The sequence below is a fragment of the Thamnophis sirtalis genome, unplaced genomic scaffold (assembly GCF_051295495.1).
Source record: "Thamnophis sirtalis isolate CommonGarterSnake01/CBP01778 unplaced genomic scaffold, rThaSir2_p1.2 scaffold_16, whole genome shotgun sequence".
In the NCBI taxonomy this organism is placed as follows: Eukaryota; Metazoa; Chordata; class Lepidosauria; order Squamata; family Natricidae; genus Thamnophis; species Thamnophis sirtalis.
Genome location: NW_028261396.1, coordinates 6,067,299 through 6,211,477, shown reverse-complemented (window position 1 = coordinate 6,211,477; position 144,179 = coordinate 6,067,299). Strand labels below are relative to the sequence as shown.

Genomic DNA, 144,179 nt, shown 5'->3' with positions numbered 1-144,179 from the left:
GTGTGCTGGCCAATTGACAGGGCAACACCTTGTGTGCCCTGACAAATGGCTCCGTGTACCATCTGTGGCATGCGTGCCATCATAGGTACAGCATCTTTTCCTTGCAAATCCTTGAGACTGTGAATGACTTTATCAGAAGTCAACATCTGACTGATAACATTGATCTGTTCTACATTAACTCTCCATTACAAGTGAAATTAAAGAGAAGTCAAGGGCAGGAAAGGAAAAAATTGCCAAAGGAATTCGGGTATAAAACCACTCATACATCTTTTCTATTATTAAACGTTTTTTTCTTCTTCTGCTCAACCACGTCTGAGTCTCTTGGACAAGTCCCTGCAGTTTCCTTGGCAAGGTTTTCCAAAAGTGATTTGCCTTTTCCTCTCCTAATGCTGAGGGTGTGTGACGGGCTCAAGGTCACCTAGCTGGCTTTGTGCCTAAGGCAGGACTAGAATTCCCAGATTCCTGGTTTCTAGCCTGATACCTTAACCAGTACACCAAGCTGGCTGTATTATTGAAGTATTTCTAGTATAACTTATTTTAAGATAAAGAAGAGAGAAGCTGGCTCTCGGAGGAAGGAGGCAGAAACGTCGGCCCGGGGCTCACTTCCCTTACCGCCCCCTCCCTACTGGCTGTAGCCTGGGCCCTGCCTGCTTAGCTGGGCGGCTGGGAAGGAAAGCAGCGAGTGGACGAGTGACAGTGAGCAGTAAGGGAAGCGAGCCCCCAGCCACATCCCTGTCTCCTTCCTCTGAGAGCTGCAGCTGGGGAAAGCGAGGCTTCTTTGCCAGCCTCTCAGCTGGCAAAACGAAAATTTTTGCGGTTCTGTGGGCGTGGCTAGGTGGGGGCCATGTGACTGAGTGGGCGTGGGCATGAGTGACATCAAGATGGCCATGCCCACTCAGTCACATGCACCCGCAACCTAGCCACGGCCACAGAACTGGTAGTAAAAAAATTGAAACCTATCCTTGCCCTGCAGTAGCATTAGAGCCATACATCTCAGCCTTAGAATTAAATTATTTGAACCTGTTTTAAGTGCAGTTGAAAACTTGTGATATTTTAGTGGCCAATGTTTAGTTGCATTTTTGTTTATCTACAAAACTGTATGCATTTTGATTCCTACCATGGACAAATAGCCACAGAAGCTGATGGAGGTGGCAGAAATGTCTAAATTGACTGTTCTGATTAGAGAAAACAACGGAAGTATTTTTGTTTCTACTTGGGAGACCACTTCTGGACTTTGTGCTAGAGGTGGGAAAAACGAAAGTTTGATTTTATTGATTAGATTGATTTGCCCTTATAAAAATTGCTAGTTTATACTATGATGGAAAAGTAAAAAGTTGAGCTTTGATGTTGATGCTTTATTCTACCACAACAGAGGAGTCGGAAATCACCACCCTTTTTTTTGGCTTTTCCACCTCTCCTCCTCCCTTCTCTTTTCCCCCCTTCCTTCTGCTTCTGCATTTTTGCATTTTATTATATAATCTAATAAAATGTTATAACAGCGGAAAAAAATAAATTGTATGCAGTTTCTTTCACACCTTGCAGCTCATCTACCAAATTTTATTTCCTAAAGTTGTTTTGGAAACCAGGGTTTGTGGACACATGGGTGCAAATCATTGCAAGGCAGTTGTTCGTCTCCCGTCCCAAGGTTGAGGAAGTCTTCCTCAGTCAAACTATGCATCGCATCTCAGAAGCAACTCAAAGGTGATTCTGAAATGCCACAAGTCCATTAGGCATCGAAACATATCAATCAACTAGGTCAGTGTTTCTCAACCTTGGCGACTTTAAATCCTGTGGACTTCAACTCCCAGAATCCCCCAGCCAGCTGTGCTGGCTGGGGGATTCTGGGAGTTGAAGTCCACAGGATTTAAAGTCGCCAAGGTTGAGAAACACTGAACTAGGTCAACTATAGAGCAGCTATGGAGTTCTCTCCTCTCTTCAGACTGGGGCAGCCTAAAAAGAGAGATTCTCCTCCTCCTCTCATTCGTACATGGGGTTAAGCATCTCCTCTTCTGACGCCTCATTCCATCAAAAGCATCCCACATAATCCATACAGCTAAGTTCTTTCCAACCGAAAAACAAATAGGAACAGATAATTCAAACGAGGCAGCATTACTCTCCGAGTCCCACGGACACATGTGGGAAGCAAGATGGCTATTGGCCAGAGTGATGGGCTTCGTAATAGGTGCAAAATTCAGGCCAAGCTTCAGGGCCATATCTGCCTGATCCCACTCCTGCTAATCGCTGGCATTCAGCTCTCCAGGCTCTCTGAAGGACCAAAGCTCAGCACTGCAGGACCTGCCACCATCAAGTGATGCTCTCACTCCTGAACTTGGGCCTGCTGCCACAGCCTGCAGGCTCAGGGACATTGTCAATTTCTCCAAAGTTGTTGTTGTGTTGCCAACTCTTCCATAAATGATTAACAGCCTCTCTCACACACCACTGAATGCCTCCTCTGCAACCAGAAAATAACTGTGATTACCACAAATCTGTTGTTAGTTCTTCAGTGCCCTGGTCAGTTGCTTCAACTCTCCCTCACTTTTTGGCTAGGTCTCCACCATTTTCTTCCCAGGCAACTCTGGAGGCTCAACAGAATGTCTTCCCCAGCAGTCATTAGGAAACCCCATTGCAATAACCTGCAATTTGAACAGGAATCCTCCACAGTTTCAAGAAACCCACCACTATATCACCCAGGATCTTCAATAGAATGAACCACCTGCCTCCTATGGCCCTGATGGCAAACCTATGGCATGCGTGCCCAAAGTGGCATACAGAGCCATATTGCCTGGCACGCACGGCATCAGCTGTTCTTCTAGAGCCGAGGTGGCGCAGTGGTTAAATGCAGCACTGCAGGCTACTTCAGCTGACTGCAGTTCTGCAGTTCGGCTGTTCAAATCTCACCGGCTCAGGGTTGACTCAGCCTTCCATCCTTCCGAGGTGGGTAAAAATGAGGACCCGGATTGTTGTTGGGGGCGATATGCTGACTCTGTAAACCGCTTAGAGAGGGCTGAAAGTCCTATGAAGCGGTATATAAGTCTAACTGCTATTGCTATTGCTATTGCTATTGCTATTCTTCTGGGTTTTGGCACACATGCGCATGTGCCAATCAACCGGCCTTTGTGCGCGCGGCAGTTACGTAAACCAGAAGAGCTGGTCTTCCATTTTCCGGCACGCCAGCCAGCTGATCGGCACATGCACGGCAGTAACCGGAAGACTTGCGGGCTGGCGCGCATGCACCCGCCAGAACCAGGAAGTTAATGTTTTGGGGCGTGCATGCCCCCTGGGCAACTCCTCTTCCTGATCACGGCCAAGTGTTCCCTTTTTGGCACTCAGTGCCGAAAAGATTTGCCATCCCTGTCCAACGGCAAGGAGACAGGGAGGCTTGCTAAGAGCTCAACATATAGTTAGGGAATTAATATACAGCCTCCCCCCTTCTTTCTTTGAGGACAGAAAGGGAGGTAGGGAATTGATCAGCCTGGTGCATCACACCTCAGACGGCAGGCCACATTTGATGATAGACATGAGGTTAGTTTAGTGTTACATTATCATCTCATCTTTATGCTGTCTGTCCGTCTGTGGAAAGTCCTTGGGAAGTATGGCAAGAGACACTGCTCAGGGGACAGTCATATAAGAGATTGCATAGCCTGCAACTGGAAAGTAGGCGGCGAAAGAGGAAGAAGAAGAAACCTTCCCTAGTTTCTCAGGCTGCAAAGGAGACAGCAGGAAAAATGTCCTTCCAGACTTTCAAGATTCTGCGACTGTAGCTTTGCAAAAAAAAAAGAGTAAAATTAGTTCATTTGGTGCCGTTTCCGGTCTACCTATTAAGGCTGATCTCGTTCTAGATTCTCCTACCATCTCCTTTACTGCCCGGGTAACTGAGCTCTTGCCCTGCCCGCTATCAGTTATGGCAGTGGTCTCCAACCTTGGCAACTTTAAGACTTGTGGACTTCAACTCCCAGAGTTCCTCAGCCAGCTTTGCTGGCTGAGGAACTCTGGGAGTTGAAGTCCACAAGTCTTAAAGTTGCCAAGGTTGGAGACCACTGAGTTATGGACTATGCAGTTTCTTATCTGGCTGTTCCCTAGGCTGTGTCTCTTGGTTCTGTCTCCCAAGGTATTTCCCACATACCATCACACTGTCCTGATTGGGTCAGGGAAGTATGGGATTTTTTTAAAGTTTATTTATTAAGGAATAGAGCAAAAGAAACATGAAGTTAAGATGCAAAATATCCAGTATATTCACAGATGAAACCTAGCAGGCCCAGACTACATTCAGCTTCCATGACTTCTTCTCCCTATAGCTGAATCACAGAATCGGAAGTATGGAAATTAATAACAGATGTTCATTCCAGATTGTAGGGTAATTGCAACATTCAGCCAAATGTTCCTTCAATCTCTCTTTAAATCTTCTGTGCAGCAAAGGAAGATTGCATCACGAGGCATAATGTACATTCCCTTTTGAAAGCCTGACTGTCTCTTTCACAGCAAGTGAATGTCTGAAGCTAACGAAATATGACTGAGGATTATATCACCATAATCTACAGTAATGACCTATATCAGCTGATTGAACATTGAAAGGCATAGAAGCCTCGCTGGGATTGTGGCAGAGACAAAACTTAAGGGCCTTCTCCCCATTTATCATATTGTAAACCCCACATTTTTTTGTGAAACAAAAATTAGTCTTCCTTAATTTTCCATGCATTCTATTCAGCATGCAAATTGGGAAGGAAGAGAGGAGGGAGAGTGCAACAGATTTGGAAAGACCCAGATTGGAAAAGTTACAGTGAGAGCTAAAGCAACTCTCTTTGATTCTCAAGGATTTTAACTTTTGAAACTTTTTTTTTACTTTTTTACTTTAAGGCAGGATACAGAAAAGTTCTGTTCTCTGCTTATTTTCATTAGAGGATTTCTTTAAAAATAGTTATTTCGGCTCACCTCTGATCTCTGCATGCATTTTTAATAATGGCAGTGAGTTACAGCGTAGTCACTATAAGAAAGTGAATTTTCCTTATTGTAGTGTGGTGATACACGGTACTCCTAGTGAGGATCACACAACTTGGTTGCTACTTTAGGCAGGAAGTTAAAAGAATTGCCGGTTTTAGCAATTCTTATGCTGATTTCACACTAAGTAGATGGGAGGTTTTTTGTCTCATCTGCTGACAAAAGGGGCTTTATGCAAGTAGAAGTTAGATTTTTATACACACACGGACACGGACACAAATACAATAGACTAGGTTTTATTACTTTTGTTTATATGCTACCACAAAGTATAATTATTCTGTTCAAAAACTAGGAACATTTCTTCTCAACCGGTCAACCACTGGTCATTCAGCTCTTAGGAGAGTGAATGAAGCAAAAAAAATAAAATCAAAATTCTGGTTTTCATTTATGCAGTACTGATAACAATAAATCCCATGCAATCATTAATACTTTTGAAATACTTTTTCTCATATCCCTGTACTATTACTTCAGATTTTGCATTAAGAACTATCTGTTTAAGGGGGCGGGGTCAAAAACCATGCTGCCCATTAATTCTATGTGCTAGAGAGAAGCCTAATGCTTTATTGAACAAGCTTTTTATAAAAACCTTTATGTCCCCTACATCTAATGCTCCTACCCCTCATTTTAAATTTTTGTAGACTTTTCTGTATATATATATACACACATGCAAAAGTCTGAAAATATTATATATGTGTGTGCATTGTTTTATATCTTGCAGCTTTTTAAAGCTTACATGTAGCAATAGCAATAGTTAGACTTATATACCGCTTCATAGGGCTTTCAGCCCTCTCTAAGCGGTTTACAGAGTCAGCATATTGCCCCCAACAACAATCTGGGTCCTCATTTTACCCACCTCGGAAGGATGGAAGACTGAGTCAACCTTGAGCCTGGTGGGATTTGAACAGCCGAACTGCTGAACTGCAGTCAGCTGAAGTAGCCTGCAGTGCTGCATTTAACCACTGCCCCACCTCGGCTCTTGTAGTCCTTGACTTACAACCGTTCATTTAGTCACCTTTCAAAGTTACAATGACATTGAAAAAAAGTGACTTATGACCATTTTTCATACTTACAACCATGACAGCATCCCCATGGTCACATGATCAAAATGGCAATTGATGATCCTGCGGTCATGTAATTAATTTTGGTGAACGTTTGACAAACAAGGTTAATGAGGAAGCCACATTCACTTAACAACTGTAGCAACAAAGGTTGTAAAATGTAGCAAAATTCACTTAACAAATGTCCCACTTAGCAACAGAAATTTTGGGCTCAATTGTGGTCGTAAGAACTATACGAGGACTCCCTGCATTATTTTAGACTCTGATACATCTTTTTAACTGACTGTACCCCACCCTCTTTATGCTGGTCTAAGACAGGAATTCAGAGGTGGTATTCAGCTAGTTCTGGCAGGTTCTGGAGAACCGGTAGCGGAAATTTTGAGTAGTTCGGAGAACCGACAAATAGGCCGGCCCCGCCCCCATTGCCTCCCAGCTGATCTTCTTTTGTTGCCCTGAGCAGGAGAACGGAGCTAGAAAGAAGGTTAGTGGGGTGGGGAGGGAATGCGGACTTTGCAGTACAAAACCAGGCAAAACACAGAGAGGTAAGCCAATGTATATATATAGGAAACTCTTCTCCAATAGAAACTTTGGCAGACTTCAAAGAATCCTGACAAATTGTCCATGAAAATTACTGAGAAATACTGGATGTATAGAGTTCTACTGGAATGAAAGCCAAGGGATGCCAATATGATGACTGGATAAGTAATACCAAATGTTGACAGTGGTGTTAATATTCATGTAACTTCTACAGGCATGGAGCCACTGTCAATGAGGTTAAATTGAATTACAATTATGTTTTTATGTCACATTATATAGATAATGTATGAATTTGCCAGCACACAAAGCATCTCTAAAATAATAGGTGAGACAATTCTGACTGAGATTAGAGAAAGGAGCAATAAAAGCCTCTTTAAAGGACAAAATAGTTGCAGCTGTTATTTTGATCCCTCCAGTTTTTAGTCTGATAATGAAGTTTTGAACAAATACTTTAAACAAAGATTCAAAGTAAATCAAAGTTATAGTTATACCAAATATCTAAGTAATACTTAGATGGAGCAGAAAAACCTATGTTTCCACTCTATGAACTAGGAACACAATGGCACTGTCTATTTTGTGATAGAAGTCACACTTTGCATACAAGGAATCCCAGGTTTCATTTCTGACATATTCAGCTAGGGCTGGGGAACCTGAAAGACTGCTCTGTGAACAGCAGATGAAGAACCAGAGATAAAAGTAGTTGATCCAGTAAAAGGTAGCTTAGACAAATGCTTATGGCTAAGACTTTCAAGGTAAGAAACCATTTGTCCCAACAAGTAGAGAGAAGGATTGGTCATGTTTTTTACCAGTCACACCAGAGTATCACACTTACAAGCAGGATTTTAAAGTGGAGCCATAATTTGGGTTGTGGTTACAACTGAGCAGATAATTACAAAGTTTTGGAGAAAGTACATAGCAGATATTCATAGCAATTTGTCCATGTTGTGCCTTGTCTGGCAGTCTTGCTTTTTATGTTTAATTCTTTTTATAGTTGTTTATATCTGTTTTTAGGTTATGTGTAGTGAGTTGGAGGGCTATATAAAAGTTACACACAGAGAGAAATGACAGCTCATCGTGAACCAGTTGCAGCTTCTGGATTATTAGACCTTTCAAACTCTTGAATTACCACACCGGCAAATGATTTTTTTTTTCTTTTATATTATTGGTTTTGGTTGATACCAAAATGCAGAATAAAATGATTATTATACACTGAAATGAAACAACTATTAGCCTTTTGGCACCTTATTCCAAGGGAAATATAGAAGAGCTATAAAAATCCATGGCCACTAAGTGCAGGAGATTGCGATACTTCTTTCAAGGAAGAGGAGAACACGCTAATGGGAACAGAATCGTGGGAAAAATATGAAATTCAGAGGTCCCATCATTCTATTCCGTAAATGGTGTTTGTTTTGTATATATAACTAAGTACAAATTTGTAGGAGTGTTTTCCCTAGGAATTTTTCCTTATGATATGTCCAAAATATAAGTATCCCATTATTCCTTGTGAGTAATATTCAATTAGCTATAAAGGTAAGTGCTTAATTAATGATTATAAGAATTAAGCTATCAATACTTTCCAAGGCCAGTAAAGTGACAATCAAACTTCACTCATCTTAATGGCTTAATAACTTTCCATTTCCAGAAAAATCCAAGGTAGCTTTGCATTTCCATTATCAAAATATTATCCCAAAGTTTTTTTTCAAAAGGCAAAAGGACTTACTTTATTTTTCCTAAACACCCTTGGGACAACCATGACCTGGATAACTTAGATATTGATCAAAATTGTATTACTTTTCAAGGTGGTCATGGTTTATTTTAGTATGTTGGCTGTATAAAATATATTTTAATATATAATAGTAAGCCAAATTGTTGATGTGTAAGTATTAGTTAATAAATGATTAGATATTCTAGCTGTTCCTATAATACTGTAGAACAACCTAATGGGTGGAAAGTTAACCTCAAGGTGTAACAAAATAGACAATGAACCAATTTCTTAGCCTCAGACCCCAGGGAAAAGTCTGCATTGTTATATATAACATTATTAATTGGAAGGAAGAACAGCAGCAATAAAGTTCATAACACTTCACTGACTCAGTTCATAGTATAACAAAATCTTTTTGCTTGTAGCATTCAAATAATCTTATTTTTTCTTCAAAAATCTCCAGGGAAGGAGAGTTCAGTTTTCTAGGTAATTACTTCCCATAGGTCTTAAAGGCAGAATCATCATTTTTAGATTTGGAATAGTTTAATTCACTTCTCCTTAGTCTCTATGAGGATTACGGGAAATGTAATAATTATGAGATAAAATATGTTTGAAATCTTGTATAAAATTTAAAATAACTGTTCTGAAAAGTAGCAGTGATAATTACGATATAGTTTACCTGAAAAGGGGCTTTGTGAAGTTGGTAACCCAGTAAAATAACAAAAATGAAGAACTATTTAATTTCTATGATGACCCAGATTGTTGGGGGAAATATATTGACTCTGTAAACCACTTAAGAGAATGATGTAAAGCACTATGGAGCAGTATATAAGTCTAAATGCTATTGATATTGATATTTCAGTACAGCCTTATGTGAGAATTGCATGTAAATACCAAAAAGCAATGTGAAAAGTTGATTTAATGGCCGTGAATTTACCATACTTGGTAGAAACATAGTCAGGGATTTATCATTGACAAAAGTAAACTGATTGTATTTGATAGTCGGGAAGCACTTACTCATCTTAATAAGTTTAGATATCCAGTGGCAGATGGGCTGCATTCTAAGAGACTGAAAGAACTTGTTGATGTTTGCCCAAACTTCTACATATTATCTTAGAAAATGGCTAGACTCTCAATAATTGGAGGATGGTATGTCACACCTCTCTCTTAAAGAAGGCCGCCCAGAGAACTACAGAACAGGCATCTTGACCTCGGTACTAAGAAAGATTCCAGAGCAAGTAATAAACCATTCAAAACAAGAGATGCCCTTTGAAACAATGCTATTGAAAGTTGACTCAGCCTTCCATCCTTCTGAGGTGGATAAAATGAGGACCCAAATGGTTGGGGCAATAGGCTGACTCTGTAAACTGCTTAGAGAGGGCTGCAAAGCATTGTAAAGTGATATATAAGTCTAGATGCTATTGCTATTGCTATTATTAATAGAGGTGTGTATGGATTTGTCAAGAATAAATGTTTCTAGTTTAATTTCAATCTCTCTCTCTCTCTCTCTCACACACACACACAAACATACATACACAGACACATTTTATATTTTCATCCTGCCTTTTTATTTATAAATAACTCAAAGTGGTGAACATACCTAATAATCTTTCTTCCTCCTCTTTTCCCACAACAGGAGATACACACATAAACACACACACCTTTATATGTCAGATTTAAAAAACCATCCAGCACTAACACGGGTCTACCCTTGAAAACCATCCAGACGTTTCGTTTCAGCTGATATAAAGTGTGGCCACACAAGCAATTTTGGGTACTCAAAGTACTCTGCACGTAACACCTTCTCTCTGTTGTCCTCTCCATGTGGACACTTCCACCCCCAAAAGTGAGAAGGGACACCACTCACTTGGCCTTCAAAAATATCTAAAGACCCAGACTTCTGGCTGATATTGCAGCGAGATTGGATGCAAGGAGCAAGTCGCCATGCTCCCATGCAGAGTTCTCCCTGTTGGAGGGCTTCAAAAGGAGATAAAGCCACCCTGTAGGGGTGGCAAAGAAAAGAGGGCTGCCCTGCTGGTTGCGGCTTTTTCCCCTCTCATCCATGACAAGGAGAAGAGGCAGCCATCATGGTTGCCGTGAAGTTGGGACAGCCGAGGCAGCAAAGAAAGTGTTGGGGTGGTGTAGATCAGGGGTGGGATTCAGCCAGTTCGCACCTATCCGGGAGAACCGGTTGGTAACTTTCTAATCAGTTCAGAGAACCGATTGTTGGAAGAAATCTCATTTTGTTTTTTTCCACTTTACAGGGCTAATCCTGTAAGGAAGGCAGGAAGGAAACATTCTGGTGTTATTTCTAGCCTAATCTTTATTGCCCTGCTTACAGAAACTGACTCTCTGGTTAATCCTTATTACATTGTAACAGCTAAGGTGAAGCACCCATCAACGTGAGTGATGTTGAGTTGGCCATGCCCACCCAGTCACATGACCACCGAGCCCCACCTACCCTGCTGGTCATTAGGGCAGAGAAACGGTTGTTAAATGATTTGAATCCCACCCCTGTGTAGATGAACAGTGATTGGAACCGGGTGAGATGATTCCTTTTTTACCTAGAACCTAACCCTAAAAGGAAAAAAAAAATTCCAGGAAAACAGACTCTTAGAACTATCTGTTGATGCGGCGAACACTTCGAGAAAAATCCCAGACCCGAAAGAAAGACTTTCTGGCCCTAGCAGAGAAATTGCTTTTCTAAACTCTTATCTTTAACCCCCCTGAATGGTTGACAGTCAGTTGTCTTGACTTTTGCACTCTGTTGAAAGCTGAAATAGGGAGTAGGAGAGCCATCTACTGGAGGAAGAAGATTATTGCAACATGGGTAATATGAGTGAAAGTGATGAAAGGAGAGAAGGTAAGCAACATCTGGAAGGCTATTTGACCTTGACTTTATCTTAGTAGGTGGGTCGGGTGCTTGGAAATGTCTACTGAGCAGTTTGAAGATCTTTAAGGCAAACTGAACCATAAATTCTAAAGTTTTATTGAAACTGTTCATTGAAAAGTGGATTTGAAAGATTTGAGGAAACCTGGTGGGCCAAGCTGGATTTGATTTACTAACATCGCTTGATAGGTCATCCTACGAGGCAAAAGAAGAAAAGTGAAAGAAAGGGGGGGGGAGAAGAGAAAAAGAAGAAAAGACAAATAAGACTTTAAAATTTGGGCAATTAAGAAGGTGTAAACTGGAAACAATAAAGAATGTAAAGTATAAATTTATAGCTTTTAAGGACTAGAAGGCAAGGTGACTTCAAGGAATAATTCTGGGATTGATTACATTTTATTAATTAACTTTTTTGGAGTTTTTAGATATTGGGATACAGGGATATTAGAGATATATTGAGTAATTTGTAATACATTAATTTGGTACAAAATGACTCAGAAGGAGACAATAAAGTTCTATGAAGAAATGTTAATGATGGTTAACGGTTTTTTATGAAAATGTGACAAAGAACCATACGGAGATTGATGGGATTGTTCAAAGATAAAGAAGTGAGTGCAGAAGAACCTCAACAAATGGTGGGAAAAGATGAACATAATATTCAGAAGACAGATGAGAAATTATAAGGAGTGATGGAGGAGACAAATCAAAATAAGTTACAAAAAGAAAAACAGTGAAAAGATAGTAACAATGAATACTAAGAATGAAATAGATAATTCCTTAAGAGTTTACAGTAGAACAGAGAGAAAAAAGGAAGTCTTCCCAAAAACAATGGAAGGGTTATGGATGGGCATCCAAATGAGGCAGCAGAAGGGGTAAGGCAGGTGGAACATTCGGTCTATGTAAAAATCTTAGAAAGAAATATAGGATCCCAAGAGAGAAATATAAAAGAATCACCAAAAAGTCAATAAAAGATGAAAAAGGCTGAGAGATGACGGATGGAGACTCAATATCTTGTAATATTGTGACTGCATTAAAAACTAATAGAAACAAGTAGAAAATATAAATTGGGAAAATAGAAACACATTATAGTTAATTTTTTACTTTCTCCAATTGTCAACTTCCTCTCTTCTGTCTCTTGACTGTTTCACCACAATTTGCCTTCATTATAAGAAACTTCTCATTTAAAACTACTATTTTATTATAGGGAAAATCAGATGTCTTATTTTCTGGGGGAGGAAAAGTTTTGCCTTTACAAAGCTATCATCAGATGCAACTGGTTGAGTTAAGTGTTGATGGCAAAGATCAATATAAACTATGGCCAGTCAGAAATCACGCCTGGATTATTATGGGCAGCTGATTATACATTACACAGGATTATTCCAAATTTATTCCTCCAGTGCAGACAAATTTGTTCTACTAACCTAAATGCCAACAAAATAGTGCTATTGTGATAGAATTCTAAAACTGTCTTTGAATTTGCTGAGGGTTAGTAAATGAGCCAATGCACTATTATTCAAGCTTAATACAATCAAGACAAGAACTGATAAATCATACAATGATTCAAAGTGCAGATTGTGCAAAGAAACAGATAAAACAATACATTACATACTAATCTTGTGCAAGAAGATGGATTACAGGTAGTCCTCGTTTTACAATAGTTCATTTAGTGACTGTTCAAAGTTACAACGGCACTGAAAAATGTGACATGATTATTTTTAACAGTTATGACATTTGAACATCCCCATGATCATGTGATCAAAATTCAGATGCCTGGCAACTGGTTCATATTTATGATTGTTCTTGTGTCCCAAGGTCATGTGATCACCTTTTGCAACCTTCAGTCAAGCAAAGTCAATGGGGAAGCCAGATTCACTTAACAACCGCGGCAACAAAGGTCATAAAATGGGGCAAATGTTTCAATTAACAACAGAAAATATGGGCTCAATTGTGATCATAAGTTGAGGACTACCTGTATAAACAACAACATATCACAGTAGCCAAAATATTCACTGGGATATTTGCAAAAATTATCATGTGACTAATGAAAAATTGGTGGGAATATAGAATTGAAAATATAGTTGAAAATGACAAGGTTAAAATATTGTGGGATTTTCAAATACAAAGTGATGCAGTCTTGGCTCATAATACATCAGATTTAACTGTGACTGAAAAGAAGAAAGTAAATAATTTATGTGGCAATATGAGAAGATAATACAATTGGAGAAGGTCATAAAGTATCAAGAAAACTGAAATTTGAAACTGAAAGATTATGGTATAAACTGGCTGGGGCTGTCGCAGTTGTTATTGGCACACTGGGTGCCATATCAAAAAATCTTGGATGGCACTTAGAAACATTTTGCATTGACAAAATTTCCATCTATCAATTAGAAAAGGCCACACTGTTTGGATCTGCATGTATACTAACGTCAATACATCATGACATTCATCCTTCTTGGAAAGAACATGATGCAAATGACTGGCAACTGTGACTTCAATTGTAGTGAAATAATAATAATAATAGTGAATGGCCCAACAGACGAAACAAGAATACAGAAAAGATGTGATAAAATCAAGAATGGAGAGTTGGCAGAACAAAGCACTGCATGGCCAATTTCTGGAAAAAATAAAAGATAAAGTGGACAGTGAACAAACTTGGTTATGGTTAAAAACAGGTACATTAAAGAAAGAAACAGAGTCACTAATCCTGGCTGCGCAAGAACAAGCTATCTGCATAAATGCCATTAAGGCCAAAATCGAAAAATCCTCTGATGATGCCAAATGCAGACTTTGCAAAGAAGCTGATGAAACTGTTGATCACATACTCAGCTGCTGTAAAAAAATCGCCCAGACTGATTATAAATTGCGGCACAATTCACTAGCACAAATGATCCATTGGAATTTGTGCAAAAATTATAATATTAAAACAGCAACAAACTGGTGGGAACATCAGCCTGAAAAAATCACCGAAAATCAGATGGTCAAGATCGTGTGGGATTTCCATATACAAACGGACAAAATACTGGCGCATAATACACCAGACATCACACTGGTTGAGAAAAATAAGGTCACAATCATAGATATCGCAATACCAGGTGATAGCAGGGTCGCCGAGAAGGAACATGAAAAAATTGCAAAATACCAGGACTTAAAAATTGAAATTCAACGACTATGGCACAAACCAGCAGTGGTAATTCCAGTGGTAATTGGCACACTGGGTGCTATTCCAAAAGCACTGGAATTACATTTAAAACAGTTAAAAATTGACAAAATCACCATCAGTCAAATGCAAAAAGCCGCACTGCTTGGATCTGCACGCATATTACGAAAAAACGTTACGACGTCCTAGGCCCCTGGGTGGGGCCCGACTAGTAACCAATGCCAAATCCGGCGAAACAACTGGCCGCTGTGATACAATTGTATAATAATAATAATAATCCAATTGTAATTGGAGCCCTACCTCGCTATTTGGAAATTCTAAATTTACCGGACTTGAACATTCTGATTCTACAAAAAAACCACCCTACTTGGAACAGCTTATATCAGTGATGGCGAACCTATGGCACCCGTGCCATAGCTGGCATGTCGAGCCATTTATTAGGGCACACGAGGCGTTGCCCTATCAGCTCCAGTGCACATGCACACGTTGGCCAGCTGACTTTGATGTTCTTTTGAGGCTGTTTTTCACCCTCCAAAGGCTTCCTTGAAGACTTCGGAGGGTGAAAAACAGCCCTCCAACAAACTGGAAGCCTGTTCCCAAACTTCTGATTTGCCCATAGGGCCAGTTTTCCACGCTCCGGAGGCTTGAGGGAAGCTCCTGAAGCCTCTGGAGGGCCTCCAGGTGAGCGGGGAAGGCTGTTTTTGCCCTCCCCAGGCTCCTAGAAAACCTCTGGAGCCTGGGGAGGGTGAAAAAAGCATGCCAAAAGCAGGGGGGAGTACTGGTCATACGCACATGTGTGCTGGGGATTACACGCATAGCATTATGGATGTGGCATGCCCACACACAAACTCCCTGCACTCCTCCCGTTTTTGGCACATGAGCCAAAAAAAGTTAGCCATCCTTTGACGTTACCTTAACAGTTCCTAGGTCCTTGGTTAGGACTCGAGCTGTTGAGCTACCAACCAGCCCCAAAGGCTGTGAATCTCACCAAAGATTAACCAGTAATAATAATGATAATAATCATATGTAACAGAATAGTAATTAATAGTGACCAATAAAGAAAATTCAAAGATTAGCTTTAAATTTCATACTACAACCAGATCATTCTATGACATCACAGTTAGCATCACCACCCTGTCAATATTAGCATTTTCCAGATTCATGCCACTGTAGCAGATGAAGATGAGGAAACAGACAAGTGTTTCAAAAAGATTAATAACATGCTACAATGAGCAAAAAGACCTGAATTATCTTAAGTGGAAGATTCCATCTGAAATTGCTAAAGAGAACATATGAATATTTGATAGGTAAATATGGCTTGGGTGCTAGAAATCAACATTATGACAATCTCATGTTACAATTCATGACTTTATATTCATAGTAACTTGATTCTTCCATTAGAGATGGGCAGCCAACCATAGAATGTATAAAGGTTCATCTCTCTGTCTACAGTAAACATCTTATACTTACACCACGAAAGTATGGAGTTGTTTCTGATACGAATTTTGCTGTGATGGAAATTATTTTGGTATGGTTCTTATTTAAGCAATAAATATGAAATAACTTCCGAGTTGTTCCAAAGTTAATTTAGATCTGCATCACAGGATTAAACAAACTACCGGTTTAACTTGTTACAGAAACTGTACAATTTCTGTTACAAAAGCTGATCATTTGATTTGAACAATACAACAATTAATAGTATAACATGCTATACATTTATATTTGCAGTTCAACTTGGATATGCATTTGTAATCATTGCCACAGAAAGCTTATGTCCCACCTGCTGCTTCCTCAAGAGATAGAGCAGAAGATAAAATCAGCTTTTGCTATCAAATATTGTAATCACTAGTCAAGTTTGATGTTATAAGAATTTGAGTTGAACACAACTAGACAAGTATAAGTATACAACTATAAGTATAATTCAGGTATCTTTGATTAATCCAAACTGTATAAAAACACTCCAAAGTCTTTTGTGATTATATTAAATAGAATTCTTTGTTGGCCAAATGTGATAGGACACACAAGGAATTTGTCTCCAGTTCATAAGCTCTCAGTATACATACAAACAAGAAAGTGATAAGTCATAGATCATAAATCATCAGATGCAACCATAAATCATAAGATACAAACAACAATTGATAAATTATAATATTCCAATAGGAGAAAGTAGTAGGAAAGATGAGAGGTGAGAAAGAGGAAAAAGATGAGAAGATGACACGGATAATATACAGTACAGTTTACTACATAGGTAAATTAGTCACATGATATCTTGAGGCATAAGACAGTGCTTTAGGAATTAGGTGTTTAGCAGAGTGACGGCATGGAGGAAGGAACCATCTTTGTGTTTTGGCACACAATTCCATATGTAGGAATTTTCTCAGCCCTCTTTCTGGTTTGTGCAGTATACAGGTCCTCTCAATGGAAGGTAGGCTGGATGCCACTGTTTTTTATGTAGTACTAACTATCCATTGAAATCTGTACTTGTCCTGTTAGGTCGCTGTGCCAAACCAGACAGTTATTGAGGTAAAAATGACAGACTAATAATTCCTCTGCAGAGCTATATCAGCAGATCCTTGGGTAATTTGAGTTTCCTGAGTTGACGGAAGAAGAACATTCTTTGTTGTGGCTTTTTAATGATGGCTCTAGTGCAGTGTTTCTCAACCTTGGCAACTTGAAGATGTCCGGACTTCAACTCCCAGAATTCCTCAGCCAGCATTCGCTGGCTGGGGCATTCACTGGCTGGGGAATTCTGGGAGTTGAAGTCCGGACATCTTCAAGTTGCCAAGGTTGAGAAACACTGCTCTAGTGTTAGGTGTCCATTTCAAGTCCCAGGAAGTTATAGAACCTAGAAACTTGAAGAGCTCTACAGTTGATGCTGTGTTGTCTGAGAGGTGGTAGAATAGGAGGGCTTCTCCTAAAATCTACTATCATATCTACAGTTTTAAAAGTGTTCAGCTCCAGATTGCTCCAGTTGTACCACGGGGTCAGTTGCTTTACCTCCCGACTGTATGCAGACTCATCGTCATCTTGAATGAGACCAATGATTGTTGCGTTATCTGCAAACTTCAGTTCTTTAATAGAGGGATCATTGGAGACGTATTGTAGGCATTGGTATAGATAGAGAAGAGTGATGGAGATAACACTCAGCCCTGGGGCTCCTATGCTAATTGAACAGGTATTCAATGTGGTTTTACCTAGCTTCACCTGCTGCTTCCTCTCTGTTAGTTTATAGCAATGTTGGTGAATCTTTTCAGCACTGAGTGCCACTACTTGGTGCACATGTGCATGCTGGGAAGATGACCTTCTGGTTTCCAGCACATGCATGCGTGCCAGCCACCTGATCTTCCGTTTCTGGTGCACATGCATGCGCGAAGACCAGGTGACCAGTGCGCATGCTGGAAACCAGAAAAGCAGGTCATGATGCACATGTGCATGCCGGGAAGATGATATTCTGGTTTCCGATGCTTTTCCATGCATCGCACCGGAACCGGGAAGAGTAATGGCGACAGCTCGCATGCTTTGAAAGATGGCTCTGTATGCCATTTCTGGCACACGTGCCATAGGTTCGCCATCCCGGGTTTATAGTCTGTCAGTAAGTGTGGTTAGGCACAGATAGTTGAGTCAGTTTAGAGAGAAGGATTTCTGGAAATTCCAAACTGTAAGTAAGTTAGGTCAATGATTTTTTTTCTTACTACATTAGGGTTGTCTTTGTTTTAATTGAGTCTTTTCTGTATACTAGCCAATAAGATTTGTAGTGATCCAGGAAGTAAAACAAAAATCCATTAGTTTAGGCGGAGATTCATTTTGACATGCTGCTTAAGTTTATAGGTTCCTGTTGTGGCCCGGCAGGAGCTGTTGGAGCTGCCGCCAGACTCCGATAGCGAGGGGTCTTACGAGTCGGCCTTGGAGGAGATGGAGGACCCTGAACAGGGTTCCGACTCCGAGCAGGGCGCAGAGAGACTGCTTGGCTACCAGGTGGCGCCTGAGCCTTGAATCAGTGGGGAGGAGACAAGAGTGAGTGATCCAGAAAACACCTGTGAGTTGTTCCGGGATGCATGCCGTCAAAGGGCTACTCGGTGTCAAGAACAACTGCGTAATTACAGGAGGTGATTACGTTCAGCTGATGCTCATTAAGATCCTCTCCTGATTATAAAAGAGACTGCTTGTGCCACGGCCTTCTGCAGAAGTCAACGTTAAGGACTAACGAGAAACAAACTTGGCAGGCTGGATTGCTGCCAGAGTTTGCATTGCTGCCAAGTTTTGTAGGACTTGCTTCCAGAGTGCTTATCTCTTTGTTTATGTGGCTTTCAGCCAACGAGAGTCTGGACTGATTAAAAAACATTCTCATTTATGTTGGTTTCGGCTTTCGTTCCTGGACGGAGAAGGGGGGGAGTCAGAACAGGTTCCCTATATATTTCTCACTATATTTTCATTTTATTAAATATATGGGTTCATTTTGACAAACATTATTGTTTTTCCCAACATCAGCTTTCTCTAACATAGTCACCTCCATATGCATTGGTAATTCAAATCCGAAATTGACAAACTAATTTTTTGTGCTGTTGGGAAATTCTAGGACAGTGTTTCTCAACCTTGGCTACTTTAAGTCCTGTGGACTTCAACTCCCAGATTTCCCCAGCCAGCTGTGCTGTTGAAGTCCACAGGACTTAAAGTCGCCAAGGTTGAGAAACACTGTTCTAGGAATAGTGAACCTAACATATCTGGAGAACACTAAGCAGATGGTTAATTATATAAAGAGTAAAATATTTTCAAGAAGGTGAATCTCTGTGCCATTCTTTCTTGCTATGTTGTTTCTAAATAAATTATAAATAGTAGGTTAAAGACCACAGGATATTTTTTTTAATCAGTAGAATTTATGCATACTGTAGAGTTGAGAGGACTTATTTACATACACTCTCCATCCCTTGGTTGGTCAGTCAAATGCCTGCAGCTGAACTCGGCATAAACATTGTACAGTTAATTGGCTTCTTCTGTATGTTAGCTCTCCTCTTGCTGCCAAAGCTAACCGCCTATGGAGCCAACGTCCAGTTTTTCAGTTTGCAGCACAGTGTCAGTGGCACTGAAACGTACAAATATTTTCCATTGAATTCAACACTGTCTTATACATTCAATAGGTTTCTTTGGAGATGTCCTCAAACCTTAAGGATTTGATCAAACGGTCATTCTGGACATATCTGAACACTACATTAACTGGTCAAATCTGACACAGCAGTTGCAATAGAATTAGATAAGTGAGGTGCTTTCTCAAGCTTGGTCCTTTTTTTACAGGCATTTCATTACCCAATCCAGGTAACATCATCAATGCTAGTGGGATTTGGTTTCACTTGCCCTGTCGGTGGGAGTGGTCTTAAAGGTTCTTTGGTTAGGCTGTTTACCATTGGCTCGTTCGCCAGTTCCTTGATTGGGGTATCATTTAATCTCTACTACTCATCTGGGTGCTGATTGCTGGTGGGGAGGGGTGTTGGTCTTTTTGTTCCCTTTTGGGATAGTTGATTGTCTCTTTTGCATAGTGTGTAGCTATTGTTTATGTCAATGGGTCTATTGATGGCTCATTTGTCAGAATGCTGGGCTTTTAGAAATTCTCTAGCATTTTGGGGACTTGGCTCCATCTAGGAGGGTCATAGTTTCCCAATTGAAACTATAATGTATAATTAAAATTATAAAAATTAATGCAAGACACGGATCTTCAGAATCAATAATAAAGTCAAACCTATTGATTACCTCTTCAATGTGATCACAAATTTCAGCTCTTTGTAATGCCTATAAATGACAAGTTCCTTATATATGTGTGTGTGTGTGTGTGTGTGTGTGTGTGTGTGTGTGTGTATAGTGATAGGGACACATAGATAGATAGATAGATAGATAGATAGATAGATAGATAGATAGATAGATAGATAGATGATAGAGAGAGAGAGAGAGAGAGAGAGAGAGAGAAAGAGAAAGAGATAGGAGAGAGATGATAGATAGATAGATAGATAGATAGATAGATAGATAGATAGATAGATAGATATAAGATAAAGATAGAGATAGATAGATAGATAGATAGATAGATAGATAGATAGATAGATAGATAGATAGATAGAGATAGAGATAGAGATAGAGATATATAGATATAGAGATATATAGATATATAGATACGGATAAGATACTGATAAGGAGAAGAACCTTGTGGCTTAGTGGTTAACACATCTGCCTAAGATGCAATACAGCACAGGTTCTAATCCCAGTAAGGGTATGGCTAGCTGATGAGAGCTAAATAGCTTGAAATAGATCTATACTAGTCTCCCTTTATTTATTTATCAGCACAAATACAACATAGATATATAGATATATAGACATAGATATATAGATATTCTCATAGATTTTCACAGGTGTAGGTATGCTGATGTTTTTGTATTCGGGGCTTTTCCCGTGTAAGATTGAGATTGTTTTGGCAATGTTTTGGTGAGGTCTCACTCGCCATCTTCCAGCTGGTGTTCCGACCACGCTTTAAGCTGAAAACACCAACCTGAAGATGGCGAGTGTGTGTGTGTGTGTGTGTGTGTGTGTGTGTACGTACGTACGTACGTACGTACGTACGTACATACATACATACATACATACATACATACATACATATATATATATATATATATATATATATATATGCATACATACATATAAAAATTTTCAAAGCAACAAAAAAGTTTTTTCAACTTAAATTCTACCTCATGCTTCTAAAGAAATTTTCAGACTGCTAATAACAATTAAAATGTCAGTCAGTAGAATATAATAAATAATTGCAAGGTGACAATAAGAGACACCAAGGAAGGAGAATGTCATTTTCTGAACCATCCATAGAGTCTTCCAAGGCAGATCATAGGCAATCCCTGCTAATTTGAGTGTGCTTAATATGTTTATATTCTTGTTTTTATTGTGTTGTAAGTCGTCCGCAGTAGCTTCAATAGTGAGATGGTCAGTGTATAAATTTAATAAATAAATCATATATTGCAGATGCTGAATGTTGATATTAGGAAAATATATTAGCATGGGTCCAAATGATCTATTTAAAAAACGCAAGGCTGTAGTGGTCATCATTCCAGCTGGCAGGGGGATTAAAATTTCTGTTTCAGGGTTCTGAGTTCATCCGGCTTTTGTGTGTGCCTTGAAAGCAAATTTATATTACCCTCTACACTGTAAGGTCTCTCCCTGTCTCTCAGGCATCGTGGCTCAGCAAGCCTACATGGAAAGTGACAAGGATGCTCCTGGTGCTAAATATAACAGCCCCTTTTGCCTGTTTACCAAAAACGACGGTCAATTGGAGGATGGGGGTGAGAGACTGCTATTGAAGAAACAAACCTGGCTCTTAGTTTTAAATGTATATGTTATGTTTGCAGTTTTAAATTACGTACATTTAGAATTTAAAATCTAAAACATACTCAAAATTATCCAAAGAGATTTCTGCTCACACAGTACAAGACTTGCTTTCATTCTTTATGACCTATAGAGCCGAGGTGGCGCAGTGGTTAGGGTGCTGTACTGCAGGCTACTTCAGCTGACTGCAGTTCTGCAGTTCAGAGGTTCAAATCTCACCGGCTCAGGGTTGACTCAGCCTTCCATCCTTCCGAGGTGGGTGAAATGAAGACCCGGATTGTTGTTGGGGGCGATATGCTGACTCTGTAAACTGCTTAGAGAGGGCTGAAAGCCCTATGAAGTGGTATATAAGTCTAACTGCTATTGCTATTGCTATATCTCTTCCTCACTTCCCACTCCCCAATATTCTCCAGCAGACTCCCCAATCTAAATGTTTCCCTAAAAGAGTAACATCAGTTGCTATAATTCCTAGATGCTACAGTGTGTGTGTGTGTGTGTGCGCGCGCGCATGTTATTTTATTTTATTTATATCCCACCTTTATTTTGTAAGGAACTCAAGGTGGTGAACATACCTAATAATCTTTCCTCCAAAAACAATCCTGTGAGGAGAATTTTCATGGCTGAGGCACGACTAAAATTCACAGATTCCCAATTTCTAGCCTGATAACTTAACCAGTAGACCATATATTTATTTGTGGAATATTCTTGGAGGAGTGCCATATACTCAGTGCATAAAGATACACAAAAACCTGAAATATATAGAATAGGATAGGATGGAATAGAATAAAATAGAATAACAGAATTGGAAGGGACCTTGGAGGTCTTCTAGTCCAACCCCCTGCCTAGGCAGGAAACCCTACACCACTTCAGACAAATGGCTAGCCAACCTCTTCTTAAAAACCTCCAGTGTCATGTAATTATGTAAACACCTTTCATTGAATATACCCTCTTACATATAGGAATCAGTCTGCATGATCCTATTTGAATTGGTGACTCACGACAATTCAGTTAATGCCTTATACCAATTTAGTAGCCAATGGCCATTAGACAAAATTCATATTAAAAACATATATTGCATGCAACATCACTGAATATTTTACTCAGTTCTGTAGTATGTACGTATGGCAGAGAAAGTGTATAAACCTAAGGTACTATCTCAATTATTCACACTCATCCAACTTAGATCCCTTAGCAGTGAAAGAACAATGGGTTCGTATTTTAGCAGAAACCACTAAATCCAGTAGACGGTAACTTTAATATCAAAGTAAGACTGCTCAACATTTTGTCTGGGCAGAACTTCAATTTACTGACCGTATTTTAATCTCTCTCTGTCTCCATATTGATAACGCCTACTAAGGCTTTGGACAATTTCTCACAGTCGTTTGTTCTACAGCGAACATTATTGGCTGGGAAACAGGAGATGCAGTTTCAGCCCCGGGATGAGAAAAACTCATCTTGATGAAAGGTAAGAAACCTGCAGAGCTCCCAATGACAAAATGTACAGATTGAGACACATTATTTCCACTTTCCAGGATGTGTCTCACCATAAAAATAAGAATTATTTCCAATTTCCAGTCCATATCAATTGAGAAGGATACCGTGAAGACTGATACAGAAAGAGGCTGACATGGCCCTATAGATGAACAGTCAGTATTCATGTTTTCCCCCAGTTTGAGTCTGAGTGAAACTAAATGTACTAAATATTTTATTATCTACAAACAGCGACACAGCACAGTCAATATATACTTAATACCCTTTTCAAAAGCGAGGCATAGGACGGTACTTGAATAGATCCAGGGAAACATCAATACTCCTCAGAAGAGGCCTTATGGCTTATTTAGGGAAAGTTCTCATTCCTAAAAACTGTCTGGTGGCGCAGTGGTTAAATGCAGCACTGCAGGCTACTGCTAGATCAGCAGTTCAGCGGTTCAAATCCCACCGGCTCAGGGTTGACTCAGCCTTCCATCCTTCCGAGGTGGGTGAAATGAGGACCCGGATTGTTGTGGGCAATATGCTGACTCTCTGTAAACCGCTTAGAGAGGGCTGAAAGGCCTATGAAGCGGTATATAAGTCTACTGCTATTGCTATTGCTATTGTCTGAGCAGCCCTCCTCAGCTGGAGACAGTTCTTCAGAAATGCCTGACATCTCCAAAAAGTCCATTCAAGTATGTGTGTAAATGCATGCAAGCATCCATGCACATTCAATCAGCCAACTGCACATTTTTTATACATTTTATAAATATCTAATATATAAAATTGTTGTTGATCAGAAAGATTGACAGTCTTGTGGTTTGAATCCCTAGTGCCACATAATGGAGTGAGCTCCTATTACTTGTCCCAGCTTCTGCCAACCTAGCAGTTTGAAAGCACGGAGATATCTTTGGACAGTGCTAGCTTTTGGGCTTTGAACGCCGCCCCCTAGAGTCGGGAATGACTAGCACATATGTGCGAGGGGAACCTTTCCCTTTACCTGTATGTATATGTATACACATATACATATACAGACAGACAGACACAGAGACATATTTGCATAATATATTAAATGTGCTAATAAAATGGAATAATTGTTTTGATGCAAGAAAGCAGAGCAACTCCATGAAAAGGCCAAAGCAGTTTCGTTATTGTTGTTCATCTATTTTACAGGACTGATCTGGGAAACGGGAGAGAAGAGCTTTACTAGCCTGGCCTTTGTCCTTCCCTCCCACAGGAGAACTCCATGCTGCAATTCCTCTCTACTCCCCCGTCTCCTTTGGGTGGTGATTCTCTGAACTTGGACTGTAGGTCCTTCCTTTGAACCATGCAAAATCCGTTTCAATTAATTCCGAATCAGATGTTTGAAGCAGCCTAACTCCTAAAATAAATTATGATTTTTAAAGGGGATGGGAAAACAGAGTTTTATCCTTCCCCGCCATCTATTTCCTACCCAGCCAAAAATAATCTGATATTTTTTTTTAAATGAAGATATTTATTGAATACAAAACATGTAACCAATGCAAATCAAAATCAAAATGGGATTTGGGCACAATAGAGCAACAGGAAACAAAAATAACAGCCAGAATACATCCAGACCCAGAACGGAATGCTAATCAAGTGTGGAAAGTCGAAAGGGCCGGCTTGATTGTTAAGTGAGAATTCTATAGCAAATTCCAGTATGGCCCTTCTCTCTACTCTTTATCTGGAAGGTACTCTACTCTGTTTTTGCAATATAGATCGCTTTTGGCTGATAAAAGTTCAACCTGAAGATGACAGATAAAAAGGTGCCATTTTGACATTTAAAACTGGTAATGGCCTAGAGGACCACTTTCCCTTTAGGCTAACAATTTAGATCTCATTAACTTCAATTATGGTAACGGCTGGATGTTGTTCGCTGTTACTTGTATTCATGAAATTTATGAAGACTGCAGTTCCCCAGTGAATAGAAATTCTGATCTCAAAGCTATAACAGTATTTTTTTTTTAAAGCTTTGTTGAAGGATTTTTTCTTTCAGAACAACAAATGCATAATAATGGGAACCCATCCGGTATACTAGAACCATGAGACATCATGATAAAACAAAGCTATACCATTGTGTGCTGCGTTGTCATTGTTTCATCACATTTTCTTCTCCTCCTCTTTACTATGGATGGAAGAGATGATGAAACGAAATGAGTAATAATTACAGAAGGGGAAGAAATAAATCTCCTTAGATTTATTCTGTTTTGTGAGAGAGAAAGTGAGACACAATCCCTGTGTCTCTTCCCCCCACCCTCTCCTAACATGAATGGCTCCGGATTCTGCTCTCACTGGGCATCAAAGGAGGCTGTGGATGTCACTCCCACAGAGCGCATAGATCACGTCAACAAGAGAAACAACTTTATAAGTCAACCATTTCATCATATTTTGCAGCTCTCCTTTACTCTCCCATTTAATTTACTTTTGTGACTGTGGTTTTAATATCAGCCCTCTTAAACCATTCACCTTCGGACTCAATACAAAGTTTTTAAATATTTGAGATTTTAAAGAAACTTTTTTAAAAAGATGTTTTAAATAATCTTTAAAAATACACCTTCCTTTTTCTAAAAAAAATTAAAACACGTGGCAATTTATATTCACTTTCCATTTTAATAATGAACATTTTATCTTAATGCTCAAAATCTATCAGGAATAATAAATGGAATAACACCTTTTGGATATTCTTTGGCAGTTTTATTGTATATATTTTGATGGTGGGGGGGAGGAGGACTACCTGTATTTGTATACTTTCACATATATTTATATTTTTTTTATGCAAGCAGTAGAAAAATCAATGTTTGTATTTATGTAAACACAGAGAAAAAACACACAATAATGCAAACCGCATGGTCCAACTATTTTAGTCCAAAGTTTAATTAAAAGTTTTAATTTGAAAAATATGCATCTAGTATTACTTATGGTTGTATTTACAATATTATTATTTAAATATGCAACTCTAGAAAATGCCATTGCAATCATAAATTTACTTCTTGGAATTATTTAAATACATCTGACCACATGCAGGTGTAGGAATGTATACACATCAATACTTATTTCACATCTGAGCTTTCCAGTGGTGCGTTCTGGATCCCGATGCAACCAGTACGGTGCAACGGAGCCGGGGGGGGTCCACCACATAAACGCGTGCAGCATACTTACTGCCCGCAACGCTCCACGATGCCTCTGCAAAGCTCCAGGTGCTCAGTGGAGTGGTTAAATGCAGCACTGCAGGCTACTGCTAGATCAGCAGTTCAGCGGTTCTAATCCCACCGGCTCAGGGTTGACTCAGCCTTCCATCCTTCCGAGGTGGGTAAAATGAGGACCCAGATTGTTGTGGGCAATATGCTGACTCTCTGTAAACCGCTTAGAGAGGGCTGAAAGCCCTATGAAGCGGTATATAAGTCTACTGCTATTGCTATATTGCTATCACTTAGGCACCATACACTCAAAGGCCTGAAAACCTCAAATACTGGTAAGGAGCGCGGGCAGGTGGATGGGCCCTCCAGAGCACCATACACAATTGGTACCTGGTGCTCCCGGCAGGCACCGGTACACCGGTAACGGAGGGTACCAGTTGTAACCCACCACTGGAGCATTCTCTGATTTTAAAAAATGAAGATTACAAACACTCATGCCATATCAAGGAACTCCACAGTTTTTTTGGAATATAAAGTCTGGGGATGGTACATTACATATAAATATCCATCAGATTTAATTGAGACAATAGAAATAAATATACTCATCCTAAATAGGAGCAAGTGTTTTTAATTTTTTTTTAAAAAAATACAATCAATTGTTGATTTTAATTGAATATAATCTTCTTAGAATATAGTTTTTCAAGCATGCAAAATAAAGGACATTATCTACAGTCACTTGGAAATAGCCAGTTCTTTTGTGGCTCGTAAAGCCAGAACTGTGTTTCTTTCTCTTTTAATTCTGAATGGCCTGGCTGGTTTTCTTCTGCTTTGGGGTTTGAGTAAATGCTTTCAAAAACACTCTGAAGAGGATGGCATTCCAACAAAGTCCTTCCAGATGTATGATAAGCCATATTCATGACAACAAAGGTGGTCTGAGCCTGACACGGTTGGAACACGGACAGAAACTAACGATGCCAGGCTCATCTTCAGTCTGGCAAGGAGAACAACTCTTGTGGCGACCAAAGGACCCGGAGGGGCTGAATCCATTTGGCAGTTGTGCAGCTTTGATTATGGCTGTCAGCTGCCAGAGAAACAAGACGCGCAGACCGGCCGTCTGGATTCCAGAAAGATAATGATGAGCAGCAGAGGTGAGAAAAGAGTTCTTGCTTACAGAGACCAAAAAAGGCCACAGCGAGATGGGCACATCGGAGTGCTTTCCTTTCGTCTCTGAGCTGGCAGAGAAGCATACGAGCACAAATTGCACTCCTCAGCCCATATTCCGCCTCAGTAAGGATGCCAGGGGAAGGACGTGTTGTCCTTGCTTCTACAATGTGGGATTAGTTAAGGAAAGAAAATGGTGAATTTGTCTGGTTCATTTCTCCTGCCAAGGATTCCTGCTGGAGTGGGGGAAAATAACTGCTAGCTGCTGGAGATGCTCTGAGTCTATGATCTGCTAGTTAGACTATGGCAGAATGTGTATCTAACATTTTTATTTTAGAAAATGCCTGTAGAAAGGCCATAGATCCAGAGGAAGGATGAAGTGGGAGGAAGTGACTGATCAGGAGTAAGGACTGTTCTCCTATATGGCTGCAAGACAGCAAGTGACTAGAGATGATAAAATGGCATTCGAGTAGGCAACATAGCCCCAGACAAAGTGGAGATCTACTGACAAAGTAGGAATAAAGTCAATGGAAATTATTCCCTTATCAGCAGAAGCACTGCAAAACCTATGCTATATTCTTTGGAGGCAGAAATGGTAATAGACAGCTCTCTGGAATCTTTATAGAATGAATCTTCTTCTTAAAAACAACAACAACAAACAGATCTGGAGCTTTGTTTACATATTCATCAACATCATTTCAAGAACTCTTGGAGGTTTACAGAATTATATGAAACTGTGAAAGGTTCCATTTATAGCCTCCCAATCCATACTAAAACTTGTCACCCTTTTGAAGAAAAGAAAAAATGCACTTGTGATTTATGGGGCTGATGATTAGAAAGGGGACCCTCTTGAAAGAAGAAAATTATGATGTAATCATAGAGAGGGGGGAAATATAAATGCATTTATAACCTTAAAAAAGATCAAAAACTGCTTCTCGTAATATTTTCTTTCCTCTTTTTTCCTGTCTTTCTTTTTCTTATTTCCTTTCTTAGCTATTCACAGTTTACTCCTTTTCTATAACTTATATTTTTATCTTGTTAAAACTTATTTAATAAAAAATATAAAAAATCACAACTACATTGAGGTGGCTTGCCAACTATACCACAATAGACATTGAATTAATGCTGCTTTGAGATAAGTAAGTAGAATTTAGGTGATGGACATGAAGGCCTCTGATTGGCCGATGTGTCTGAGTCAATGAAAGATAGCAGAACCAGTGATGTAATTATACACTTCAGTTAGAAATTTACTCAACAGTGGAACAAAGGCCCATGAAGGGATGAATTGATAAACTTGAAATAACAAGACTGAAAATAATCCTCCTAGTATGTTTAAGGATTCAAATTCAACATGAAAGGTTCCATTTAACGATAATAAACAGTACTGAGCCTCTTCCTGACTTCAATAATCCCTTATCAAGCATTCATGAAAATAGGATACAAAAGAATAGGCTGAACTCTGGGTCATAGAGCAATTGTGATTCTGTAAAAATTATGCCTGAGACTGATATGTTCAGTAATGAGAAAGCCAAGGAACAATCTTTGCATGCGAGATGAGGGTCTCAAGAGCATCCAATGATAGTTGTGACAGAGGTGAGGTGGAAGTGAAAGGCCCTGGGAAACGTCAGTGAGAGGAAGGATCTCCAACTGGTTATGAAGTTCATGTGTTCTGTCCTCTTATTGCATGGTTGACCCAGAATGCTTACAAATCTATTGTTTATCTCACAAGAATCCCACACACATATTGAATGACCAACTATTGGCAGGTTGATTTCTGTGGTTCATTTCAAAACGATTAGATCAAGTGTCATGGGAATAGTTGAATAGATGGGAACCCTAGAGTTATTCCAAAATTTGGATCACTTGTGGAGGGAAATTTATAGACTTCTGGATGTGCTTCATGATAGGCCAATGAGCAGAAATGCTTCCTCTGCAAAAAGAACCCAGAATTGAAAGAAATCATTATGATTCGCGTTTGGCTTCACATAAATGATCAGGAGTAAGTCCCAGATCTTTGGATGCATAAATCTTAGTTTAACTTCTTATCCGGATTTGACAGAAGACTCAGCCATGATTCAGCTAGATTTGAATTATTATTGCTGATAAAAATGAAGTTTCACAGTAGAGGGATGGCAGAGATTTCAATGGTTTCTCAAGGAAGTTAAACTTTAGATTCCTTCCTCCCAACCTTCCCATTAATGAATACTTGGCGCATCTTTTGTTGTCTTGGAAGGTTGTGATATGTTTACATAAGGGCTATCTCTCGCCTGGCAGCTTCCGCTTCCCATCTCATCAGCCTCACTCCACAAGCACGGCGTGTCTGGTGAACTTATGAAAATTAGGCAAGTATTTACTCTACCACCCTCTCAAAGGCAGAAAGGACACCTGGAATTCCTGTCTGCTGAAGATCCCTCACACTCAAATTTAAAGCAAGTCCTGAACTGAACGGTCATAAGATACCCAAAAGTATAACAGGATGTCTCATCATTAATATTGCTGATGTTAAGACCATAAGGTTTTTTTTTCCTTTCGATTCTCAAAAGAAGAACTAAAGTGGTTGACAAGAAAACTGACTAAAAAAAAATTATTATATCACCTACACTACAGAACATTGCAAAAGGCCTGATAATGCTGCTGCTATAGCAATCAAATCAAAACGGATGAAAAGAAGGGAATTGCACACAGAGCCCTGCGCAGTGCAGGCGCACACACTTCCCATTAAATTCTCTTCAGTTTTTCAAGGTTCCCAACGGTGACATTTCAGGGCCATGAAGAAGCGTTGGGCTAATTATCCGCTTCCACTGACAACTGAGAGGCCTTATTTAATACCTGATGTCTACCTGCTCTAGTCTACGTTGAACGCTCTTTGTCCTCACTGAATTGTTCCATTTCTTTACAGAAGAGGCAATCAACTATTTTTCCATTGGCTATTTCTGGGGACTAAAAATTGAACCATGGATACCAAGCATTTCTTAGTGGGCAAGGAAAGTCTTGTGTTGTTTTCCAAACTGGAAATACACATCTGTCTTTAGTACTGCTGAATATTGACACCTTGTACACATTCAGATGGCCTGCAGGTCTTAAGTCCTATCTACTCTGAGTGCTCCAAAACTTTCTTATACCTATAATACAATCCATTTCCCCTTAGCATTAATAGATGGACGAGTGGTATTAAACTAAGCCTTACACACATTTTTGTTTGGTCTCATCAGCTTCAGTTACAAGTGGACTGTATGAAGTTCTTGGCTAACTACTGAGGCGCAAAGAGTTGGGCAGTGGGATGCTACTAACAGCTGGGCAGAATTTGTTGAAAGTGAGGCCTCTGTAGCCAATGACAAAGCTGTGGGTCAATCCAGAGTTCTGTTATGGGCTGCAGAGGCCTTCAGGAAAGCCTTTCTGGCTGGCTGCAGAAGAAATGGGCCCAGGTGTGTAAGGCCTGGCTGCAGCTATCTGAAGCCGAAGAAGTTCCTCAAGGCCTCTCACAGTAAAAAGGAGGCCGGGGGCAACTCGTGCAAATGAGGTGAATCAGTGGATGACATTCCCCCCAAAAAATAAGACCTGGTACCTTTTTTTTGATGGCAAAAAAATACAAAACAGAGTCTTATTTTGGGGGAAACACGGTACTACTGCACTTAATTATTTTTTAAAAAAATACAGTATGTGCAGTACTATTGCTATAGTAAAAAATAGAACACCCACATTGTCATCAATGGACAATACAAGATACAACTTACTTTACTCAAACAATCTGAGTAATCTAAAAGCTGTTTTGGGTTGCAGTTTCGTTTCACAGAAATCTCATCCTTTGTCATGCTCATGTTTCATGTTTCAAGTCAGAATCAGGAATGATACGAAACATCACTTTAATATCTCATACGTTTTGCTGTACAGATTTGTACAGCAAATGTACATATTTCATTTCCTGACATTGTCACTTCATCTTTATGTAATTTAATTATATTTTCTCGTGCTCTACTTCTCTATAAAGTCAAGGCTGAAGTGTGCCAGTTACAGAACTACACTAGAAAATTGTCAACAAGTTAAGTGTTGTGTGTACAGCCTTCACAAAAGTCTAATAAACAGATTGGTTTTAATTGTGAGGTCAAAAATCCACCACTTTTCGTTTGCACGAATAACTACTGTATATACTCAAGTATAAGCCTAGTTTTTCAGCCCACTTTTTGGGCTGAAAAAAGCCGCCTCGGCTTATACTCGAGTCAGTGAAAAATTTGCCCGAAATGGAGGAGAAAAAGGGGCGGGGCCATGCCGCTGGGTGACGCTCGTGAATGGCCCAGCGCCCCTGAGTTTCCCTTCCCTCTGTGTCAGTTTGCCGTGCAGCCTGCACCGCACCATCCCCCCTCCTCACGTTCTAATGTAATGCAGGGCTGTCTTACGATTCCCTTTCCTCCCCCTCCTGCCGCTCTGCAACGATGTCCCACCTCCTCCTTGTTATGGCAAGCAGCCACATAGCGATGTCCCACCTCCGCTGGTACAGTGATCCAATGATAGGAATCACTGTGCCGTGTGTCATAGGAGGCGGGACATCATCATCACAGCGGGACATCAGCATCATGAGGTGAGTGAAGTATTTCATTGAATACACCGGTATTGTGTGATAATAATTTGTTATGCAGAGCAAATTTTTACAATGGCTACTGTATATTTAATGGGCACAGGCAGGCTGTATATGTTATTCAATGGGCAATGGCATTATTGGTATCTATTTTTATTTTTGAAATTTATCGGTAGCTGCTGCATTTCCCACCCTAGGCTTATACTCGAGTCAATAACTTTTCCAGTTTTTTGTGGTAAAATTAGGTGCCTCGGCTTATATTCGAGTCGGCCTATACTCGAGTATATACGGTATTCCTGCAGAACATTTTGTAGTTTGTCTGAAATATTTGAAAGAGGGATCAGGTGCAGTGCCACTCCTAACACGAAGTGGGCATTATCTGTGTAGCTTAAGTCTACATATGAAAAGGTGCAATTTTGGTACCTGAGTACAGAACTCGGAGACTAAAAGAACCTTTGTATAACAATGAAGCCCCAGCAGTAAAACTATAGATTACATTCATCCTACACATTTAATTGCTTTCACATTGCAAATTTAAAATGAAAGTGTGAAGATATCATAGCCTACATTTCCATGGTGTCATTCAAATACTAAAATAATTAGTTCCGGCATTGGGGTTTGCACATGCACGGATCAAAGCCTATCCAAGAATCCATACTTCCACTTGCTCTTTTCCTTCCAGGTTACTTCCGCAATCAAAAACAAAACGTTGATTTTAAGGCTCGTTCTTCAGCTGTGGCCACCTTTCTAATTCTGCAGCAGCGATGTTTGCCAATAGGTTTCCCACTGGCTGACCCTGCTTCACAAGGCCAGAGAAGGTGAGGTGAAGTCATTAGAGCAATGACCTGCCCTTGATTGCCCACGAAATAGGCGTCCCTTTCGAGTTCTAGCAGACCCGTCACTGCTGATGGGACATCATGACCTCTGCCATCAGGGGATTGGGGGCTTCACAGATGCTAAGGCCCTCATCAAGGAGAGATCCTGACGGACCTGAGCAAACTTGATGCCAGCTCTGGCTGTAATTGAGAAAGCTACCTCAGTATCTATATGCAGACAAATTCAATTGCTTAAATTCCTATATGGATACAGTCTCTAAACACCAAGGTAAAACTCTGAAAACATCTCTGCCCCCAGCAATGCCTAGCAATGCAAACTGGGTATTTTCAGCAAATATATTCCATTCCAAACTGACCGATCTCCTCTCACAGCACTTTCATACAGATTGTAAGGAGAAAGGAAAAAAGAACCAAGTCCTTTGGTGCCTCAGACTATCATGGCTACCTACCTGATCTCCCCTCTTCACAACCCAATAAGGAAAGATTAGAACACCTGCAAAACAGGCTTCTAACCCCTAATCCTTGCTCATAGATGCTTTGGTTGATGGAGTTGGAAGCTGCCAAGGCATTTAATGGGAGGAGAGGCGTCCTACTCTATCCAGGTCCTGATAAAAGTCACCCAACATAGCAACCAGGGCCATTTCTACACCATTCCATTTCCACGTCTGAATCTTCACTGTGTTACAATCATTTGCTGCATTTTGTACAACCAAAAATAAATTATACATAAAATGATACTGAGCCTTTCCTTTCCTTCCCTCCCTCTTTCTTCTTTCTTTCTTTCTTTCTTTCTTTCTTTCTTTCTTTCTTTCTTTCTCTTTCTTTCTTTCTTTCTTTCTTTCTTTCTTCTTCCCCTTCCTCCTCTACCCTCTTACCCCTTTTCCCTCCTCCATTTTAGGTGCCAAGGAAGATACATGTAACTTTGAGTAAAATAGTTAATGCAGTTAAAATATTTAAAACAATTATATTTAAAGTCTTAAATGTTATCAATGATATTAGCCCTCTTATTTCAATAGTAAGTGTATTCCAAAGCTTAGGGACAACTGAAGGGAAAGTGAATCCTTGAAATATTGCTATAGAGATCAACAAAATTTGTATGCAGACCTTAATAGATGCCTTTAAAAAAATTAGATATAAAACATAAGGCATTTTTTAATCTAATTTTGGCATAACGAGGAAAAACCTCCTATTTTTATCCTATTTTTATTCATTCATTCATTGAGTAAAAAACATGCAGACCAAATTTCATAGATATCAATTTGGAGAGCAAGAATATAGTTTCACTGGTTCATACCTAGGTGCCAAGAGCTTTGCTAGAAAAATCTAAAGTTCTTTGAACTACACCGTCATACTCACTAATCTCAGTACAATTTTTTTTTACAAATGATTGCAAACTAAAAATCATTCTGTATAAGTTATTTCTGACTCTAGCAAGAAGCAGGTACAAAACATTGTGTGTATTTTCCAGCACTGACTAAAGAATCACAGCTGTTTATTTACTTAACAAAAAGCTGGTCTGCCCTTCACAATATTGCAATCTATACCCAAATCCTAAACAGGAAAGAATTCCCCTGTGTGATTAGCTTAAAAAAAAGATTAATTGCCTTGAAAAGTGCAAATAAGCGAAGAGATGTGCTGTATGGTAAACATCTCCGGCAAAGCACGACTGATTCAATCTGCATAGAAGGAGGTTAAAAACAAATTGGTTGTATTGTAATTCAATTTCATTTTCTGCCATTTTTATTTACTTGGTGCAACATTCATGTATGAACTGGGAAGGGTCGGGCAAACCACCAACATTCCAGAATTGTATTGCAGATGGGGAAAAAGAACGCGGCCAGCCGTTGGCTTGCTACTACAAGAAAGTTTATGAAGCTTATCAAATATTGCTCATTCATTTGAAAGTCATTGCTAATCTCCTCACAGGAAAAGAAGGAAGAAAGATAAACTCATGATTTTTAAACACAAAAAGTGGATTTAAAGGTGGCCTTGAATCGCATGATAGGTGCCATATAAAATTAAATAAATCAATAGGGCCTGAGAAAATGTTTGGAAAAGTAAGTATTATGTTCTTGTTTTGTAAGGAAATATTCAGTACTTCCTATGAAATAGCAGATAGATTTTCATTACTTGCTTGGTTGGAGGTGAAAAGATTAATAGGTACTAAGAGAATATAGATAATAAGTGGCACCCGTTTTCCTTTCAGGAGACAGTAAATGCGATGAGAGGTAAATAAAGAGTAAAAGAAAGTACTAGGTTGGCGGAAACAATTTTGAGCAAGTTTGCAGTTGCTATATGGTGATGCGTAACATTGTTAATGCTGCTTTTATTTAAGCAATTAAAATTGCAATTTGAACATAAAAGAAAGAAAAGTTGATATAGGTATTGATGTTTTTATTACTTTTATAATTATATTTTTATTAAACATATTATATTTTTATTCAGAAAGAGAGGAAAAAAGGATAGAAAAAAGAAAAGAGAAAAATAAAACAAAGTAAAAAAAACCAGGGAATTAACCTACAAATAGAACTAGGTTAAATTTTTCAGTATTCCATTAATTGGTTTTTAGTAAACTTAATACAATATAACATTTTGGAAACTACAGGTTGCTGTTAAAATCCATACAGTAAATAAATATCAATAAATAAATATCAATTATCACTAATAATCCATTTTGCAATTTGTTGGCTTTTTGTTGAATGAATTTCCCTGTCCTCTTCATAAAAATAAGACGTGGGGTGGGGTGTTGGATGGAACCAATTATTTTTCAATATATATCCACAATTTTTTCATTTTATTTTTTATTGTATAATCTCATATGAACATTTATTTCTGTTCAATCAGGTTACAGATATTTGCACAAACCATCTGGCATACGAAGATTTGGCCAAGCTATAAAGTGATACAATCCAATCTGTGATCCCAATTAAATAAGCTTGATTACTGAGTTTGAAATTTGGAACTCTTCAACCACCTCATTCTTTTGAATCCTTTAGTATTTTGAATTAAATCCTTGGTTATTTAATTGGACCATCTATCATTTGTTATTGCTCTGTGTCAATCATCCAATACCTGGTTTTCAATTTTCATTTGATTCATTATTAAGAGAAAACTAAGCCTTAATAGAATATTCCTTTTTATACCTGCTGTTCTTCATAAAGGCATCTTGAAGTGTTCACCATTATATTTTTTCTAAATCCTTTGAAATAGGCCTCTATTATTTTGTCAGATAGACTCCTAGTTATTTGACCTTTTTAGCAATGATACTGAACATCATTCATTAATATAAAAATTGTTTTTAACTTTTACGTTTCATTAAATATTTGAATTTTGTCCTTATTAACATGCTAGCCTGAGACTGAAGTATGCTATTGTTATGTATCCATTATCAATTCTAATGAGTCATTTGGCTAAATAACTATGAGTACATCGTCATCTGCGTATAATTTCAAACGTTCTTGACTTTCTAATTCAATTCTTGAAATTTTGTCTGTTTGGTAGACCTTCTTTGCCAGCGGCTTTATCGCCAAGAAGAATAAAAGAAAAAAAGACAGCAGCTTTAGTAGGATTCCTTGATTATAGGCAGTGTTCAACTTAAAACAGTTCATTGTTGTTCAGTAAGTTGTTTGAAGTTACAATGGCACTGAAAAAGTGACTTATGACAGTTTTTCACACTTATGACCACTGCAGCATCCCCATGGTCATGTGATCAGAATTAAGGCTCCAAGCGACTGACTCATTGTTATGACAGTTGCAGCATCCTGAAGTCATGTGATGCCCCTTTGTGACATTCTTAAACATCAATGGGAAGCCAGATTCACTTAACAACCATGTTATTAATTTAACACCTGCAGTGATTCACTTAACAGCTGTGGCAAGAGAAGTCATAAAATGGGGCGAAATTTACTTAACAAATGTCTCACTTAACAAAACTTTTGGGCTCAAGTGTGGTCATATGTCGAAGACTATCTGTATACTGTTGCTTTGCACCACAAAATGAATAGTAGATAAATTTGATTAAAAAAAACAAATAAGTGATATCTGATATGAACTGGTTCTTTTTCTAATTTAGGTAATGCCGCTTCCTAAATAGCCTGATGCCTGTGAATTCAAAGGTACATAGAATGAAAATAAAGTTGAAAGCAACTGTTTGTATCTAATTTCAAGCCCTGCTGATCTCATCATAATACAGAGCATTGGCTCAAGGATAAAATTAGAGATCACTTCTGCATATGGGTAAAATGTAGCATTTCCAAAAACCTAAGAGAAACTAGTAGCTGATCAAAGCATTAGTGTTTCTCAACCTTGGCAACTTGAAGATGTCCGGACTTCAACTCCCAGAATTCCCCAGCCAGCATTCGCTGGCTGGGGTATTCTGGGAGTTGAAGTCCGGACATCTTCAAGTTGCCAAGGTTGAGAAACACTGCTTTAACATACACTTGAAACTCAGAATTGCTTTCAGTTTTGTTTTGTGAAAAATGCACTGCTTTAATTAACCTTTACTGTAGAAATTGCTAGCGGTAGCAGCAGCAGCAGCTTCCTTTTATAAAGATAATTAATGGCTTATTCACTTTCCTTAAAACCACAAAAGATTCACCTCTATAACTGTCTGGGCATCCAGGTGATTCTGTACCTTTCGGGAGCCTGGGATTTAGTTCGATGTTACAACCTATCAAACGGTTCAAAATGATTTAAGTCCACGTTTGCTGGTGGGCTAAAGCTGTGCTTTTCCCAAAAGCATTCGAAGCTTTCCTGCCTTTAATTTCTGTTGGGCTGCCATATCCCGATAGGCCATAAGTGCTCCCTTTAGCCTGCTGACATCAGAAGAGGGTATGGGATTAATCACAACTGACAATCTCCTGGGATTGAAGCAGTCAGAGCAGCTAAGGGTGCAGGGATGCTGTCAGCAAGGGAGAGTTTCAACTGTCTGGCCCCATATTTCTAAATCATACTTTTCCATGAGGAAGAGCGTGGAGTGATTATTTACCCACTTACATATATACTGGCAATTTATGTAATTATGCATTTATTTTTATTTTTTTATAAACAACAGCAAATCTAATGCTATTTACGGCATATAAAAATAAGTAATTAAATAATAAGGAAAAGTAAATAAAAATAGTAGGAAAAAGAAGATGATTGAGAAACCAGTGAAGAGTAACGGAAAGGAAAATACCAATGCAAGCCATGCATTTATATGTATAGACATTAAAACTTTCACTTTGAAAAGCTCAATAGGAGAAAAAGGTTTTACCGATTAATATCTCCACCTGACAATCTTCACAGGATATCAATTACTATATATTATATAGAAGCATTTTTCAAACAAAAGAAAATGATAAATTGATTGGTAAGAGTAGTGGAAAATGTTAACACCTCTTACCATCAACCAGATTGTTACAGTGTGTGTGTGTGTGTGTGTGTGTGTGTGTGTGTGTGTGTGAGAGAGAGAGAGAGAGAGAGAGAGAGAGAGAGAGAGAGAGAGAGAGAGAGAGAGAGAGAGAGAGAGAGAGAGAGAGAGAGAGAGAGAACTGATAGAATATGGGGTGTCCATTAAATATGAACCTCTACTGAATCTGAATGTACCTTTTTTGCATCAGATTATATAACTACACAATTATACAATTGATGTTAATAGTGTCATTTGCAATTATATCTCAGTTTAATGGACAAAGCCTTGATTTCACAGTGGTCCATTAAATGGAGATAAGATCTGAGCAAAAAATATGTGCTGCATTGTAATATATACATATACATATACATATGCATACACATATACATACATACACACACATACATGTACATATACATACGTATATAATCCTCAGATGACTAAACTATTATGAAAAATATTACCTATCTAGAGTGTACTTCCCAAGGTACAACAGAGCAACTATAAATATGGATTCTATAAATATTTCTGCAAGACAGACTAAGATACCTAGCAGTACATATATACATACTGGATAGAAAGGTAGAATTGAATTGAATTGAATTGATTATATTTCTATGCCGCCCTTTTCCCAGAAGGGACTCAGGGCGGATAGTGGTTCTCTTGGCCCATCCATACAGTATATTGAATTACTAATTGTTAATGCAGTCTAAAAAATTATCTAAATACTTCCATTATTAAGTCTTATTTTATGTTCACTGAAGACATAGGCAAATTTAATTTTGAAGAAGTATATTTTCATTAAGTGAACACCACTCTTGGAATGATTTTTTTTCTGTAGAAATTCAGTAGCAATCTTATACCTGATTGGTAAAATTATAACGATATGGAATGTTGGGAGCAAGCTACGTCTAATGAATATAGCATTTATAAGATCAGTTAAGGGCCACACTTACATAACTTCTCCTTCTTTTATAAAAGCTCAAAATGTAAACAGCACTAGAAGAGCTCCTTGTAATCTGAATCTTCCGGATATTATAGTTATCTGTGATTCATTTTGAAAAAAGTCATCATGGGGTGGGGGTGGGGATTGGTCATAAATTATTAATTTATTAACGTCAAAGATAGACATTGCTGGCCATAAAATAATCCATGTAGTCCTATTAAATGCCTCTTCTTCTGTTTGTATAGTACAAACTCTTCTTCCTGATTCTCCTTCTCAACCATCAAAATTCATTCATTCAATTTAGAGGGTCCCCATTCCAGAAGAATCTGGGCAGCTCACAAGATTAAAAACAGGAAAACAATCAAACAATGAGAACAAAGATGACATGTTTTTGAAAGAAAGACTCAACCAAGTAAAATTCTATAGTGGGTGGGTTCCTGTACTGGTTGGTACCGGTTTACTTCACGTGCGTTTTGCTCATGCATGCGCAGTTGACTCTAAATTGTTCTGCACATGTGTAAAACCATGCGGGTAACAGTAGAAGAGACTGGTGAACAGGTTTGAGGGTGTGGCCAGCCTGGGTTGCTGCCGGTTCTGCGACCCAGGCCAAATCACCACTACCAGTTCAGCCGAACCAGGAGTAACCCACCTCTGGCCTGACACCATTCTATCAAAGGCCAAGGGGAACAGCTAGATTTTCAAGCATATTTTAAGTGTCATCAAAATGGGTGTTACATGAGAATTTGAAAGGGCAGGTGTCACAACAGAGAGAGGCATGCTCCCTATAAGCCAATAGATGATATTGTTTAACATGGTATAATTAATATGAACCCTAAATTGGAAAAAGCCAATAATCTACCGAAGAAGCAGCAGAGGAGAAGTCCAAGGAAACTTGCTTCTTAAGAAGTGTCTGGATCAAAGATAGTAACTTCTGCCTTATTCCCAAACATACTGGATAAAGTATGATGTAACTCGGATCTCTCTCATCCTAAATTATCTTATGTCTTATTTCTTTTCTTCCCACTCTGTTCGTCTTCCTCCCAATTTTTCTTTGCTTACGTTTTTTTACTCTGTTAATTTAAGGATGAACTTTTTTATGATCATGCTTGATTGAGAGGGAAAAGATGCACAAACAAAACGGAAGTGAATTGTTCCTTTTTTCTTATGACCTAACTGACAAATTATTTTTCTTAATTCTAGTTGGTAAAGTTTTTGATCTATGGTTTTGATCAATAACCAAGATTGTGGTCTTGTTCTTGATTGATTATAAATTGCGGCACAATTCAGTAGCACAAATGATTCATTGGAATTTGTGCAAAAATTATAATATTAAAACAGCAACAAACTGGTGGGAACATCAGCCTGAAAAAGTCACCGAAAATCAGATGGTCAAGATCTTGTGAGATTTTCGCATACAAACCGACAAAATACTGGCGCATAATACACCAGACATCACACTGGTTGAGAAAAATAAGGTCACAATCATAGACATCGCAATACCAGGTGATAGCAGGGTCGCCGAGAAGGAACATGAAAAAATCGCAAAATACCAGGACTTAAAAATCAAAATTCAACGACTATGGCACAAACCAGCAGTGGTAATTCCAGTGGTAATTGGCACACTGGGTGCTATTCCAAAAGCACTGGAATTACATTTGAAACAGTTAAAAATTGACAAAATCACCATCAGTCAAATGCAAAAAGCCGCACTGCTTGGATCTGCACGCATATTACGAAAATACGTTACGACGTCCTAGGCCCCTGGGTGGGGCCCGACTAGTAACCAATGCCAAATCCGGCGAAACAACTGGCCGCTGTGATACAATTGTATAATAAGAACAACAACAATAAGAATAATAGTATTGTTTTGTTATTGCATTTATATTTTTCTCAAAAATGTAAGCTTACTGGATAAAGTATGATGTAACTCGGATCTCTCTCATCCAAGTGAGTGGGGGAAACAACTTCAATAAAGTAAGAAACACAAATTCACATATTGTGCTACATTTATTTAAATGAAAACAACAAAATGATCTTTATAAAACTAATATAATTATTCCTTGTTGCAAGTATAGATTAGATACTGTTAGTAATGATAGATTGCAAGAAAGCATTACGAGGTGGTATCTGAAGCAATTAGATGCAACCTGTATCCTATTATTAATATATTCAGGAATATATGAAATAATTGACAATGTATCTTACTACCCTCCTCTACAAGATCACAAATCAGGTACTACATGGTCTAGCTTCCTGGAAAATGATATAGCAATTCTTTCAGAAACCTTGTCCCAAAGTGGCAATATTAATTAAGAGTAACTTACAAAAGCAAATTTCCTAGCACAATTATGTACAACTTCATTTCTATTTCTAGATTGTTGAGTGTCATAAATTAAACACAAATTAATCTCTGCTATCTAGGGCTACTAAAATGTACACTCACTACAGAAAGAAATACAACTAATTTTCTGTGCGTGTGAACACGTGTATCCATATTGTAAAAGAATTCCTGAAATCTGCATACATATCTGCTTGATATTTCATCACAATTCTCATTTTTGCATTTAGAAAATGCTATGGTAAGTTAACACTATTTAGGAATTGATGGTCCTTTATGCTATTTATAGCATCAACAAAAGTAATTTTGTTTAATACGTTAATCTTGATAGTGTGAACTCATTTTTTGAACATATGGCATCTTAGAAACACACTGTCACAGGGGCTACCAAAAGCAGCAAAATACAAAAAGCACAAAGGGATTGTTGATTTTTGTCAATAAACTCTCAATAGTAGATTGTTCAATTGTACCTGAAATTATTCAGTGAAATAATTGTTCTTTGGTCCCCTCTCTGTTTTCCAAGCCTCTCACTGCATTGGATTCATCAGTTTTCTTCCAAATTCATTTTCTGAAGGTAAAAAACAAATAATAAATTCATGGCTAAATAATAGAATAATCATTCATTATTATTTTTTGCTCTTATTGTGAGAGAGCAGGCAACCAAATATTGGGCTGGAGAGAAGGATCATAATATCATACGTACTTAAGTCAATGCTTGTAATAGCAAAACTGCTACAAAGATCCACAACAGAGCCAGAATCTAGATTGTCATTTTTAAAAAAAATTGAAACATGGAGTCTAAAACAGCTGAATGAATTTAAAAATACGTCTTATATTCAGTTCATCATGATTTAATTTGTAAATCTAGTGCAGTGTACATATATTTCTTCCAATATTCAAATGTGTCCATGTTATGACTGCTATTTTTTGTAGTCTTTTGTAGTTGTACAAGAAATTAATGTACAGAAATTATTATATTGCTCTTATAAAACATATAATTGATGCTCCTAGCCAGTAAAGGCTCATTAGTTTATATTCAAATTCAAAACAACATAAAAAGTATTTAGTGTATCTTCTTGCTTCAAAAACCCGAGTCTAGATTTCAGAATGAAATTTAGGATTTTATATGAAGTTGAAGGAAAAAAAACTGAATTAAAACTTCATGCAGAAATACTGAACGTATGTTGTTTTCAGACACGGAAAACTAAATTTGACTGGAGCGAATTTTCATACTTTGGTAATTATCTATTTCTCCCCAAAAATGTTACGTAGGAAAAAATAATTTCCATGTATTACAAGAAGAGATTGAAATTAAAGGACCAAATGTTTAACCAGAACGACTGTATTGAGCTCAGAAACTGATCAAAGGCAGGTGACATGAAACCACGTTGGTTCAATCTCAGGCATTGTTCTCGCGTGATGCTGGCTGACATTCAGGGATGATGGCTTTCTAATCTACATCTCTCTTAAACAACTGCTACAATATTACCTTTCTATTGTTAAATTTATGTCCAATTTGATGCAAATGTAAGACTCCAATATTGAACATGAGGCATTTGTATATATGAATATACAGACATGTTATTCTACTCTAGTACTAAAATTAATCAAATATTGGATTTAAAATTACAAATGACTCGAAAAAGTCCTGCATAGAGATGGTCCTTGATTTATGACCATAATTGGGACCTTAATTTCTGTTGCTAGGTGAGGTGGTTGTTAAGTGAGTCACACCCAATTTTATGAGCCTTTTGGGCCATGACTGTTATGCGAATCCTTGCAGTTGTTAAGTGAACATATAATTTGTAAGTGAAACTGACTTTCACCATTGACCGATTGTCGGAAATCAGCTGAAAAAGTTGCAAATGACGATCACATGATCCCTGGACACTGCAACTATTGTCAACATATGCAAGTTGCCAAACACCCAAATTTTGATCACGTGACTGTGAAGATACTATGATAGTTGCAAGTGGGAGGATTGGTTGTAAATATTTAAATGCCTCTGTAACTTCGAACAGTCTCCAAATGAATGGTTGTAAATCAAGGACTACTACCTGCATTTGATTCTGCGTGTTGCAAAGCATCTCTTTCAAAGGATTTATGCACCTCTAGTTCTAACATTATTGAACTTTTTTCTATAGAACTGTAGAAATCTGTAAGTTTCCTGAAGATACTTATGGCTCTCGCAATACAGAGTCTACAAATAATTGTCATAGTGAGTTCTTCAATGTAAAGTTTTCTTACAATAGAGCTGTGATGTTAATTTGCCACCGTTACAATCTGTTTGGAAGTAATGTGTAGAGCAATTAATTTTTTTTTTTTTAAGGCAGGACATACTGTTCAAGGTTACCAAGCACAAAGCAGCATTAAAAATTCCAAACATCTGTGATAAAGACTTAAGAAGCATTATTAAAACAAGAACAGGTGATTCGTTTAAACCTTTTGTTTCTGATACGGAGCTCTTTATTCAAATATACTAATTAGACACGATATATGACAATAGGAACAGATATATTAATGGGCTGCAGTGGAATATGTCAGGAAAATAAAGACATGTTAGAGACTCAACCATCTATTTATAAGCAATTCAATTCTACGACATAACCATACTATACATCTTCCGAGCTGATATTTTATTAGGTTGCTTATACAATTTTTTTTTCAAAGGGTTTGCTTAAAAAATGAAATATTTGCGACTGAAGATATTTCCATGTTTTCATTTGGTATTCATAAGAATACCAAAGTAAAACAAAACTGGTAACACAATTAACAAATCTTATTTTAATATAGTCTATGAAGATTAAACAGCTGGATATCTAAATTGTTTTAGGTACATAACTATAAATGCCCACTAGAATTTTTTCCCCAGTGCCTCTTCATGAAAGATTTAAACTTTCTTTTGCAAAATCTATTGCAACACTAAAGTGTTGCTTTGCATACAATAATGAAATAAATAATTTTATGTTTTCCAGATTTTAAGTCCCTTCTGTAATAGTTGAACATGTTTTTTAAAAATATATCAGCAAATGCAAATGTATTACAATATTAGTATATTGATTTATTAATTAATAGCAAATAATTACAGTGATTAGCATATTAATTCATCTAAATGCAACCAGGTTTATATAATCTTGGGATATTTCAGAAAAATAAGCAAAATCCTCAATGTTTTCAATTATTCCTGAACCAGTTTAATAATTGTATCCACACTGTCTGCAAACCCCCTACTTCACACATTTACATCCATTTTTTCTCTTTTCAAGTCAAACCAGAACACGGCTTCTACTAAAATAACTCTGCTTACATATATCCCTATGTACAGTATATGTGTCCATTGATAAGATGCACAAATATAGGCACTGAAACAGTGAATTGAGGAAAAAGTTACTTTTAAGTGGGGAATAACTAGTCAAATAACTATACAAGTTCAAAAATTTCAGAACTGCATTTATGATACAACTAACCATTACAAAAGAGAAAAGAGAATGTCTTACATCAATAGAAACAATAAACAAACAAACCAAGATATTAGAGAACGTAGCCTTTGCCAACCAAAAATGAGTGAAGGATAGTAAAGTTTTAAAGAAAATATTGGTCCATTTGTGTTAAATGATAATAATTATAACCCTGTTTCATGTATGAAGAAATATAAAGAATTTCATGAAAAGGATTGTTTATAGATAACAACTTCTAACTTCTAGTCTTTCAAATAGTTGGGAAAACATAGTAGGTAGATACGGTATATTGTTTGGTATTCCAGATTTTTATTATCAACAAAAACTCTTAAGCACTCAGAATTGAACCCCCATTGAAAGCATCTATGTAAAGATGGAATGAGAGATAAATGAAAGTAATAATGTTATTACTTTGCTGTTGTACATTCCCAACTGTGAGACATAAAGTGGCATTTTCCTGGAACTTATGACAAAACTTTTACAAGAGGAAGCCTAGCAGTAAAGAGTGATCAAAACTGCAGCGACACCTACTGAAGATTTAACTCTGGGGGGAAAAAACCACTCTTTTTAAGTGGTTCACTGACAATTTTATCCACTCAAGAGTGGGAAAGAGAAACATTTGAATCTGTCAAGTTGGCCTGCACCTCAACATCAAGAAATACCTGAGACCAGCCCAAGCACCTTCACCAGTGGTGGGTTTCCATTTTTTTTAATATCGGTTTGCTCATGCATGCACAGCGCTTCTGCGCATGCAGAAGTGTCTGGGCAGGTGGGCGGATCCTCCCGCCGCTGCCGCCACTATTGGTTCGCCCCGATCCGGGCTGAACCAGAAGAAACCCACTTCTGACCTTCACCATACAAGTTAGCAATGCAGATCTAGTGAAGACCAATAGATTTCATTCCTTAGGAGCCCATCTACCAAATGGCAGTAGCAGTAATGATGAAGTGTGTGCAAGAGTGAACAAAGCTTGGCAACAGTCTTGTCTTGGTCAACAGAAAGAAAAGCCAGCAGAAAAATTGCACAAGAGGGTTCCTTGGTGGTCTGTGAGCTTGTTTTCGTGAAGACAAGGTAATATCAATGTAAGAATGGAGGGCTGTCAGTTGATATCCTGGTGTCTTGCCTGTCTGTGTGAGGGGAGGGGGGGGGGTCCTAGGAATTCTTTCTTTGGGGTGTTTACTAACGACACTTTGGCAGTGTTTTGACTGGGATGTTGCTTTCTTGATTATTGGTCTAAAGTTGACCCTGAAGCTGAGCATCATCTATGCTGATCTGAGTGCTGATTACTGGTGGAGAGGTTGCACGAGGCACACGGGTTAAATGAAACAAATAAAATGTTTAAAACTTATGATATTTATGTAGTTACTTACCAAGCACATCTAAATTATATTAAAGTAACCAAAGTAATCTTTATAATCCCCAAGGTACATTTGGGCACACCTAATGCTTGGAAATTGAAAGCTGAAAATTATTTCCATTGTGTTAAGGTCTGACTGACTTGGAATGGGCTAGGCCGTAGTAAAAACCACCACCACAACAAAACTCTCAGGGGAATTTAAGTTGACGAGGAGAGCCTTTGGGCAACTTCGTGTTGTGTACCAGTTGCCAGATGAACCACCGCTAGAGAAATTGCAGGCAAATGGAAGCCCCCAGTGACCAGGAGACGAAGCTCCCACTCATCTCTAAAATGAGGATTCTGGACTGCCAAACCCTCCCAGTATGAGAGCTTGTTGTGGGGTGAGGAAAGCAGAGCACAGGTGCTGCGCAGGGCTTTTTGAAAGAAAGGAGCTGTGCTTCTACTTGAAAAGAGGGGAGGACCCAAAGCTCTCCATTAGCCACAACCATTTATTCATGCAGATTCTATGTGCCTAGATCAGTGTTTCTCAACCTTGGCAACTTGAAGATGTCCGGACTTCAACTCCCAGAATTCCCCAGCCAGCATTCGCTGGCTGGGGAATTCTGGGAGTTGAAGTCCGGACATCTTCAAGTTGCCAAGGTTGAGAAACACTGGCCTTGATTACCAACTTGAAATGTTGTGATTAACCTCTGTATATGGATCAGCTGACCACATTTCTACAACACTGTTGGACCCTTGGATTTCACTTAACCACTAGCGGGTCTGTGGTTTGGGTTTAGAAGTTTCTTAAGGCAAGATTGGATTTGGATTTGTTAGATTTATTTTCCCTACCGTGTGGGTGCAATGTGCCCATTTGCACTCACATTTCCTTCACCACTTTTTTATTTGCTTCAAAAACTTCTCAATAGATTTTGCAAACATCTCTCTGTGTGTACGTGCGTGGCAAAGACAAATAGTGAGGTTCACAGCCAATCATTTTAAAACATTATCTGGATTGTCCAATATATATGGGGAGAACTCTTTGTGGAATTGATCACTTAAAATACCATATTCCAATTCTTGATTTCAGAATTCTTGCAAATAACAACTATTAGGCAACCTGTAACCTGTTGTATCACTTCAGAGATATTTCCCTGTGTAAACAGAGAAGCACAATGATAAAGGCAAAAAAGCAGTGATAATGAGAGTAACTTCTCCTGGATTGACCATGGCTGACCACCAGCAGCCAATGGTGGGACAGTCCCTCCAGCCTCCAGAAAGCTGGGGCAAGGCTACGTGATCTCCAGTAGCTAAAAACGGAGTTAGTCAACCCAGCCACCAGAGGGCAAGGACAAGACTGGTCTACTGAACATCTGGAAAGCAGCACTGATGCAGCCAAAATTTGCCAAATATCAGTCCCAAAAGTAAGTCAGGAATCCTAGATTATGACTGCATTCTGTAAATTAGCCCATTTGAGGCACCTTAGTCCCAAAAAATGTTGTTCTATGATGCACTATTTTACTCAGTTACAAATTACACAGACATGAGGATTTTAGTAATATTTTTTTGTTTTAACAGTATTGTTTAATACCGTTATTAAAATGCTCTTTAATTGTTTATAAAACATATTGTACACTTTGAATTATACATGTCATCATTTTGCAATTTTAACAAATCAAAATTGCAGTCATTCAAAAGCTTTAAAACTTTGACAGGAAACAAAATATTTAGCATCAATACTCCTAGTTTTCCTTAATTCCTCCACACCAAAAAGAACTTAACTGCCCTGGAAGATAGCCTTACCATTTGAATAAGCATCATTTGAATAAATTATACTTTGCTACATCTTCCATTAATGTCTTGCAACCTTTTATGTAGAAAATACCATAGGATTATGTCTAAAAATAGAGTCAAATGCCTGGCATGTTGTCAAAGTAGTTAATTTTTTTTAATTCTGACTGTAGCGATTTTTTTACTTGCTTTCTTGTATTCCATATAAAATTCAAATAAAATTATATTCCTAAAATAAAGCTGAAAATCAAGAAAGTAAAAACTCCATCGTTTGCAATAGTTATAATTTAAATCATGTATTAACACTGAGATGAGAATTCATTTAATACATTAAATGAAACAAGTCCACATTTAAAAACATCCCTTTAATATGAAATATGCTCTAAGGATCCATAGTGTGTATTTACATGTTGTTTTTAAATAGCACGGCTCCCAACTGCTATCCAAAGAATGCAACATTTTTAATTTCATCAGTGACTGATCAATAAAGCTCACAAAATCCTCAATCAAGCAGTGATTTAGGATATGTCTAGATAAGAAAAGGCTGAAATATAAGAACTCTAGATCAGGGGTGTGAAACTCGGGATGGCCACGTGATGCATCGCAACATTCTCCCCCTTTCCTAAACCGGGGATGGGCGTGGCTCATGAGTTTGATACCCCTGCTCTAAATGGTTCACTAAGAATGTTTCAGAGAATCTGTCTTTTTGGTACAAAAATTTTTATAACCTGACAGAAAAATGAATATGTCATTAGATCTTTCAGTCCGTGTGAAAAAACTATTATGTCAGCCTCTTTTTTTGCTTATAAACTGTCCAAAAATCCTCGTAGATGTTTTTTTGTTTTCATTTATCTTATTTCTTCCATTAACAATGTTTTTAGGTTTTATTAATTAAGAGTGGTGGGATTCAATTTTTTTTTACTATTGGTTCTGTGGGCGTGGCTTGGTGGGCGTGGCAGGGGAAGGATACTGTAATATGTCCATTCCCTCCCCACTTCAGGGAAGGTTACTGCAAAATCCCCATTTCTTTCTGATCAGCTGGGACTCAGGAGGGAAAGAATAGATGGGGGCAGGACAGTGGTGGGTTGCAGGCAGTATGCCCCAGTACGGGCGTACCGGAGCCTGCCTGAAGCACCAGGTTCTGTTCCGGTACAGTGCTCTGGAGAGCCCACCCAAGCTCTTTACCGGTCTTTTAAGTTTTCAGCGGTTCTGCGCACGCGCACCGCATATACAGTGCCTGCGCGATGCTCCACTGAGCAGCTGCAGAGTCGCGGAGGCTCACGGTGGTGCTAAGATGCATGCGCGCTCTGCCCGTGTCCATGTGGACGCGGCCGGGCCCATTCTAACTGTACCAGTTGGAACGGGATCTGGAACCCACCACTGGGGCAGGACCAGTCAGAGGTGGTATTTATCGTTTCTCTGAACTACTCAAAATTTCCACTACCGATCCTCCAGAGCTGAATATCACCTCTGGGTGGAACATAAAGGATAAGAAAATGAATATCTCTTAAATTGTGCATCCCTTTCCTGACAAAAATTCTCACAGAAACGAGAGCTCTTTCTTCAGCTACGCATCATTTCAGATCTTAAATCACAAAGGGAGGCGATCCCTCTTCCCTTTTGCTCTCCACAAGTCAAGAAAAGGCCACTACAGATTTTTAGTCCTAATGAAACCATTAACCCTTTGCAATCCTCCTTCTGGCTTTAGAGACTGCCAGCAGAAGATAAAGCAAGTTGTGCAAAGCGATCTTTATATAAAAGGCAAATGTCAAAAGAAAAGCTCTGATATTTGGTTGGGTTCCCATTTTTCACACCGGCATTTCCTAAATCCATCTTTGATGAGCTTCCCCAGCTATAAATTCCGCAAATTCCCTCTGGAGCACTACCGTGCGCGCTTCATGAAAATGTCATCTGCCAGTGCTGCAATTACTCACACTCCAGCAATCATGTGCACAATGCAGAATGGGTCGAATTCAGGTGAGAATGAGAACCAGCAATCAAGCCTCGGAATGGAGAACAAAGCCATTTTCTTTCCTTTGCCATCAACACAAGCATCAAGGCCTTAATTACAAGGCAAGAGTCAGCCTGGCTGCTGAAAGGCTGATTATTATACAGCTCAGCTTCAGATCAGTTCTGTATTGATGAACTAACCCCCCCCCCCAAAAAAAAGGGGGAAAGCCAGCTTACCCCACAAGCAAGGAAATGGCTTTAAGTGATCGGATGATTGGCAGATAAGCAGAAAACAAAACTATTAATATTTGTAGGTGAAAATGAAAATTGAGTGAAAGATTAAAAGGCAAAGTACCAGAATTTTCTACAAATATATTCCTCATTCAACGTTGGCTTGTCTAACAATATTTGAAAATTTATTTTAATTGATATTATATTAAATATTAAGAGGTCAAATGGAATCTAACAGCAAATTCCAATATAGACATAAATTTTTACTTAAGAATATTTTGTTTATTCCAAAACCAGTTTTTTAAAAAAATAATAAATTGAGTTCCCTCTTGTAAATTTGAGCATTTCGTTGGCTTCTGGTAGTCATCTTTTTAGAATAGGTGACACTTTCCCCCTACTTTTTTAAGCCATACTATCACAAATACAGTGACGTGCGGTGAGCTTTATGGCTGGTGAGGCAAAGTCCTGGCGCGGCTTTCCAAAAGCCCCACTGAAGCCTCACCGCTGTGTCCGCCATACAGGCAGGATGCATCCCGCTCTATGGCGGACACAGTGCTGGGGCTTCGGCGGGGCTTTCTGAAAGTGCAGCAGTTCGAATGCGGCATAAACCACGGCCAGGGTAGAGGGGAAAGCGGCGGCAGCGGAGGAAGCGGTAGCGGTGGTCGATGAAGTTCCTGCAATGCAAAGTGCCCCGCATCGCGGGAGCCGCCAAGTGCCTTTGCTGCAGACCCGGGTATGGTGCTGGGCAGCCCAGCACCATACCTGGGTCTGCAGTAAAGGGGCTTGGAGGCTCCCGTGATGCAAAGTGCCCGTCTCCACAAGAAAGAAGCGAGGGCTTCTCCCGCCTGGCTCTTGCAAGGAAACCCCCGGCTAAGCATTTTATTGCTGGCTGAAATGCGCAGATGTTTCCAGCCACCCACAGAGCGAACAGCTGCCCAGCTGCCGCCAGAGAGCAGCCCCCAGTTCCATTCTTTCCATGTTTTTCTCTGGGTAAAGTGGAGAAGGGAGGGGGACTAGGAGGGAAGGGGTCGCTCCTCGGGAGTCTATCTAGCCAGCAGCCCCAGGAGACACCCGCCCCAGAGAAGAATTGGGGCCACCAAAGCTCCCACACCCACCCACCTTTGGGATGCAAGAGATGGCAAGGCTCTCGTGCGGTCTCTTCTGACAAGAGCGAGCCTCCTCCTTCTCCCCCACTCCTCTCTCCTCTGAAGTGCACCCTCCAAAATAACCCGCCAACGTAAGCGTGCTCAACTGCAACAAGGCATGATTCGCTGCTCCCAGATCAGGAGGTGGGAGAATCAGTGCCTCCTTTGCATACGAATTCTTTTTTGCTTTTTAACCCTTGCTTAACTTTTAAAAGGCGAAAAATTCCTTATGCAGAGGAGGCCCATAGTTCTCTCGCCTTCTCCTATAGTTAACACTATGCAGACTCCAAGTCACTGTGACTTGGAGTCTGGTAGCAACTACCTTGGCTTTAATTATTTTAAAAAAATTCCTTAAAATTCTTTCCTTTTCCTCAGGAGACTGGTGAGGCCCCTCCTCCCCTGCCTCTAGTGACTGCACGTCCCTGCACAAATACTTATATAGAAATAATTTTTGAAATGCATGATGCAAACACATATGAAAATATGAATCTTATAGAGAAATCTGCTAGTGCATAGTAAAGAGACTACTTTGTGTGATTTCACTAAGTGTACTTAGTGTCCCAAGTACACTTAGTGTCCTTGATAGTTTCAGAACCTTCTAGAATAGTATTACATTAACTAGAATGTTTCCATTGGTTTTAAAAAAAGTACATTTAGAGGTTATTTCAAGTTGAGCTCATTTTTTTTAAACTTTCCCACTAATAATAAGAGGAGAAGCTCTATAAGCAGTAAGTAGCATGCATGGAGTAGGGGAACTAATCTTATTTTCTACTTCTCAATTTTAAAAGTGCATATACGTGCGTATTTTAATTTTAGTGAATAAAGATTACATCCAAGGGTTGAAAAAATAGATTTTCAGTCCAACTAGTGAGCCAAGATGAGCCACTGTCCAAGTAAATAAGATGGGTTCAAAGTTATTGTGAGTGTGGTCTATATTATTACTATGCAAATCATGTCTTTTATGAAATATAGATCTATTTATTTGTACATTTTTCCATCCCAAGGAACTCTGTGTAACCTACATTACAGTATGAACTCAGTGTAAATGTATGCTTTGAAACACAAGGTCTTTGTTCAAATCTTACTTCAACCACTATTCTTCTCTTTCTCCCATCAGCTTCCTCTCTCCAAAACTTTGGTACAAGAATACTAAAGAGTAGAGAAAAAGAATGCCAGCTGATTCTGCATGAATGAATTGGAGACAGAAAAGAATACAGCATGTGTGGCATGCACTGCAGAGACACAAAACGTGATTCAGATTCAATTCATCACAAGATTTCTTCCACTTGTTCATATTAATACAGTCTTTGTTACTATGTAGTAGATTTGCTTCAGTGACAGGAAAGAGTACACTCCCTATATCCATCATATCATATCAAATTTAGTGCTGATGGCAGTTAGGAGAAATCAGTAGATGTCGTAGAGGAAATAAAATACTCAGGGATATTTCATGGGCTACCTTAGCATCAACAATGAGATCCCATAGAAGATGAAAGTTAGCGTAATTCTAGACCACACCTAAAATTACTTTGGTTAACTCAGAAATGCTGGTTAGCTCAGGGGGTTAGGTAAGAATAGGGGATGACATTCCAGCAGTATCCTTGTATTGTCCCAGCTATCCAAACCCAGCAGCCTGTACTGAAAATTACTTGACTATTGGATGGAACTTCTGGTCAGCAAAATGGATTTCCTATTAACCCCACCAACTCCAATTCTCCACCTTCCGTTGATCAGCAGTGACCTAAATGGATGAACTTGCAACCTTTACTCTCAGCCATTGTTTCTAGAATACCTGCTGGATCAGCATTTTCATAGGAGGCTAAAATCAGAATAATAGACGTTTTACTGACAACTGACCTGGTTTTAAAGAACAGAACCTGTAGCTTGCAGTGTGTGCCTTGAATTATTTAGATTATATCTTAAAAGAAAAAGAGGCCTTTTATTAGGAATTCAAACATCGTAACATCGTAACTTAGTTGGTCCTGGCTCTGGTTCAGGGGTGAAATTCAGCAGGTTCTGACAGGTTCTGGAGAACCGGTAGCGGAAATTTTGAATAGTTTGGAGAACCGGCAAATACCACCTCAGCTTGGCCGCAGGAGTGGGGAGGGAATGGGGATTTTGCAATATCCTTTCCCCAGGAGTGGGGTGGGAATGGAGATTTTATCCTTCCCCCGCCATGCCCACAAGCTGCGCCCACAGAACCAATAGTAAAAGAATTTGAATTTTACCACTGCTCTGGATGGCATAAAATAATTAGATTAAGTTGCCTCACTGCTTTTTATAAAAACTATTTGGGTGGACTTTAACAGAAACAGTGATCCACAACAACAATAATAATATAATATATTGAAATAAAAATACTATAGTATCTTTCCCTAGCAGCAGAGTAGCATTCTGTAGTAATAATAGTAATTGAATACTAATGTGGAAATATAACGTGAAGTTGACCACAATACTTACATTATATTATTATTCTTTAAAATATTAATGTAATCAATGAGTATTCACCTGAACCTGGAGCCAGCATGTTTGGAAATTGATTCATGGAACTGGACTTCTTTCCTTGTTGATTTGAAAGATTTTCCTGCTTATCCAAGTAGGCTCTTCAGCCTTGGATAAGCAGCAGAACATCTGAAACCAAGAAGAAAAGGAGTCCAATTGCCAGGACTCAACTTCCAAACAATTGAGAATATTCACTGACCAGTTTATAGTTTATAGTTTATAGTTTATTGGAATTTGTAGGCCGCCCTTTTCCCTGAGGGGACTCAGGGCGGCTCACATAAACTAGGAAGGGGGGGGGATACAGACAACAAAATAGAGACAAATACTAAAATGGTAAGCAACATACATTCATCATTCGGGAGGGGTCACTATCCTTATCCCCAGGCCTGGCGGGCGAGCCAGTTCTTCAAGGCTGTGCGGAAGGCTTGGACGGTGGAGAGGGTGCGGATCTCTACAGGGAGCTCGTTCCAAAGGGCCGGGGCTACTGCTGAGAAGGCCCTCCTCCTTGTAGTTGCCAGCCGACACTGGCTGGCCGATGGAATACGGAGGAGGCCTAACCTATGAGATCTTATTGGTCGCAGGGATGTAATTGGCAGAAGGCGGTCTCTCAAGTATCCAGATCCACTGCCATGAAGGGCTTTATGGGTGATTAGTAGCACCTTGAAGCGCATCCGGAGATCGACAGGTAGCCAGCGCAGCTCGCGGAGGATAGGTGTTATGCGGGTGAATCGAGGAGCACCCGCAATCACTCGCGCGGCTGCGTTCTGCACTAGCTGAAGTCGCCGGATGCTCTTCAAGGGCAGCCCCATGTAGAGCACATTGCAGTATTCCAGCCTAGAGATCACTAGGGCCCGAGTGACTGTTGTGAGAGCCTCCCGATTCAGGAAGGGTCGCAACTGGCGCACCAGGCGAACCTGGGCGAATGCCCCCCTGGTCACAGCCGTTAGGTGGTGGTCAAATGACAGCTGTGGATCCAGGAGGACTCCCAAGTTGCGAACCCTCTCTGAGGGGTATAGAATTTGACCCCCCAGCCTGAGTGATGGTATATTAGTCAAATCTTTGGGAGGAAAACACAACAGCCACTCGGTCTTTTCCGGGTTGAGCACAAGCTTGTTAGCCCTCATCCAGTCCATAACGGCCTCAAGACCCCGGCTCACCACATCCACCGCTTCATTGAGTTGGCACGGGGCGGACAGATACAATTGAGTATCGTCCGCATATTGATGGTATCTGATCCCGTGCCTGCGGATGATCTCTCCCAGCGGTTTCATGTAGATGTTGAATAGTAGGGGGGATAAGACCGACCCCTGAGGCACCCCATAATTTAGGGGCCTAGGGGACGATCTCTGCCCCCCCACTAACACCGACTGCGACCTGTCCGAGAGGTAGGAGGAGAACCACCGTAACACGGTGCCTCCCACTCCCACCTCCCGCAGTCGTCGCAGAAGGATACCATGGTCGACGGTATCGAAAGCCGCTGAGAGGTCAAGGAGGACCAGGATGGAGGGATGTCCTTCATCTCTGGCTCTCCAAAGATCATCCATCAATGCGACCAAAGCGGTTTCTGTGCTGTAGCCGGGTCTGAAGCCTGACTGGAAGGGGTCTAGGTAGTTTGCTTCCTCCAAGGACCGTTGGAGCTGAAAGGCCACCACCTTCTCAACAACCTTTCCCAGAAAGGGAAGGTTGGAGACAGGGCGATAACTATTAAGGACAGCCGGATCCAAGGATGGTTTCTTCAGGAGGGGTCTCACCACCGCCGCTTTCAGTGCGGCGGGGAAGTTCCCCTCCCGAAGGGAGGCGGTCACAACCGCCTGGATCCAGCCTCGTGTCACCTCACTGCAGTCCCTGACCAGCCATGAGGGACACGGATCCAAAGCACAGGTGGAGGTACTTACAGCTCTCATGGCCTTGTCCACATCCCCGGGGGTAACATCCTGAAATTCAACCCAGAGCTGTTCTACTTGGTCCCCCAGTGTCTCGGCTGGAACTGCAGGAATGGAGTCCAAGTCCGACCGAAACCGAGCAATTTTGTCCGCTAGAAATTGGGCATATTCTTCGGCTCTGCCCTGCAAGGGTTCCCCCGCCTCCCTTTTGTTCAGTAGGGAGCGGGTTACCCTAAACAGGGCGGCCGGACGGGACTCAGCGGATGCAACCAGGGTGGCTATGTGTGATCTTTTTGCTGCCCTGAGTGCCCTGGTGTATTCCCTGGTGCAGGTGGTTACCATTGCTCGGTTCGATTCGGACTTGTCGGACCTCCAACGGTGCTCTAGGCATCTCCTCCGGCGCTTCATCTCCCGGAGCTCCTCGGTAAACCAAGGGGGTCTCCGGGATCCGCTGTCTCGGAGGGGCCGCAGTGGCGCAATCCGGTCGAGGGCCTCCGACGCTGCTGAGTGCCACGCAGCAGTCAGAGTCTCCACCGGACTGTGGGCGAGAGTGTCAGGAATAACCCCAAGCTCTGTCTGGAACCTTAACGGCTCCATAAGACGCCTGGGGCGGAACCACCTGGTCGGTTCCTCCTCCCTACAGTGGGGGTTTGGCCTCCGGAAGTCGAGCCTCAGTAGGCAGTGGTCTGACCACGACAGGGGTATGATGTCGCTCCCCCTCAGACCAAGATCACAAATCCACTGCTCCGAGAGAAATACGAGGTCAAACATGTGTCCCGCTGAATGGGTTGGGCCTCGAATTACTTGGGTCAAGCCCATGGCTGTCATGGAAGCCATGAACTCCTGCGCCCCGTCAGAGCTTTCACCGAGCGACGGCAAATTGAAGTCCCCCAGGACCATCAGCCTAGGGAACTCAACTGCCAGCTCGGCTACCGACTCGAGGAGCGAGGGGAGGGCTGCTGCAACGCTGTTGGGAGGCAGGTACGTTAGCAGCAGACCCACTTGACCCTTGAGGTCCAACTTTAACAGCAAAGACTCACACCCGACAATCTCCGGAGCAGGGACCCTACGAGGAACTAACGACTCCCGGATAACGGCGGCCACACCTCCACCCCTTCCCTGGGCTCTAGGCTGATGCAGCACCTGAAATCCTTCTGGGCACAGTTCTACAAGGGGGACTCCTCCCTCTGGGCCCAGCCAGGTCTCAGTAATACATGCCAGGTCTGCCCTCTCGTCTAAAATTAAGTCCCGGACGAGAGGAGCTTTATGGACAACAGACCTGGCATTTAGCGACAACAGCCTGAGACCAGGGTCCTGACTACTCACGCCATCTGGTCTTGGAGTGGGACTCCTAGGGCCGGAAGGAGGGATCTCTGCAATGTAGCGAACCCTCCTTCCCCGGTAATGGCCTGCCCTAAAGTCCCCGCCGTATCTGCCCCTCCCTGTTACGACCGCAATACCCCGACCCTCTCCTGTGTCGCTGGTCCCCTCAACCACCCCCATCGCCCCCGCCACTCCCGGCAGGCCCTCCGAATCATACATACTCAAACACTCCCCCAAACAATTCCCACGTAAGTTAAAAACACAAAAATACAACAATAATGGCAATAAAAAGTGGGATCATTCATTCAATTACATACATACCACTAACATATCCCATACAAAGTAAGAAAAGAAGAGGTAGAGAAAAGAAAGAAAAAGTGGATTGCGCAGTTGATTAGGGTGCGAGTCCAGGTAGAGCCAATTGGCTCTCGATAATAATTAGCGTCCAGTTCTGGTCCAGAGAGGGTATACAGGGGCGTAACTCACGTCCCCCTTTTTTACAGGTCTGAATAGGTCCAAAGAGTCCGGAACAATTGGGGAAAACAGGGGGTCTTCTTCCACAAGCGATGCCCCAGATATAGTCCCAGAGATGGTAACAGGTGGTCGTGTTAATAATGTTTAAAGCCAGATGGAACTGAGCTAGCGGGGCTGGAAATCCAAAGTCTGCGACCAAAGGTGGGCAAGGGTTAAAATGCCACAGTAGGGGGGCGTCAGATGGTAGATGTAAGACGCAGGGAAAGGCCTCACCGCAACCAGGGAGGGCAAAGAGTAAAATGCGTCCAGAGGGCCACTTGACCGAGCAGGGGCAAGGGAGGGTGCCAGTATATTGGTCCATTCTTAGTACATAATAATTATTGCTATTTTCTCTGTGATGTTTTAGAGAACAGGATAACCATGATTTTTATTTCTTAAATATAATGGTGGTAAATAAGGGTACAGAGAGAAAAAAAGAAAAATCCAAAATGGAAAAAAACAAGTAGTGTAGCAATATAAATTAATTTATAGAAATCTTCCTAACCTAATTTCCTTGTATTACTAATTTAACCAGCAGTTTCTTGTTACTGATAGGGGCAGTTAACACAGTTTCAACCTTAAATACTATACTTCTCATTACTTTCTGTTCTGAGGTTTTGGGGAGCACCCTTTGACTCCATATCTTCCATCTGCTATCTCTGATGTTATCTCCTCACTGTTGCTGCCACTGATAATTTATTTATGTACTCCAGCTGACATTTGTGTGCTGCTGTTTCTTCTTGCAACCATGATTATTTATTTAAATGCAAATAACAAATTTTATAGCAAAAGATCCAGGAGGTTCCAACGATTATTGGATTTTTGCGATGATTAAGGACAATGAATTTATGCCTTCATGGTAGCCATGATTGGAGTCGTTACTTTTAAAATGTAGTTTGAAGTTTATAAGTTTATAATGTCACACAAAAGCATTATGTGTCAGCATTATGGAACATCCACAGACTATACATGTGGTAGCTGCTTAGAGCATTTGATGAGAGATAATCAAAGAGGATAGGGGTCCATTGCGGTAATGTTAAAAGTTGTTTTTAAATATCCTGCCTGATCTTCCAGCTTTGCGGGAAGAGTAACTAATGGATTAGGCTCATTATTTTGTTAAATTAATATTTATTTCAACTCTGCTGAAATCTTAGTCATCGTCACCACAGTTAAAATACTTACCTAGTAGTAAATGACCATAAGTTTAAAACTCTAAACTTAGTATGTAAACCTTATGGAGTACTTAAATACCTACTTATTTATGCAATTATTAAATGTATGTGTTCATCTCCCTGATAACGAATAGTTCATACTTAATCATTTTTGTCCATTTTGAGAACGATCCACTGAGTCAACCTAAAGAAAAAGACCATTGCGGTACATTGAGTGTTGAAATAGTCTTTAAAAGATGTGCTGCTAGAGGTAATCATTTTGTTTACAGATGATAAAAACTCTGATTCTTGTTTCCCTTCCTCCTACCTTACTTGAACTGATTCAACTGAATAATTCAAAAGTCACACTGCAATTTTAAACTGTTAAGCAACATATTTAGAAATCTGTTTTTTAAGGTAAACATAAAGATTCGCTTCTTAATTGCTGTTGATGTATGCTAAGGGCTCCTCTTTGGGGCAATAGCAAGGAACCAGTCTGGGATCTTTTATTTTCCTTCCAATATAGAGTTCAGCCCTGGAATTACCTATTGGTGCCATTTCAGTTCCTCTGCTCCTTCTTAGCTTCTGAACCCAAACCAAGGTTCAGCCCAAGCCAAGGCTGCCACCGGACGCAGGACAGCAGACATTAGCAGAAGGAAAATGAGGGGAATTTAGTTCATTATTTTAAAGAAATTCTAAGGTATCCCACAGACTTCTGAATAACCAGTTGAGTAACATGGCTTTCCAATGGTTTTCCCTAAAGGCTCTTTTTGGTGTTATTAAGGCATCAACAAAAGTAAATAAAATAAAATCTATACTAACACAAATAAAATGTAAGAGATAAACTAAACTTTATTATCAAATATAGCTTCTTTTCACTTCTGATGATAAGGGGTGATATTTTGCCCTAACTCCAAATTGTATCTTCAAAGAAGCTGATTTGCAGACAAAAGAGGATTGAGACACCCTGTCCAAGATCATTTAGGACTCAGCTCATAAAGCTTCTGCTTTGGGAGAACAAAATGAGAACGTACAGGGTTATTTAAGAACTCAGAAAACTATATTTCCTAAAACTTGAAAATAGTTTTTGGGTTGTATATTATGCAAGAATTTTGAGATAAATTCCAGAAAATGGTATTATAGATGGAGTATGTGTTAGTAATAGAATCTGATTTGTGGCTACTACTCATTTCCCAAGATAGGTGAATACGCCTCTTTTGATTCTCAAATTTAGAATGTTGTGAATATGCACTTCATTCAAGGTTTTTTTTTTCATTTCATTACACATATAGTTATGCCATGCATACAAACCATAGCAAGAAACAAGAGCTGTTGGAAGGAAGAGGAGGAGAAGGAGAAAATAGTGCGGCTGTGCAAATGTTTAAAAAAAGGAAAAGTGTTTTGCCTCTTCCACAAACTTATCATTTCTCTGATGTCCATCGAAACAGCCAAATGTTTTATAGGCTTTCCTATAGAGTTTGAAAAAAATACACTGTTTTAACAGAGTTGTGGATTTATTAAAGCAGTGGTAATTTTTTCAGGTTTGCATATTGATGGATGACCTTACCCAACAGCTTCATGTAGATGTTAAACAAAAGGGGAAGAGTCAGGATACCAGTCCCTCCCCCTCCCTTACATTAACAAGGATGGAAACTGGCTACTAAAACACTATGCCGCCCATTCCCTGCAGTCAGCCCTGAAGGATACGACAATTGAAAGCACTGAAAGCCAATCATGGGGAACAAAAACAGTTGTACCACGTTACCCCAGTCCCACCCCAGATCACTGAGAAGCAGCCCCTGCCATCCTTGTGCTATTCCCACTGTAGCCTAACCAAAAAGGATCCAGATAATCTACTATACCCAGAGTCCTCTGAAACGTCAATCTGGCAGTTCCCCACAACCAGTCAAGGGACAAAAATTGTCAAGAACTGGGTCCAGCAATGGTTTCTTGAGGAAAAGACCATTCCATTACTTCCTTCAACAAAGGTAGAACCATTTCTCACTGGGCAATGCATTTGTCATCACGCAAACTTCACTGTACTTCATGTACTATGAATCTAAGGGCCAACTAGCCAGGCTAACACTCCCAAGGATCCTATTCAATTTCTCAAGGTTAAACACTTTCCAGATTACAAAGCAATTCCCACATACTCAACACCTAGACACCTCCCACAAATTTATTTGACAGCATTGAGAGGATTCCTCAAATGGCTCTGAAAATATTTCCATGACTCATGTTCCCAGAATAACAAGTCCCCTAAAACAAAGGCCTTCATTGTTATCGATGCAATAAGAACCAAAAACGAACATGTTTTGCTACCCTTATCACCATAAAGTAATCCCTAATGTGGACCCTTACATATGTTTAGTTGGATTTACTCTTCACTGTCCTCCATAGATCGAGACACCTGTCATTCCGTTTCCCCAAGACCCTAGAAAACCAGGGACTCCTCTTGGATCGATAGAAGGATAAGGTCACAAAGGAGAAATTCGATCCAAGGTCCACAACACCCCTTCATTCCAATACCAACAGCTCAAATTAATTGTCCATTAGATCCCCAGGAGCAATGCCGAAAACCTCTGTAACCCATTAGGCCCATTAATTGTTTGGGATAGGCTAATCCAGTGGTTCCCAAACTTGGCAACTTTAAGACTTGTGGACTTCAACTCCCAGAATTCTCCAGCCAGCTGGCTGGAGAATTCTGGGAGTTGAAGTCCACAAGTCTTAAAGTTGCCAAGTTTGGGAATCTCTGGGCTAATCTAATAACCCAGGTTCCCCGCAGGGAAGGCCAGTGCCACTCAATCCAAAGCAATCAGAAAGTGATCAGACTATGGAAAATCTCTCTCCTAAATCTCTCTAGACTAAAAGCCACGCGAGGCCATTTTAAAATTTCCAAGAACTAGCAACTTCAAAAAGTCCACCAACTGAGGTAGGATGCCAGTACAATAGCAACAAGGCCAACTCATCTCTAAAGCCCAACCTCAATCACAAGATCTCACATCTAGTTAACTATATTCCTTTCCTCCAAGGTTTTCTGAATGCTACTAACCTGAAACCCAGATAGGCACATTTCTGTGGTCTCCATAAAACATGCCTGCTTAGTCAACTCATCCAGAGTAAGGTCATGGATAAGACGGCTTTATTACAAATTGGCCAGACACCTATTAGCAGCAGTCAGATAATCCACCTAGAACCTGCAGTCATGACATTGGGTTGAAAGCTCAGGACTGAAAGATGGAATTGATTTCATACCTAGATTCTGCTTTACCCATGGGTAGCTTGGTTTCAAATTCTCACTATAGTATGCTTCCCCTCTCTATCCATAGTCTGTTTGCTGCCCCAGAAACCTCCACCCCCCAGACGTAGAAACTATCTACTACCTCAGCAGTAACTATACATGACAGTTCAATTATAGGCAGCAATGCTTCCAATCTGTTCCTGCTAACAGTGTTCAGCAACTACAAGGCTCTCTCCTCCTAAGATGAGGGCTACCTGATTTTAAAACAAAACACACAAAAACACCCTTCCCCTGACATATATCTAATCATCTTTATGCAAACCTGCCCACCCAAGTTTCTATTCTAACATCTTTTTTAAAAAAGTTTTAATTTTTTTATATAAATTTTTATTTTAAACACATAAGCACATCAACAGAAACAAACACATGACTTAAAAACAACATAGGAACAATAAGTTCCATCGTATATCATACCGCAGTTCCAAATCGGTTTCTTTGCAGTTAGTGTTTTCCCTTCTATACATTTCTATCTTTCGTTCGTAATCTCCTTATTCATTATCCATTTTTATGTACATTTCTTTATTTATTTAAATTTAGCTACTTATGACCAGATATTATTTACCTATATTATGCTTTATATTTTTACTGTCATTTATTCTCTTACATACAGATTATAGATATACATTCACATAGTTATTCTTTTTCTTTGCCATTCTTATATTATTATTATTCCATTTGAAAGGTTATAAAGTATAGTTTAAAATGCTTTATTTACCATCCTTCACACCTGCTAAGACACCACCTTGTTTTCTCTTTTCTTTTCTCCCTCCCTTCCTTCTCTACTTCCTTCCTCCTCTCCATCCCCTTCTTCCTTCCCTTACCTCTCCCCTACTCCTACCCTTTTTCTTCTCCTTCCTACCTTCTCTCCTTCTCTTTCTTTCTCTTCCTCCCTCCTCTTCTCCTTTTTCTCTCCCTTCCACCCGCCTTCCCTTACCTCTTTCTTCTTCTATTCTAACATCTTAACCAAGACACTATATTACTATATTATATTAAGTATAAGTTATTAGGGCATCAGGTTAGGAACTGGGAGATTATGATTCCTAGTCCCGCTTTCAGTATGAAGCCAGCTGAGTCTCCTTTCTCTCAGCTCTACAAAGAAGCCAATGGCAAATCACTCTGGGAGGCAGAGGGGGGAAATTTCCAGGAAAACTGCAGAAACGTATCTCGGCAGCCTGAGAATCAGACACAACTGAATGGAAGAAAAAAACATGCACAAAACATCGTAACACTGATGTGTGTTCCTGTCCTGCAGGTCAGTCACTTTAGATCAGTGTTTCTCAACCTTGGCCACTTGAAGATGTCCGGACTTCAACTCCCAGAATTCCCCAGCCAGCAAATGCTGGCTGGGGAATTCTGGGAGTTGAAGTCCGGACATCTTCAAGTGGCCAAGGTTGAGAAACACTGCTTTAGATACAGCGTGCCCCCATACACACATGTTCCACACTGTGCTGCATGTTGTGCTGTCATTACAATATCTTAGTTGTAAAAATCTGGGGATGTATTAATAGTGACGTAAGGCAGCATCCCTTCTATGAGCAGGCAAGCGGCGTCTCTGAACAGAGGGGATGGAGAAAATTTGGTGAATTCAGTGGGGCAGTATGGAGCTAATATCTTAAGAGGACAAATGTTGATATAACTAAAGATAATGTAACCCTTTTTTCTTTCTTGCAGTTTTTGAACGTGATCTTTTCTAAGCAGGAATCCAGTTGTAGTATGAAACTGTTGATTTCAAACAATCCTCTTGACACAGACACATTAGGAACCAAGGATTATTTGATGTTTCCTATAGCCCTTTATTGGTTGATCTAAAAACGAAATGGCTTACAAATTGCTTCAAGGAGCTATCAGATGTTTACTCTTCCCTTTTTCTAAATTTCATATATTTCATTGTTCTTTGCTGAAAACATATTCCTGCTTTTTCACCCATAAATATATGTATACAGGCAGTCCTCAATTTAAGAGTCATAACTGAGCCTGGATTTACAGTCATAAATCATGGCAGTTGTTAAGTTACCATGTAACCGTGCACAATTTTGCAATCTTTTTTTGTGGCAGTTTTTAAGTAAGCATGCGACTATTAAGCAAATCTGTTTCCCCCAATGGGTGCTTTTCACCAGAAGCCAGCCAAAAAGTAAAAAAAAAGAAATGTGTCCATGAGACCGTAGGGCACAGCCGTAAATGCGAGCCAGTTGCCAAGCGTCCAAAATTTTGATCATGTGATTACAGGGGCAATCATCAGAACTTCGAAAACAAATCTTAAGTAGCTTTGGGGAGGTTTATTGTAACTTTGGTCATTAAGCAACCGATTGTTAAGCAAGGAGCACCTGTATAAGTTACCTGTGTGCATGTTTCGTATAGTATACATTTATCTGATAACAAATTTAGGTGCCCTGGTGTATTGCTCCCTTGAGAAACTGATCATTCATCATACATATTTTACTATGAAAGAATATTAGACCTGCGAAAGCAATAAGTGACACGGGGCCATCAGATTTTTAAAACATGTAGTGTGCAAAGCTGAACAGGATAATTACAGAAAATCTTGTGGGCTTTCGTTTTTTGCCTGAATCAGTGATCCGGATCCAGTGACTCTTGATGACCAGGACACCGTGCAGAAATGATACAGTTAAGATACCGTTGAAATATTGAGTCTTCTCTGTGTATATGCAATTAGAAAGATGCCACAGTGCTGAAGCCAGGGGTTTCCTATACTAATACACACAATTTTCAAAATTAAGCAAATATTACCGTTGTTAATTGGAATGGTTTGATATGGTATCAAGAGAAATCTCTGCACACAAGAGACATGGTTTTACAACAGGAAGGTATTGCATTACCTTGAAAATTCTAACTACGGTAGTAGTTTTTAATTTATAACCCTGGGCTAATGAATTTGATATCTAAAAATATAAGAAGCTTCACTGTACAACTAAAACGGCAGCCAAGTCTGGTGATATAAAAAGTCCTCTCCACTGCATCCGAATATGGCAAGTTATCTTAAGCCACCCAAAGACGACAAAATGAGATGATTTTCTCTCTCTTCCAACATGTTGCTACCAGCTTTCAGCACCCACTGAGACAATCTGCCTCATTCTATCTTCTCCCTTCAAAATGGTGAGCAGAAGCCAGAGACAGCCTTCCTCTATCGCTAGCTGCGTTTCTTGGGATCAATCTGTAGGAAGGGCACGTCAATGACGGAGGTGCGACTACAGCCATCCCTTCTTTCACTCTCTGACGTCTCATTCCTCTTTTCTTGGTCCTCATGCAGCAGGCTCAGACATTGTGCTCTTGTCACAAATCTGAATTAACTGGTTGCTTGTTTCTGGTTTACATTTGTTAATTCTAGAGATCTTATTCTAAAATAATAGAGGCTCAGCATGTAAAGCCCGTAAATGTAATTATGAAAAAATGAGCTTGTAACATATTTATCACAAAAATAAGCTAAATTTAAAACTGAAATGTGTGCATTTAGAACTGTTATGGCCACATTTCACATATTCTCTAGCCATCAGAAAGTAAAGCCTCCTTCCATCAGGTTTGACTCTTGGTGGCATCATGATGCCTATGTCCAGGCAGTTACCAGATCAATCAAACAGAAATGGTTTTCCAGTGTCTGCTTCCAAGATATTGATTTGATCTCTTTATCTAGTCAACAGGGTGGTTTTATATCCAAATACGAATCAGGTCCCTTTTGAGATTAGCCAACGTTCAGAAGATGCTGCAACATGGTTTAGATTTGGGATTATTTGTCCAAATAATATATTGTCCAAACGTTCAAGAGAAAAGATTCTTAGAACAACCAGCATTGTTTAGGCAATGCTAAATCACACCAAAAGTACCTTTGTTGGACAAAGAGCACAAGGCTCTCTCTCTGTGATGCATTTCTAGGAGAATTCCTTCTCTGTCTCGCAAATTCATCCCTCTCTAGCCTTACAGGATACGTAAATCCTTATATAGCACTGAAAACGCTCATTTTTGCAGTAGGAATTTCTATGCCCTAGGCCAGTACGAGGGGTGTGGCCCATTAGTGTGCCATGAGGGGTTTGCAACCAGGCCACAGAAATAGCCAGCAAGTGCGCGTCCACACATTGTCACTAGCGTGAGTAGCAGACAAGAGTGCGCACTGCATTTAAGTGAGCAGCAGGCAGACGTGTATGTTGCTCGCGCAAATGGAGCCGAGTGTATGTATTTGCTGGCTTCTCACGTGGAATCATCCTCTCACCTACCCTCCGCCAGTCCACAAAGCCAGAAATGTTGGAAAACTCTGCCCTAGATCAGTGACGGTGAACCTGTAACATGTCAGGACATGCATGACATTTTGAGTGAAGTTGTGGCCTGTCAGCAGCCAGAGTCAGACAGGGAGGAGGTTGGGGAGGAGCATGGGCCAGTCCTGGAGGCTGGGGAAAGCTCGGACGAGGGCTCTGCGTCAGAGTCAGAGATGGGGCCGAGGCCGTCTGGCAGTGATCGGGTGCCTACAGAGCTAGACAGCAGTGAGGCAGAGGAACAGCTAGAGCCTGTCCCCTGTGTGCGCATGCGCAGAGCTGCCAGAAGAAAAGAACAACTTAGAAATCAGGGCTGACTTGGGAGTAAAGCCACAGGGAGATGGTGAATGGTCCCTCCCATAGGAAATAAGAGGAGGGAAAGGGGAGGGGGCTTTTTCAGGAAACAATTTGTTCGGTCATTAGATTCGTTTTCAGGAGTGTGAAGATCTGTCTGTGAATCTCAGAGACTCTGTGCTCAGTCTTTCCTTGCACAGCGCCTCCTTTGGAAAATATTAATATGGCAGCTTTCCAAGATAGATAAGGTCTGTAGTCATAAATATTCCTTTGAAAGACTTTTTTCCAGACCTTGCTGAATGTGAATGAAAGGAATTCACATTTGTTTAATAAAAGGGTTTTTTCGAGATCAGGACTCTGCCTCGTGCTTTTTGGGGAAGCCTATTTTTAAAAGCAGGAGCAGTTTTTGGAGGTTGTGGAGGCCTCATGAGAATGGGATGTATTCTCACGCAGGCTCCAGACCTTCCTGAAGTTGTGTGTGCGGGCTATGCTCTCACACGGTCTCTGCACCCTCCAAACATGAACTTTGTTTGTATTTCATTTTTATAGTTATTTGATGTTTCTTTATTTACATATAATATGATTGTACTGTATTTTTAAAAAATGTAAAAATGAATATGTAGAGATTTTTATCTTGTTTGTTTGGGGTATGTGTATGTTTTTGTGTGTGTGTGACATGCCAGCAGAGTCAAGCTAGGCAGTTTTTGAATTTTTGACATACCGGGCACAAAAGCTTTGCTTCTGCTGTTGCCCTCGATCCTGTGACATGCAATTTTTGATTTAATTCTGAATTCTGTCAACATACATCATATGACTATCCCCCATAATCAGTAATACATTTGAAATCCGGATAATTGCTAGACTAAATGATTATCTAGTTTTGCTCTTCCATTTTCAACCACATATTGTGATTTATATACTCCCCCCCCCCTTTTATATCCTGCTGCAAGGATATTTAATGCCTTTTACTGGAAAAGTCATTTAATTCTCTTAATGAAAGAATGACTAACAAAGTTGGAGTGTGCTTTGCCATCTAGAATAATTTCATATATTAAAAGTACACAGAATTTAGCTTAAATTAGAAACTATGCCTAGACCACAATTTAATGCATGAATTTGTATCAGATCCTAAATTTGGTTTCTCCTCACTTAGAGGTTATGTTTCAGTTTTAAAGGATTTTCAAATAAAAATTTAGCTATATTGATATTTTATACTGCTTTTGTTTTTTAAAAGCTTAATAGAATTCATTAGTTTTAAAGAACAAAATAATATATTCATTTACTCAAATAATTATATTTTGGGAAACTATAACCTCCATAATATTTATAAATATCTTGTTTATTCATTTGTATTTTATTCTGTTATTCTCTTTTCCTGAATATTTTTGTCCATTTATATATTTTTAAAATACACTAAAAATCACCTTTAAAACTTAAAAAAATCAACTTTTAAAAAAACCATTCTAATAGGAAAGGGTGTTCTTTTCACTTTTAACCAATAATTACTTTTCTTAGCAATATTCACAAAATGTAAAAGTATCAGAATAATGAGATATTTTCTAATTTTTGGAGATTTTAATCAATAGTAAGCTAGGGATGGTTCTGTCACTAGCAGTGGTGGGTTTCAAAGGTTTTTAGAACCTCTTCTGTAGGTGTGGCCTGCTTTGTGGAAGTGGCATCCAGCCATGTGACCGGATGGGAGTGGCTTGTCAGCCATGTGACTGGGTGGGCGGGGCCAAATTGTAAAATGTGGTGAAATTCACTTAACAACGCTCTTGCTTAGCAACCAAAATGTTGGCTCAGAAACTCTGGCATTTGAAGCACGCAAGTCTTAAAGCTGTCAAGTTACAAGACCCTCGCACCCCTAACCCTTTACAAATAAAAAAACAAACCCAGGGGTGTTCAAACTTGAGAGCTTTAAGACTTGTGGACTTCAACTCCCAGAATTCCTCCTCTCGCTCTTCATCTTGATGATGTGTGAACAGGCGGGGGGAGGGGGAACTGGAACCGGTTCTAAACGGCACGGTAGATTTGTGGAACCTCTTCTATAGAAGAGGTTAGAACTGGCAGGAACCCACCCCTGGTCACTAGCAACATTAACATCAATCAAATGGAAGTCTACCACATAGAATCTTGGTAGATCACGAGACTTCAAGTGAATAGTATCCATAGCATAATTTCTGTGCCTTATTTACACGGAGACATTCCACATTTACATTCCTATGCACCAAAGTCAAAATTGCACTGAAGACCAACCTGGATATCCAGATGTATATTTGGGAAACTGAATGTGCGCATGCGCTTTTCACATAGCTGGAAGCAATCACTGCCCTCAACAAGGAGAACAAATTAATTTTTGTATGGCTATAGTGTAGTCAAGCTGTAGCAACTGGCCTTTCTAATATTCCGTGGTTCCTACACAGGGGCAGGTGGAGCTCGAAATTGTCTTGCCGATTTATTTTTTATTGTTACTAGCAAAAGGCGAAGCCTATTTCCCTTTGTGTCGATCTCCAGCAGCAGGAGGAGACATCTAATTTTGACACGTGATCCATACAATCGTCAGAGAGCTCAGATGCCAAGTTGTAGAAAATCCTCTTCCAGCAGCGGCATCTGGCTTCTCCGTGCGCTCTGCAAGCAATGAAGCTGACAGCTCTGGCGTTGCCTGTGGGTCTGTCGTGCAGTTAGGCTGCTAACTGAGCTGACTTTACCCTCCTCGGTGCCACTTTTCTTTGATTTCCCTTTGATTCTGAATTATTTGCATCTCGTTAGGCAACGGAGGAAGCTCCTTTGCAAAGCTAGCACTGCATGTGAATGTGAAACTTGCACGTGAATGTAGTTCCAGGCATATACTCGGTTTGTGCACAGGTGCACAGGTATGTTTTTTATGAATGCATATGAAATAACTAGGTCACACGTTCCGTACTGATTTCTGTAGTATAAACCATAACTGAGGACCACACTTAAAGCAAGCAATTAAAAACTCTTGATAAATCGTATCAGGCCTACCAATAGGAAAAACGAATGTTCTCCATAACCTTTAAAAGTTGCACATTTCACAAGATTGTTGCTAATAAATGACAGAGTGTCTTCTGTTTATTAATTGTTTCTACATATTCAGTCTTATAGTTGGACTACCAGCATAATCTGAACCCCAGAAATAGAAATAATAAGGGAAAGAAATGGAAGAACACTAAATGGAAAAGGGGCATGATTACAAAATCAAACATCCACTGCAAGAAGATACAGGAATCGATCTGGCTAGCATTTTCAAAAATTATCAGATTCTCCCTCACACCCTTTCAAAATTAAATGCATATTTAATTTTGCACATTTCTTTTAATTGATATGTTTTAAATATATGTTAAATATATTTTAGCATTTATTTCAGTGAGATAGTTAAGCATGAAGTTAAATATGACTTAAAACTGTTTTATATCTCAATAAGGTTATAGTTTCAACCTTAGGTATTTTTGTGGCATAGCTTTCTTCAAATATCCCTAGCTTTTATTAAAAAAATTACTGTGATTTCCAGTTTAATTAGCATTTACCTCATTCCCAAGCAATCCCTACTTTAGATTAGAACAGCATCCACATCATGGATCCATACTGTATTATTTGCTTCCTAGATAAATTCAGTGCTACAGGTAAAATGTGTTTGCCCAAGTGTCGAAATAAGCAGCTGGTCTTGAGTTATCCTTTCCTCTTGTGGCTCTATTGCGTGTGGCTCTATTGCGGGTAAATAGCAAACTAGTAACATACTTGGTTCATACCTTTCATCACTATTTTTCTGATCTTAATATGAACAAAGGCATCCAGAGGCAAATTTATCATTTGCTGCAAAGAAAATAATCTGGAATTCCCAGCAAATTGCTTTATTCCCATCACTGACATTTATCTTCCACAATCAGTATTAATTTGGTTTTATTACTTAGGATGAACAGGATAATCAGCAACAATATAGCCCCTATTTTGAAGTCATGTACTAATATGCTGAAGACACAAATCAAACACACATTCTGTTATGGCAAATAGAGTCACGATTCTTGCTGAGTTCAGCAATATTTCAATGGACAATGTACTGTGCCCATTATATATCAGGATTAGACCATGTTCTAGAATAGATTCAGAAGTACAAATGTATCCAGAGACTGGCCATCAATTTTCAACTATTAGGACTGTCTGATATTTTGAATATGGCATCATAATAAACATGTTAAACCCATTAAGGCTGAGAATGCATTGCGTTATCCAGTACCGATATGGAGATCAGGATACCACCAGGAAAAACATCACTAGGAAGCTGCCTGAATAAAAGGCTCTAGAAGTCTCTTCTGTGTACAAAAACTAAAATAAAGACTCATACTTGCCACTGTAGCTTTTCAACACTGATATTTCCTAATACTATAACTTGAAGTCATTTATTATAATAGAAAAATCTAAGTAAATAAGATATTAAACTGTGGCATTTGCTCCTACAAACTATAATGTATAAACAATTATTTGAATTGCTTATACTTGCATTTCATGATTTAATTGGGGATAAAGATATCTATATTTATTAATTATGTTGTATATACTACTCCACTAGTGTATAAAATAGTTAGAGCTCCTAATTTCACCTATTGCAAATATATAATTGGCAAGTTCTCTAGTTTTGTAAGTTGCTACAGCAGGTTATTGTGATATTTGAATTTTCTACTAATCCTACTGAGTCTACTGAGGACAGATAACATATTAATAAAACAGTAAGCATGTAAATATTTTTATAGACTTTAAGGCAAGGAATTACATTTATTTAGCATATATAGTTCTATTTTTTAAAGAAATCTCAGCTCTGCCTTGCCTTTTACTCAAGGACATCAAAAACACTCGAGCTTCCCTGCATTCTCTGATTCCACAACCTCTGCAGCTCCTACAGAACACCGGACACCAGGAAAAGCTGGTCTCTAATAGGATCCACATTGTCAACTACAAGTTGTCTTCAACTTACAGCCGTACTTGGGATTCCATTGCAAATTGTTGTGGTTGTAAGTCGGATTCAATTTTACAATTTTTACAGCAGTCCTTAAGTGAATCACATGGTCTTTAAGCAAATAGATCTTCCCCAAAAGGTGCGTTATGCTGGCCAATGGCAAATTGTGATCATGTAACTTCAGGACACTGCAACTGGTTGTAAATGCAAGCTAGTTGCCAAGCGCAACTATGAGGATGGTGTAAGTAAGCTATAAGTACAAGTAAAGGTCATTGTAACTTTGAACCATTGTTAAATTAATTGCTGTACATCAAGGGCCATCTCTATGCCCTGTTCAGCCTGCTGTGCATTCTGATTGGCTTCGTCTTGGTGCGCGTAAAACTTTCCTTAGCTAACCGCTGTGGGATGCCTTTGCTGAGAACATGAAGAACATTAATTTGCAAAATAAATAAACAAAGTAAACTCCTAATAACAACACAGCTATTTATTTTAAAGTATGCTTTTCCTTTTCTTCCTAATCTGGAGTGGCTCTTTTTGGTGATCAAAAAAATAGTAGGTATATTTTATTTTACTATTTTAGATTTCTATTTGCAACATAATCATGGGCTGCTTGCAAAACAACAGTAAAACAATGAAAGCAGTTTTTTAAAACTTGAAAAGCCAACAAGAACCTCATAGCATTCTTAAACACAAGATATCCCTACACATTCAGGGGTGGGGGGGAATCAGTTTTACTGGTCTTAGTCTCACACTATTTGATTGATTTGATTTGATTACATTTATATGCCGCCCTTTTCCCCAAGGGGACTCAGGGCGGCTCACAATTCAAATCAGGGGAAGGGGGTACAAACAAAAAATAAAAGACGAAACTTAACAATACATAATTTAAAAACACACAGCAGTCATACCACTCGAGACGGGGGGCAACAGCTCTTTAGCCCCAGGCCTGTCGGAACAGCCAGGTTTTAAGGGCTTTGCGGAAGGCCTGGAGGGTGGTGAGAGTTCAAATCTCCACAGGGAGTTCGTTCCAGAGGGTCGGAGCAGCCACAGAAAAGGCCCTCCTCCGGGTGGTAGCCAATCGGCATTGGCCGGTAGATGGGATTCGGAGGAGGCCTAGTCTGTGGGATCTAATCGGTCTAGTGGAGGTAATTGGCAGCAGGCGGTCTCTCAAGTACCCAGGTCCAATACTATGCCAAGGTTTGCAGGGAAAAGCAGGTTTTGAGGTATTTTCAGAATATCAGGAGACTCCTAAATCTGAGTGAGAGGGTTTTCTAAAGGGTGGGAGTTTCTACTGAGAAAATGCTTTGCCTTGATTCTTCTCGGTGGCCACATTGACGCAAAGGGATCTGAAGTGGGCCTATTCTATCAGATATGGTGAAAGGGACAGACATCTTGAGGGAAAGACAGTCCCCCAAACAACCTCACCCTCTACCATCCAGGGCTTTAAAGATGATACTCGTACCTTGAATCGCATCCAGAGAGAAAGTAGAAGCCAGTGCAGCTCATGCAGCATGACTCCACCGCGGGATGCCCAGTCTGAACCAGTTATAATTTCTCAATGGTCTTCAAGGGCAGCCCTGTGAACAGTGCACTGCAACAGTCTGACTGAGAAATGGTGTGTGAAAGATTTAAAGTCATTACAGAGCAGTGTTTCTCAACCTTGGCTACTTGAAGATGTCTGGACTTCAACTCCCAGAATTCCCCAGCCAGCGAATGCTGGCTGGGGAATTCTGGGAGTTGAAGTCCAGACATCTTCAAGTAGCCAAGGTTGAGAAACACTGTTATAGAGTATTGCGATCTTCCATTCAATTTACTAAAAATGTCACATCAATTGTTCTAAGCACAATAAAATTTGTCGTCCCCCACGCCTGAATCCATCACTTGAAACCATTCCCCATTCATCTTTTAGAGGATCAATGCCTTGCAAAGTAGTGTTCAAGATGAGCTAGAATTGTCTGCCCTGATACCTATTCTGTATATTATTGTATTCAAGGCTAATTCATAATAAAGAGTTGAAAGCTAGGTATTATGAAAGCATGTTGTAAATGTTTATCTCAGTGTCAAGATGGAAGAAAAATGGTTTAGAATATTACAGACATTTATACAAAGAAGAAGAACATTAAATAATGTTCACTAATATGCACCTTGCATAATTCAGTGTTTTGTTATAGTTGGTTTGAAGTTTTCGGCTTCTCAGAGTCTTAACAGTATTCTAAACAGATCCAATCTGTAAATTCTACAACCAATCATCCAATTATATTGCTTAAATGTATTAGTGTCAGTTACAAATCTCCATTTCTCTCCACAATTCTCTCTGTAGGGTATACAAGCAGTCACGTTATTTATTTTTTTGAGACTTAGAATCACAATTGAAGATTTCAGACTGCACCAATGGTGCAATGGTCATATAAATGGCTGTACAGATAAACAGGTTGCCACCATTTCCATTGACCCTTGCTTTTGATAATATTTTACCAGTGGTGGATTCCTACCGGTTCGGCCCCGTTTGGCCAAACCGGTACTGGTTTGGTGGCCTGGATTGCTGGAAACGGCAGCGATCCAGGCCTACCATGCCCCTGAACTGGTTCTCCAGGGGGCGCTGTAGGCGCCACCGTCTTCTTTTTCAATTTTAATTGTACTGCGCATGGGAACACAGCGCGCGCACAAGCGAACCAGCAGTAGTGCCTGCCAGAAACCACCCCTGTGTCTTACTATAACTTACAATGATTTAACTGTTTAACATCAATCTTTGTGAAGACTCAATGTACTACTATAAGCTTACAGTACAGTTGTGTTCCTCATAGCTCATCTTATTCTTTTAAGAAATCTAATTTAAAATACATATTGTCAAGAACCCAAACTGGATGCATCAAATATCCATACAGCTTTTTCTCTTCTAGAAACTGAAGTTGCAAGAAGAAAAATACAACTTTGCAAAAGATGTTTAAATTCCTTTTCAGTAAACCTTCTTAGTCATTTGACAATTTATCATTAATTATGCTTTCTATTGCTTTATCCAGAATTAATTTTTATGCCTATTTCTTCTATGAATGTAACAATACTTTCTTCTTAGCAAGTCTTTCTATATGGTATTTCAAGGTAAACAATAGATAAAATATTCCTACATGATTATTATCTATTCATCATCTTCCTACCTAGTTAATATGTATGCTAAAAATCAATTCTAAACTTTTGTCATAGCACAATTAATTTTAGCTTTTCCAAAAACTACACACTGAAACATTTTTAAAATTTTAATTGTACCATCTCAACATTCACACATTGCCTTTGGCTTTTCAAAAGTTTTATTTTATTTTCTAATTGGTCAGAATTAGTTTTAGAAATTCCATGGCAAAGTATTTCAATCGGGCCATCTTTACAATACCGTTGTATAACGGCAAAAATATTAGAACAATTCCAGAAACTCAGATCTAAGTAATACATAGGATATTGGAACAAGCAGACATGAGTATTTTCCAGTCATGAAAGCATTCAGTTCAGGACAGTCAGAATTTGATTTCTGTCACTCTAGGTAACAAGTTCCATCAGACAAGTATCTTCATGACTTCCCAGAAGCTTTTAGGACATTTTGTATTCAAAATCCTAGAAGCAGTCAATTTCTAGCTGAAGTAGTCATGGCCTTTGTCTTTTCAGGATAATGGTAAATACTATTTTTTATTTTTAATCAAAAGAGCCATGCCAAGTGTTTTATCAAAAATTCAAGCACCATACCAAATAAATGAAAAGTTACACAAAAATGCTTTCTAATGTCACTTCACTAACTTGTTCGGTAAACTTCCTGAATTGCTAAAATTACTTGAAGAGACGGGAACTGTATGAAGTTTAACAACCGCAATCAACAAATGAATTGTAGGTATCTCAATTCCAATTTCATATAGTGCTTATTTCTTACTTATTGCAAAAGCTACAATATTCATTTTAATATTTAATGTTTTAATGTTTTGTACTTTTGTTTTTATGAGGCTGTAATCTGCCCAGAATTGCTTGACAGTAAGATGAGTAGCAAATAAATTTAATAAATAAACAAACAAAATATTATGGTTCACCTATTGAGCATCAGCAAAAAGAATGTTACCAACAGGGACTTGAACAATAGGAAATGCAGTTGATGTTCTGCCCCTGTAGAATCTTCACCAGCATTGCCCTTTCCCTTCCTCCTCCCATCAAGATTTGATCAGATCACGCAGATCTCATTTGTAGTGGGGCATTTGCCTATAACTATGTTAAGGACGCTTTTCCATCAACCAGAGGGCCTGGGATCATTACTGGTATGTATTAAGCTTATGCTCGATCTGGATGATTTAGATCATGTACAGCTATACTTATTGGCACTTGGTTAAATCAAACAAGATTTTTCTTGGGTGCCCACTGACCCCAGGAAAAGATGCAACTTTTTCAAGGGATTGCTGACCGATGCACTATGAGCCCCTCCTACCAGTATATGCTGTAAGGCATCCTCCTCTCTTCTTCTAATCCAGATTGCCCCAGAACTCTCAGAAATAATAAACTATGAAAACTGAGGAGACATATTTATTCCCAAATATGTTAGCAAAAGAAGTGTAGCTTGCAAACGTTCAATAATATTTTGTATATTTTTATCTTTATTTTTAGGTATTAAACTTCCAAAGTCAAACCTTGAGATCTTCTGACCTGGGAACAGAGGTGGTATTCAGCCAGTTCGTACCGGTTCACCTGAACCGGTGGCAGAAATTTTGCCCAGGTCAGAGAGTTTCCCTGTTGCCGGTTGCTCACCCTGCTCATCCGGCTGCTGCTCGCTTGTGCTGCCTCTTTGCATACTGGCTCTCAAAGAGGCTGGCGGTTGCCCGCAGGTTGCTGAAAAGTCCTCTATTGGCAAAAAAGTGGCCACCGTCGCCGCCATCTTCTTTGCATATAAGCATTGGAAGTGGAAGGTAAGCAACCAAAGAAGCGGGGGTGGGGAAGAAGCAGGGAAACGGGAGCGAGTAGCAAAGGGAGGGCGGGGTAGGTAGGAAAACATCCTAATAATTTTCCTATCTTTTCCTGTGGGTGTGGCTAGGTGGGGGCCATGTGACTGAGTGGGCGTGGGCATGAGTGATGTCAAATTGGCCATGCCCACTCAGTCACGTGTCATCCCACCTACCGAACCGGTAGCGAAAATTTTTGAATCCCACCCCTGCTTAGGAAGTTCAATACCTGAAAACAAAGACAAAATATTCTAACACAAGCAGAATTATGTGTTGAATTGTGAATTGATGTCAATCAATTCACAATTCATCTGTCCTGGATTTGGGATAGAAAAGGGGCCATTAATATAATTCCTTTCATTCTTGTAATTTTGTCTAAAAATGTTCTATTGATTTAGGATTTAGGATTTTATTGGGTTTGTATGCCGCCCTATTCCCGAGAGACTCAGGGCGGCTCACAATAAAAAAGGGGAAGGGATACAAAAAAAAATAAATAAATAAACAACAATTTAAAATTCTACAACTGCCGTAACCTCGAATGGGGCTGGATAGTTCAACAGCCCCAGGCCTGCCGGAACAGCCAGGTCTTAACTGCTTTGTGGAAGGACAAGAGGGTAATAAGGGTCCGGATCTCCACGGGGAGATCGTTCCAGATCGTTCCTCACGCATGCGCGTTGATGATATTCAAAGCATTAGAAAGAGGAGACAAGAACCCTGTTGGTGCTTCAAGTGAATGAGAGAATGAGGGTGACATTAATAATATAAATCATTGCAGTCCCAAAGATAGGTAATTTCTTCATGTATAGAAATGTTTAAAAGTCAGAATTTTAAAGGGCCGTTCAGAAAGGATCATTCCAATTAGCCAAGGAATTTAAAGACAAGAACTATAGCATCAGGTGTACTATCTGTGAACAGTCCATTTATCATCTGAACTTTTATCTTCTCATCAAGAATCTAGTTAAGCTTAATGTGATTTCTATGATGTTCTGTAACATAAATAAACATGGTTTGCATCTTATTAATCTCTAGGGTATTGCTTAGCACTGAGCTACAAAAGGCCAGAACATTCTGGAGGGAAACTATATTTTTTCTATTATTTTCTTGGGCCTTTATATTTTGAAATATAGAAATAAACTTTCTGCAAAAAAATTATAGTATTTTCATAGATGACAATATCATACTGAAAATATCCAGCAGATACTAGAAATCATGCAGCTCAGTCAAAGAGCGCTCCGTTCCATGAGCATTTCCATTTGTAAAACGTTTGGTTACTTCCGGGAATAGTGGCTTTTGTTAGGCTAAAGGAAAGAGTAAATTAGCCTCCTGAGATGCTTGTGCTCCAAGGCCAATTTCTCATTTACCAATTCTTCTTAGGTTATTACAACAGAAGGCATTCCCTGCAGAAGTATAATGAATCCCAAGAAGATAAAATCTGTGCCGGAAGAGACTAAAGTCCTAGCCAGTATAATATTATTTCTACAATGACTAATCTGATACTTATGGGAAGCTCAGAAGGACGTGAATGAAATACCATGTTCTTATCCTTCAGCAACCGATACTGAAATGTATATACTGTTTGTAGAGATACAACAGAGAATCTACAAGATTTTGGTGGGCGTTTCCACGTGTACATAAATACAAAAAAGAGATTCAACTGAGCTTTTCCCAACTTATGCACCTGCTCAACCTGCTTCATTTATAGGAAAGGAAATAGTAGTTTTGCATTTATAATATAGTGTAGCACTGTTTTGATTGTCTTTTTAAAAGGTTCTAATATAGAATTTCATTGTCAATAAAATTTGAAGTATGGAAAAATAAAACACCTTGTGATTGCTATATGAGTGTCAGACTCTAGCTGGGAGATTTGGGGCCAAATGTTCTTTCTCTGCCCTTCAAAGTAAGGCAATGTTTAGAAAAACATTGCCAAGGATACCCGCATAGATTTAATAGGTAGAACCAGAAGTCAAGACTGACAGGAAGGCTTACATGCACAAAAGATCCTTATAAAATTGAAATTACCTTTACATGTGATGCATGTAAGAACAGCATATCAAGAGATTAGCACTATTAGTCTCCTGAACCTGACAATAACTGAAACTGTCATAGAGAATCATATGAAATTATTTTTAAAACAAGAATTAGAGGTTAGGGGGCTCATCTAGCTACGTCCTAGTACCAGTGGAACTTACAACGCTGTTGTCCAATATATTCACTACGTTCTTAGCAGTCATTAATCATGTTGTTGTGAGGAAAATAGCAGGAGGAAAGAGTATTAGGTATGTTTCGAGTTATTTAGAAAAACAGTACAGGATTGGGGGGGGGATAATAAAAAAATCAACCCCCACTTGCTGAATAGTTTCTCAGGTTATGTTGTATTCAATTTTCTTAACCTCTGTAGTTTGAAATACTAAAACAGTGTTTCTCAACCTTGGCGACTTTAAGTCCTGTGGACTTCAACTCCCAGAATTCCCCAGCCAGCTATGCTGGCTGGGGGATTCTGGGAGTTGAAGTCCATAGGACTTAAAGTCGCCAAGGTTGAGAAACACTGTACTAAAATATATTTTACATTGCTCGGAAATCTAGAATTGCTATTCTCATTTAGGTCGAGCTGACACAGTATTTAATCCGATGTATCTTGGAATGGTGCAGGAGAAGAGGTGAAGAGGTGAGCACAATATAATGAGATCCTAGGGATTAATTAGGAGGAAGATCTGAGATTTGCAGACTTCCTGGACACATAGAGGTTTCCTTCTGCTTTATAGGCCATGCCTGCCTTGAATAGGTTTTTGTATATCAAAGCTTAAGATGGGATTAACATTTCTTTCAATGGATACTAAATGTTAGACCTCTTTATCAATGCTTAACTTGAACAATGAAAATGAATTTTACATCTAAAACATCACAAGGCTGATCCCAAACGCTTTGATTCAATTATTCGATCCCAATGTGCATATTCTAAATGTAGCTCTGTGTGTCTGTTTCCCAGAAAATAGAAATTAGCTATTCAGAATGTAGTTGCAGAGCACCTGGTCCTGCAAATCCAGTAAGAGAACTGTTGTACAACTGATTTGATGAATACAAGGTACCTACCACTGGATCAATAAAGTACAGATAGTCCTCACCTTACGGCCACAATGGAGCCCAAAATTTCTGTTGCTAAGTGAGATGGTTATTAAGTGACTTTTGCCCCATTTTACAACCTCTCTTGCCTCAGTTGCAAGTGAATCACAGCAGTTGTAAAGTGAGTACCATGTTTGTCAAGTGAATCTGGCTCCCCCTTTGGCTTTGCTTCTCAGACCTTTGCAAAGGGTAATCACATGGCCCTGGGATACGGCACCCATCATAAGTCTGAACCAGTATTGTCAAGCACTCAAATTTTGATCAGGTGACCATGGGGACGCTGCAACGGCTGTTAAGTGTGAAAAATGGTGATAGGTCCCCTGTTTTAAGTGCCGTTCTAACTTGATCGGTCACTAAACCAATGGTTGTAATGGTGGCTGCTTCATAAGCTGCCCCTGGCTGTCTGCAGTCTCTGCATGCACAGAGGAGACAGTTGAGAGAAGATTACGGAGGAGCCATAAATAGATGGGCTTCCGTAGGAATTCAGATAGGTTGGTTCACACGGCACTTATACATGATAGTTTCACTATTCTCAAGATGCAAGTTGAAGACATTTTATTTTTATTTTTCCATATGTTACATGTCCCAAAATATTTGTCAGCTTCCACCAAATAAAACAATAACCAAAAATCCCTGCTATCCTGCTGAACAACAAAGTTTGTATTTGTATTTGTATTTTATTATTTGTATGCCGCCCTTCTCCGGGAGGACTCAGGGCGGCAAACAATTCAAGGGGAAAAAAAGGGGGAACATAAAAAGACAAAATACAAATAATAAAAGTAAACAACAGGCGCACAACCATACATGTCGAGAGGGGAGTGGAACTCATCACCCCCAGGCCTGCCGACAAAGCCAGGTTTTGACGGCTTTTCGGAAGGCCTGGAGAGAGGTGAGGGTCCGAATCCCTGCGGGGAGTTCGTTCCAGAGGGCCGGAGCCGCCACAGAGAAGGCCCTCCCCCGGGTAATAGCCAGGTGGCATTGGCTGGTAGATGGCACCTGGAGGAGGCCAACCCTGTGTGATCTAATGGGTCTGTGGGAGGTAATTGGCAGCAGGCGGTCTCTCAAGACCCAGATCCAATACCAAGTTTCCTTTCTGTCATCAACCAGGCAGCTTTTAAATTTCATAATTAAACTGGGAATGGGGGTGGGGGGAGCCAGAAGGGGGGGGGAAATGAAGTTCCTAAGCTTTAGCAAGTCCATTTCTACCATTTTCCAATAGGGGAGCAAAAGAAATTACAAGGTTGCCATGATGGACACATTTTCTGATGGTTCTTTTTCCATCCACATAAAAAAGATAAAGGATAAATTGTCTTGTAGTCCATAGGGGCTCAATATGTCCAAGATCAGAGAATGGAGAGATCTGCAACATAAGTAAATCCTAAAGATTTCAGAATCCTAATTTAAATATGATTTCTGATAACTCAAGAGCAGCAGGTTGAACATTCTGGAGGCATCTACAACCATCCCAAAAACTTTGCCATAATTGTTTGTTTCAATTAGCATTAAGCTACATTACTAAATTACTAAAAATGTATAAATAATACAGTAAATAACAAGCTTTATGTTTCTGATTGGGTCAGAATTGTTACTGGTCAGTGCTTTACTGCAATCATTGACCATGAATATGTACTATTAAAAACGAAATTAAACAAAATTAAATTGGTGACAGCTCAATTTGTAGTAATAGGCCTGTCTCATTCAGGAATAATTTCATGGAAACAAAACTTATGTAATTAAAATGAAACCAAGATTTCTCATCAACCCTCTGAATGCATCCCGTATGGACTTTCAAACTTTTCAAACACTTAGCGCTGAAAGTTATGTCAGGGCTTATGCTAATTACAGCCAAAGAATGATGTTCCTCTTTACCAAGTTTAACTGGTATTAAAACAACGGTGATTTTATTTAAAATATGAAGGACCACTTTTATTTTAATAGATCTCAAAGCCTGCAAGAACTGTTTTCTTTCCATTTTGCTAACCTGCCCTGTTTCTTTTAAGGCAGTTAAGAAAAATGATACGGTGCGGCTATGATTTTTAAGAGAGGGATTTAAAATTGTAAGTCTTCCAATGCTACCCACCAGGAGTAGATGGATTCCAACAATTCCTCTGAGCTGTTATTCTCAGCAGTTAGCCATAGAGAGTTAAAAGTGTACTGTTGTGAACGATTCATTTTCTTGCCTTAGCAGAGAGCTCAGCTTTGCCACATGCCATGTTTACCAGCCTTGTTCCTGCCTTTCTTAATGAGAAACAAGGACTAACCACTGCCCACAATCCTTGACCACTAAAACCTCTATGGATACTTCATCCTGTGCTTCTCTCTTTTTTAAAATAAATCTTTTGCCCTTTGTATAATAGTGCCAAGATGATGACTCTTATTTCAACAGTTTTGAACTATATGGATTATTTAAATTTTCCCCACATGCATATCACAAGTTTGACTGCTGAAACCTAAGGCCAAACCTATATGAAGGATTATACTTAATAATTCTGTATAGAATAGTTTGCTGGAAGCACGAGAGCCACCACAGGTCTGTAAACAATAGTATTTATCATGACTTTCACTGTAAAAAAAGACTAACATGATCAAAGATTTCAAAAGTAACTTAGGCGTAGCTGGAGTCTGGTCTTCATACATTATATTATTAAATACTTCATATTGTATAGAAGTAAACATTCTCTAGATTTGAGACTGAGATGGAAGTGATGTATTTTTAACATTATTTCTGTATGTAGCACATTAATTTTTACAAGAATAAACAGATATTCGTTAATACTTCTAGACATAACGTTATTTAGAACACACCATAGAGGAGCCAAAGAACTCATACCCTAATATCCACTCTGAACCAGTGGTGGGATTCAGCCAGTCCGCACCTATTCGGGAGAACCAGTTGTTAACTTTCTAAGCAGTTGGGAGAACCGGTTGTTGGGAGAAATCTCCTTTTGTTTTTTCCCCACTTTCCAGGGCTAATCCTGTAAGGAAGGCAGGAAGGAAACATTCTGGTGTTGTTTCTAGCCTAATCTTTATTGCCCTGCTTACAGAAACTGCCTCTCCGGTTAACCCTTATTATATTGTAACAGCTACGGTGAAGCGCCCATCGATTTGAGTGACATTGAGTTGGCCATGACCACCCAGTCACATGACCACCGCACCACGCCTACCCAGCTGGTCATTAGGGCAGAGAACCAATTGTTAAATTATTTGAATCCCACCACTGCTCAGAACGTTACAAAATACTGATAAAAAGTATTTATGCATTGTTGGGACTAGATGAGGCAGAGAATAATGGAGAGTGGCCCACCATTAGTCAGAGGTGGTATTTATCGGTTCTCTGAACTACTCAAAATCTCCGCTACCGGTTCTCCAGAACTGGTCAGAACCTGCTGAATACCACCTCTGGTTTACATGTAGTAGTTAGTCCTGCAAGTTTGGGTGGAGGTGTATTTTCTTTCTCCATGGTTCCATGGTTATTGTTTTCTACCTGATTGTTTGGTGCTTTTCCCTGACTATCCAATTTTATTCTAGTCTTTTTGTTTCTTTCCAGTTTTTTTATTGTTTCTTTTGAATTATGTTTAAATGAAATTTATCTCTGTGGACTTTGATGGCTGATTCCAGTGTTACTCACTGGCTTTCCTGGAAGTGGATAAACCAACTTAAACAAATATTAAGCAGGCAAAAATAAGCAAAGGAGTTCTGAATTGAATCCCTATGCTATTGGTGATTAATTTTTGTAATCTATTTTCAACACAATTGGCAAATTAATGTGTGGAGTGCATCAAAGATTTAGTTAAAAGGTTAATACCTTGAATTCAGTTTACTATGAATAGTGAAGGAGGTCCAGAAAAAAACCTGTTATGGTACACTCAAAGGAATTATTAAAATAAATACCAACACAATTCAGCTGCTTTATCCCACTTTGGTTGTCACTTCTGTCTCCTTGATCCCTGCCTAGTTTTCTCCTGAAAGATTTAGGTGGTGATCCCAAATAAACTGTATTTAATTCAGTAATTCGGTTAACTTCTATATTAATATCTAGTTTTTTAAATATGTTCCAATTCACTCTGTTTCCATTATCCATGGCAGATTGATTCAGGGATGCATTATTTGGGCACCTATCAGGTCATGATAATTAAGAGACTCCTAACACTAATTTGCCAATTCCATACCCCTCTTGTTTTGGGGTATCTCTGTGGTTGGTGGAAAGTGGGTCTAGGAGTACATAAGGCACATTAAGCCTCAGTAAGAGATGTCCCAAAGGTTTATATTTGCATTTCTTTTCAAGACAAGGCCAGGAAGTCTAAGATCTTTACTGTCTTCCTTTAGAATGAGATTCATTCATTCATTCATTCATTCATTCATTCATTCATTCATTCATTCATTCTGCCACCAACCTCCATGATTGCAATTACAGATGGCTTACATCAACAAAATCAAATGAAAAACTCAAATTATAATTCAAACCAGAAAAATTAACATAAACAAATTAAAAAATTCAATACACCAATACCATATTAAACAAATTTCACCTACCCAAAATGGGTGGATCTACCAGACTGGCTCACTTCCCAGGGGAGGAAACAAGCATTTTAAAGCCTTCTTAAAAGCTAACTAGGTCAAGACTAACCAAATTCCAGGGGGAAGGGGGAATTGTTCCCAAGGGAAGGCATTAGAACATCCACTGGCAGTGCTGCTCAGGGTGGTCTCAACCAAAAAGACAGAAATATTATGCAAAAAAGTTACTAGAGATCAGAAGGTGATGTGAAGTCAACAACTTCCAGATTCAGTCATTGGGAGTTGGATGTCATACAAATAATAATAGCAATAATAATATTGGCATTGACAAAATCACAGTCAATTGCAAAAGGCAGCTTTACTTGAAACAGTTTATAACTTTTAACACCAGGTCCTTGGGAAGGACTTGACAGGTGGATAAAAATGCCAAATCCAATTTGAACATCTGACTGACTGTGCAACCAACCATATTTATAAATAGGGCAAATGATGAAAACTGTCTTGCACTAACACAACACAAATTATGAACACACATGCAGAGAAATATGGATGGAGCTCTGAGGGAGATTTTCTTTTTTTTAAAAAAAGGATATGCAGGAACAGTTAAGGGAAAAGACAAGACAATTCAATTTTGGGAAAGGGAAAGGTATGAAGAAGAAATTCAAAGTCACTGCTGTGATTCCGTTTCACATACGGGGGTGGGGAAGAAGGAAACTGGTAGACTTTCAAGATTGTTATTATATCGTACAACGCTAAAGTTACATTACTGTAACCTTGAGATGTCTGTTCCTTCAAAAGGCTGATAATCATGAATGCATGAAGGAGACAGAGGTTGCTCTGTGATGGCACTATATTGTTTTTGTCATTTTAATGGAAGCTTTGGATCCAATAGATATTCTGCCTTGTAACAGACTTCAGCTGAACCCAGACAAGGCGGAATGGCTGCGGGCGCAAGAGGACTTTGGATCTGATTGTTCATCATCATTGATTCAGAATGGGGTTACACGACCACAGACAGATCTGATGCTCTACTTGGGGATCCTCCTGCTCAAAGAGCAGGTGACAGTCATGGCTAGGAAGGCCTTTCATGTTGTGCAGCGTTTGAGCCCTTAACCGGATCCGAAAGCCCTGTGCGTGGTCATTCATGCCCTAGTCATCTCTTAGCTGGATTTCTGTAGCATGCTCTATGCGGAGCCAAATCCTTGAAGAGCATTCGGAAGCTGCAGCTGGTGCAGAATGCAGCAGTGGGCACAATCCCGTGAACTCCTAAGGCTGCCCATGTAACACCCTTATTACTCAAGCTGCGTTGGTTACCAGTTTGCTTCTGACATCCAATTCAAGATGTTGGTTGTTACTTTTAAAGTCCTGCAAGGCATGGGTCTGGGACAGTGGTGGTTTTCAATTTATTTTACTACCAGTTTACTTGTGCGTGCACGCACAATACTTCTGAGCGTGCGCAGAAACATCCGGATGAGGGGGAGTGGAGCCTCCGGCCGCTGCCACTACCGGTTCGCCCAATCAGGGGCAAACCGGCAGAAACCCGCCTCTGGTCCAGGGTTTTTGAGAAGCCATCTCTCCCCAATGGGACAAGCCCACCCCACTCATGCCAGCAGAAGAGGCCTGCTACAGAACACGTCTGCTAAGGAATTGAAGCAGGTGGAATGAAGGAGAAGAGCCTTTTCCCTGGGGAACCTTCCACCTCTGGAGGTGAGAACTGCCCCCTCCCTTTTGGCCTTCCAGAGGGGTATCACAACCTGCTTTGCCTGTGGCCTGGAGCTCAAAGGGGGCTGTCAGCAATGGAGGTGGCTGAAGAGGTAAGAAGACCTCATCCCCGTCACATCCAGGTCTTAGCTCTCTTACTTTGGTATTAATATACTTCTTAATAGTATTATAATTTCATGTTGTTTTAGTTTTTTAACTTTTAACTATTTTACAACCTGTAAGCTGCCCAGTTGCCCTGTAGGGAAGATGGGCAGCATAAAAAATTAATACATAAATAAAAAATATTTTATTCTAATTCCCAATAAACTTCCGTTAAATAAACTCAATACACGTACTTGTGTTTTAGGCTGAATAGTGTTCAGTTTTCTTTAATCTTCCCTTACCTATAAAGATACAATACAATCATAGTCACAGAAGGCAATAATAAAAGTTCAGTGCTGTCAACAATGATGCTGGATCTGTACTAGCACTAAGTTTGCTGCAGTTTGTCACAGCCTTTTGACACCTACAGAAGTTTATAAACATTTTTATTATGCAGCTATTTTTACGTGAAACAGAAGAGTCACAGTTTCTAGACAAGTGTGAGATGAACCTCAGTAAATAGGTTTCATCTAATAAATAGATCCCTAAAGACTTGGTTTTCCATATCTCCACCACATCCTGGCACCCTGGTAACACGTCTGCATCTGCATGAACTAAAAATAGATTGGGGTTTCTTTAGTAAACCATCTAATGCAACATCAAGGTGCTACTTATCACCCATAAAGCCCTTCATGGTAGTGGGTCTGCGTACTTGAGAGACCGCCTCCTGCCAATTACCTCCTCTCGACCCATCAGATCTCACAGATTAGGCCTCCTCCGAGTGCCATCCGCCAGTCAGTGCCGACTGGCAACTACGCGGAGGAGAGCCTTTTCAGTAGTAGCTCCGACCCTTTGGAACGATCTCCCCGTGGAGATTCGTACCCTCACCACCGTCCAGACCTTCCGCACAGCCCTTAAGACCTGGCTAGCCCGTCAGGCCTGGAGACAAAGATAACCTGCCCCCCACCCGAATGATGAATGAATGTTGCTTACTATTTTACTCTCATGTATTGTTTGTGTCTGTATACCCCCCCCCCCTTATTTTATGTAAGCCTCCCTGAGTCCCCTCAGGGAAAAGGGCGGCCTATAAGCATTAATAAATACTAAATACCAAATACCAAATTTGAAAGCCTACCAGGTTTTCTAAATTACTTCTTTTAAAAAACATTGTTTTCCAAAGGCATTTTTCAAGAGTCGCAGCGTAAGTTATTTTCTGATTCTGTAGATATTTGTGACATGTTAGAATCTGCAGTCCTGGAGTTGCTGCCGGATGAAAGAGTAGATAATTCTTAGGCCACAAGTAACTAGGGAGTTTCCTTGTCACTTTCTTTTTACCTCTTGGATGCCTCAGTCTTCTTCCTAATTTTAGGTTTCTAAAAAGTAACATAGACTCTTTTTTAGCTTTTTAGAATGTAGATCTACCCATGAAACATAAAACAAAAAGAAGAAATTCTTCTTTCATTCCTTCCGGGTCTATTAATGAACATAATGTTAATAAGTACAGCATTCAGCTACAAAAATGTTGTCTGCTCCTATTTTAGGAAGGCACAATCCTTGTTTCTAAATGGTAGGCACTTCTTTTCCAGAAGGAGCTAAGGCGAGAAGGAGAAATCAGCTGTATTCCAGTTGAAGGACATCCTTTAGTTTTTGTCTCCACCTCTAGATGGAGAAAAATGCAGCCTTCACAATTAGCTCTAGCAAGAGACACAATGTATTTGGCACACAAGGACTCTGGAACAAGAGCCTTTTCCTCCTATGTCCAGAAGACTTTTTTCAAGATAAAATGACCTGAAATCTTTTCCCATAAACCACAAACAAAACAAAAATATGCTGCTAGGAAGGAGGTGACATTTTCCAGTGCTAGGACTGACTTGCGAAAAAAGCTAATCTTTCTTTCCACTCATTTAAAAAATAAAATAAGATGTGGGTCATTTCTAATTAACTTAAAGTCAGCCTGGGGAACCTCATTCTCTAATTGGGCCTGTTTCTCTAAAAACTACAATTCACTCAAAATATATTTTCTTGTTTTATGTGGATCTTCCTGCTATTCAGTGAGGGACAAATGGGAGGATTATTAAAACAGCTGCTAAAATAAAATAAATAAATAAAAATGGTTTGGTTTGGCTGAAGGCCTATCCCAAGTATTGATAAACTGCAGGCCTGTGCCAATTTTAAAGGGATGCTGTGGTTTGACAAACTTTCAGCTGAAGTTCCAGGTTGGAACATCCTCCGATACATTAATCCAGGTGGTACAAGAGTCTTTTCTTCCTCTGTGCCTAAAAGACCCTTTTCTAAAGATAAAAATGATGTGCTTTGATACTTTGAACTTAAGTCAGGTTATTCTTTCTCACGTGTCTCAAAAGTCACTTCGAATCTGACAGATCAAATCAAAATAATTTTTCAAATTGATTTGAGCTGTAATTATTTTAACTCAACGAAAACAAGCACTGTTTGGTTTTTTTTTTAATATCTTATCTGGGATAAATCTCATAATTTTAGCACAATTTTTCTCACTCTATAATGTTGCCTGAATAGGTTATTTTGTTCCCAGTTCAGAAAGTTCCCTTTCATGTTCCTCTAACAGATTGCTAGATTCAGGTAGAACCATAAAATGCTAGCAATAAGTAGCTATTTACAGTGAAATAATATTAAAATCACAGTGAAATTCATGTAATAAAAAGGAGGGCCTAGGAGCCGAGGTGGCGCAGTGGTTAAATGCAGCACTGCAGGCTACTTCAGCTGACTGCAGTTCAGCAGTTCGGCTGTTCAAATCCCACCAGGCTCAAGGTTGACTCAGCCTTCCATCCTTCCGAGGTGGGTAAAATGAGGACCCGGATTGTTGTTGGGGGCAATATGCTGACTCTGTAAACCGCTTAGAGAGGGCTGATGAAGCGGTATATAAGTCCAACTGCTATTGCTATCTTCCTCTTCCCCTTCCTCCCTCCTTCCCTTCCTCTCTCTCTCCCACGCTCCCTCCCTCTCTCTCTCCTTCCCTTATTCTTCGATAGGTATAAAGGTACTTCCTCTAGTTTAGTTAGGTTTCACACTAACAGAGATACATTCTTTATCCCTTCTTTTATAAATCAGAAATCTGAGAGCAGTGTGTGTGCCTGGAAAATGAAGAGTTAATTCACGTCAAGTTAAAGGGCCTGTAATTTTATGTCGCCCGGGCAGTCTTTTGTAATAGTCTTTTGTAACACAGCCCAATGCAGAAATGATGTGTAAGTATTAGACGTGAGGGGAACAGACCACTGCAGAGGATATAAATCCTTATGTTCACCCACAGACATAATTCCACGTGGGCGGATGCAGCACAAACAGTCTTACGCAACTACCTGTCTGGATGACATATTCACCGCAATCTCCCAAAGCCAAAGCAGTCATTTCAATTCCCTTCATAGATCCTAGAATTGCTCTTGATTAAGATTTGCAGCTTGCATCAAGACAGCAAAGCATCCCGTTGCTTCATCACCTCAGTCTGCTCACAGTCCAAGCAGTAGTTCCCTCAAACTCTAATTCAGTGTTTCTCAACCTTGGCCACTTGAAGATGCCCGGACTTCAACTCCCAGGATTCCCCAGCCAGCGAATGCTGGCTGGGGAATCCTGGGAGTTGAAGTCCGGACATCTTCAAGTGGCCAAGGGTGAGAAACACTGCTCTAATTGCTCTACGTCTGTGCCTACCTGATCCCTACCTACATTTCTATAACACAGAGGTGAGAAATTTTAGAAGGTCTATTCACCAGACAGTATGCAATATGGGTGAAATAATTACTCCAGATACATTCTTTCCAAGAGCAAAAGCACCCTATTCCAAAAGGAATTATTTACGTTATTTAACGGACAGTAGGAATTTATTAAAATAAAATGTATTAAGGAACAAAGAAATCAGAAGGGATGTTATGCTTTCACATCACATCAGATCTTTTGCTATTTCTAAAAGCATTGAAGTGCTACAGCCAATCTTTACTTATTTTTCATCTGACTGTTTTTACACATTTTAATCATACCATAGACTGCACAAGGCATTCTCTATTTTATATTTCCTCCGTATTTACATTAACAGCAACTGGCAACATTCGGTTTATGAAAACAAAAAGTATAAGTGGAGCCAGACCTGATTAGTATTTAGAAGGAGCAGCACCTACCTGAACAACATTCTGGAAAATAGAAGAGCAAACCCTTCCCCTAATGCCCAAGTTATGGCTTGTCTGTTGCAATTCCCAGCAATCAAGTCTTCAAAATTCAGACAGATTATTTACTGCATTTATATTCAGGGTATGCTTCAAGTCCCTCGCCTGCCTACCTCCCTACATCTCTACCCTTTTAGCCACTTTGCTCTCACTACCACCCTGCTTTCTACCACCCCCACCCTGCAATTCGCCCCCATTGCCCTGCACTCTCGCCACCCGCATTCCACTGTCCTTGCCACTTTGTGCTCCATCCTGCCCCGCTTCTACCCTGCACTCCGCTTTCTCCGCTGCCTCCTCACCATCACCTTTTGCTGGTTATGAGGCAGACTCAGCATGGCCCTTTCAGGAGGCAGCTGCAGCCTCAAGACGTCCCCAGGAAATCTGTGCATGGCTTTGGGAAGAAGGCAGAGGTGGGTTCCTACCCGTTCGCACCTATTCGGTAGAACCGGTTCGTCAAATCTACCAAACCGGTTAGAAGAGGTTCCACCAGTGGACCCGGAAAGCAGGCCACACCTACAGAAGAGGCTCCAAAAATTGTTGAAACCCACCACTGACACACACACACACACACACACACAAACACACAGACAGACAGACTGACACAGAGAGAGAGAGAAAGAGAAAGAAAAGAAGAAAGAAAGAAAGAAAGAAAAAAATAAAAAGAGTGAGAGATAGCAATAGCAATAGCAGTAGACTTATATACCGCTTCATAGGGCTTTCAGGCCTCTCTAAGCGGTTTACAGAGAGTCAGCATATTGCCCCCAACAATCTGGGTCCTCATTTTACCCACCTCGGAAGGATGGAAGGCTGAGTCAACCCTGAGCCGGTGGGATTTGAACCACTGACCTGCTGATCTAGCAGTAGCCTGCAGTGCTGCATTTAACCACTGCGATGAAAGAAAAAAAGAAAAAAGGGACAAAGGGAAGGAGAGAGAGAGAGAGAGAGAGAGAGAGAGAGAGAGAGAGAACACATGGCCGACAAGCCACTCCCACCAGGTCACATGGCTGGCAAGCCACTCCCACAAAGGAGGCCACACCCACAGAGTAGGTTCCAAATTTTTTTGAAACCCACCACTGGAAGAAGGCCCCATGTGGCCGGCAGTTACTTCCCCAAGGAAGCAGGCCAGGCGTAACTCAGGAGAAGCAAGAGTCAAAAGTCAGTTGTGGGCAGTTCATAGGGCAGCAGGCAGGGCAGAGTGCAGGGCAGAGATTGGTACCGCTTGAGCTTCACATCGTGGTTTTGGAACAGCGGCAGCTGGAGCAGATACGACTTCACCCCCTAGCCACGCTGGGGCTTGGCCCAGGGGGGTTCTGGGGCAGAGGAGGTTGGGACTTTGCACCAAGACCCTGGGGTGGTTGGTACAGCACAGGACGTGAGGCCGCACTCCTTCACAGCGGTGGCAACAGTGGTGGTGCTGGGGCCGAAGAAGAGGCAGTGATGGGTTTAAACTGCTGAAGGCTGTGGGCCTCTCCTTCAGCCCAAGACTGCCGACACCACTACCACTGTCAAGGAGAGGCACTATGCCCATGATGGCGAATCTATGGCAGGCGTGCCAGAGGTGGCACACAAAGCCCTCTCTGTGGGCATCTGCTTTGTCACCCCAGCTCAGCTCCACTGTGTTTCTCTGTGGCGTTTCTTGCCATCGTTTGCAGGGAAACAGAAGTTACCCTGCAAATGACGAAACAGAAACTCACGGAAGAAAAAGATCACTCCTCTTGCTGCCAATATCTGCTGGCCAGCTGGTATTCGGGTTTCCAGCGCACGCAGGTGTGCTGGCCAGCTGATGCTTGCGTTTCCAGCACCTGTGCATGCGCGTGCTTTCCGGTTTGGGCACTCGGGGCCTAAAAGGTTGGCTACTATGCAGAACAACCAAAAAGGCAGACATGGGAGGGAGGGAGGGAGGGAGGGAGGGAGGGGTACTTGAAGTAGATGCATTACCTTGGATGAATCAAAGCTCAGAGCTGGGAGGGGCCAAGCTTGGAAGTCTTGGAACAGATCTTCATCTAACTGCCAGGTAGGATATCTTTAACAATAGCAGCAGTAGTAGTAGTAGTAGTAGCAGTTAGACTTATATACCGCTTCATAGGGCTTTCAGCCCTCTCTAAGCGGTTTACAGAGTCAGCATATCGCCCCCACAGTCTGGGTCCTCATTTTACCCACCTCGGAAGGATGGAAGGCTGAGTCAACCCTGAGCTGGTGAGATTTGAACTGCCGAACTGCAGAACTGCTGAAGTCAGCTGAAGTAGCCTGCAGTGCTGCATTTAACCACTGCGCCACCTCGGCTCTTCAACAATGCCAAGAGGAACGGTCAGAACTACTATCACTAAGCATAATGTCTTGCTTAATGATGGTAACACTTAGCGACGGAGTTGCCAGTCCCTATTGTGGTTGGTACCTGGAGTTGCATCCATGAAGCTACTGTTTTAATTGTGTTTAGTGTGACAGAAAAGATTTTAAAGTAGCGCCCCCAATTATTAAAAATCCGTATGCTCATTAAGTATTGTTTTATTAAAATAAAAAGCTAGCCCTCTTATCCAACATTTCTAAACTACAGAGACTCTAGAAATCAAATTAGAACAAATTAAATGTAATTTTCACAAAGAGAATCATTGCTTTCAAAGCAGTAATCAAATAACACTTCATGAATGATAGTGAAACATTTTATAGATGAACTAAAACTTATTTTAAACCATAACTGTTAAGATATAGGTCTTAACTCAGAAATTATCAGAAATTGTTTTAGAAACACTAGGGTCACACAACTTTTGCTTATAACCATTTTTCACACTTACACTGTTGCGGCATCCCCATGGTCATGAGATCAAAATTCAGATCCTTGGCAACTGGCATGTTATTTATGGCACATCATGTCACAATTTACATCAGTCTGTTGGTCATGCGAATTAGAAATTCTGAGAGTTCTAGTGCCAGCACTGCTAGAGACTGACAGCAGATCAGAAAAGCCCAGTTATTTAATAGCAATAGCAATAGCAGTAGACTTATATACCGCTTCATAGGGCTTTCAGCCCTCTCTAAGCGGTTTACAGAGAGTCAGTATATTGCCCCCAACAATCTGGGTCCTCATTTTACCCACCTCGGAAGGATGGAAGGCTGAGTCAACCCTGAGCCGGTGGGATTTGAACCGCTGAACTGCTGATCTAGCAGTAGCTTGCAGTGCTGCATTAAACCACTGCGCCACCTTGGCTCGTAATACTAATATATTAATGTCCCTTATCTAGGATATGACACAATAGAATCCCCTAAAACTACACATCCCTCTTAAAATCCAGTACTTCAGTCATTTGCAAAATTTTGATGAAATGAAAACTTCTATTCCATTCTACTTAAAAAGCCATGACAATACATTCATACGTGCACACCAGGGGTGGGTTCCTGCCAGTTCTAACCTCTTCTATAGTAAAGGGTCCACAAATCTACAGTGCCATTTAGAACTGGTTCCAGCTCCCTCCCCCCACCCGTCCGCACATCATCAAGATGAAGAATGAGAGGAGGGATTCTGGGAGTTGAAGTCCACAAGTCTTAAAGCTGTCAAGTTTGAACACCCCTGGGAGGGGGGGTTCTAAAGGGTTAGGGGTGCAAGGGTCTTGTAACTTGACAGCTTTAAGACTTGCGTGCTTCAAATGCCAGAGTTTCTGAGCCAACATTTTGGTTGCCAAGCGCCAAGCCACTCCCACTCAGTCACATGGCCAGCAAGCCACTCCCACCTGGTCACATGGCTGGCAAGCCACTCCCACAAAGCAGGCCACACCTACAGAAGAGGTTCTAAAAAAATTTGAAACACACCACTGGTGCGCACCTATAATTCTCAAAATTTTTCAGACCTACAATTATTCCCCCAAAGCTAAATTGTCATTTCTAAAAAAATGTTTACATGTATGCATTGTTAATTAATCATACAAATAGAGTTCCAAACTTTATGCATGCTGTTGTATGCGTCTAAACTGTAGATAGAATAAACATTGTAAACCACTTCAACTTTATTTATCACATAAATAGGTCTCTTCCCCCTCCCTAGAAAGACACTCATATGTACCAAGAGTTATATAGACAACTTGCCTGTGACTAAAATTATAACAATTCTTGGGTTTATAGAATGTGAAGTTCTAAATACCTAGAATTGTCTAGTTTGTTATATGTACAGGAATATCCATTTTAATTCTGTTGAGATCCCCCCCCCCAAAAAAGAACAATAGTTTATGCAAATGCAAGTAACTTGTCAAAGGTTTTCACTAGGTAGGGAATTTTATTCCAATTTTTCTTGTTCATTCCACAACAAATCCCATCTCTCTTAGGAGATCAGGATGGTCTCAACCAATTGGCCTTCGGCAAGGCTCTCAAAATCTGATTCTGGGCCAGGGGCTCTGAGTGCATGTGGGACCCTGTTTCTTAGTGATTATGGAATATATTTTCTTCAGTCATATGTATTTTAATTTTTCTACTATTGCAATTGTTTTCACTTTATTTCAATTTGTTTGTCACCCAGTCACTTGTTAAGATGCGTTGCATACAAATTGAATAAATAATTACAATAATAGAACTGTTAAAAAAAATATGACAGCCCGCACTAAAAACCGACCATAACAATAAGAACAGAAGAATGACCTCACAAACATATTAATCCCAGGCCTGGCAACAGGGTCAGGTTTTAAGGACCCCAACAGGATGGGATTGAGTTTAAGAGAGTGGGTTGAGTTTAAGTGAAAAATGTAGCGATTGTGAGTAATAATACTATACTTATTTTTATTGAAATGTATGCTACCCAGGTATCACACCACTCATGCACTGATATGTATAAATAATATAAAAATAAAAAATCTTGGGGGGGAAAGAGATTAAGTGAAAAATATGATAAAATTTAAAAGAAGGGATTCAGAACGAGATAAATATATTTAAGCTATAGTAAATTGCAATGACTTGGGGGAAGAACACAGAAAGAGATAAGAAGCATCTGGACATCAAGACAGGGAAAGAGGCAGAGAAAAAGTCACAGTGGTACTAATGGCCAAATGTGGAAGTCCTTAGGAAAGAGAAAAATTAGATTAGATTGAGAGATAGATTTAAAAAATCATTAGAGATGGAACAAAAGATGATATCATTCCATTTCTTGGAACAGCAATAATCTAGCCATGTAAGCACAGAGGTCTAGTGCAATCCTTTCGTAGGGCAATGAAACCTTTATCCGTTACGATAGGCCAAATGCCTGGAATTATTTCCTATTTATAGTTCCTATTTCTTATTTATACTTAAGGAAGCATTTGCTACTTTGCTTCTCAATACCTCTGTTCATATGATATGTTTATTGATGGCTAACTGAACCATGTTCACCCAAACTCTCTAGGTTCACATGACATACTAGTTAAAATGTAGAAAGTTTATGATTCGGTATACTATATGAATGTAGCAGTGTTTCTCAACCTTGGCAACTTGAAGACGTCCGGACTTCAACTCCCAGAATTCCCCAGCCAGCGAATGCTGGCTGGGGAATTCTGGGAGTTGAAGTCCGGACGTCTTCAAGTTGCCATGGTTAAGAAACACTGGATTAGGATCTTATCAATTTCAGATAGCAACTAATTAAAGCCTGAGCTTGTTAACTTGCAGTTAGCACTTTTTAGGGACAAATTGCACCGCAGAGAAAAGCAGTTCAGGGAGAAATGGCTTGTTTAGGCAATCTCTCCACTCTCCAAGAAAGGGAAAAAACAAAATTTAAAAAAATGGGTCAGACAGAGGACAATGCATACTGACCGTAATGGCCAATGTGTCTGGGAGAGAGAGATGCTGCACAGGGACAATTTCTTTTTCATTACCATCATAACTGCAAATGATTACTAGTCAAGGCAGTAGCTAAACGAGAACTACCTGTATTAACCAAGACGTAACCAATTCTGACACCAGCAGACAGCTGGTCCTGCCCTGCCTCCTCCTTCTCCAGGTGGGGCTAGGCTGACCTAATGAACCTCATGGATCTTGTTTAGTGGGAAATCAAAGTAGTTTTGTTCCTGTGCCACAGCAGTGAATAGACTCATGGGGGGCCACAGTTGCAAAGGAGACAAGTGGAAGGGATACCAGCCGCGAGAGAATGCTGCGGGAAATTGCACCTTTTCCATTGAACCATACTTCCTGAGCCTCCGAGGAACAAGAGAAACTGAACAACCAGTTGTCAAGAGACAGATCAGAACCGCTAAACAACATTCTAACCAGTACTTAATTTTTGTTTCTAATTTTTGTTCTAAATTTAGGATTGTCCGAGTTTGAAAACAATTCAGCCTTCTCCACGTTTTTTCTTATCAATAAAAACACATTAGTTTAGGATTACTTTTAAACATTGAAGTTTAATACACACGTGCACGTTAAAGTCACGACGAACCGAAGTAGAAAGACTTCAGTACTAATTGCATAGTTGTCTGTATTTAAATTATATAAAATGAAAAAATGACAAAATTAGGAATGGAACACAGGTTGACTCCAAGGATTTATGTAGAAGAAATTAAATATTGTCTTTCGGTTTTGATTGCAAAACATTTTCAAGCTTATAAACAAAAAGCAGCATAGTAGCATTTTTCATAAATAAAATAAATACTACCTTGAACAATTTCTAATTTTTTATTTCTTCATTACAGATTTAAAAATTTAAAAAAAAATCCAGTATAATCACCCACAATTCAGACTATTTTGGAATAATAGATTTTCACAGTGAAAGTCCTTTTTAAAAAATTGTGATCGTAGCATTTGATTTGTACTCTGATCAGAAGAGACGGCCAGGTTAACAGCGAGTATTATCATACTACAAGGCTTGTGGTGAGCTAAATTAGTTTTGGCGTAAGGTATTGAACCATGGTTTATATCATCTGCATCCAGAATTAATATGAGGGAAATTTGTTTATTTTGACCCTTGCAAATTAAAAGGATAGAAAAATAATAATGTGGAAAATATAGCTATTCTGGGAACTTCACTAAGTATTTAGATACCTCTAGATTAAACAAATCCATTGTTTAAGTCATTCTTAAAAGCTAGTTGTATATAATATTTTATTCCAATGCTTATAAATGTTTATCTGCTAGAGGATAAAGCACTGATCCATTGGTTCCTTTAATATGGTGGGGCACAGTTGTCACCACTAACCTGATGCCATCCTCCATGGCCATTTTGGTTTGCACTGCAGGATAGACCAAATGGACTACTGCAATGCGCTCTACATGGGGCAGCCCTTGAAGAGTATTCGGAGACTTCAACTCGTCCAGAACGCAGCCGCGTGAGCGATTGTGGGTGCACCTCGGTACACCCACGTTACACCTATCCTCCGCGAGCTGCACTGGTTACCGATTGGTCTCCGGATACGCTTCAAGGTGCTAGTCGTAACTTATAAAGCCCTTCATGGTATTGGACCTGGGTACTTGAGAGACCGCCTGCTGCCAATTACCTCCCACAGACCCATTAGATCTCACAGGGTTGGCCTCCTCCGGGTGCCATCCACCAGCCAATGCCACCTGGCTACTACCCGGGGGAGGGCCTTCTCTGTGGCAGCTCCGGCCCTTTGGAACGAACTCCCCGCAGGGATTCGGACCCTCACCCCTCTCCAGGCCTTCTGAAAAGCCGTCAAAACCTGGCTTTGCCGGCAGGCCTGGGGTTGATGAGTTCCCTCCCCTCTCGACATGTATGGTTGTGCGACTGTTGCCTACTTTTATTATTTGTATTTTGTCTTTTATGTTCCCCCTTTTTTTCCCCTTTGAATTGTTCGCCGCCCTGAGTCCTCCCGGAGAAGGGAGGCATACAAATAATAAAATACCAATACCAATACCAAATTCCTGCCTTCTTCACAACACACGGATGGGTTAATGCTGTTCCCAACAAGTGTTACACAGGTTTGGCATTCTTTGAAAAAACATTGGACCCGTGTTTGGGAAACAGTTTGACCGACAGACCAGAATCACAGAGGGTAGGTTCTCAAGGAACACCAGGAAATTGTCAGTTGGGTTGGAGATGTGCATTTTTTGGAATTCAATAGTTATCTGCACTGACAGGAACATTTAAGTATAACGGGACATGCTCTGAACATTTCTACTCTGCAATTTGCTACAAATGAGTTTCAACCTTGGGAGCACCTGGGAGGTGTGTGTGGAAGTCTATCAAGTTCATTAAATGGTATAGAATAAATAAAATGATATGGAAAAAAATGAAGCCATTGGGGCTCTGCCAAATCTCTTGTAGGAAAAACTATAGGACATGCATTGCTTTCAGACTCCATAACATACAGAACCTGCATAATGCAGAACCTGCCATAATTTGTCTTTCTGTCAACCCAGGAAATTTTGTACACTTTCCAAAAACTACCAATCCCATGTATGTAAGGAGAATAAGAACACAGAACTTTTAAAAATTTCCTGGTTTTTAAAATTCCCTTAGATGTAACTAAAAATTAAGGAAACTTTGAAAAAAATACCTTGGTAAATTATAATTTTGATTTCCCTGCATTCCTATTTCATGCCATCTCTCCTAATTGAAAAGCCATTCTTTTCTTACATTTGCAAACAAAAACAATCGTTCTATGATGGCCACAAGCACCTACATCCCAAAAGAAATCAGCAGCAATTAATGAGAAGAAAATAGTACAACATATTTAAGTTGAATCAAGGCATATATCACTTCTGAATCCAACAAATGTTTTGAATGCTCAAACTTCTTGTTTGCAATGAAACACTTCTGAATATGCACATCGTGTCTCTTTGTTCCCTGGATTCTCCAGTAAGGCAGAGGAACCAGATGTTCCAGACAGTTCTCACTATAGTTCATTATAGCTTCGGTTAATGGTAGTTAGATCCCCAGAACTGGTAAATCAAAGAATCCGTGAATCAAAGATTCCATAATTTTTAGGAAGGAAATGCCAAAGCATATTTGTTTTTAAAGAATTTAAAAACACAACCTTCTCACTAAAAATGCATTGAGTTCAAATTTTTCTATATATTACAAAAGGTTATTACACTATTTTCTCAAAGTAGCTGTTTTACAACAAGGCTAAAGAAGATAGTTCATACTGTGGTTTAAGAATTACCATGATGTCAATTTTTAAATTCACAATTTACAGAGTACTAATTGCAGGGGAAAAAAGGAAGCCTTTCTGGGATGATTTTGGTACAGATTACCTTTCTGGATACCAGTTTTAATCTGTTTAATAAGATTCTCTTTTTTTCATTTAGCAAATGTTGTCTGTACTTGGAATACTCTTAAGGGAACCTTCAGTATATAAGAGGTAAAAACCTCTTTGGTTTTTACATTTTGTCTCTGTTGGATCATAAGGCACCCTGTAATTGCAGACCCCATCAAGCATTCTGAACAATCTTAAAGTCATTGGCCAAACAAACAAAAAGAAACTCACAAAGGGGAAAACAAGGAGAGAATATGCTTTTTCAAGAACATCTACTGTCTTTCCAATTTGTGGGAATGGGAACAGCAACAGGAGAATATCAGGTTGTCGCACAATTTATCCCCAATTTTAATATTCACCTAAGAAATCTTATAAGCAAATAATGCAATGGGTTTATAAACAGAAGATAACAAAAATAGGAGAGACAGGGAAGCAAATAATAGAATGCAAATATTGATATTGGGAAATGGATATGAATATTGGGACATGGAGATAGCCTGAAACATCAGTAGGAAATTGTACCCATATTAGAGAAATATGGCTCTACAGTCAGATTTAAACAAAGGGTAGTAATCATCACTTTAACTTTTTGATTTTTCAATAAGAAGATATTTCCTACCGTTATACACATAAGGTATGCATTTACTTTCCAGGATGAAAATTATGTATACATATGGCTCATTCATTCCAACCCAAATCAACTGGGATCCTGAATCCAATCCACTCAGCTTTATAAATTGTGATGTGATTGCCTGCCTATTATAGCCTACAACATTATTGCAAACAGGTGGTTCCCCTTGTCAGAGGAATGTCATGATTCTTCAGAAACTCCTGACCTACTGACCACATAGAAAGGATTTGCAATCTTGGAGAATATCTGTAGCTTGGGTGTAGGATGAGGGTGAAGGTTCATTCTCTGAACTTGTGGATTGGTTTTGTTATCGGGCTTTGTAACCTTAAATTAAGGGTTTACCCAGAGTCCCTTCTTGGTATTATTTAAGAGCTTGCTAGCATGAGGTCACTTTTTTCTGCCCTTTCTCTGGGAATACGTGTCCAGGGCATCTACTATTCTTGTCCTGGTAAACTATAACTAACTCGGTGCTAGATCTATTCCTCTAAAGCAGGGGTGTCAAACTTGATTTCATTGAGGGCCGCATCAGGGTTGTGAGGGCTGGGTGGGCATGGCTGGGGTGGGCGTGGCCAGCTAGCCATCACTCATGTCAGGGGAACCTGTGATGGCCCAGGCGGGGCTGGAGAATCCATTTTCTCCCGCAGAAGGAGAGACCAGGGAGAGCGCCAAACTCCTGTCCTTCAGAGGAGCCTTGCCGTCTGCTGGTGGCCAAGTGCTAAAGCAGGACTTTCCTTCCTTCCTTCTTTTTCCTTCTCTCTTTCTTTTTTCTTCCCCTTTTTCTTTCTTTTTCCTTCCTTGCTCTCTTCCTCTCTTTCCTTCTTTTTCTGTCTTTCCTCTTTCCCTTTCTCCTTTCCTGTCCCTTCTTAAATGCTCAAATGCAAAAGGGGAAACATTTCTCCTTTTGTTTTGCTTTTAGTTTTTTGCCAGCCCTTTGCAAGAGAAAATGGAGCCCAGGGGGCCACGTGCTGCCCTCTGGGCCCTGTTTTTTACCTGGACAGCCTCCTGCGGCCCTCTGCCAGCAAAAATGAAGCTTGTGCCCCCCCCAAGCTCCGTTTTCACTGACAAGCGGTTGCAGGAGGCTGTCCAGGATGAAAATGAGGCCTGGAGGGCAGCACGTGGCCCCCTGGGCTCCATTTTCAACACAGAGCCCCTGCGCACCAGTCCTTCACTGTTTCCAGGAGGGCCGCATGGGCCAGAACGCCAGTTAACACTCTGCAGGCGGCATATGGCCCGCAGTCCTTGAGTTTGACACCCCCTGCTCTAAAGTATTCCCTCTAAATAAATCTCTTTTATAGGGTTCATTACTCCCTGCTCAGTTTAGATTTCCAAGAATGCTCATATGACACAAATAATCCTTCAACCTCCTCTAAGGAAGAAGTAGGAAGACATAATGACCCTCATAGTACTCATTATATAATAGCAATAGCAATAGCAGTTAGACTTATATACCGCTTCATAGGGCTTTCAGCCCTCTCTAAGCGGTTTACAGAGTCAGCATATTGCCCCCAACAACAATCCGGGTCCTCATTTCACCCACCTCGGAAGGATGGAAGGCTGAGTCAACCCTGAGCCGGTGAGATTAGAACAGCCGAACTGCAGAACTGCAGTCAGCTGAAGTGGCCTGCAGTACTGCACTCTAACCACTGCGCCACCTCGGCTCTATAACAAAAGGATTAACCAGAGGCGGCCAAAGTTTTGGGAAATCTTGTTCCAATTAAAATAAGGTCACATTCTTTTCAGATTGTAATATGACTAAATCAGCTGAAATCCACTTCCCTTCAGATGAAATACTGAATTCAACAGAAGAAAATAGGTGCAGTTCAGGGTTGAGCTTTGGAGTCCTTGATGCTCTCTGAGTGGGGGTTATTTGCTTGCAGATGTCTCATTACCCAAGTAGGTAACATCATCAGTACAGAGTTGGGTTGCTGCTGGTTCGGCCCGGTTCGGTGAAACCAGTAGTGGAAGTCAGGCCTGGGTTGCAGAACTGGCAGCGATCCAGGCTTGCTATGCCCCCGAACCGGTTTCCTCGCCACCACTGGGCTGCCGCCATTTTGGATTTTAGTGACTGCGCATGTGGGCAGAACCATTTACATTGAACACTCTGCGCACGCAGATTGCGAACCGGTAGTAAAACTGGCAGCAACCCACCCCTGCATCAATGCCTAGTTGGTAATGAAACATTTGTAAGCAAACAATCAAGCTCGGACAGCACCAAGCATTCTAGATCAGTGTTTCTCAACCTTGGCCACTTGAAGATGTCCGGACTTCAACTCCCAGAATTCCCCAGCCAGCATTCGCTGGCTGGGGAATTCTGGGAGTTGAAATCCGGACATCTTCAAGTGGCCAAGGTTGAGAAACACTGTTCTAGATAATTATTGAATGTCCCATTAATTTTACCAAATATGGATTTCCTAACATTTCATATTTATTATTAATAAAAATGTTGGGAAAAGACACTAGTCGTTCTTCGGTTACCATCCCTATTTCTAAAGAAGCATAAAACAATGAAGTAACTGGATGTAGCAAGATTGTCCGAATACTACACATGAAGTTCAGAAAATAAATGAGAGTGAGGATCCACTGCACCAAATACTGTTCCTGCAACAATTCCTTATACTGTTGTAATGGGAATGAATGAATAAACAACAACAAAAATCTAACAAAAAACCTCTACATTGAACGGAGCATTATACCAGCCATATGACCATATTAAATGCTTTTCCCATTTTCAGTCATTCCAGAAGAAAAAAATGTGGGTAAACTTTAGGATACGTAACTCTAAATTATCTCAATGGGTAAGTCATGGATGTACCTATATTGAATACCTGTATAACTTACTAAAAATATGAACTTCTGAAAAAAAAAATAAGGTAACCCAACAATGTACATTAGAATTAAAGATTTGCTATAAATTAATATATTAATATTGCTTTCCATAACAGAGCACACTAGTCAGTCTGGTTTTTCACATTACTTCATTCTAAAGTTTTGACTGTTAAAATAAATAGCCTTTCAATAAGAATGAAACAGCAATGAATATCTAAGCACAGCAATCCATTAAGGTTTACGAACACAATCCATAAAGTACAAAGGTTTGAATATTAATCTTCAAGGATATCTTGGCTTTTGAAATAGCTATTGGCAAATGAAATATTTTCCTATATTGAATTATTAGAGTTGAATTTCTTTCTTCTTACCATTGTTAGAATTCTTCAAGAAAAAAACAAGGATAGAAAGTAATGGAAAAATGGGGGGGGGGGAACTTCCGGGAGGATTACTTTTTTATAATATTCCTTAACCCTCTATGTACCAGAAGGCTTTATGGTACACTATAGTGTTTGCAACAAAAATGCATTAAGGAGCTATGGTGTGACTAAGATAATAGGATATGAACTCTGAAGTGCTGAGTATAAGTCACAATCTCTTAAATCTAGAAAGAATTTTAATAATTTTACTAATAATTTTTCAAAGCTCCAGCATTGCTACCTTGTTAAACAGTTTTCATCTAACCAATTAAAATCTGATGTAGTTGTCAACTTAGATTCCTCCCCCCCCCACACACACAATCTGATTAATGAAAAATAATAGTAGAGTTGACTTAAGAATCAATTTTATAAGCAGATTGGAAAAAGGGGAGTGTGCCAGTTTTGTAAATTTTGTAAGTAGTGCAAGATGGCTGCCCCTATGGGGACACCAAGAGAACCAGTTCCGGGGCGTGGCAGGTTGAGTTACTACCTACTCAGCCAAACCGGTGCAAACCGGTAGGAACCCACCTCTGGCTTAACACGATGTTTTTAACTAATTACTGAATTACTGAACTTTCTTCATTTCCCGTTCATAGAAAGGGATGAAAAGATGAAACACTGCAGGGTATAATTTAAGATATAATTTTAATGGCAGATCTTAGCGTTGAAACGCAGGAAATAAATGTGTGAGTCTGTATGTATTTATTTCACAACCCAGGATCATACTTTGGATGAGCTTTGGTTTCCAGGAAGACATTAGATGACCTTTTTATAAAAGAATCAACTTGGTAGTTACATTCCATAATCTTAAGAAATTAATAATAGTAATGTACATACTACACATCCAACTATTGGTTTATGTAGCTTATAATCAAGTTTTTACCTTGAGTAATCTGTATTTCCAAAGCTTGTAAAGTATAGTTTAAAAGGAAATGGGAAGACATAACAGTCACTTCCACAAATGCCATGATGTTTCCAGGCAGATGGAGAGGAAGGACTTCCCATGGGGAAACGTTTTAGTTTATCTTAATAGCTATGAGTGGGGGACGGGGTGAAGCTGTTAAAGCAAAATCCCAAAATTGCTTACAACTGCAGCCCATCTGTGTTGAACAAAAGAAACACACATGCCACATAAACCAATTTTAATTGTATAAATCCACTACTCTAAATATATAATAAACATGAAATCATATCATGTAATCATCCGCTAATCTAATCTTTTAGATATACCTCACCTGAATAAATGTGCATATTATTTTGCTATCTCGAGTTTATTTAAGAAAAAGAGAGTTTTAAGTTTCTCTTACACATACAAGAGAACAGAATATATTTTGTACTAATTTTAGATAATCATACAGATTTTTTTAAATAAATCCCACTAGAAATCTATGTGCTCACAGGCTGCCTTAAAAGCTGTAAAACTGAAGTGGGAAGTTGTACAAGCCATATTTCAAAATGGAAGCTCAGAGTTTGCACTTTTAATTGTACAGATTTGGTCAGGATATTCTTTAACAAGTACTTTGCTATTTTAAACTAGCAATGACAGTCCTCTTTCTTTTTTCTTTGATAGCCGAGGGAATTTCACAAGAACCTTAAGGGTTGTCAGCCTGTGTTATTAATGTAAGCAGATCTTGCCACCTCTCTCCAATGACATAAACATACTCATTGCAGTTACCAGGAAAAAAGATGAGATTGAATTGCAAAGGCCTCCCTAAGAAAAAAAATAAAGGAAGGAAGCATGACTCAGATTACATTAGAAATGATGTCTACACAGTAAAAAAATAAAATCAGTGTTTAAAATTAAGACAGAGATAGAAAGGCATTCTGCCTCGGAGTACCAGTTTGAAGAGGGTAAAATTTTAGCAACAGCTGAACTTAAATTCCTGCATTAAAGGCTACAAATTTGGAAGATGTTATCACAGTTTCAATTCTTATTTATAGCAATATATATATATATATATATATATATATATATATATATATATATATATATATATATATATATATATATATATATGTTTTTATTTGTGCTGATAAATAAATAAAGGAAGACTAGTATAGATCTATTTCAAGCTATTTAGCTCTCATCAGCTAGCCATATCCTTACTGGGATTCGAACCTGTGCTCTATTGCTTCCCAGGCAGGGAGTTAACCATTTGAGCTACAGAGAACGACTCCTTTTATCAGCCAGCCAGGGTGGGAGGTATATACTTAAAGTCACAACCCCTGGTATGCCCAAGTGTGGGAGGAAGGTCACACTTCCACTCTCTGTCATTAGGCTCGTCACAAGAGTCCATCCAGACAGAAACCCAATATTTTTACTGTTGCCTTTGTTATATTTGTGTTTTTATTTGTGCTGATAAATAAATAAAGGAAGACTAGTATAGATCTATTTCAAGCTATTTAGCTCTCATCAGCTAGCCATATCCTTACTGGGATTCGAACCTGTGCTCTATTGCTTCCCAGGCAGGGAGTTAACCATTTGAGCTACAGAGAACGACTCCTTTTATCAGCCAGCCAGGGTGGGAGGTATATACTTAAAGTCACAACCCCTGGTATGCCCAAGTGTGGGAGGAAGGTCACACTTCCACTCTCTGTCATTAGGCTCGTCACAAGAGTCCATCCAGACAGAAACCCAATATTTTTACTGTTGCCTTTGTTATATTTGTGTTTTTATTTGTGCTGATAAATAAATAAAGGAAGACTAGTATAGATCTATTTCAAGCTATTTAGCTCTCATCAGAGCTAAATATTTATCAGCACAAATAAAAACACAAATATAACAAAGGCAACAGTAAAAATATTGGGTTTCTGTCTGGATGGACTCTTGTGACGAGCCTAATGACAGAGAGTGGAAGTGTGACCTTCCTCCCACACTTGGGCATACCAGGGGTTGTGACTTTAAGTATATACCTCCCACCCTGGCTGGCTGATAAAAGGAGTCGTTCTCTGTAGCTCAAATGGTTAACTCCCTGCCTGGGAAGCAATAGAGCACAGGTTCGAATCCCAGTAAGGATATGGCTAGCTGATGAGAGCTAAATAGCTTGAAATAGATCTATACTAGTCTTCCTTTATTTATTTATCAGCACAAATAAAAACACAAATATAACAAAGGCAACAGTAAAAATATTGGGTTTCTGTCTGGATGGACTCTTGTGACGAGCCTAATGACAGAGAGTGGAAGTGTGACCTTCCTCCCACACTTGGGCATACCAGGGGTTGTGACTTTAAGTATATACCTCCCACCCTGGCTGGCTGATAAAAGGAGTCGTTCTCTGTAGCTCAAATGGTTAACTCCCTGCCTGGGAAGCAATAGAGCACAGGTTCGAATCCCAGTAAGGATATGGCTAGCTGATGAGAGCTAAATAGCTTGAAATAGATCTATACTAGTCTTCCTTTATTTATTTATCAGCACAAATAAAAACACAAATATAACAAAGGCAACAGTAAAAATATTGGGTTTCTGTCTGGATGGACTCTTGTGACGAGCCTAATGACAGAGAGTGGAAGTGTGACCTTCCTCCCACACTTGGGCATACCAGGGGTTGTGACTTTAAGTATATACCTCCCACCCTGGCTGGCTGATAAAAGGAGTCGTTCTCTGTAGCTCAAATGGTTAACTCCCTGCCTGGGAAGCAATAGAGCACAGGTTCGAATCCCAGTAAGGATATGGCTAGCTGATGAGAGCTAAATAGCTTGAAATAGATCTATACTAGTCTTCCTTTATTTATTTATCAGCACAAATAAAAACACAAATATAACAAAGGCAACAGTAAAAATATTGGGTTTCTGTCTGGATGGACTCTTGTGACGAGCCTAATGACAGAGAGTGGAAGTGTGACCTTCCTCCCACACTTGGGCATACCAGGGGTTGTGACTTTAAGTATATATATATATATATATATATATAGCAGTAGACTTATATACCGCTTCATAGGCCTTTCAGGCCTCTCTAAGCGGTTTACAGAGAGTCAGCATATTGCCCCCAACAATCCGGGTCCTCATTTTACCCACCTCGGAAGGATGGAAGGCTGAGTCAACCCTGAGCCGGTGAGATTTGAACCGCTGACCTGCTGATCTAGCAGTAGCCTGCAGTGCTGCATTTAACCACTGCGCCACCTTGGCTCTCTTATTTGTATTACAAATGTATATTTTGGGACATAACCAGTTTGACAAAAATTATAAGCAAGTGATTTATTTATTTGTTTGAAGTATTTGCAAGTAGTCCTTGACTTATGACCCAATTGAGACAAGAATTTTCATTGCTAAACAACGCAGTCATTAACAGAATTGTGCCCAAATTTATGATCTTTTTTGAACAGTTATTAAGCGAATCAGCTATGTTGTTAGTGACTTGCATGGTTGTTAAGTGAATTCCCATTTACTTTGCTTGTCAGAAGGCAGCTGACAGAGTTGCAAATGGTGATCCCATGAACCTGGGATGCTGCAACTGTCATAAATACATGCCATTTGCCAAGCGCACAATTTTTGATCATGTGACCATAGGAATACTGCCTGTAAGTGTGAGGACCAGTTGTTAGTGACTTTTTTCAGTGCCGTTGTAACTTTGAAAGATCACCGAACAAATGGTTATAAGTTGAGGACTACCTGTATGTGGCCATACAATTCAAACAAAATGATTGTGGATGACCTGTCAAAACCATCAACAACAAATTCAAGACATAAAGGAAAGCAACATTAAAACCGATTCAAATAAAATGGAAACCAAAGTTAAAATATACTGTAACTCATCCAATTGGAACTCTATTCATTCTGACATCAAAGGCCTGGTGAATAAGGCTTGCATATAACCCTATATTGAGAGGGGTGTGTATATATGTGTAAACCATCATTTCATTATGCAGGGGCTGCCATAGCAATAGTATTTAGGCTTATGCATCACTCTGTAGTGCTTTACCGCTCTCTCTGGGAAGTTTATAATGTAGAAGCCTTATTTGCACATTGTCCCCAACAATCTGGGTCCTCATTTTACCAACTTCATTCATAAAACATTTTACCAAGGATGGAAGGCTGGGTCAATCTTTGGCCCCATCAGAATCAAACTCCAGACTGTGGGCAGAATTTGCTTCCAATGCTCCACTGTAACCACCGCACTATCAAGAAGGAATGCTAATATCTAGAGCTGTTTATTATCAGTCAAATTTTAAATCGGTTTAGCTATTATTAAGCTGGGGTGGCACAGTGGTTAGAGTGCAGGCTATTTCTGCTGACTGGGGCCGGCCTGCGATTTGGCAGTTTGAATCTCACCAGGCTCAAGGTTGATTCAGCCTTCCATCTTTCCGAAGTCGGTAAAATGAGGACCCAGATTGTTGGATGCAATATGCTGACTCTGTAAACCACTTAGAGAGGGCTGTAAAGCACTGTGAAGCGGTATATAAGTTTAAATGCTATCGATATTGCTATTTCAAGAGGTATTCAGATTGGCAAACTTGCAAACTGATAGAATACTCTACTAAAACATTTCTTGATTTTGCAATTTGATCCAAATGAATTAACAGTTCACATGTGTTTTGGACAACTCTAAAATACATTTTTTTTTAAATAAACAATTAAAAAGTATTGCAAATAAAGCTCCCTTTTTACAACCCTATAATCCCTTAATTCGGCGTAGAGTCGGGGCAACTGGATGGAGCCGGATGCCCTTCGTGACGCAGCAGATATTTTCTCATTGTGCCCTAGGAGAGAAACATCTGCTGCTATCTAGGAAAGAACTCTCAACCTTCCAAGTGGGATGCGAGCACTTTCACCACTAGGCCATCCTACAACTTTGTATTTTGGATATTAATTATTTGCAAGAACTTTAGAATATCCCATACAAGTAGTCCTTGACTTATGACCACAATCGAGCCCAAAATTTCTGTTAAGTGAGATAGTTTTTAAGTTAGTTTTGTCCCGTTTTATGACCTTACTTGCCACAGTTGTTAAGGGAATCACTGCAATTGTTAAGTTAGTAACATGGTTGTTTAGTGAATCTGATTTCCCCATTGACTTCGTCAGAAAGTCACAAAAGACTTTCTGACGACTTTCACACAAAAAAAAATAGAGCCAGGAAACTACAGAGCTATCAGGCTGACCTCAATACCAGGGAAGTTTCTGGAAAAGATAACGAATCAGCTGGAAGCAAACAAAGAAACAACCAAAAGCCAACATGGGTTTGTCAAAAACAGATCATGCCAGACTAATCTTATTGCATCCTTTGACAAAGTCACAAAATTAGTGGACCAGAGGAATACTGGTTGGACTTCAGTAAGGCATTTGATGAAGTAGACCATAACCTACTACTAGATAAAGTAGAAAAATGGATTCCTAACTGGCTGACCAACCATACTCAATGTGTAGCCCTCAATGGAACAGCATCTACATGGAGGGAAGTATGCAATGGAGTAACCCAAGGCTCTGTTTTAGGCCAAATACTCTTCAACATCTTCATCAATGACTTGGACAAGGGGATCGATGGGGAACTCATCAAATTTGCAGATGACACCAAGATGGCATGAATAGCCAACACTCCAGAAGATAGGTTAAAGATACAGAAGGATCTTGACAAACTTGAACATTGGACACTATCTAACAAAATAAAATGCAATGGTTAAAAATGTAAGGTTCTACATTTAGGCAAGAAGAATAAAATGCACAGGTACAGTATATGTGGTACCTTGCTCAACTGTGAAAGGAATCTTGGAGTCCTAGTGGGCAACCATTTAAATAGGAGCCAGCCGTGTGCAGCAGCTGCCAAAAAAGCCAACACAGTTCTAGGCTGCATCAACAGAGGGATAGAATCAGGATCACGTGAAGTGTTAATACCACCTTATAATGCCTTGGTAAGGCCACACTTGGAATACTGCATTCAGTTTTGGTCGCCACAATGTGGAAAGAGTGCAGAGAAGAGCAACAAAGATGATTAGGGGACTGAAGGCTAAAACATATGAAGAACGGTTGCAGGAACTGGGAATGTCTAGTTTAATGAAAAGAAGGACCAGGGGAGACTTGATAGCAGTGTTCCAATATCTCAGGGGCTGACACAAAGAAAAGGGAGTCAAGCTATTCTCAAAAGCAGCTGAGGGCAGGACAAGAAGCAATGAGTGGAAACTAATTAAGGAAAGAAGCAACTTAGAACTAAGGAGAAATTTCCTGATAGAACAATTAATCAGTGGAACAACTTGCCTCCAGAACTTGTGAATGCTCCAACCCTGGAAATTTTTAAGAGGTTGGAAAACCATTTGTCTGATGTGGTGTAGGGTTTTCTGCCAAAGCAGGGGGTTGGACTAGAAGACCTCTAAGATCCCTTCCAACTCTGTTATTCTATTCGGTTCTAATTCTATTCTCTTCTATTCTATTCTATTTTAAAGACACTCAAGGGGTTTCTTTCTCAGCCCTTCTTCCTTCCAAGAGTTAAATGAATGTTTACTTAACCATTTTTGCATCCCTTCCACATTTATCTACAGGGATTAATATTGTGTTGAAAACTAGAATTTTCTATTTCTTTCTGTTTTTGACCCTGTAATTCTTATTTGCCCTATTTATTGTCTTAAAACAATAAAAAAATGAAAGAGTTGACCTCCCCTCCCATTATTCCTTCTGACTCTCTTTCATAAACCCTCCTAAACACACATGGAATTTTCCTTCAGTCCCTTGCATGCACAAATGCAGTTTTCCAACTCAGCAGAGAAAGAGGGATGCATATTCACTTCTGATACGTTAATCAAAAGGAATATGGAAAAATTATTTTCTCTGCCGCAGCTGATTGCCATGAGGGAATATATACGCTCTACATGTCAAACTATTGATTTCAAGACCAGAGATTTGCCATGTGGACCCTGTATAAAGAATGTTTTCCATTTTATTTTTCCCATCATTCATTCAAGATCCCTTTCATATTGTATGTTAATTTATGGCAGTATGCTGCTTTGAGTTGATTTTATTTAGACCTAAAACCAGGAGATTTATTTTGCTATCTCTTCACCTCAATATATATCCCTCAAATATTTCCCATTTTAACCATATATGCAGGAGTCAGCAATTTTATGCCCACAACACCACTAGGTGGCACCCATGACATCAAAAGAGAGATTGAGATTTTGATATGTGTATCTCAACACAAGATATCTTGAGATTTGGCTTTCACATAGAAATCTCATTCATTTAAAAAAAAACAGATAAGGGAAATACTTGTATTTAGCATTGTTAAACCATTTTAATTTGTTTAAAGAGATTATAATACATTCAATAAAATGTAGAATAAAAATAGTATGTTCAAAATTGTTATAATTACATCAAGAGTAACCAATAAATAAATATTTATTTCTGACTAAAGAACTTCACAGTGGGTACTCAGAGAACTAATGTCCAATGGAAGGAAACAATCTGTGGCATGGGCATAACTGAATTGAATATCAACATGCTTTGATCATCTGGTCAATATTTTCTGAGCATAAAGTTCAATAAACCTATATTCAAGAAGTTCATTCAGTAATTTCTGTTTAGCATTTTAAAACACAATTTCTTGAAAATGGTTGCGAGCTGATTAGTTGCCAGAGAACAGCTCTACAATTAAGCATTATATGTCTGTAATCAGTAGTTTTATAAACAATTTCAAGTATGATCTATTATTCATTCTAATTTATTTTTTCATGACAAAGATTTTGTAGGCAGAGCAAAATGGATCTTCGGGACTCATTAGATTTCCAGGCCTAATAAAATATGTTCTTCTCAGTAAAGGACCCTGGAAATATGGTCTCTGTTTCATTGAAGAAAGAAGTTTTTTCTACTCTCTCTACTGTTCTATAGTAATATTTCTACTGGGGGGGAAATCAAATCTGGACATGGGTAATCATTACAAGGTCAAAGAAAAGGATTTTTGATTCTAGAGTGAGACTTGCCTTGTTTTGAGATGATCCTGATTATATCAATCCATTTCACTCAGGCCCTTGGCTCTGACTACTGATGAAATATAGAGGAATGAATGCAACAATGCATTGTAATTAGTACAACTGCTGTTCTCAGTGGCATGAATAGAATCTATTATTATATTATTTTGAGTCACCTGGCTAGACTGACCCTGGAAGAAGTAGGCATCTGCAGAAATTCTGTTGGAAGCAGCCAAAGTCACAAGTAAGATGTGATTATGGTGTGCGTTGCATGAAGTACTGTAACGCACTGGTCCATTTTTCTCATGCAGGAGCTTTGTTAATTTATTCTAGAAAAAAATTATGGCTGCCCATCTTAAATAACTCTGGGTGGCTAAAAGCAGAAAATCAGTAAAATAAAACTTCCACAAGGAAAACAAAAATCTCATATAAAAATAATTGCATTATAGTAAGCAACGCTCATACAAATTAATTGACAAAGAAATAAAGAAACAAATAAATATGGAATATGGGGCCTTAGGGTGAGGATGTTAGTAAAGTTCAACATATATTTATAATGATTAATGATTATTTATAATATTTATATGTCATCCAACTCCCAGCAACTCTGGATGGTCTACAAATAGTTAAAAACCTTTATTAACAAGGAACAATACAAAAACAACAATAAACAAGAATGTTTATTTATTTTAATGGCTACTCATCTTGATAAACACTTCTTTGGATGTCTAACAAATATATAAAAAATACAATGAAAAAGGAACCAACAAGAACAAAAAACATAAAACAGTCACTGAGGAAACCATACAACCAATAAAATATGGGTCCATCTACTCTCTTAACCCCTGTGGCTGGGAAAATGGGTAGATTTTAAGATCCCCTAATAGAATCGTGACCTAATAGAAAACTAAAGGAAACTTCTACCAAACCTTCATGTATTTTCTCTAACATCACTTTTTTTATTATTTACCAATTTAGTATTGTCTATGCAGGCTGGGCTTGGCGAAGTAAATAATCCTGATTTAATCATGTTTTGTTAAAAAGTTATATTAATTGGAATCATACACTATGATATGCTATAAAATAGGGTTTCTAAAGTACAGTGCTCGATATATATATAATGCATTAGGCCAAATCAATTAGACTTATTGTATTCATGGCATAATATAATGCATGAATTCAATTAATATGTAATTGATATTTTTAATTGGCAGTCATATTCAGTTTTACTATAGGAAAGCTAGGAATAAAATTAGGGAGTTCCATGTGTAAAATTGTTCTTCTCCAACTGAGCTACAATCCTTTTATTTATCTAGAAAAGTACTGTGAGTTTCTTCAACAGAGTTGAAAGCAATATCTTTAGTAGAGGATTAGAGAAATGAATATATTTCACTGGGGTTATTCACATTTATCCATAAAATATGCCAACAGTCTAGATAACTAGATAAAAATGCTAAAAATTGTCAGATTGTTCAAAAGTTTACCCACAAATCGAGGTTCTGGTAATAACTCAAAGTGTTTTGTACTGCTGAACTTTTTTTGCAAATGTGTATAAATACGATGGACTTCATTGACTATAGAGTAGAGTAATTGACAGGATTTTTTAAAAATATAACTCAGTAAAAAATCTTTTTAAATGTTAAAATATTAGAAACATAGTTTTCGTTCCTTTTTTCCCCAAGAAAAATGAATGCCTAAATCACTCTCTATAAAAAGCAAGTCAAATGAAGAGAGAGAATTGTTAGCATTGATGCTAACAATTAAAATCTGTAAAGTCTGTAAGAAAAACAACAAGCTCAGGGAGCACCAAGAACACCACAGTTCAACCCTGAGCTATCTTTTCTTCTCTCAATATTGAGAGAATATGTTTACTTTTAGAAGGACTAGAAACTTGCGCTTTTTCTTAATCTTAGGGTATGAAAAGTATAGCTCAAGGGGATGTCCACAGATTTCATTGCCTCTGGATAGTTTATTGGGGATCCAGAACTTTCTAATAGAACATTTCAGTCATTGCAAAGAGATGCTTTATAGCAGTGTTTCTCAACCTTGGCGATTTTAAGTCCTGTGGACTTCAACTCCCAGGAAGGATGAGGAGGCTCTCGCTGGCTGGGGGATTCTGGGAGTTGAAGTCCACAGGACTTAAAGTCGCCAAGGTTGAGAAACACTGCTTTATAGCCTTTGGTCCTTGGAAATGATATGCAATTTCACTGGGTGATATACCTTTTAATATTGATCGTTGAAGTCAGTGAAAAAAGTCATCTAAAGGTTTGAACTACTGTTTATATGCTGATGATATATACCCTCTCTTTGGTCTCCATCTATTAATCTCATAGCAAAGTGACTGCATCTGAAGAAATGCTTGGATGTAATTCTATAATAGATGAAAACCAACATGTTAAAACAACCCAGACAATGTAGATGTTGTGTGTATGAGATTGTTAATCAATTGTCTATATATTGGACAATGGGGTTATTTCAGGTATGTTCCTAAACACAGCTGTGCCTGTTACAGTTGATGGCTTTTATCAACTTCAACATTTATGCCAGCTGCAAACCCATTCAGATACTCTCATGCCATGGGAATATTCAGGCTACTGGAAGCTTTGGAAGCTTCTTATAATGGGACGTAATAATGACCTGGAGGAGAGAAGGGAAAAGATTCTTCCTAGGAAACATTCAGACAAGAGAGGGAGGAGCATCGAATAGGCTTAATGATCAGAGAAAGAAACTTAGGAAGGATCCGCCCTGAGGGATCAAACAGTTGAAACTGGCAGCGGGAAGTTTGGGCCTTCAGACATGCAAGATTCTCTTATTGTGCCTCACAATAGGGTAGAATTGGTTCGTCTCAATTCTAGATGCTTCCTGTCTAGTTTACCTGGGAGGACTGAGACTTCTGTGGGTAGAAAATGTGGCTCCATTGATTTTTGCTGTTGTTGACAACTTCAGAGCAAGATACTTTGCTCCCGTCCAACTCAGTCTGGTCTAGACCAGAGTGTTTGATAGATGGCTCGCGCTTACCCAATCCTGAATTTGCAGAGGCTATAATCTGGCATGAAAATATTTTTCACTATTTCTCTATTTATAGAATTCTTTCTTTATAAAAATAATTGGGACTACTCTTTGCTTTGTATTATGGATTGATTTTATATAAAGAAATGCTCCAATATACCTTCGGTTTGGTAGCTTATTACTTTTATTTTAATATTAGAGAATCAACAATTTTCACTAGTAATGTTTTTGCTGTCTTGTGCTCATTTTAAATGATTGGATTTGAGGATAATTTGAATTTATTATAGTTTATGGTATTTCTACATAGTGAATTATAGGTTTTTTTGTATATTTCCTTGAATTAATTTTATTGTTCTGAAAAATACCAGTTATATTTAATATATAATAAATATATGAAGAAAGGAGTCACATGAAATCAAAACCTGTAAATGAAATGAATATTTTTAAACAATCTCCCGTTTTCAAGGAATTCAAGGAATAAACTGGAATAACCAGGTCCATCCAAACTGCTAGGCCTTCGACCATGGCTTACAAACCTTCACAGTAATAGTATAACTTGGAAGGGAGATTTGGAGATTTCTGTTCCAATCTCCTGCTCAAGCAGGAGACCCGATACCATTCCAGACAAATGGCTCTCCAATCTCTTATTAAAAACCTCCTGTGTGGGTTCACCCACAACCTCTGAAGGCAACTCGTTCCATTAATTGTTCTTGCTGCCAGGAAATTTATTCTTAGTTGTAGGTTGGATTTCTCTTTGCTACGTTTCCAGCCATTACTTTTTATCCTGCCCTCTGATGCTTTGGAGAATTGGTTGACCCAGGGGTGAAATTCAGCGGATTCTGACAGGTTCTGGAAAAGTGGTAGCGGAAATTTTGAGCAGTTCAGATAACAGGCAAATAGCACCTCTGGCTGGTCCCCAAGTGAGAATGGGGATTTTGCAGTATCCTTCCTCTGGAGTGGGGTGGGAATAGAGATTTTGCAGTCCTTCCCCTGCCACGCCCACCAAGCCACGCCCACAGAACCAGTAGTAAAAAAAATTGAATTTCACCACTGAGTTAACCCCCTTCTCTCCGTGGCAGCTGCTTAAATATTGGAAGACTGCTATCAAATCACTCCTAGTCCTTGTAGTATGCGGTATGAAGCAGTACTAACACTTTATGTGATCTTGATAGCATCCCTCTGTTGATATAGCTTAAGATTGACTGGGTTTTGTGGCAGCTGTGGCATGCTGCTGGTTCATACTTAAGTGGTTGTCCATTAGGACTCCTAGACTCCTAGATCCCTCTCAGTTACTATTGTTGAGCAAGGTACCACCTATTCTACACCTGAGTATTTGGTTTTTCTTACCCTATTATAAAATCTTATTTTTCTTATCACTGAATTGCATTTTGTTGGATAGGACCTAGTGTTCAAATCTGTCAAGATTCTTCTAGATTTTGAGCCTATCTTCTAAAGGGTTGGCTATTCCCACCGGATTGGTGTTATCTGCAAATTTGATGAATTCCCCTTCTATCACCTCATCTAAATCATTTATGAGGATGTTGAAGAGTACTGGGCCTACACATTGAGCAGTTGGTCCACTAGTTACAAATCCGTTGGGTGGTGATTTTTTTTTATTTTTATTAAATTTGTTTGTCACCCATATCGCTGCAAGGCAACTCTGGGCGGCTTACATTAAAATGATATTGTCTATCCCACATTTTTCTATTTTGCCAAGAAGTAGGCTGTGATCCACTTTGTCAACTGCCTTACTAAAGTTCAAGGATACAACGCCCACAACGTATCACGGATCCACTAACTTAGTCACTTTGTCAAAGAATACAGTGAGGTTTGTCTGACATGATCTGTTTTTATTTATTTTTTATTTATTTATTTGTCAACATGTACAAGGTAACGGGTATTAGTACAGACATGGACATTTTCCCATGAGATTGGTACAAATAGATGGATAAAAATAAATATAACACGGTCATTTATTTATTTATTGACATTTGTATGCTGCTCACTCCCACGGGACTCTGGGTGGCTTACAGACAAGACAAAAAAACATATATAAAAAAGTTAAAAAATAAGAATACAATGGTTAAAATTTCACACCATGCATACTGTTAGAGTGGGGCTGGATACTAATCAACAGCCCCAGGCCAGCCGGAACAGCCAGGTCTTAGCAGCTTTACGGAAGGCTGGAAGAGTAGTGAGGGTCCGGATCTCTACGGGAAGATCGTTCCATGAACATGAGTACGTATCAATGGGGACAGTAAGACAGGGACGGAAGGCGCCTTGGTGCATTCATGCACACCCCCTTGGGGACCTCCTAGGAAACGTGTGAGGTCCACGGTGGAAAGTTTAAGTTTAAAGATATGGAGGTTTGAGGAGCTAACAATGGAATCAGGTAGAGCGTTCCAGGCATTGACCACCCTATTGCTGAAGTTGTATTTTCTGCAATCAAGTTTGGAGTGGTTTACTTTGAGTTTGTATCTATTGTTTGCCCATGTATTATTGCGGTTGAAGTTGAAGTAGTCGTTTACAGGTAGGACATTATAGCAGATAATTTTGTGGACTATGCTCAGGTCGGAACGTAGGTGGCATAGTTTGAAGTTGTCCAGGCCTAAAATTTCAAGCCTGGTGGCATAAGGTATTTTATTGTGAGCAGATGAGTCAAGTCCTCTTCTTGTGAAATACCTCTGGACCCTCTCTATTGTATTAATGTCCAATGTACAGTATGGATTCCAGGCAGGTGCGCAGTATTCAAGGACTGGTCTAGCAAAGGTTTTATATGCCCTAGTTAGCAGTATAGTGTTACCGGAGGAAAAACTCCGTAAAATAAGGTTGGAAACTCTTACTGCCTTTGTGGCAATGTTGTTGCAGTGATCTCTGGGGCTTAAGCCTTTTGAAATGAGTCCTCTTCGGTCCTTGGCAGAGTGTAGGTCATCTATTAGGTCGTATCTGCCCAGCTTGTATTTGGTGCTCTGGTTTTCGTTGCCAATGTGTAGCACAGAGCATTTGTTAGCAGAGATAAGAGGACAAACCCATGTTGGCTTCTAGTAATAACTTTCCCGGTTTCTAGATCAACTGCTTCACTATCTTTTCCAGGATCTTCCCAGGTATGAGAATATGTGAGGCTAAGTGGTCTGTAGTTTCCTGGATTCGGGGGGGGGGGGGGTGGTGGTGGTTTTTTTTTGAAGATGAGAACCACCCAATTTTTTTTTCAAGTCTTCTGGTAGTTCTCTGGTACTCCAAAGTCTTTGAAAGCTATTATTCAGTGATTCTGAGAGCACATCTGGCAGCTCCTTCAGAACTCTGGGAAGTAATCCATCTGGCCCATGTCATTCGAATTCTTCCAGAGTAGACAGCTGTTGTCTTACCATTTTCTTGCCTATTCTTATTGTATTCCTATTCTGTCCCCCATGGTATCGCTTTGTACAAAGGAGGATTCCTTTGCATAAAAGAAACTTAAGCAGTTCCACTTTCTCAGTACTGCCCATCACCTGGGCCCAACCGGCTTGATATAATTCATTCACAAACCATAATCACAGGATGGCTTAGCATGATGAGTGAACTCAATCATGGATGCTCTGAGAGGCAGATATTATTTAAGAAAAAATGTAGTATTGTAGTAAATAGTAAAGGACAAGTAATCCTCAACTTACAACAGTTCATTTAGTGACCATTCAAAGGTACAATGCTAAGAAGGGACTTATGTTTTTTCAGTTGTGACTTTTGCAGCAGCCCCATGATCAAAATCCAGATGATTGGCAACCGGTTCATAGTTATGACCGTTGCTGTGTCCCAAGGTTAGGTGATCCCCTTTTGCAACCTCCTCACAAGCAAAGTCAATGGGGAAGCCAGATTCACTTAACAACCTGGTTACTAACTTACCAACTGCAGGGGTTCACTTAACAGCTGTGGGAGGAAAGGTCGTAAAATGGGGCAAAGCTCACTAAACAAATGTCTCACTTAACAACAGAAATTTGGGGCTCAATTGTGGTTGTAAGTCAAGGACTACCTGTATTACATTGCACAGAAACTTACTAACGGCCATAGTGCACAATTTCCTTGCCTGTAACTTTCTAGACCCATTCAATGATTTCAGTAGGAGAGCTATTGGAGAATATGTTCTGAGTAGAATTTCCTTTCTCCCAAACTTCCCTGTTCGGCTCTGCAAATTTTAAAGCTGGTATAGGAAGCCTCTGGTCCTCCAAATGCTGATCTATATTTTCCAACAATCCATCCAATATTGTGAAAAAGGATAATAAAATCAGCATCATCTGTTGGACCACTCTCTGTCTCTCCATGAACAGTTTTCAGTCCATATGGTCTAGTTGAAGGCTGGACTGCAGAATTTTGTTTTAAACAAACAAAATCATATTACTAAAACCAGGACTGGTGTTAATCTTCCATAATCTATTTTGAACATTTGGGGATGGCTAGACAGATAAAACATATCTTAAAAACAGTTCATTTTAAAACACAGCTCTGAAATCTAGTCATCTCAACCTGCATAATTGGTTAACATGCTGTCCACAATTCAGAGGCAGATGATTATGAAAAAAAAAATTCTTGACAAATCTGCTAGCAAAAAAGAAATCCAGAAAACTAATGAAGAGCAATTTAGATCCAGAGCACTATCAAGTGGTTTTTTTTTTTAAATTATCATCTAAAAAAAATGTATCTCTATCTAAGCCTATTTTATTTGCTAGGATTAAAAGGTTAACATTATTGACTCTCTCTTCACTCTATGACTGTTTTGATCATTAGTGATGCTTTCTAATTTGTAAACAGGCAAAATAACTTGCCCCTGGAGGGGAAAAAATGAGAACATTTCTTGGCCTGCTGTAAGTGTGTGGGTATCCTATGGGAAAATGCTGTTTTGAAACTTGTCAGAAGCATAGATGGTTTATCAGAATATTTCCAAATGGCAATAAATTACTTTTTTTTATTCATTTTAATCACAAGCAAGTTTAAAGGGTATTTAAAAGCTACATATCTAGTAGATAAATATTGTATTTGTGATCAAGATAATTCTTGTTCCAATTAAGTCAAAAATAGACAGAATAAAGTATAGATTCTCATGTGATCAGATTTCTGATCTTTCATTGTCTAACGTTACCCATAGAGGTGGGTTGCTAATCTTTTTATTAGCGATTTAGGCGTGCTTGCGCGCACGACGCTTCTGCACATGTGCAGAAGCATCCAGGCGGGTGGGTGGAGCCTCCCGCTGCCGCTACTACTGGTTCGGCCAATTCGGGCCGAACCGGCAGCAAGCTACCTCTGGTTACCCACAGTTAGAAGCTTTTTTTAAATGAAGTAATCCACTTAGGATACCAGAAGTTTTTTGCCTGAAGCACTTGTGAACTTACTCTAGTACAGTGTTTCTCAACCTTGGCAACTTGAAGATGTCTGGACTTCAACTCTCAGAATTCCCCAGCCAGCATCTTCAAGTTGCCAAGGTTGAGAAACACTGCTCTAGTATCACTTTTGAGTTCTGCACCAACCATGTATTCAGAAGTATAGTGCACTGTTGCTTCATTCTCATCAGTTGTCTACTTGACCTATTTCCTTGTATTTGGCTTTGACTTGTTGATCTCTTGGACTCAGTTTTTTTTTTTACCAAATAGTTCCCGCAGTGCTGAAGTCTCCCACTTCTATGTTATATTGTATTTCCTGCTCAAAGAACTAGGCCTTATTGCTAATTAAATACCAATGTTAATAAATCATAATTAAAATAGACCAACAAAAACAAAATTAGGGACTGGAGGCTAAAACATATGAAGAATGGTTGCAGGAATTGAGTATATCTAATCTAGTGAAAAGGATTATGGGTGACATAACAGTGTTCCAATATTTGAGGGGCTGCCACACAAAAAAAGTGGGTCAACATATTTTCCAAAGCACCAGAAGACAAGAAACAATGGATGGAACTCATTAAGGAGAGATGCAACCTAGAACTAAGGAGAAATTTCTGAACAGTGAAAACAAGTAACCAGTGGGATGGCTTGCCTTCAGAAGTTATGGGTGCTCCATCCCCAGAGGTTTTTAAGAAGATAGCAATAGCAGTAGACTTATATACCGCTTCATAGGCCTTTCAGGCCTCTCTAAGCGGTTTACAGAGAGTCAGCATATTGCCCCCAACAATCTGGGTCCTCATTTTACCCACCTCGGAAGGATGGAAGGCTGAGTCAACCCTGAGCCGGTGAGATTTGAACCGCTGACCTGCTGATCTAGCAGTAGCCTGCAGTGCTGCATTTAACCACTGCGCCACCTTGACTGGACAGCCACGTGCCTGGAATGGTATAGGGTGTCCTGCTTGAGCAGGGGGTTAGACTAGAAGACCTCCAAGGTCCCTTTCAATTCTGTTATTTCAGAATAAAGAATTTCAAGAATTTGCAACACCAGTTTCAAAGACTTCTGCCCGCAGAAGGAAAAAATAGAAAGCCTGAATCTATTCCCCAAGTGTTTGTGGTTGGGTATGGATTTGAAATAAATATTTCCTAGCTCTCAGAGTTACTAATTCTTTAAGATCATAGCCAGAGTAATAACAGCAGTAAAGGCTTCAATTCAGACCCAGCAAACCATCCCTGTCCTATACGTATGGATCGTATTATAGGCTTTTACTGAAATTCTATGGGATAACCTAAATTTACAATCTTGTAATATTCTCAAATGAGATCAGCTAACATCTCAGAAGTGATATTGTTAAAATATAAAATTAGGAAATCTTATGATATGTAAATCATTATTTTTAATACAATCACACCACTGAGCACATTCACTTGATGACACTTGCTACCTGAAAAGATAGCTGTCCTTAGATACAATTAAATCAGCAAATGAATAACTTTGTTTATATTAAAGCTAAAGCGGTTTTTCTTTTGTTGTTTCCAATCATTGGGCCCCTTCATTGTTTTCACGTGGCCTTAACTTTCACAGATCAGTGTCTGCTCCCACTATCATTTAAGAACTATGTTTTCTGAAGATTAGTTTTAAAAAATCATTTAAGACTTGGCTCATAAAACTTCTAAAATACGACCAGCGGTATTGAAAGAATGAGCACTGATTTTTTTTACGTTTGATGGTATATGTCAGAGGTTTGGATCATTTAGGTAGTTACCACAATAAGAGAAAAACCATGGTATAATTGCTTGTGAAACCATTTTCACAGGATAAAAGCATACAACAGGCTGTCATATATACTTGCAAATGCTCACCCATTTTCTCCATTGGCTATAATAGGAAAGATTTTATTGACCCACTTATTTATCTGCATAGCACCAATGTTATTTATGTCAGAGACAAAAAGCACACATGAGTCAGGATAAGCCAGGTTTCCATCTCTGTTTATCTATATTTTAAGTGAGTTTCTTTCCAGCTGTATATTATGGAAGCAATACTAGAACCTCAGTTCATAATGCCACAGCCATTGTTTTGGAAGTATTGACATCCAGGTTTCTTCTCCGAAATAACTGAATCTGCATCTCTTTGGTTTATCTCTTCTCCTTTTTATAATAGATGAGCTCTCCCTCCCAGGCACAGCCCTATATCAGGATCTTTGGCTGTGATTGATCACACATGGCAGAATCATTATCTATAATCTAACAGGATTTTTTAAAAAAATTAGATGAACAAAATATAAAGAATCCCAACCGGAATTAGAGTTGAGCTGGATTAAAAAAAAAAATAGTCCTGCATAATTTTCTCAAACAACAGTTCTTATATCTACTATCGTGTTGCATTGGGTTCACTTTAATTGAAATAAAAGGTTTAAGAACTGACAAGAATGGACTGTAACAGGATACTTATTTGCAGGATGTTAGGGGAAAGAAGAGTAAAGCCAGGGATAGAGTTTTATTCCTTCATAATATGTTTTAGTTGTAACTAGAGATGAAAGAGGACAAAATTTCTCTTGGGAGCAAAAGTTATCACTTAGTCTCTCTATTCCAGTTGTCTCTTTTGCAACTATTCTCAAAATATGCCAGTTAGCATACCACGTGAGATACCGTTCATATACTTCCTTGTATCAGATGTCTCAGATGTAATCTAAACTTCCAACAACCTGCTTATTTGATGTCTCTTGGATTTCTATACTGAAAATAGTAATAAAGCTTGAAAGACGGGCAGTCTTACACATTTGAAAACACACAGGGTATCAAACTTTAGAAAAATACTGAAGCTGCATATGTCTGTGAATCAGTTTAATAACATTTTCGTTTTGTAACAACAGCTAGATAGACACTGAGAGTAAAGAAGGTTTTATTTAATGATGCTGTTTTCAGAATATAATAGCACTCTAGCTCAAAACCTATCACAGAAGTAATTTGAAAAATAGCACTTCGTTTGGCTTCCATAGCCCTCTCATGCCAAAAGCAACAAGCAACACTACTCAAAACTACCAAGGAGTTGGAGTATTGCCAAATGAATATACAAGTCTGGTATATACACCATGCCCCTTTCCAACCAGCTTCCCAGTTCAAGAGACCCATGCTGGCATGTGGTATGTCCTGCTGAGACAAAGTATGAAGGAGCCAAGCTGAATAGCTTTAAAATCTACAATCTTACAGCTACTTTATGAGCTTGTTTGGTACTGAGCTATAATCATGTTTGCTTATTCCTAACCCTCAAGATGTATTAAATTTATTCCTGAACAAAACGGGGGTCTGAAACTATTCCCCCCACTCATTGCCAATGGCCCAGACTCGTGAGAGTTTCAGGAACCAAAGGGCCTTCTGTTAGATGCAACATTGATTTCTGTATGCTCACAATTTACCAGACTGTTCCATAGTAGACTTGATTTGATGGCTCTCCATGGGGTTCCCTGCAGCCTTGATTATTTCACAGCCTAGCTGGCTACCATGGTTTGTGGCAAATGTACATTTGCAACCTTTTCCAAGCAACGATATTAAACTTTTATATATTAGATTACTTTATTTACATATATATATACAACATAGCCAGCAAAATTAATAAAGGTATTACTTTAATGGCATATTATTTGATCTTCCCCATGATATTCAACACTTTTCTGTTCTTATATAATGTATAATTCTCTAAGCTTCTACTTCTGATAGGTATTGGGTCAATACTTCAGACTGGTATTGGACTGAAACATGAATGGGTAGAAATTATATTTATCAATATGCAATAAATTGCTTGAGATTTCTTGGACAATAGTGACCTTAAAGGAGAATTTGCAAAATGTAGACTCAACTCCAATTAATAGGTGATTAACGTAGCTGCTCTTTTGTTTGTAGGTATTCCATATCCCTTCTTCTAGGCCTTTTCTCTGCTTCAAAGGGATGGGCAAGTAACATTAAAATCTTAAGTTCTGATAAAGTATAATCACAAGAGTCACTTGACAGCACTGGAAGTTATTTTTCCTGATTCATATGCTATTTTGGGAATTGAGATCAGTTATTAAATATGATTTTAAAAATATAAGACCCCTGATAAACTATATTTTGGACTATAATTGGGTCAAGAAATTAATAAGCATATGGCCGGTTAAAAAATTTCTAAAATATAAAATTGATTATTATTAACATTCAATAAATTACCATGCTGTGAAAGTGTAGGGTTTTTAATATACATGGCTCAGTTTTATATTCATTAATATATATATAACCAGGAAAAGAAAATAGTAGTATCTGTTAAACAGAACAAAAAAAACCTATTTAATTACATGCTGTTTTAGGTAAAAATATAAGAATGGCAAATGTCACAAAAGGGATGAACAATTTAGCATAAAACCACAAAGTTGCAGTGTAAATAACTTCGGTGGACAATCTGGTCCTTTCTGCAATACAGGGAGTAGACGTGAGCAGTCAACTCAAACACAAAGGAAGTGCTGTAGCTGGCAAGAAGGAAATTGCCTTGCCTTCTCTTTCAGCTTAATACTAACACTAAACAAGCATCTCCTTTCACGACTCAAACTACAAAATTAAGATGAGCTTGGTGTACTCTGCCTTTCCAGGGTAGGGAAATGAATTCTGTTTTTATTTCAAATTCCTTGTTCTTTTTCTTTGTGTGAGCTTGATAACACTCCTCACTTTTTCCCCCAGTGGAAACAAATGGCTTCTGTCACAATTGTACTTTTTCTTTGTTTTTCTCCAGTCACCTTTGTTTTCCATTATAAACACAGTGAACTCATTATAAACATATAATAAGATACATCCATAAGCACAAGGTAATTTAACTACATCACAACAACTAAGTTCAGGTCCAGCATTCAAACTTGTAAGTGAGCAAAAGTAAGCCATGATCATCAGGGTTAACTGCGTCCTTCAAAAATTCTTTACCTAGGCTCTGTATTTTATCTGTGTGCATGTTTAGTTCTTACGTTTGCAATTCATAAAGATATTCTGCTACATAAATTTAAAAAGTCAAAAATTGTGCCACCTTGATAAACATATCTACCCTGAAAAATAGGTAATAATTGTATTAAATAATAAGACAAAATATCTCAATACAAAACTTGTAATGTACAAGGAATTAAGAAAATACAATTAAATTATAATCTACACTTAAATTCCAACCTCACAATATAATGAGTTTTGGTTTTTAAAAACAAAAACAAATGTTAAATTAAAGAGTTATATTTTAAGATTAGAAGCATTATGATGGGGTAAAACGATTCCTAGATTACAAAGATAAAAAAGACATATTCTGATAAAAATTAAAATATCACTACAAAATTATATAATAAACAAGTAAGTCAATTACTTACTAGAAGGCTTCACTATATTCAGGTTGCTAGAGAAAGACTTTGGAGGGACTGAAAGAATAGATTTTGGTACCTAGATTTAAATGGGTTTCATTTTGCTCTGCTGTTCTTCTTTCTCTATAGAGAGTATCTTTCAGCAATATAAAAACAATACTTTGCCCTTTGCAGACACTTATATTGGTGACTTGTTAAAATATCTAAGTCAGTATTAAAAGTACAATTTCATTTGTATATTAAATATGTACATACATGAAGTGTGCCCCCAAAATTCTACCTTCTAAGCTTTCTCAGTAAAATAACATTAGATTTTAAGAAAAATATTAATCAAATGTTCTATAATTGCTACTGTATATATCAGAAAAGAGTGTACCGAACTCTTTGTTTGACCTAGGAAAAAAAATCTGAATCTCTCAACATTTCACACACTGCATGGCATGCATCTGAAGAAAGCCAAGTAAAAATGCCTTCAAAAAAAAGTAAAAATGTGTAGATTATTTTGTCTCTTGTTAAACAATTCAAGGTTTTTATACTTTCTAAACAGAAATATCACGTCAAGAACAGTGAAGGGAAAAAGGGAAATATGCTTACCTGACTGGACTATCAGTTGGAAAGCTGAAGAATTGCAAAACAAAGTAGTCCAAATGATTTGTGTATGCACACAAGAGTCCAACTCTGTACTTTCAAGTAGGCCAGACAATCAAACAATCATTTCAGCATCAGCCAGCCTGCTTTCCATCTTAAGGGATTCACCAGAAAAGTGAGGGATCTGCTTCACGATAAACAGCAAAAATCCTTGCAATGCTTTCCAAATGCCCACCATTTGTTCACCATTCAACCGGTCAACTTTTTCAAAATGCACCTCTTCTGTTAGTGCATTTCCAAGGTAGGAGATGGGAATTGCTTCTTACCGGTATACTAATTGTTTTGCCACAAAGACAAAGGTCAAAATCTTTTCAGACAGGAACAATGGACCTGAAGTTGGAAGCAAGAAATAAAAGCAAGTTGACGCTACCAAACGATGGGGAAAGAGGTGCCCGAGTGCAGAATTCTGCTTGCTACATCAGCAGAAGCCTCCATTTGAAAGCAGCAGCAGAAGCAAGGCAGGCAGTGGGCTTCAGAAGAGCCTGGCTGGGCAGTATATGCACACAGCACAGGTTCCCTTAGAGACCACATCACTGCAGCAGAATAACATCAGTAGCATAGTGCCAATTTCCCCTGTCTCATTCAAGATTCCTTCATAGTGTATTCAATTCCTTCCTAAATCGTAGAAGAACAACTTCATTACCTTTGACTTAAGATTCCTTCCTCCCCCCCTCCCCCTTTATAGATTATAACAATGATTTTGAGATCTTCTGTTTACCAGCCTTGCAGTAGTCAGGCAAGATTGAAGATCACACTATGCGCTCTCTACATTGTACCCAAAGGCCCCTAAATCTCTGGAGGGGCAGGATGTGTATCATGTGCAATGCTGTATTTAATGTAATAGATGGGAACCATAAAATACCACTCAGGCTATTACCAGCAATCCAGTAGATGATGTTTTCTTTTAAACTGAAGTCTCTTATGATTGGTGACATGGAAAAGCCTGCTCTCACTAATATATTATATATATATATATATATATATATATATATATATATATATATATATATATATATATATATATATATATATATATATATATATATATATATATATATATATATATATATATATATATATATATATATATATATATATATATATATATATATATATATATATATATATATATATATATATATATATATATATATATATATATATATATATATATATATATATATATATATATATATATATATATATGCCAGGAAATATAGCAAATGCACTACCATTTTGACCTATATCTTTGGAGAAAATTAAAACAGCCTGAATGCAACAAACCTTAAGTTACCTTCAGGTATGCCTAACACATTTGGGTCAGTACCTGATTACATGCACCTTTAAAAAGAGAGAAAAAGAAATTTTGGGCTAAGAAAAAAAATGTCTGCATATCTGAAGAGAGATAACTGTTAATAATCTGGATCTAGAATACTTCACGGATCGAACTTTTTAACAAACCAAACAAACAAAATGTCAGTTCAGCTGATATGCAAAAGTGTTTCAGAACACTTGTAGAAGCTTTTCCCAATGTTTGGCACAGATACATTACATAAAATTTCTGCTAGTTTCTTTCTGAATCTAGTGAAGAACTGTTTTGAATAGTTTTCTGACAGGTGCCTCTAAATTAAACCACTTCAAACACGCAGCCTGTATCTTGCAAACCACCCCGATTAACAAATAATTTTGCTCCAAGCATAATAGTTTTCTGCTGCAGGACTGTACAAGGAGTTGTGAGAATGGGACCCTCTGCTAAAAAGGTCAACATCTCTGCAGGCCAATCCTTTCTCTTCGGAAAAAGTACACAAATAAGACAACTTTTCTACGTTTGAATTCAAAATATCTTCCCTGTTTCAGTCAAAAAAGATGAATTAAAAGCAACCTCGGGAATCTTAACCCCACAGACTGAAAAAGCAAGAAGGCTAAGAATGCCTGACCCTGACGTGTCAAACCTTTGATAAACTTTTTCCCCGTATTATTATTTTTATTTATAAGGCTTATGCAAATGTTACAATCACCTCCCAACCCCCCAAATTGGCTGGACTTGAGCTACAAAGTAAAGTTGTTTCTTCCTTGGGCAATCTTAGTTTTCCTTTGTGGGGAGGTGGGGGGTCTTTGCCTAAAGACTATCAGCGCCCCCCACCTAAGAGCCCCCAAAGCAACTCACCCCTCATGGCCTCCCCCCCCCCACCCAGCCAGCCAGCAGCCCCCTCACCCGTTGGCTCTCCGCGCAGTCACCAGAAGTCCTCGCTCCCTCCGCTTCCCGGCTCCCCATCTTTCCTCGCAGCCTCCCCTCGCCTACAATCCCGCCTCCCACCCCACCATCACACACACACACACAACACACACACAACGCTTCCCCTCAGACGCAGCCTCCCCTCACAGCCCAGCCTCCCCTCAGACGACCACGACTCTTCCTCCGCCTCCCTCCCTCCCTCCGTCCCTCCCTCTCCCCCGCACAACCCCGTCCTCCGCGGCAGCTGAAAGACGCACCGCAGCTGCCGTCGCCTCTTTTTTTGCCCCCAACGCCCATCCAGAGCCCGCAACACCTTCGTCGCCTCACCTGCACCCGAGACCCACATCGCCCCCCCCCCTCGCTCGGCATCCCCGAATCTCCCCCCCCCGCCCTCCATCCCCCCACCAGTTTCTCCCCCTCCACCAGCCCCGCGCGCGCCCGCCCCCCGCCCCTCTCCCCACGCGCGCGCGCGCCGCCGCCACTGCAGCCTTTGCGAAAGAGGGGAAAAAGAGGGGGGATACTGACCGCTCTTGCGACGGCGGAGGGGGCTTCAGACGACCCCCCGCGCGGGAAGTCGCCCAGCGCAGCCCTCCTCCGGCCAGCCCGCCCTCCCTCTCCCTCTCCCTCTCCCCCGCGGCTGCTGGAGGCGCTGGGGAGAAGCCCGAAGCGGGCGCCGCTGCGGCCGAGAGTGGCTGGCGATTCCCTTCCCAGCTCGCACTGCAGTCTGAAGGGAAGGCAAAGCCTTGCTGGAGCCCAGCCCGCCCTTCGCTTCCCTCCTGGGCTCTCCCGACAGCAGCTCCACAGACGGCGCCGCTGCGGAAGGGAAACTTTGCTAACAAACCCCGCCAGCCCTCGCTCTCTTTCTCTGTGTGTGTGTGTGTCTGTGGGTGCCTCTATGTGCGCCTTTGCTTGCAGCTCCAAAACGCAGCACTAGATCTCTCTCTCTTTCTCTCTCTCTCTCTCTGGACTTGAACAGGTTAAAGGCAGGACAACCGAAGTGTTTCCCCAAGAAGCAAAAAGGATTTCAGCCCTCCCTCCCCCCCCTCTCTCTCACACACACACCTGCATTTCTTTCACCTCCCCCACTTCTGACAACATCCTCGGATCCTCCCGGGGCTTCCTTTATTACGCCCAAAAGCTACAGTAGTCTGGCTGGAGAGACAGCCCTCATTTAGGAAAAGGCTTGGAGGAGGAGGAAGAGGCTTGTTTTTAAGGAGCGCTTCTAATCTGAAGACGGCGGAGAGCCCAGTTCTCGGGCACGCGGTCTCAAAAACGGGGGCCACTGGGGTCCTTTGATTCTGCTCCTCAAAAAGAAATGCCTATCAGCTACATTCGGAGGCAATCGGGATCACCAGATTAAACGGAGTTTTTAAATAAATGCGCTTAGAATCTTAGATTCTGGACTAAAAAGAGATGTGAAGTATAAGATGAAACAAATTGTTAACTGCTCAGATAAAATCTCACTCGGTTTAATAGTGGAAGAGCAATTTCCTGTATTTACTAAAATTAGGAATCTTGGGATTCGCACTTCTAGCTGGAAATCACACTTCCTGTGACCTAGAATCGAATCCCAGACTGCGGGTGATCTGAAGGTACAGAAAGAAAGGCAGGGATACTAAGCCCCACTACTTAAGGCTAGTTCAAATTCCTGATCTCATCCTAGTTGATTCTAAAAGTAGATTCACAAGTGAAAGCTACAAAATAAGGCTGAAGCATTTAAGTACTACTCAAGTAAGACCTATTGAATGCTGGAGCAGTAGACTGATATATATTGAATTGCAGATTGCAGATAGCAATTTAGTCTTTATGAGATAAATTATGTGATCTCTTGTCCAAATCTATAGTTTAAACAATGGGAAGAGGGAAGATACCAATGGTACTTTAAAGGCATCTGAAGTTTGAGATCAGTCCTACTTTTCTTTTTCTGAAATGCTGATAATTTAAAATAGCATAAAGGTATTGAAATCCTGTTTTGTATATACATTATTATACCACCAGTATTTTATTTCTGTAAAATATGATTAGGAGCTTGGTGCTAAAATTATAACTTTCCCACTTCTTCAGAACTGATAAATTCTACCCTGAAACTTTACTTCTCTATTAATGATCCACACAAAATCAGTATTCAGAAACATTTTCAGAATAACATTATAATTGTAGCAGATATGCAGATTCAGCCCCATCACTGAACATACATTGCAATGGGGGTGTCATCATGTGGCCTTTGGGGTGCAATTTGATAGATATAGAGAAACAGGTAAGATGAGCATTCTTCCTTTGGTTTAATATAAAATTATTTTTACTTGTGAGTACAATTTACTTGAAAGGGAAACTTGTTCTCCTCTTGAGTAAATGGTTTTGAAATTAGGTGGTGGTGGTGGCTTCAATTGAGACGTGACAGTGATCCCTACATGACTACAGAACTACACAACCAGCCACAAATAAACCCCTTAAGAAAACTGCATATGCAATAATCCCAGATATTCCTTGGACACCTTTGACCTTTATATACCTTTTGGTCTCTGCTTTCCAGTCTGCCAGAGAAAACAGGGGACACAAGTTTAAATTATGCAGCTATCATGAGAAAGCAGCACCTACAGTAGTCTGATTGCCATGCAATATGATTAATACAGTTTATTCTATTTAAGCCTATGGTTGAAAACAGTATTTCCTTTATGTATAAGAAGGCCTGAATGAGAGGTACCCCAAAATTTCAATTCAGAGTACAGATGTAAAGATAAATCTGAATGGGAATGCCCAACTGTGAACAGTTTCCATTCAATACCAAATATTAGATGTCAATATCAAAAACATATTCTAGACGCTTTTCAATTCTTTCTTGATATACTATATTCTCAATGGTGTATGTGCACAAAACTATCCATAACCCCAAAGACATAATATGCTTGATACTACTGAGTAAACTACTCATAAAACTACTTTTCAGTTTGGAGTAAATAATTAATTTGCACACTTAATTGCCTCCATAATTCTGTTAAATTCAGAGAAAACTCTAAACACGGTGGAGTCTAATCACGGCTTGAAATATTCAGTATAGTGGCACATGACTTGAAGAACAGAAAGGATATTCAAAATAGGTTGGAAAAGTTACTGCACATGCGTGGCCACAGCATCTCATGATAAAGTAAAGCAGCAGAGTTTGGTTGATCTTGCACGGATGTTCTTCTCAAAGCATCGTATTTCAAACAGCGTTTCTGGAGATTTAGCTGGGGATACGAATGGAGCGTTAGCTCTGCACAACGAAAACCGAGATCCATTTCTGGAAACAAACATCTCTGCTAATATTTTGCTGAACTGTTGAAATGTTAACGTAAACAGAATCTCTCAGGTTCAATCAATGTGAATGTGAGTGTGGATTTATGACAGAGAGATCCTAGCAACGGGAGGAGGGGATGACATGTAAATGTGGTGAGAAGCCATTTATAAGAGCCCTGGCTGTTAGAGGAACAAGGAGTTTTGAAGAGCTGAGTTAACGCCAGCAAGAGTATTCACATTTGAAGGAGAAAAAGGAGTGCCGTTTGTTCAAAATGGGCTCTTCTAAAGAAATGAAAAGCTATTGAAGGGAAACCAGAGAAGTAAATGATCTTGTCTTAAATAAAAAACGGTGAAAATAATAGGCAAATTCTGCAACATTATCACCCCAACATTTTATAGGCTACAGAAAAATGAAAGCAAGGGGGGGAATTAAGGATAAAAGTGAACATGTTTTATTTTTTCCCCTTCAAGTGTATGCGTAGTGCTAGTGACTAAGTATTTTCTCATGGTTAACCTGCTCTTTGTAGCAAGTCGTTAAGGAAGGTGATGAAAAGTGAGCTACTTTCTTATTTTCCAGTAAGCTAATAGGAAGTCAGGGCTCAGAGTAATTACTATCAGCAGCGGACAGCTCCTGGTGCTGAAAGGGGAAGGCAGCTCGAACATCCTTCCGAGGAGGAGGAGGAGGGAGGAGGAGGAGGAGGAGGGGGGGGGGGAAATCACAGCAAAACTGAATGAGGTGACAGGCACTCCGAAAAACACTATCTGCAGAACAATGGCAGCCAACTCCAAATCCCTCCATAATCACATTAATGAGATTAATCAGTGAATTAGCAGCAGTCAAATGTCAGGGTGACAAGGAGGAATCCAACCAAGCTTGGTAATTAACTTTTATGGGGGCAGGGAAAGAAAACCAAGTGCATTTACCTCTGGTGGCTTTTCTTTTAAAATATTGTATCTTTTCCTCCTCCATCCTTCTTTGCAAGGCATTTGAACTCCATCACAGCTTACACAAAGTGAAAGTCCATCTCAAATAGTTAAAAAGCAAGCCTTCAAACTTTCACAACTGTTAATTTTTTAAAGCTACTGCAGCTGTTACCAACTGAGGAGAGAATGATTTCTCATGCTTCCCCTCTCAATCTGTTCAGCCTTTATTATGATAAGACATACAAGCCTATACCACTTACCTGGGAGTAAGCCTATAATTAGAGGTTTTACTTTTGAGTTTACATGTAGGATATCCAACTTATTAATAAAATCGTTTAATATTACTAACATGAGTTATTCCAAATATAGTTGTCTTTTACATTTGACTGATGGTGGCAATGCCAATGGTGTTCCATGCACCCGGGGCACCTATTACTATTGGTTCTACCTTTTTGTTTTTTTTTTTGCTAGTGATTCTACTTTCTATAGGTCTCTTTGTCTCTGTGTGTTTCTCCATTTCTTTATATTTTATGGTCCCATCAGATTTTCCTTGCAGGAAATGTTATTTCTTGCAGATCTTCCAATGAACCATTTTTGCTATTGTCATGCCAATGTCAATCTGTACAATCTTCTTGCAGCAGCTAACTAGGCAGTCCACTGTTCATCTTGTTTTCAGAGGCCTTCAGTTTCTTTTTTTTTAATGTTCCAATTATAAGGCATTGGGAATTTTTCATTATTATTTTATTAATTTAATTTATTCAATTTTATTATTATTGACTTCCAATTACTCTGGGTGGGTACAAATAAAACTTAAAAAACAAGGGAAAATGTGACAATAACAAAACTGAAGAATGAAGATGGCAAGGATGACCCCAAAATGGATGGGAATGAAAATAAACAGATCCACAGAATCCAAAGGGGGGGGGGCACTCAACCTCACCAAGGAACTTCATGAAACTGAACTTTTTGTAAAACAGTAAAAAAAAGGACACTGCGTATACTGTGAAAGAATATTTACAAAATTGGCATAGAAATACTTTTTATTTTGACATTCAAAAATGATAATTATATTGGGTTGTATTCAGACAATCATAACCATTATTAACTTGTCTGATTGATTATGAGTCTATTTAAGTATGACCAAGTCTAAATACAATTCATTATCTCCCTATTTTATGTACAGCAGTAACAATTTTGTTCCATGACCATTTGAGGGAAAGAAACCTTAAGTTACGTTTTGGTATGTCATCTTTTTTATAGCAAGTTCAGAAAGAACATAGATTTAGTATTAATGCATCATTACATAAATGCATACTTCTGTTGTACAAATAAATCTAAATAAAAATTTCAAATATTTATCACATTTTGGAAAATCTCAACTGTTTTCAGAATGAACACTGCCAAAATCAAGAATTTAAGGAGAATAGCAGTATTTTCTCATACAGTGATAACTGAATTAATTATTTTTCACTACAAAACTTAAATATGTACATCTATTCTGTTTTGATTTGTTGACAAATATGTAGGCCACCAAACTTTATCAGAACAGTTTTAAAAATCTGTATGTTGGTCTAAAAAGCATAATCTGCTTTTGGCAACTATAAATGTGAACTGTGAACTTAGCGCTGTATAACAAATGTATTAAAGTTTGTTATTAATCAGCTAATCTGCAGCACGCATTATTTGATATAAGAAAGAAGCTTCATTCATGCAAAATAATACTTTGATAGAATTATATCTTGCCCTCGTATTACTTTAGGCTTTTCCTGAGTCCTCTGGACAGCCCAGCAAATACCCTGTTAAAAATGAGAGAAATGGGGAGGTGAAGTAAACAAGGCAAGTATAAAACGAAATGAAGCAAAATCTAGAGTTCTGGTTTACTTTAGGAAATCATCCCTCAGTTGAGCACCGTCCACAACCTTCATTTACCATCATAAGCAAAGTATATGAAATGCCAAAATGGTAAAGGAAAGCAGGGAGGAAGGAAATAAAAGGAAAAAGTGAAAGGAATAATACAAATTTGATACACAGCATGAAGAATGCCCAGAAAGCTTCCTTTTCCCCCTTCACGGATTACTAAAAAAAAAAAAACCACCACCTTCCGACATTTTTAAATAAAGAAAACTGAACGCTTCCCTCCTCAACTAAAAAATGGAGGGGAAGGCTTGAATGATGAAGAGAAAAGCAGCATCCTCTCACCCACAGTTTAGTGTGCAAGAACGAGGGGAGGGAGGGTGGGCAGAAGAGTAACATCTCCTGGCAGGGATGACAAATTCAGAAGGAAAGACAAGGAGGCCTACAGGGATCTGTTTCACTTCCACATAGACCCCCAATGCACACTCTCTCCCCCCCCCTCTTCCCTCCATGTACTACTCTCCCTCCCCCTCTCCTTTTTTTCCCCACCAGCTCCCAATCCCCGGCATATGACCTTCTGTTAAATAGATAAAAAAAATTGCTTATCAGTCATGCAAATGAGGCTGAATTCATTTTCCACAACAGATGGCCTCATAGATAATGATGATGGAAGAGAGAAAATTGAATGTCTCTCACAAGGTGGTCATGGCAACCGAGAAGGGAATAATATCAATAATAAGCCTGGCTGCATAATAAGGTTGTCAATCCCACAAATCAAAGTCTGCGGCTGAATCAGGTAGCCCAGCCTCCCACCCCCCCAACCCCCCAGCTACTTATCAGGTAGAAAGCAAGGGAGGAAGGAAGGGAGGAAGGAAGGAAGGAAGGAAGGGAGGGAGGAAGGAAGGAAGGAGGAAGGGCTGCAAGGGAACAAAAAAACAACCCACGTCAGCAGATGGGAGGCACACGGGGCCATTCCTCCGAGTTCAGAGACAAGGTCTCCCCAGATCTCCCTCTTCTAATTGTGCGTTATTTCATTCTCTTTCCCTTAAAGGATCTCCTCCCCTCCTCTTTCCCTCTGACTCACCCCCCCACCCACCCTCCCCGAAAAGACAACCCAGAAACGCTGGGGCTTTGAACTGGGTCTGCCCGCCCGGTCCCCGAGGTCCAGGGGGTCCCGAGGCTGGCCCCAGGGCGATCCCGACGAAGGGGATTCGAAGGAGAACGGCAAGGCTGGCGTATCGGCAGAGCTCGGAAGCCCACGCGATGCCCTTCGCTTGGCAAAGCCGCCCGCTCAATGCAGCATCTCCCCAGCATGGCTTCCCCTTCGTCTTCTTCGCCCCCTCCCCTCCCCAAAGATGAAAAGGGCTGAGCGGCCCCAACCCCCTCCTCTGCCCCCCCCCGCTCCTCCTCTCCCTCCTCCTCCGCATAATGATTTCCCCTTCCTTCCTTCCCTCCGTCTCCCCCCCCTCCCTTAATTGTATATTGTTCACAGCTCCAGTCTGTCAGGCTGACAAGCAGTTATTGTGAAACGCTTTCTCTCTTTCCGGAGATTTCTCCCCCCACCACTAAAAAAAACCCCCGCTGGAAGACGCTTCTATTAACAGGCTGGAAGGAATTATTGCCAGCTATTTAGACGAGAGACGCATTTCGAGGCAAGGGATGGGAGGAAGGAGCCCCAATCGTTTCAACGCCACGTCCTCCGTCGGGAGAAAAAGCATGCAGAAGACGCGCGCGTGGGTGGGGGTGTGGGTGGGTGGGCGAGGAGTGGCGGAGCGAGAGAGACTTAGGTATCTAATGTCGCCCATTAGGCACCACCAAGCATCGCCGCCGCTAATTGAAAAAGCCACTTGCTCCTGCAACGCCCTTGCTCTGTGTGTCCACCGTGCACGTTCGAGATGCATGAAACTCCAAGGATGTCCGAAAACGCAGCTCTTTGGAGGCTGGGCGGGGGGGAAAGACAAATAAACCCCCCGCATGGGGCAGAGACGAGGACCGAGAGGAGGGGGGGGGGTCAAACCGTTTTGGTTTTGTTCCAACGGGAATTCTTTAACGGTTTAACCCCCCCTTTTTGGGGGAGGCGGGGGACGTACTTCCTTACACGCAAACGTTTTGCCATAAAAATGATATTCCTCCACGTGTCCCAGATTATTTTGACGGTGGATGAAGTGGGTTTTTTTTTAAACTTCCCCAGCTATTGCGAGCCAATATATTTTTTTTAATTGCAGGCGCATTTTGGTTAAAACCCCAGTGCGCGCGCGCGCCTCCCTATCAGCGCGCAGGCAGCTATAAGCGCGCTGCGCATACAAACCGTTTCCAGTTATACGTTTAGACAGATATTAATCCAAAGAGGACGCAGACGCCTCATTTGTCCCTGCACCGCCCGGCTCCCCTTTTAAGCAGGGAGCCGCGTTTTCAACCTATGTGAGTAGCAGCAGCCCGTATGATACCCCTAGGAGTATCTTCTACCTCTGCGCAGGGTCGTTTTCGGTCCACCCCTGTTCCTCCACCCACCTCTCTCTCTCTCTCTTTCGGCTTTTCCTTCCTTCCTTCCTCTTTCTTTCCTTCCCTCCTTCCTTCCTCTTTCTTTCTTTCTTTCTTTCTTTCTTTCTTTCTTTCTTTCTTTCTTTCTTTCTTTCTTCCTTCTTTCTTTCTGCCTATCCTCCAGTTGGGCCGCTGCTACCGCTCCTGCACGAAGCAGGGATCAATAGCGGCGGCGTCCGGCTATTCAGGGGGGAAAAACCCAGCCTGCTCTCGGCGGCGCTTGGAACCTGGGCACGCGCCCCCGCGCGCGCCCGCGCGCCCGCAGACCTTGAGTGACGCCTAAGCGGCCTTTTTCTTGGGCGCCGCATCGGATGTTCTGCGGAGCAAAGAACGGGGATCGCTTACAGTCTGCTTCCATTTAAGAAAAAGAAAAATCAATAGAAAGGTCGTCCGTATCTTCCTGTCTCTCCAGGAGACCCAGGGGCTGCTTTCCCCATCGCCACCAGCGAGCGAGGCAAGGGGACGGAGGCGCGCGTGTCGTCACGGAGGAAGAATCAAGTGTTTCTCAACCTTGGCGACTTTGAAGTCCCGTGGACTTCAACTCCCAGAATTACCCCAGCCAGCTATGCTGGCTGGGGGATTCTGGGAGTTGAAGTCCACGGGACTTCAAAGTCGCCAAGGTTGAGAAACACTGATTCTCCTCCCGCCGCCGCCTCCAAGACGGGGGGGGCTCCGTTATAAGTGGCCGTGACATCCGGACCACTAAACGGGGGGCGGGCGATTCCAAAAGCGCGCATCACTAAGCAAAAGAGGAGCGGATGCGGCGTTTTAAAAATAGGCTTAAAGGAGCCCCTCCCGGCCTTTTAACCCCCCCCTTAAGCCAGGGGTCCCCCAAACTTGACAGCTTCATCTTTAGCTGCAACTCTCAGAATTCTAGGTGGTTGCACAAGTCTTAAAAAAGTTCCCACGTTGGAAGACCTCTGTCCTAAGCGGTGTTACGAACATATCGCTTGTTTTCCTATTTTACTTCCCCTCCCTTGCTTGGGGAGGGGGGTGGGAGGAGGGGGTCGTCTGCACAAGGGCAGATTCCCCCCCCCTCCAAGACGCCAGTAAGCCTCGGGGGGGGGGGGGGGGGGCTTGTAGCGTAATTCCAGCGACTGCATTTCAGTTAATTCTGGGGTTTGCAAAATACGGTCGAGCCCCATTTAGAGCGGGAGTGCACGGTGTGCTGTTTTTTAAATCTATCTTTTCTTTCCCTCTATTTTATTTTATTTATTTATTTATTTCTGTACTGTAAGCCGCCCGGAGTCCTAACATTTAATAACATATATAAATGTTATTAAACTTGCAAACAAGTCCGGCTTTCCACTCCCTTCCTCGTTGTTATCGGTTCACTCGCTGGATCGGGCGCAGCAAAGGCAAACCCAGCGCTTCCCATCCCCCGATCTTCCTTATATTCTCTTCCAGAGGAAGGCAGAAGTCTCCCTCCTCCCTGGGTAGCAGCAGCAGCAGCGGCGGCAGCGCCGCAACACGCCTCCCACTCGCCCCGTCCACCCTCCGCCTCTTTCCCCGGTCCTCTCCTTCCTCTTCCCTCCCCCCAAAAAGCCTGTAAATGTATTTCAACCTGGGGATATTGACAGCCAACCGCCCTCGGCTCAGTCTGGCTCCAGCGAAGCCTTTAGATCAAGTGTTTCTCATCCTTGGCCACTTGGAAGATGTCCGGACTTCAACTCCCAGAATTCCCCAGCCAGCATTCGCTGGCTGGGGAATTCTGGGAGTTGAAGTCCGGACATCTTCAAGTTGCCAAGGTTGAGAAACACTGATAGAGATAGATAGATAGATAGATAGATAGATAGATAGATAGATAGATAGATAGATAATTAGAGATTATAGAGAGGGGGAAAGATAGATAGAGAGAGAGAGAGAGAGAGAGATGATAGATAGATAGATAGATAGATAGATAGATAGATAGATAGATAGATAGATAGATAGATAATTAGAGATAATAGAGAGGGGGAAAGATAGATAGATAGATAGAGAGAGAGATGATAGATAGATAGATAGATAGATAATTAGAGATAATAGAGAGGGGGATAGATAGATGATAGAGATAGATAGATAGATAGATAGATAGATAGATAGATAGATAGATAGATAATTAGAGATAATAGAGAGGGGGATAGATAGATAGATAGATAGATAGATAGATAGATAGATAATTAGAGATTATAGAGAGGGGGAAAGATAGATAGATAGAGAGAGAGAGAGATGATAGATAGATAGATAGATAGATGATAGATAGATAGATAGATAATTAGAGATAATAGAGAGGGGGATAGATGATAGACATAGATAGATAGATAGATAGATAGATAGATAGATAGATAGATAGATAGATAGATAGATAGATAGATAGATAGATAATTAGAGATAATAGAGAGGGGGAAAGATAGATAGATAGATAGAGAGAGAGAGAGAGAGAGATGATAGATAGATAGATAGATAGATAGATAGATAGATAGATAGATAATTAGAGATAATAGAGAGGGGGATAGATAGATGATAGAGATAGATAGATAGATAGATAGATAGATAGATAGATAGATAGATAGATAGATAATTAGAGATAATAGAGAGGGGGAAAGATAGATAGATAGATAGAGAGAGAGAGAGAGAGAGAGATGATAGATAGATAGATAGATAGATAGATAGATAATTAGAGATAATAGAGAGGGGGATAGATAGATGATAGAGATAGATAGATAGATAGATAGATAGATAGATAGATAGATAGATAGATAGATAGATAGATAGATAGATAGATAGATAGATAATTAGAGATAATAGAGAGGGGGAAAGATAGATAGATAGATAGAGAGAGAGAGAGAGAGAGAGAGAGAGATGATAGATAGATAGATAGATTAGATGATAGATAGATATAAACTCCACTCCACCCCGCGCATCTTATTGCAGAGATGAGGAGCGAAGCGCCTGAGCATCAGGGAGGAAGGGAGAGGAGGAGGAGGAAGCGGGGGAATCTCGGGGAATGGATGAATGCAATGAGGGACACATTGCAACGACGCCAGTCGCCGCCTCCCCGGCTGCTTCTTTTTGCCAATTTCCCCTCCTGCAAGGCGGGAAGAGGGAGGAGGGGCGGCCGAAGGGAAGCTTAAGCCAGCGCAGCCCTGGGACGACACCCTGGTTGGAGTCCGAGGAAGCCTTTAGGCTAGTTTGTTCTGTTTGCCGCCGCCGCCAGGCTTCTCCCTCCCTCCCTTCTCTTCCCCCTCGCTGCTTCAGCGCGCCCCCCCCCCGGTTTCATGTTTTTCTATTATTTATAGCCGTTTTTTTCCCGGCTGCTCTTCCGCTAGCAGCCTCTCCGCCTCCCCTCCTCGCCCCTCGCCTTGGATCAGCTCCCCAACTTGGCTTTGTGAGGCGACGACTGAGGGGAGCTGAGCGGCGGCCATTTTGAGCGCCGCCATGGCGCCTCATGGAAACGACGACGACGGCGGCGGCAGGGGAGCCCGTTGGCGCCTCTTGGCCTTCCGCTCCAGTCGCTTAAGAGTCCCCGGCCCAGTTAGTTGGTAAATAAAAGTGGCTCGATCTGGTTCCAAACCCAAAATAGCGTCGACTCCTCCGATGGGAGGCAGCCCTTTAAAGCGCCCTCAAGGTAGGGAGCGGGCGGCGGCGACGACACACAATCTCACGTCAACCGCGGGGGGGGGGGGAAATGCGGGGTTTTTTTTTGTCTCTCCAGGCGGCTGTTTTGGCCACCGAGGTCGCTAAGCGGCCCCGTTTCGTCTGCGCCAGGAAGGGCGAGGTTCGCGCCGTTTAAAAGTCTAGGCCAGTGTTTCCTCAACCTTGGCCACTTGAAGATGTCCGGGACTTCAACTCCCAGAATCCCCCAGCCAGCGAATGCTGGCTGGGGGATTCTGGGAGTTGAAGTCCAGACATCTTCAAGTGGCCAAGGTTGAGGAAACACTGATTTAAAAGAAGAAAAAAAATCCATAACCATATATTGATATAGCATTAATTCGCCCCTGAACATTATTAAATGTAGATCAGGTAAAAATCAATGGCCTCTCATAATCTCCTTGGGGGAAATCTAGACCAGACACGGTATGTCCACGCTGTGGACTTCAACTCCCAGAATGCCCCAGCCAGCCATCATCACGTTGACCAATTCTCCATGCTGGCTGGGGAATTCTGGGAGTTGCAGTCCGGACATCTTCAAGTAGCCAAGGTGGAGGAAACACTGCAATAAGGTTACACGAGGCTGAGTAAAATGGGGGGGGGGACTTGTGGATTCTACGTGGGGGGAGATTCATTGCGGGTGGGGGGGGGGAAACCATTCGCACGCCTTGCCGCAGGAAGAGCCCCCCGTGGCGCGGCTGTTTTAGGGACGGTGCGCCGAGCAGAAGGAGCGGAGCCCCACCGCGCTGCGGCAATGGAGGGCATTGGGGGGGGGAAGGAGGAGGATCGGGGGGGGCGCACGACTCCCTCCCGTCTCCCAGCTGCAACGTCGGGGTTTGCAACCCCGCGGAAAGGCCGGGAAAGCCGCGAGGGTCCCCCGGGGCTCCGGGCCCCTCCTCGCCCTACTTTCCTCTGGAGCTGCGGCGGAGCTCCTCCTCCCCTCCGTCCGCTCTTCCCTTCCCTCTGCTGCGGCTTCAGGGGGCTCCTGGCTGCCCGTGGAGGTTTGTTGAAAGGGGGCGGCGGGGAGGGATCTGCTGGGCCCCCAAGGCGGCTCCCTTTCCCCGGTCCTGGATTTTGACCCCCCGGCTAAACGGGACAAAGGATTCAGACGGCCGAAGGGAAGGTGGTTAACTACCTTGTGCTTATGGCATCAATATGGCTGCACCAACACCAAATGCTGGATGAGAAAATACCATTTTTTTAAAAAAGATCTCAAAATGTGCTTCTTTTCAGCAGGCGCCCCATCCTTTAAATCTCTCTCTTACTTGTGTGAGATGGGTATCTTGTCGATATGCCAGATTACATAACATTTTATTTATTTGTATCTCTTTTATTATTTGTACAAATAACTCAAGGCTGCAAATATGCCTAATGCTCTTTTCCTCCTCTTATTTCCCCCCATAGCAATAGCCTCCTGTGAAGTGGATTAGGCTAAGCGACAGAATAGCAATAGCAATAGCAATTAGACTTATATACCGCTTCATAGCATATATTGCCCCCAACAACAATCCGGGTCCTCATTTCACCCACCTCGGAAGGATGGAAGGCTGAGTCAACCCTGAGCTGGTGAGATTTGAACAGCCGAACTGCAGCTAGCAGTCAGCTGAAGTGGCCTGCAGTGCTGCATTTAACCACTGCGCCACCTCGGCTCTAGATAGATAGATAGATAGATAGATAGATAGATAAGAGATATGGATGGATGGATAGGTAGGTAGGTAGGAGATATGGATAGATAGGCAGACAGATGGATAGAGATAGATAGATAGATAGATAGATAGATAGATAGATAGATAGATAGATAGATAGATAGATAGCAGACTTATACACCGCTTCATAGGGCTTTCAGCCCTCTCTAAGCGGTTTACAGAGTCAGCATATATCGCCCCCACAGTCTGGGTCCTCATTTCACCCACCTCGGAAGGATGGAAGGCTGAGTCAACCGTGAGCTGGTGAGATTAGAACCGCCAAACTGCAGAACTGCAGTCAGCTGAAGTAGCCTGCAGTGCTGCATTTAACCACTGCGCCATCTCGGCTCTTCAGCTTTTGAACCTGGTGCCTTAACCACTAGACCAGTGGTTCCCAACGTGGTAGCCCACGCACTACAAAGGGGGCAATTTGATTTTTAATGGGGGCAATTTCAACCTTGTTTAAACCAAGTTAATGGCCTTTTAGGCTTCCTCCACATGGGCAGAGTCCACTTTCTGAGTAAAGTAAGAATTATATGTTACAGTGGGGCATCAGGATTTTAGAGATGCTTCGGTGGGAACCTCTGCACCAGACCGAGCTGACTCCATTCTCTTGCACTGGCAGAGGCTTCTGGCCAAGGGTGTTTTCAATTCATTTGTTTTGTATCTTTTCTGTTTTTAGCTGCCTTCGTTGGAAAGGCAGGTTACATCAATCCAGGACTAAGACATTCATGGCAGGTGAGAGACTTGCCTGGTTTGAGCTAGTGGACATATGGATATTTTGTCTGGTAGTTTGCCAGTCCTGCTTTGAAGCATAGCTGAAATATAAAGTAACAGGATTTAAAATCTAATAGGAGCACACCAATGCATCACAACACTTCAAGGCATATTTGTATATAAATACATTTTGAAGTCTGGTTGCAGGGGAAGGAGAGAAGGTGTGAAGAGCGTCTTCATCTAATAAGAATGGTCTTTCTGCTCACTGTCATCTGACAGCACCTTTCTTCCCACTTTCAAAATATTGCAGTGTTCAGAAATCCATTTCTTTTGGGCGTACCCTTCCTTAAATAGTTTTACTCAATCTGGTGATTATAACAACTATGTCATGGTATAAATTGATGCTTCAGTTTACTTGTTCTCTTCTGCCATTCTCATCCCTCTTTCTTTTTGTAATTTTTTAAAGATACTGCAGGCAGCGAATGTTTTGATTGTAATTCATGTACAAGATGGTGTGCGAACAAAACTAGATTTAGCACTCGAGCACTGACAGCGTTACCTAGTTGGGTAATGAAATGTCTGCAAGGAAACAATCGAGCTCAGAGAGCACCAAGGATACCACAAAGTTGATTTCAGGTCTGCTTAATCCCCAGTTTTCCCAGATGAAAAAAGTAGATCTTGATTTAAAGAACTTCTTGGAGAGCAACCATCCCATTGGGAGGAGGGCTCAAGTGGAG

General features: G+C 40.1%; 2 long non-coding RNA genes across 2 annotated transcripts; both read right to left on the bottom strand.

Annotated features, from left to right (window-relative positions):
* Nucleotides 1–42,030: 42,030 nt before the first annotated feature.
* Nucleotides 42,031–129,416, bottom strand: LOC148042413 (uncharacterized). Its single transcript, XR_015695199.1, has 3 exons — nt 129,341–129,416; nt 126,526–126,909; nt 42,031–42,152 (listed from the first exon to the last, which is right to left on the bottom strand). It is a non-coding gene; the product is annotated as an uncharacterized LOC148042413 (long non-coding RNA).
* Nucleotides 129,417–134,037: 4,621 nt separating this feature from the next.
* Nucleotides 134,038–137,838, bottom strand: LOC148042412 (uncharacterized). Its single transcript, XR_015695200.1, has 2 exons — nt 137,756–137,838; nt 134,038–134,811 (listed from the first exon to the last, which is right to left on the bottom strand). It is a non-coding gene; the product is annotated as an uncharacterized LOC148042412 (long non-coding RNA).
* Between the last annotated feature and the right edge of the window lie 6,341 nt (nt 137,839–144,179).